Here is a 106183-nt window from a genome sequence, read left to right on the forward strand (position 1 = left end):
CTTCTTCACACCCTACCTCCTGTAAGGACTCCATTCCATTCTCCCAGTTTCTCCGTCTCCGACGCATCTGCTCTGATGATGCTACCTTCCATGACGGTGCTTCTGATATGACCTCCTTTTTCCTCAACCGAGGATTTCCCCCCACTGTGGTTGACAGGGCCCTCAACCGTGTCCGACCCATTCCCCGCACCTCTACCCTCACCTCTACCCTCACCCCTTCCCCTCCCTCCCAGAACCGTGACAGGGTTCCCCTTGTCCTCACTTTTCATCCCACCAGCCTCCATATCCAAAGGATCATCCTCCGCCATTTTCGCCACCTCCAGCGTGATGCCACTACCAGTCGCATCTTCCCCTCCCTTCCCCTGTCAGCATTCCGAAGGGATCGTTCCCTCCACGACACCCTGGTCCACTCCTCCATTACCCCCACCACCTCGACCCCGTCCCAGGGCACCTTCCCCTGCAATCGCAGGAGGTGTAATACCTGCCCATTTACCTCCTCTCTCCTCACTATCCCAGGCCCCAAACACTCCTTTCAGGTGAAGCAGCGATTTACTTGTACTTCTTTCAATGTAGTATACTGTATTCGCTGCTCACAGTGTGGTCTCCTCTACACTGGGGAGACCAAGCGTAGACTGGGTGACTGCTTTGCGGAACATCTCCGCTCAGTCCGCAAGCAGGACCCTGAGCTTCCGGTTGCTTGCCATTTCAACACTCCCCCCTGCTCTCATGCTCACATCTCTGTCCTGGGATTGCTGCAGTGTTCCAGTGAACATCAACGCAAGCTCGAAGAACAGCATCTCATCTACCGATTAGGCACACTACAGCCTGCCGGACTGAACATTGAGTTCAATAATTTCAGAGCATGACAGCCCCCCAATTTACTTTCATTTTTAGTTATTTTTTTCTTCCTTGTTTTTACATTCTTTTTTACAATCTTTTTTTTGCATTTATTTCATTTCATCTTAGTTTGTTCAGTTTGCTTACCCACTGTTTTTTTTCAGGTTTGCACTTGCTGCTGTTCAATATTCAATGTATTTACACCTAATCTGTACTAATGCTTTGTCTTTCAACACACCATTAACATATTGTTTGCCTTTGCTCCGTGACCTTTTGGTCAGCTATGTGGCCTGGTCCAATCTACACCTTCTCCTTTGTTATCTCTTGCCCCACCCCCACCTCACTTGCTTATAATCTGTGACTTTTCTAATAATATTTGTCAGTTCCGAAGAAGGGTCACTGACCCGAAACGTTAACTCTGCTTCTCTTTCCACAGATGCTGCCAGACCTGCTGAGTGATTCCAGCATTTCTTGTTTTTGTTTCAGATTTCCAGCATCCGCAGTATTTTGCTTTTATTATCACACAATACATACTACTTATTCACTGCTCTTTTTCTCTTCTCACTTCTAACTCACCCTAAACAGTCACAGTCTGCATACAAGCTGTAGCTACTTTTAGCTGCCACTCCACTATCTCCATTCATACTATAATATAACCCTTGCCCCTCTCTTTCATTCAATTATTCTGTTTTATCAAAGAGTGGCTTTGAAAGCCTGTCCTCTATGCCCAATCGTTCAACCAATTTCAATGTACAGTGGGTAGTCAATGTCATTTCCCCATTGCTTCTAATCATTTACCTGACAGTTGAAATGAATGCAAGTGAAACAAAAATACCTGTAATGTTAATATAACTTGGATGAGAGTGATCTATGTTACAAAGATTCAGGATAAATTTATTTGTGATCAGTAAAAAAAAATCTCAGACTATAGATGATGCAATAGAAAATATAAAATTGAAGCTGAAGTTGATTATACGCTATTCACAGATTAAAAAAATTCTCAATACATGTTATGCATGATGCAAGGTCAAAATGTTGTAAATCGAATCACAACTCATTGCTTACTGTTCCAGAAAATGCCACACCAACTCAACTTAATTTCAGATTGAAATATTTGCTAATTGGATCCATCTCAGTGATAATATCAACTTGGAACTGACAATTATCATCTTCTTGCCTTGGTGTAAAAGTTAGTGCAGTGGTGAAACCGATACCAGTTTTAAAAGGTGAGTTTTTAATACACCTCATATCATCACAAGGATAAACACCTCTGTACCAAGTGATGTGAGTATCTTCGATGGTGTATCCTTTCACAGTGCAGGAAACAGTTACAGGTTGGCCAGCTTTCGGATTTTCTGTTTGGCAAGTTATCTCTGATACCTCCTGATCATCATCTGTTGGAAGAAAATTTGAAATCAATAAAACCCTTAATAATGTGACAAGAATATAGATTTTATTGTATAAAGAAAAACACCAGAAAAGTTGGTAGTTGCAGCAGCAGAGCTCTGCACTCTTATACTAGGGGTCTTTTAATTTCAATCACTATTCCTGACATTTGAATTCAATTGGCATTTCCTGCCTAAGAGCTTGGAATCAGGTGAAGTACAAGAGATGAACCAAGGGTCACCAATGTCCCTGCATTATTCATGAACCTTGATGCCCAAGAAGAGGGGCCAATAAAAATAAAAATGACCATGACGGCAGCCAGAGACCATCTAGCCATTAAAATAAAAGCAAAATACTGCGGATGCTGGAAATCTGAAACAAAAACAAGAAATGCTGGAATCACTCAGCAGGTCTGGCAGCATCTGTGGAAAGAGAAGCAGAGTTAACGTTTCGGGTCAGTGACCCTTCTTCGGAAGAAGGGGTCACTGACCCGAAACGTTAACTCTGCTTCTCTTTCCACAGATGCTGCCAGACCTGCTGAGTGATTCCAGCATTTCTTGTTTTTGTTGTGTACCATCTAGCCATTCTTTTGCTTCAATTAAGTAGACATGGAGTTGGAGGGATAATGGAGGTGGAGTCACAGAAAAGGGAAGAAAGCAAAGTTATTCAAGAAAGATACAAGAAGGAATTCTGTTCTACAAAATAGGAACTTTGAGTGTGAGATTACAGTGTTATACTGTAACACTTTAAATGTATTTAAAAGCTGTATTGTTAGAATTTATTCACATATAGGTGAAAATTATGTGCTGCAAATTAAAATGGTCATGTTTCCAACATTAGAGATATTTATTGAAGTTGAAACAATTATAGAAACATAGCACACTTTAGGAACTGACAAAAGGACAGCAGCATGAGACATGTAGGATACTCATTATGAACTCAGCTAATTAGCACACAGTCATTCTAACCCAGGCAGCAGATGCACTCAGGTCAAAGCCTCCCTGTACATGGATGACGTCGCCGTCTTCTGCTCGGATCCGCAGTCCGTTCACAGACTGATGAGCATCTGCAACCAGTTCGAACTGGCCTCGGGAGCCAAAGTTAACCACGGCAAAAGCGAGGCCATGTTCTTTGGGAACTGGGCTGATGATCCTTTGTCTCCTTCACCGTCAGATCTGACTACTTGAAGGTGCTGGGGATATGGTTTGGAAGGGCTGGGGCGTGCGCCAAACTGGGAAGGAGCAAGTAGCCAGGGTACACCATAAACTGAGCATGTGGGAGCAGCGTTCTCTCCCCACTGTGGGTAAGAACCTGGTCATTAGGTGCAAGGCTCTCACGTTGTTGCTGTATGTGGCGCAGGTCTGGCCCATTCCCCACTCCTGCGCCATGGCGGTCACCCGAGCCATTTTCCGCTTCATCTGGAGATGCAAAATGGACCGGCTCCGGAGGGACACGATGTTCAAAACTCTGGATAAGGGCGTGAAAAATGTACCCAACGTTGCCCTCATCCCAATGACCACTTTCGTGTGCGGCTGCATCAAGCTGTGCGTACAGCCCCAGTGCGCAAACACCAAGCGTCACTACGTGCTGAGTTTCTATCTGTCCCCGGTGTTGTGAAGGATAGGTCTGGTCACATTGCCGCGGAATACTCCATCCTTTTGGACTGTGCCATACCACCTATCCTTTGTGGAAAAGCGTCCGCAGAAAAACGGCTTTGACCACCAATCCATCAGGCAGTGGTCTGCACGGAATGTCCTCAAGGCCCTATGGGAAAAGGAGATGGTGCATCCTGTCGGATGGTTCCCCAAGTAGACTGCCAAAGTCATTTGGCAGAACACCTCATCACCAGAACTTTCAAACAAGCACCAAGACGTAGCTTGGCTGGTGGTAAGAAAGGCCCTCCCATCAGAACCTGCACGCCCAGAGTCTGATCCCCTCCGCATGCTGCCCTCGAGGTGGCTGTGGTGGGGAAAAGACTGTTGCCCACCTCCTTCTGGAATGTGTCTTTGCAAAGCAGGTGTGGAAAGAGATGCAGTGGTTTTTGTCAAGGTTCATCCCAAGCAGTTCTGTAACACAGGAGTCTGTGCTCTATGGGCTGTTCCCAGGGACGCACACTGAGATATTCATCAACTGCTGCTGGAGAACCATCAATTCGGTGAAAGACGCTCTTTGGTCTGCCCAAAACATGCTGGTCTTCCAGCGCAAAGAGTTGTCCACGACCGAGTGTTGCAGACTGGCACATTCCAAGGTCCAGTACTACGTGCTGAGGGACGTACTAAAGCTTAAGGCAGCCACCACAAAGGCTCAATGGGGAAAGACCACTGTATAAGGTCCTCCCACCATACTGAACTGAGGGGCTGGACCCAGGGGAAATCCCTCGGACTGTATACACCAAATATGGGTTTGATGTAAAATTTACATGGCATCTAAAATGGAATGGAAGGGTTGTGAGGCAACTCACTACTGTACTGAAGAAAACTGATTTCCATTGCACTTTTTGGAATGTCTACTTGGTGCTGTTTTGAACTGTTTGGTAATTTATTTATTTTTTTTACAAATTTTATGAATGAAGTATATTTTTGGGGGAAAAAGGGTACTGCAGGAGGCCTGCAGAAAACGTGGGCTGGGATTTCATATTAGTGACAGGGTTCTCAACGTTTGGAAAAAGTGACTCCGAGAACCCCATGTTGCCTCTTCTCCGGAAGCTCCACCGAACCTAGTGCCGATCAGGGACTTAAGTGGACTGTGGCAAGCCTTCCACAGGATCCAGGAGCCTGTTGCCAGAAGTCATGCCAGAGGAGCACCTACTGGAGACCCAGGAGTGGCGCTTGATCTAGGCTACAGATCGGTCACTTGGGTGGGGCCTCGCGGGTTGGGGGTCATTGGAGTAGGGGAGAGGGGTTGCTAGCAAGGGCAGGAAGTGGCTCTTAGTGGGCCCTCCCCTTCCTAATAGTGGGTCCTTGGCTCAGGCACTAAGTGCCTTTTAAGGTGTGATTCTAAGGGATTGATTAAGAAGGGGAAAATAGAGTACAAGAGCAAGCTTGTGGGGAACATAAAAACTGATTGTAAAAGTTTCTCTAGTTATGTGAAGAGAAAAAGATTGGTGAAGACAAATGTAGGTCCCTTATAGAAACAGGGGAATTTATTATGGGGAACAACTAAATGCATACTTTGGTTCTGTCTTCACAAAGGAGGACACAAATATCATATCAGAAATATTGGGGAACACAGGGTTTAGTGAGAGAGAGGAACTGAAGGAAATCAGTATTAGTAGAGAAATGGTGTTGGAGAAATTGATGGGATTGAAGGCCAATAAATCCCCAGGGCCTGATGGTATGCATCCCAGAGTACATAAGGAAGTGGCCCGAGAAATAGTGGATGCATTGGTGGTCATCTTCCAAGATTCTATAGAATCTGGAACAGTTCCTACAGATTGGATGGTAGCTAATGTAACCCCACTATTTAAAAAAGGAGGTAGAGAGAAAGCAGGGAATTACAGACCAGTCAGCCTGACATCAGTAGTGGGGAAAATTCTAGAGTCCATTATCAAAGATTTTATAGCAGAACACTTAGAGAACAGTGGTAGAATCAGGCAGAGTCAGCATGGATTTACAAAAGGGAAATCATGCTTGACAAATCTACTAGAATTCTTCGAGGATATAACTAGTAGAGTTGACGAGGGGGAGCCAGTGGATGTGGTTTATTTGGACTTTCAGAAGGCTTTCGACAAAGTCCCACATAAGAGATTAGCGTGTAAAATTAAAGCGCATGGGATTGGGGGTAGTGTATTGCGATGGATAGAAAATTGGTTGGCAGACAGGAAACAAACACTAGGAATAAATGGGTCTTTTTCCGAATGGCAGGCAGTGTCGAGTGGGGTACCGCAGGGATCGGTGCTAGGACCCCAGCTATTTACAATATATATTAATGATTTAGATGGGGAAACTAAATGTAATATCTCCAAATTTGCAGATGACACAAAACTGGGTGGGAGGGTGAGTTGTGAGGAGGATGCAGAGAGGCTTCAAGGTGATCTGGACAAGTTGAGTGAGTGGGCTAATGCATGGCAGACGCAGTACACTGTGGATAAATGTGAGGTTATCCACTTTGGTAGCAAAAACAGGAAGGCAGATTATCTGAATGGCTATAAACTGAGAGAGGGGAATATGCAGTGAGACTTGGGTGTTCTCATACACCAGTTGCTGAAGGAAAGCATGCAGGTGCAACAGGCAGTAAAAAAGGCAAATGGTATGTTGGCCTTCATAGCGAGAGGATTCGAGTACAGGAGCGGGGATGTCTTGCTGCAATTATACAGGGCCTTGGTGAGACCACACCTGGAATACTGTGTGCAGTTTTGGTCTCCTTATCTGAGGAGGGATGTTCTTGCTACAGAGGGAGTGCAGCGAAGGTTTACCAGACTGATTCCTGGGATGGTGGGACTGACCTATGAGGAGAGATTGAGTTGGTCAGGATTATATTCGCTGGAGTTCAGAAGAGTGAGGGGGGATCTCACAGAAAGCTATAAAATTCTAACAGGACTTGGCAGGGTTGATGCAGGAAGGATGCTCCTGATGGTGGGGGAGTCCAGAACCAGGGGTCATAGTCTAAGGATACGGGGTAAACCTTTCAGGACCGAGATGAGGAGAAATTTCTTCACCCAGAGAGTGGTGAGCCTGTGGAATTCGCTACCACAGAAAGCAGTTTAGGCCAAAACATTGTATGTTTTCAAGAAGGAGTTCAATATAGCTAAAGGGATCAAAGGGATGGGGCGAAAGCGGGAACAAGTTACTGAGTTGGATGATCAGCCATGATCATAATGAATGGTGGAGCAGGCTCGAAGGGCCGAATGGCCTACACCTGCTCCTATTTTCTATGTTTCTAAGATTCCACCAGCTCCCCCATGTCCCGGAGCCAGGGAGGCTGTCCCCAATAAGAATGGCTGCCTGCCCCCAGGAGCTGCCAGCCATAGAGTCATCGAGTTATATAGCACAGAAACAGGCCCATCGTGTCTGTTCCAGCCATCAAGCACCTAACTATTCTAATCCCATTTTCCAGCACATGGCCCGTAGCCTTGTATGCTATGGCGTTTCAAGTGCTCATCTAAATACTTCTTAAATGTTGTGAGGGTTCCTGCCTCTACCATCTCTTCAGGCAGTGTTTTCCAGATTCCAACCACCCTCTGGGTGAAAATATTTTTCCTCAAATCCCCTCTAAACCTCCTGCCCCTTACCTTAAATCTCTGCCCCCTGGCTCCTGACCCCTCCACTAAGGGAAAAAGTTTCTTCCTATCTAACCTGTCAATGCCCCCTATAATTTTGTATACCTCAATCATATCTCCCCTCAACCTACTCTGATCTAAGGAAAATAACCCTCGCCTTTTCAGTCTCTCTTAATAGCTGAAATCCTCCAGCCGGCAACATCCTGGTGAATCTCCTCTGCACACACTCCAGTGGAACTGCATCATTCCTATAGTGTTGTGCCCAGAACTGTACACAGTACTCCAGCTGTGGCCTAACTAGTGTTTTATACAGCTCCATCATAACCTACCTGCTCTTATATTCTATGCCTCGGCTAATAAAGGCAAGTATCCCATATGCCTTCCTAACCACCTTATCTACCTGTGTTGCTGCCTTCAGTGATCTATGGACAAGTACACCAAGGTCCCTTTGACCCTCTGTACTTCCTGGGGTCCTACCATCCATTGAATATTGCCTTGCCTTGTTAGTCCTCCCAAAATGCATCACCTCACACTTCTCAGGATTAAATTCCATTTGCCACTGCTCTGCCCATCTTACCAACCCATCTATATCGTCCTGTAATCTAAGGCTTTCCTCCTCACTATTTATGACACCTCCAATGTTCGTGTCATCTGCGAACCTACTGATCATACCTCCTATATTCACGTCTAAATCATTAATGTACATTACAAACAGCAAAGGTCCCAGCACCGATTACAGCAGTACACCACAGGTCACAGGCTTACAATCGCAAAAACAACCCCCGACCATCACCATCCGCCACTAAGCCAATTTTGGATCCAATTTGCCAAATTACCCTCGATCCCATGGGCTCTTACCTTCTTAACCAATCTCGCATGTGGGACCTTATCAAAAGCCTTACTGAAGTCCATTTAGTCTACATCAACTGCTTTACCCTCATCTACACATTTAGTCACTGCCTCGAAAAATTCAATCATGTTAGTTAGACACGATCTCCCCCTGACAAAGCCATGCTGACTATCCCTGATTAATCCCTGCCTCTACAAGTGGAGATTAATCCTGTCCCTCAGAATTTTTTCCAATAGTTTAGCTACCACTGATATTAGACTCACTGGCCTGTAATTACCTGGTTTATCCCTGCTACCCTTCTTAAATAATGGTACCACATTCACTGTCCTCCAATCCTCTGGTATATCTCCTGTGGCCAGAGAGGATTTGAAAATTTGTGTCAGACCCCCTGCTATCTCCTCCCTTGCCTCTCATAACAGCTTGGGATACATCTCATCTGGGCCTGGGGACTTATCCACTTTTAAGCCCGCTAAAACAGCTAATACTTACTCCCTTTCAATCCTAATATATCACAATCCCCCTCTCTGATCTCTACACCTACATCGTCCTCCTCCATAGTGAACACAGATGAAAAGTAATCATTTAAAACCTCACCTATGTCCTCCGGCTCCACCCACAATTGCCACTTTGGTCCCTAATGGGCCCAACTCTTTCCCTGGTTATCCTCTTGCCCCTAATATACTTATAAAACGCCTTAGGATTTCGCTTTATCTTGCCCGCCAGTGTTTTTTCATGTCCCCTCTTCGCACTCCTAATTACTTTTTAAAATATCCCCCGACACTTTCTATACTCTAGTGCCTCCGCTGTTTTCAGCGCTCTGAATCTGCCATAAGCCTCCTTTTTTTTCCTTATCCAATCCTCGATATCCCTTGACATCCAGGGTTCCCTGGAATTATTGGTCCTACCCTTCACCTTAACAGGTACATGTTGGTTCTGAACTCTCACTATTTCCTCTTTGAATGACTCCCACTGGTCTGATGTAGACTTTCCTACAAGTAACTGCTCCCAGTCCACTTTCGCCAGATCCTGCTTTATCATCTTAAAATCGGCCTTCCCCCAGTTCAGTACCTTTATTTCCGGTCCATCTTTGTCCTTTTCCATAATTACCTTAAATCTTAGAGTTATGATCACTATCCCCAAAATGCTCCCCCACTGACACTTCTAACCACTTGTCCGGCTTCATTCCCTAGGATTAGGTCCAGTACTGCCCCTTCTCTTGTAGGACTTTCTACATACTGGCTCAAAAAGCTCTCCTGTATGTATTTTAAAAATTCCACCCCCTTTAAGCCTTTTGCACCGAGACTATCCCAGTTGATATTGGGGAAGTTGAAATCCCCTACTATTATTACCCTAACATTTTTACACCTCTCTGAGATTTGCCTGCGTATCTGCTCCTCTATCTCTCCTTGACTGTTTGGAGGTCTGTACTACACTCCCAACCAAGTGATTGCCCCCTTTTTGATTTTACCTATATGGCCTCATTTGAGGAACCTTCTAAGATATCATCCCTCCTTACTGCAGTAATTGACTCCTTGATCAACAGTGCAATGCCACCTCCTCTTATACCCCCTCTCCTGCCACACCTGAAGATTCTATACCCTGGAATATTGAGCTGCCAGTCCTGCCCCTCCCTCAACCATGTCGATGTGACAGCAATAATATCATAATGCCATGTGCTAATCAACGCCCTGAATTTATCTGCCTTACTAGTAAGACTCCTTGCATTAAAATAGATGCAATCCAGCCTTGCGTTTTTCACTTGTGCCTTAACAGGTCTATATTTGCTCTGCCTTCCAGACTGACAGTTTCTCTTCTACATTTGACTGTGCATCACCCCCTACTGTACCTCACTCTGTATCCCATCCCCCTGCCAAATTAGTTTAAGCCACCACCCACCCCAACAGCACTAGCAAACCTCCCAGCAAGGATGTCGGTCCGGTTCAGGTGCGACCCATCCAACCTTTACAGGTCCTACCTTTGCCAGAAACAGACCCAGTGATCCAGGAAACTAAAGCCCTCCCTCCTGCACCAACTCCTTAGCCATGCATTCATCTGCTCTATCCTCCTATTCCTATACTCACTAGCACGTGGCACCGGGAGTATTCCAGAGATTACAACATTTGAGCTCCTGCTTGTTAATCTGCTACCTAGCTCCCTAAATCCTTGCTGCAGGACCTCATCCCTCTTTCTACCTACATCGTTGGTACCAATGTGTACCACCACCTCTGACTGTTCACCCTCTCCCTTCAGAATGTCCTGCAGCCGCTCCAAGACACCCCTGACCCTCGCACCAGGGAGGCAACATACCATCCTGGAGTCTCGTTTGCAGCCACAGCCAACTGGAGGGCCGTGAGCAGTGACCACTGCTGGGACTGCAACTAGAAGAAGAGGACGCAATGGATGGTTGGCACCATCATTAAGCAGGTAAGTGTCAATGAGTGCCCGAATAGGAGACATTCCCCCCCACCCCCACCTCCGATCCTGCTGTGAGGCCACCAGGGTTTACCTGGCGGGTCTCCCCATGTAGCAGAGGACCCCGCGGCTTTGATAAAATGCCAGTGGTTGCGGGAAGAGGCCCTTAATTGGCCATTTAAGTTGCTCAATTGGCCTCTGGGTGAGAGGGCCATCTGCCACCTTCCCCATCACTGGCATCATGGGAAGACAACAGGCATGCCACCCTCTGCCATTTTACCATCCCACCTGCCTCCCAGCCGATCCCCACAGTACTGATCAAATCCTATGTGTAAGAGGAGTGCCATGGGTAATGCACAGAACATGGGCAAGATTTTGGGTTAGCACCTCAACGGCAGGGTCACACCGGGCTGGACTTTGGGCAGGAGTTGATCTCCCAGTGCCAGGCCAAAAAGGCAGGGGAAACCCCGCCTCTGCATTTTCTCAGCCTCCTGGAGTGAAGGTTTTAGGAGGCGGATCCCCATCCCTTTAAAGATTTTGTCGGGATGGGGATCCGCCCCCAAGAACTGCCAGCCAAACACAGGGCTGGGAACTCTGCCTTATCAGCAGCGCCACTGGGAGCGGTGGCCACTGCCAGTACTGTAGAGGCCTCGGACCCAGGCCCAGAGCTGGAACCCTGGAACACAGGCAGGTGAAGCAGGGTCGCTGGGGCCAGTCCAGAAGACGCCAGCAACAGGGGGGGTGGTCATTCAGTCTCTGGGGAAGGGGTCCGTGGGGGAGGGGGGGGGGAACGGTGGTCCTCCTTGAGCCCACAAATTGCTCACGAAAGAGGGATCCCACACCTACAAGGAGGGCACCACATTTTACAAGGCACCTTCGCTGTGCAGCGGAGGCCCCCCTACTCATCACTGGTAAAATCACAGCGGTGGTGGGAAGAGGCCTTTAATTGGCAGTTAATAGGCCACTTGAGGGCTTCAATTGACATCTGGGCAGCAAGGTCATTGTTGGTCTATCCCACCCTCGCGCAGATCGGAACTCGGAATTCCGGCGTCAGTTTCCGTGGTGAGCGATTCTACAACGATTCTCTGGCACCCACGCCACAAAACCCACCATCCGGATGAGCACAAGATCCGGCCCATTGTATGGGGAAGAGTCACCCAGCAGTGATTTTCCCTGAATTGGCCAATTAGTGGCCAAAGGGTGGCCTTATCATCCATTTAAGGATGGTGGGCGGGCTCTTGAAGCTCGAGGACCAATAGGAGGCCTTTCAGCTCAGAAGCAGCAGGCTGCTGTTTCAAGCAAGAGAAAGAGAGCCCCAAGACGGAGGTGCGCTCCCTACACCTTTTTAAAATTTTAAATAAAAACTGCCCAGCAGCTGGGACACCATTGTGGAGGGAAAACCCCTGTACAGGGTGGCCTGCAGCGACAGTAGAAGTCAGGCAGGCGCGGAGGTTTTCAAAGCCTGCCTCTAGCAGTGGCTGTCAGGTCTGCTGCTGGCAGGCTGTCTCCAGGCAGCTGGCTTTGACCCCAATGCCTCAGGGACCCGGAGGCCATCTCGAAAATTCCAGTCAGCCTCTTACAATAGGCCATTTAACCTTCTTAAATGGCTACCAGGTAGTTGTGGGCTGGTAGCCCTACTGCCCACATGCCACCTCGAGGAAAATGGCCCTGGGTATATGGTGCCTGAAACCGACATTCCATCTGCGGCGCGAATTTCTGTGCCCGCTTTCGTACTTGCTGTTATCAGGAGTGGGGGGCAGGGCCGGCTAAAACCCAGCCCCACACGGGAGCAGATGAGACAAGGTGGAATGTGAGGCAGAAAGGGATGCTGGGGTCAAGATACATTTCCCCTTGGCTCAAAAACCAAGTGATCATGATCTAGAAGAATTGCTTCTAAAGGTTACTTGCAGGGTAGTACACATATGTACAGACACCACAGACATTGTGAGGAACTGTGCAGCCGATGGTAGATAAGCTGGAGGAGTCCACTGTGTGCATTGAAATCCACATGAGAACATCTGAAGTAAGGACCACAAGACAGAGGCTATGACAGCAGTCAGCAATTTCATCATGGTTGTTCAGACTGCTGCCATAGAGGCCTGGTGTGTCAGATTGGGGATGGATGTCTCATGGGTCTTTATTAATCTCACTATTACTGATAAGTCTTCTTTCTTGCAGATCAGTGGCCAAGCACAACCATGGCAGAGGCCGGAATATGGCCCATTGGTGGTAGCATGGCCAAAATGCATTCAGCTGATGGTCTATATGGGCAGCAGGACATGCATGCCCTCTAGCAAGCCCAATTGCCATGAGAGAAAGGAGGCAGGGCCAAATTTCTCAGGCAGCAGGACAAGAGATGCAGCCTACGGCAGGTTCATCTCAGAACTTTTCTGCCTTGAACAAATGGCTCATGCTGACACAGCAACCAGACAGATGACACCAAGGAAAATCACGAGGTGAATACTCATACACTATCCAAGTTTTGATTAAAACTATGGTTTCATTAAAGTTGTACTTGCAGACATTGTCCATGGCAATGTTTGAAAATGTATCTGATCAGTTTGCATGAATTAAAATTGTTAGCTGATGCACACCAGAAAAAGGTTTGCGGGGGTGGGGGGTACAATTGTGCACATGAATGCTTGTGCAACGACCAGGCGTGGTAGTCAAGAGAAGGCCTCTTGTCTCAATGTGGCACAAATATGCTCTGCAGCTAGGAAAATGTTGTACTTTATCCACAGGCCTCTGCTGCTGTTCCTTCTCTTTCTCAGGCAAATGTGAATAGGGTCATCTCCTCCTGTATCCTCAGGTGTGGGTTACTGATGGGTGGATGTCATGGATCTTCAGTGCAGCCTCACCAACCTAATTTCCCCACTAGCCACTTCTTCTGCTTCTAGGATGTAATACCCAATTAGAAACCTATGTTGTGACTTGAATGAAGATAGGGACCCATGGCAAATGGCAAAGAGTGAAGCATTAGGAACAGCAAAAAAAAAATACAAAATCAGTGAAGAAATAAGGATTTTACAAAGCTTTAATTGTATCTGTGTTTGGCACTTTAAATATGTTTTTGTCTTTTCCCCAGCATTCAGAAACCTTAGACAGCCAATGCATACGAGTATGGTTACGACCGTGTATAAATAAGGCAGTAATGATGGAAAATGGGATACAGAATTTCATCACATCATTACTGCCTCATTGTAACAGGATCACCCATTTAGGGTGGGCACTCTGCCAACAGCCAGAATGAAGGCAAAAAAATTGGATGACGACTGAAGTGGGCTGGCAGCTGGCGTACAATACCCCACACCTTCCCACCGAAATAGGAATATCAGGGTTATTCTGTATAATAATTTGAAATGCCACAGTGACACCACTATGAGTTACAACCAAACATGCAGAAAACATGAAATTCTCAAAATGCACACTTTACCTCCTTCTGGTATGTTTTCATAATCTGTATGATCAGCTGAACCTAAAGAGAGAAATTACCTGTTTAAACTCGACATTCATCAAATTAAACATTTCCAATGTGAGGGTATTAAGTAACTCATTTAATATTTTTAAACTAATTGAAATCACCAAAATTAACTATTTTCACCATCAATAAAAAAATTGTGTTTACTCAATATTAAGTTTCAATGTGAAATAAAGCTTCAAATGAATGCTTTGAGTTCAACAAAACAATCACTAGTGCAATATAACATTTTTGCTCTGAATCGGAATCCAATAACAACATTCACCTTGAAGGAGTAATTTGAAGTTTTTCTCTTGAATTTCCTTTGTTTCTATGTGAAGCACCTCACATCTGATGGAACTATCATGATCATTTTCAGTTGTAGTAAATTGTGTACTCGTAACTGATGAAAATAAACCATCATCAGCAATCACAGGAGGGCTGTTAATCACTGAACAAGGTGTCCCATTTTTAAACCACTTTACTTGGACTTCAGCGGGAGCATAGCTTGTCAATGAGATACTGAGTGATATAGGCTGATTAACTCCAGGCAGTTCTGGATCAGCTTTAATAACAGACAAGTTCGGAGATAAAGCTGAAAAACAAATAAAAGGTTTTGTTAAGAATGTTAATAAGAATGTTTAGCCATTGAAGCAAACTGATTAATCTTCAATATGAGCAAAATGAAAACAAAGGGTGCTTTTTTTAGTCTGTGATATACCTAATTAATTAAGGGAAAGTCTAGATCTCATGAACCTGTGCAATATTACTATTAGATTGAAATATTTTCTATAAATATGCAACTCATATTTACAGCAAAGAATGTTTTGAGAACATTGATCTCAAAGTGAAGATGGTGGTAAGATATTTTGGTGTACCACCTCGAGGCAGCATATAGTGACAGACAGCTTTACCCAGGGGTGTCAAAGGAACTCCTGAACAACAAAGGCTACTGCATTAATACTCAGACAGAAAGTAGAAGGAAAAATAGACCAAAACAAAACTCAATTCAAAATCATTACAATTTTAGTTATTTGATCCAATTCCTGCTATGGGTATCTGTACTAAAAGTTTATTTTATAAAAAAGTTGAAGAAAGTTCAAAAGTAAAATGCACCCCCAGTGATGTCTTTAAGTATGAAAAAAAGGTTCAGAACTTGTGTGATTTAGCTTCTATAAACGTAATTACTTTAAAAGATGCATTCAGTTTGAATATATTTTTGAAGTGCATATGAATGACCTTAAATCATACATCATTCCTTTAAGTCAGTTCAATTGAAGTTTTCCTGTCCCATTTATCTAATTCCAATTTGCTCAGAGCTATTTATTGTGAAATGGCTCATAAATGTGTGCCCCCTCATTCCCCATCTCCAGCATCAAGTGGAATTTTGCCAGATTATTTCTGTGTCAGCTAGTAACTTCAGCAAATTAATCACAAACATTTAAATATAAAGTGAAATTTTTCAAACTTGTGAAGAGAAGTATCAGGGTAAAACATACCTGAAAGTGTTAAAAATGCCTGTTTTCTAATTGGAATTTTTAACTTATCATGTATCACATGGAAGGAAAATTCTTGATCAAAATCTAGAGCAGTTGGTGTTACTTGCAAACGGGAAGACATCCTATAACATCCACTTATGTCCTTCTCGGGTCCTTTAACTGTGATCCCTTTACATATCTCTTTTTCTTTCTGTCGCCAAGTTGTATTGATGTCATGTGGGTAAAAGTTAACGACATTGCAAATGAAAGCTTGTTTTGCACCATACATAGCTTCTGGTGGGTCCAGTTTGATGTCTTCAACGAATGGAATTCCTGTTCAAATTGCATGAAACTACAGTTGATTATGATAATGAATCGTCATCTTGTTTAAGGATCAAAAAGGAGATTCAAGAGATCTGTCTTTATTCCCCAAATACTGAATATTTAAATGACGACAGACATTCAATCTACATTGTGCAACTTGGGCTTTGTTCCAAAGATATAGTGGCATTTAAAAAAAACTCTTTACCTTTTTTGCTATTTATTTGATAATGTGATGGAGTTTATGTGCGTAGACTGCTATCTGAACAGTTGATCTGTTGAATGTACTGCCAGGTGCACTGACCTTAGATTCAAAGCTTGCATTTTTCAGAGACAGTCCTTTACTGGAAAATGAAACCAAAGGCTTCAGAGTTCTGGGGAAATCAGAACTGGATGGAACCAGGTAAAACAGTCATGTGATCAGAGTGGATCAGAGGCATGTGACTGGAGCTCATATTACAGACTGCAGTGTTGAAGCAAGCAGCAAGCAGTTGTTTTAAAAAAGACAAGCTACTGTGATTGGAACCTGTTTTCTAGGAGATGACCCCTGGGCAAATATGAGTTGCTACATCTGTTTTTGGTGCCTTAAAGAGTTACTAGTGGAACCACACCATCAAGACTGCTGGGGAGATAGTGGTAATGTCACTGAACTAGTAATGTAGAGACCCAGGAAGACAGGATCTGGATATTTATCTGAAAGGATTTTGTGGCCGTAACTGGTGCCACCTTTGCCGAAAGGACTGCCCAAAAGATCCGTAAGATCTATCTTTGTTGCATCTGATAATTAATATGCAATCTTTAACAGTGATTTAACTGTTAGTTCATGTTTAAATTGCTTTTGGTTTGAGCATTACAGTAATTTTATGAAAGTGTATTTTGTCCGTTATTTTTCCAATTGGAGTCAGTCAGTGGATTGGATTCTTTTGGTTTGTGATCTCTACAGGATCATGACAATAATCACGGCTAAGCTGGGATGTCACAATTTAGGGCCAATGGAGTCACTGAAAGGAACAATGTCAATTTAATGAATTTGAAACATTTACAAATATTCTTTTCAATGTTCCATAATCGGTACTATAAAGTTGCACTTCTTATTAGAATCATACCTTTTATTTTCAAAAAATGAATGGATGAGATAGGCTTGTTTGAAGTTTCAGAGTGAAGGATTTGCATTTTGAACTCTTTTCCATGGTCCTGATAAGTTGGAATGAATGTCCTTCTGGACAATCGAGAGTACAAACCAGTTGTTTCATCCCACTCAACTTCATCTGTTTCAACTCCATCTTTAGTTTTATCAAACCCTTTGAACCAGAATATCTGATTGTCTTCTGGATAGAAGCCATATGCTTTGCAGTAAAGTGTTACAGGTTTTCCCATCTCTGGGCAAAGGGGATCTGTTTTGATTTCTGCGACCTTTGGCACCGACACTGCACTCATACAAAAGAAACAGTGTTAATGAGATTGTATAACTGAAAAAAACACCACAATTTAAAGCATAGTACGCCTTGATAAATTTTCAAACATCAATTTCTTGAACAAAATATCCTCTTCCTCTGCCCCTCTTTTCCCCCTCAGACTAGTATAGGCCCCGACTGTAGCCACTGCTCCAGTATCTCTTGGAAGTGACACACATTATGTAAGAGACTGAACATTGAGTGCTGGGAGGCTATTCAAGCCGAATCCTGCATTCACCAGATAAGCACCTACACCTTCCGATAGTGGTCAATGGACAATAACAGTTCACCTCCCCAGAGGCCAAGACAGACTGTAGCACTCCCCCAGTACCTCAGCTGAGGTCAGATAACTCAGGCATCACACTTGCAACCTTACAGATATAAATCACTAGTTAGGCCCCAGCTGGAGTACTGCGTTCAGTTCTGGGCACTGCACATTGGGAAGGATGTCAAAGCCTTAGAGAGTGTGCACAAGAGATTTACTAGAATGGTACCAAGATTGAGGGATTTCGGTTATGTGGAGAGACTGGAGAAGCTGCAATTGTTCCCCTTAGAACAGTGAAGGTTAAGAGCAGATTTGATAAAGGTGTTTAATATCATGCATGCCTGCGAATGTGGTGGAGGCAGATTCAATCGTGGCTTTCAAAAGGGAATTGGATAATTATCTGAAGAGAGAAGACTTGCAAGGCTACCGGGAAAAAGTGGGGGAGTGTGACAAGCTGAGTTGCTCTTGCAGAAAGCTGGCATGGACATCACCGGCTGAATGGCCTTCTTCTGTGCTATAACCATTCTATGATTCTACTTCTCTATTGCTTAGGCACAAATTGGGTGGCACATTCTCCCAATGAGCTAACAGGGAGCTGCAAATAATCATTTCCAACTCCATTCAGCTTAGTTCCAGTACTACTCTTGCCTCTGAAGAAGGCCTGGATACTAGTGCCATTCCACGGCTTGAGGAAATAATTTGCAGCTATAGGTCAGTACAATACTCAGAGCACTGCAGTACTCAAAGCGACTGTGTGCACCTCTTCAGATGGACATAAAAGATCTCACTGCACTTTTTCCCATAAGCAAGGACTTCTTCTGGCCCAGCCAACATTTCACCCTCAAACAAAATCTGCCGAAAAAAAGATGAACTGGTCATTCATCACATTGCTGTTTATAGGAAATTGCACAAACTACCTGCCTTGTTTGCCTGCAAAACAACCAAGACAACACTTCAAAACTAATTCATGAGCAACCAAGGGCTGAATATTGTTCAGTTCCCTATGTCGGGCTTCATGGCGGATGAGGTTGAATCCGAAAATCCCCTCAATGGCTGCCATCGCCACTTCCATCCCACCCCCAACAGTCCCCCGTTCCTTCCTGCCATTACGCTTCTCTTTGCCGCTCCCTCCTGCGCCCGTCTTCTTGCTGCTCACTACCCGCTGCCTTCCCTTACCCACTCGCTCCGGTCTCGCCGCTCGCTCCCCACTTTTCCCCACCTCCCCAGCCGCTGGCTCCATGCCGCGCCACTTCTAGCCTCTCAGCCACATGCTCCTACGTTCAAGCATTCTCCGCCCTGCGCCCTGAAGAAGCAAGGTGGGCCGCGAGGGGTAACGGAACAACACAGGAACGAGTGGCCGAGAGGAGGGAAGTGGTGGACCTGGAGCTAGCAGCTAGGGGTGGGGGGAAATGGCCAGTGGGGAAGGGGTGGGGGAGCAGAAAGTGTTGAGGGCGGGAGCAAGTAACTTGAGGGGGGGGCGGGGAAAGAGAGCTGGTGGGTGGAGCAAGTGGCTGAGGGAAGGCAGCAGCATGGCAGGAATCGAGATGGGTGAAGTGGTGATTGAAGCAGGGATGTTGGGAGGGAGCAGGGTACTGTTCGGGTGAATAGAGACAGCTATTGAGGGGTGAGGATGTCATTGCGTGGAGACGTCATGCGCGCATTCGTACTGGCAGGCTGGAAAACGTTTGCATGTATTGATGACGTCTGCGATCGCTCTGCGCATGCTCTGTGTTGCTAGGAGTCACTTTGCAATATTTTATTTATTGCTGTTCTAAACCAAGAACAACTCCAAATGGAATAACTTTCACAGATAGCAAAAAAGATCAACTGGGATTTTCTGTTTGTTAAAATATAGAAAAAACAAATCAAGTTAATTTTAGTTTTAGGTGAGATTTCTATTTAACATTTGTTGTTTTCTTTATTCCCCTTGTCTCCAATCAGATCACTCCAGGTCATGGCCTTTCACCATGGACCTTTGCCAATGTAGCAAAAACCCAGTAGAATTATCAGCACCAACTTCAATCTGTGTTTTAGTTTCCGATTATTAATGTTTACCAATTTACAATTTTATGTATTTTTAAAATGAATTTAAATGAAATACCCAAGTCAATTATGGCCCAGATTTTGCTGTCAAAATAATGACGAGGCTAATGGCACATGCCGTCTTTTATGCACAAACCGTACGACAACATTAGGTAAGGGGTTGATGTGTGGTTAAGCCCAAACATACAAATGTTGCTGTTTGAGTTGCCATCAGTTTTGCCAAACAGCATCCCGCTGTTTGCCTCACCATTGAAATGCACTGAATGGCCTAAAGTTGCTGTATTTCCACAGTAGATATGCACTAAACATGCCACAGAAAGTTTAGGCTGATCTGAAGTGAGGCAAGGAACCTGTCATAGAGCTATCTTTAATCAAGCATGGATTCAGACAAAGGGAGCTTTTTTAAGCGGTCTAAAGTTCTTTTAACAATGTGTTGATCACTGCCAATCAATCTCCCCGGCACTGAAAATTAACTACTAAAAGTGTGGAGTCTCATTCCTTCAGGTACTAACTGTTGTTGGAAATTTTGAAAAAGTAAAAGTTTAAATGTAATCTTTATAAAACTTTTTGTCTCCTTTTCTCTTCCTCTCTTTCTGAACCAGGCCGAAGGGCCTGTTTCTATGCTGTACGACTCTATGACTCTATGACATTGAATTCACCCAAACTAATTTCTATTTCCTTCTCAGTCCTTGCGCTGTTAATTTCATCACCTGGCATTGATGTAGGCACCTATCACAATAAAGGCACACCTTGCCAGCCAGCCCTGCAAAATCATCTTCACTAACATCTGGGGACTTGTGCCACAATTAACTATAATTCCCACAGACTAGTCAAGCAACAGCCTGACGCAGTAATACTGTCAGAATCATACCTCTCAGCAAATGTCCCAGACTCATCCATCACCATTCGTGAGTATGTCCTGACCCAGCAGCAGGCTTCACCCACTAGAAATGACGAGAATTGGCCCTGGGAGTCCTCAGTACCGATTCCAGAACCCATGAAGTCTCATGGCATCAGGTCAAACATGGGCAAGAAAACCTCCTGCTGATTACCATATTCCGGCCTTTGCCAGCTGATGAATCAGTTCTCCCCCATGTTGAACACCATTTCGAAGATGTACTGAGTGTAGCAAGGGCACAGAATGTACTCTGGGCGGGGGACTTCAATGTCCACTGCAGACCACGCTGGCCAAGTCCCGAAGAAAATAGCTGCCAGACAGGTCCTGCGGCAGGTGGTAAGCAAACCAAGATGAGGGAAAACCTACTTGACCTCATCCCCACCAATCTAGCCATCACAAATGGATCAGTTAAGCACATATTGGTAGGAGCGAGGTCCTGTCTTCACATTGAGGACACCCTCCATCGTATTGTGCAACAGTAACACTGTGCTAAATGGGATAGATTTAGTATACATCTAGCAGCTCAAAATTGGGCCACCTTGAGGTGCTGTGGACCATCATCAGCAGCAGAATTGTATTTCACCAAGTCTGTAATGTCATGGCTGGGCATATCCCTCATGCTAACATTACCATCAAGCCAGGGGACCAACCCTGGTTCAATGAGGAGTGCAGGACTGCATGCCAGCAGCAGCACCAGGCATACGTAAAAATGAGGTGTCCACCTGGTGAAGCTATAACAAAGGACAACATGGATGCGAAACAGCAGAAGCAGCATGCTATAGGTGCAGCTGAGTGATCCCACAATCAATGGATCAGATCAAAGTTCAGCAGTCCTACCACATGTAGTTGTGAATAGCGAATTAAACAAATAATGCAAGGAGGAGGCTCCATGCATATCCCCATCCTCAATGATGGCAGAGGCCAGCATGTAAGTACAAAACAATAAGCATTCACAACCATCTTCAGCCAGACATACTGAGTGGATGGTCCATTTCTGCCTCCTCCGGAGGTCCCCACCACCATAGAAGCCAGTTTTCAGCCAATTTGATGCACTCCATGTGTTATCAAGAAATGGCTGAGCGCACTGGATACAGCAAAGACTATGGGCCCTGACAACATTCTATATCTAGTGCTGAAGATTTCTGCTCTAGAACTATCACCGCCTCTAGTCAAGCTGTTTCAGTATAGCTACAACACTGGCATTCACCCAACAAAGTGAAAAATTGCCCAGGTATGACCTGTCCACAAAAAGCAGGACGAATGCAATTCAGTCAACTCCCACCCCATTAGCTAATCTTAATTATCAGCAAAATTATGCAAGATGTCATCAATATTACTATTAAGTTGCAATACTTACTCACCAATAACTGGATCACTAATGCTCACTTTGGGTTCCGTCAGGAACACTTGGCTCCAAACCTCATTCCTGTTTTGATCCAAATGTGGTCAAAAGAGCTGAATTCCAGAGGAGAGGTAAGCATGAGTGTCCTTGACATCAAGGCAGCATTTGATTGAGTGTGGAATTAAAGAGCACAAAAAGATGGTTTTGGTTGCAAAAGGCCAATCATTGCCTCAGGGTAGTGTCCTAAGCCCAACCATCTGCAGCTGCTTCATCAATGACCTGCTCACCATCATAAGGTCAGAAGTGGGGATGTTTGCTAATGATTGCCCAGTGTTCAGTTCCATTCGCAACTCCTCAGGTAATGAAACATTCTGTGCGGACATGCAGCAAGACCTGGACAATATTCAGACTTAGGTTGATAAGTGGCAAGTAACATTCACGCCAGACAAGTTCCAGGCAATGACCATTTCCAACATAGGTCCAACCACCTCCCCTTGACATTGAATACAAACACCAAGTCTGCCACCATCAACATCCTGGGTCACCATCGACCAGACATTTAACTGGGTCAGCCACATAAATACTGTGGCTACGAGAACGGGTCACAGGTTGGGAATTCTGCAGTGAGTAACTCACCTCCTGACTCTATAAAGCCTTGCTACCATTTACAAGCCACAAGTCAGGAGTGTGATGGAATATTCTCCACTTGCCTGGATGAGTGCAGCTCCAATAACACTTTAGAAGCTCGAGGCATCTGAGGCAAAGCAGCCTGCTTAATTATCAGCCTATCCACCACCTTAAACATTCATTCCCTCCACCACCAGCACACAGTGGCAGCAGTGTGTACCATCTACAAGATGCACTGCAGCAACTCACCAAGACTGCATCGCCAGCATCTTCCAAAGCTGTCTCCTGTACCATCTAGAAGGAGAAGGGCAGCAGGCACATGAGGACACTGCCACCTCCAAGTCACACACCATCCTGTGTTGGAAATATATCGCTGTCCCTTTATTGTCACTGAGTCAAAACCTTGGAACACCCTATCTAACAGCGCTGCGAGTGAACCGACACCACATGGACTGTATCATTTCTAGAAGGCGGATCACCACCACCTTCTCAAGTGTAATTAGAGATGCACAATAACTACTGGCCTTGCTCAGCAACACCCACATCCCATGAACAAATGAAGAATCTTCAATCTGATTGTCTAAGGGGTTGCTTTCCCTGCACACTCAGGTCACAGATACTCATTTTTCCTTGCAACTATGTTATCAGCTTGCAGCAACTTGCCACACAAAAAATGTAAAAGCTTGAACTTGCAAGAGGAAGTCCAACTAAGGGCTGTTAGATGCCCTGCCACAGCCGTTTATGGCCCTATATGTTTCTTTAAGAAATGTTCAGAAAAAACTAGCCATCATATACTCCAGTTGGAACATGGTTACTTACCCAGTCGTTGGAGTAGCCAGTCAACTTGCAATGGCTCTATTAGGCTCTCATGTTCTACCTGGCACGTGTATTTATTCCCAACATCAGCTCTGGTAGGTACACTTTTCACACTACTTGTCAAGTAATAGAGTCCATCATTTCCCAGAGTTGGCTCACTAACTTCAGGTTCTTCTGCCATTTTCTCACCATTTTTGAGCCAGGTAACTGTGATTTCACTGGGGTAAAAAGAATGGATTGGACAGTTTAAAGTCATGGTTTCTCCTGCAACTGCTTTTTCTGTGCCACATGTTATCGTGTCCAGTTTTGGAGTAGCTGAAAAAGAAACATGAAAAAAAAACTTAATGGAGGCTTTAACAAAAGCAGAGTAAAGACACTGTGGATTAGATTCTACCCTATCCACAGCCAATGGCCAGAAAGTATATTCCATTGTGTTCTGAGAATTCTGAAGCAGGACTCGAGTATAAAACAAAAGGTTACACAACAACCTCAAGTAAGAAATACAGCGCTCAGGAGACTTCATTCGTCACAGGGTTTTCCAAATAAAATCATCAATTTTGCTGCATTGCAAAAAATAAGGAAACAGTATCTGTAAACAAATCTAATCTATTGTTCTGTACAAGGAATTGTCAAAAATTTACATACCTTTAACCTTCAGAGTTATTTCTTTCTGTTGCTGAATACCAGTGCATTCATGATAAACCTTACAGATGTACTTTGTGTCCTGGTCTTGCAGTATATCTGGTAGAATAACTAGTACACTGGTGATGCTGTATGTTTTATCTTCATACTGCAACTCACTTATGTAATGGTTATACTTGGACTTCTTCCCATTTTCATTAGAAAAGGTTGTTCTGTTGCTCTGATCCAGCCTAATAATTTCTTTTCTCTCATTATTTTTTCTGCTTTGTTCCCATATGATAATTAATGGTCTTGGTTTAAATCCATTGATTGAACAAGTCAAGGCCACAAGTTCATTCTGATTGATGTAAGGTGGTGCCACAATGTTTGAAATCTTTGGTGGCACTTTGGGAAAAAGAAACAAAGAAATCAACTATTTAAACTGAAGAATTTTCACAAATTAATAAAAACAAGGAAATATTATTTTACAATCTGAATTTTCTATGATTTAGAGTCTACAGATGGCAGAACTGCATTACCACTATCAAGCACATGAATGTCACTTCATATGTACACAAATATACATATTAATAAAAACACAGAATGGAAACAGGTAGCATAAATAATAATGATTAAAATCAAATGTTCATGCATTACCTCCTTTAACATTCAGTATTACAGTTTTTGTAGCAAGTTGCAGAAGAGTATTATGGTCAATCCCAAGAATTAATTCGGCCCCATCATCTTTGAATACATCAGGATACATTTTGACGTTGCATTTTACATTGGTAGTCCCATCACTGTTAGCTTCAAATACTGGTTCCAAACACTTAAAGGATGTGTCTTCTTCATTACCCCCATTGATAAGAAGCTGCACTTCAGCTGGTTTTACTTTGCTCTTTGTGATCTGGTCCGGGTAATGTGCGTCAAAAATTTTCTTTTTGTTTTCATCCCCCTTCCTCTTTAAGAATAAAATAATTGTAATCTCCTTAGGTCTAAATCCAGTAACTTGGCAACTGAAGATGGCTTCCTCAAAATGGCGAATGATGGGAGGTTTGCTGAATTCACTAATTTTTGGAGAAACTAATAAAAAAAATTAAAACTTGACAATCGACATATTCACATTTGTTTACCCAGTTTTATTTTCTTGCTAGACCACAGGCAGAAGGTCATTTACAAGACACGATGTAGGACAGCAGTTTCTGCAAGGTTTTGCTGTCCTTTTCAATCAATTCAGCCAAAATGGCCAAAGCAGTGCAAATTACATCCAGTGGAAATTGAATTTCCATGAACTTATGTGCTAGTTTAAAAAAAAACTTTGTGCTAGAAGCCAGCCCCATTCACAAAACCGGCCACCCCCCAAGTTCAAATTAATCACCACTGCAAGCCCCGCTAACTGCACCTGACTGCGAGCACGCGTGGAGGCTCTTAAAATTAATAATAGGAACAAAAAATGCTGGAAACACTCAGTTCTGATGGGTCATCCACCTGAGACATTGATTCTGTCTCTTTCTCCACAGATGCTGCCAGATGTACTGAGTGTTTCCAGCATTTATTGTTTTTATTTCATATTTCCAGTATCCACAGTAGTTTGCTTTTCTCTTAAAATTAAGCTTTTTGGGGGCAAGGGTGGTCATTTGGTGGGGGGCGGGGGGGGGGGGGGGGGTGGTAGGGAAAGCGTCTTGGGTCCTGGAGGTGGTTGGGGAAGCAGTGGTGGCCCTCTATCGGGCACCTTGTGCCCGATCGTCAGTGCCCCCCTCCGGAGTGTGGAGAGGCCGACAGCTCTCACTAGGTGGCCTTTCCCAGCTCCAGGGTGCCCGCTTTCTATGGGTAAAATCCCCATGGAGGCAGACAATTCTAAAGAGGGTGCAGGAGCAGAGAAAACTGTGTATATGTGCATAAATCATTGAAGGTGGCAGGACAAGTTGAGAGAGCAGTTAATAGAGCATCCTAGGCTTCATTAATAAGGACATTGGGCTGGATTTTACGTTGGGTGGATGGGAGCTGGCCACTGATGTAAAAGTTGGTGGCGAACCCACCTGCCTAGCCCGGGGATCTGTCCCGCATTTTACGAGTCACCGGGCTTTAATTGTTCCGAGGCAGGACTTCCACCTGCTTGAGGGAGGAAATCCCGCCTCACTGAACTACCGGCCAATCAGCGGCTAGCAGCTATTAGTCCCAGCAACGCCACCGGGAGCGGTGGCCACTGCTGGGACTGCAGCCCAGCCGAGGACATGGAGCCAAGGCTGCAGGTAAGTTTGGGCTGCCTCGTGGGGGTAATTGGTCGGGCCCCAGCGAGGCAAGGGTGGCCACTGTGGGGGGAAGGAAAGCGTCTTGGGTCCTGGGGGTGGTTGGGGAAGTGGTGGCGGCCCTCTATCGGGCACCTTGTGCCCGATCGTCAGTGCCCCCCTCCGGAGTGCGGAGAGGCCGACAGCTCTCACCAGGAGGCCTTTCCCAGCTCCAGGGTGCCCGCTTGCTATGGGTAAAATCCCCATGGAGGTGGATGAAGGCCCTTAAGTGGCCACAAGGGCCCTGATTGGCATGGGGTGGGCAGCCCATTTTCACACCCCCCACCCACGTAAAGTGGGCTGGAGGCAGGGGCGGGTCGGGAAGGCCTCCCGGAGCCTCCTGCTGAATTTTACACCAAGCCCTCGCCACCATCGGCTCGCTGGGGTGGCGTAAATTTCCGGCCATAGAGTACAAAAACAAGGAAATTATGTTCAACCTGTATCAAACACTGGGTTGGCCTCAACTGGAGTATCGGGACTAGTTCTGGGTGCCACACTTTAGGAAAGATGTGAAGGCATTAGAGAGAGTGCAGAACAGATTCAGAAGAATGGTTCCAGGGATGAAGAATTTCAGTTATTTAGATAAATTAGAGAAGTTGGGACTGTTTTTCTTTTAGAAGAGAAGGTTGAGAGGTGATTTTATAGAGGTATTCAGAATTATGAGAGGTATGGACAGGATAGGGAAAAACTGTCCCCATTGGTGGAAGGATCAAAAACAAGAGCGCACAGATTTAAGGTAATTGGCAAAAGATGCAATGGCAACGTGAGGGAAAATTTTCACGCAGATAGTGGTTAGGATCTGGAATGCACTGCCTGAGGGCTAGATCTTGTTCTCCCGCTGCCAGTAGCGGCAGCGGGTGAAGAAAATGGCAGCCTCCCTGCATGGGACCTGGGCTGTGCAATTTTGCAGCGAGCAGACACTTAGCATACCGACGGCGGCTGCAGCACCTCCCCCCCCAGCCCCCCAAATCACATGGCGGCCTCGACGATGTCATGAATGGCCTCAACTTTTTACAATTTATGTCAATGATTAGATGAGGGGAGCAATGGCAGAATAGCTAAATTTACAGATGACACAAAGATAGTTAGGAAAGTATGTTGTGAAGAAGACATAAGGAGGTTGCAGACCGATATAGATAGGTTGAGTGAGTGGGCAAAAATCTGGCAGATGAAGTATAATGTGGGAAAATGTGAAGTTGTTCACTTGGCAGGAAGCATAAAAAAAAGCAGAATATTACTTAAACGGAGAGCAACTGCAGAATTCTGAGTTGCAGAGGGATCTAGGTGTTCTAGTGCATGAGACACAAAAAGTTAGTATGCAGGTACAGTAAGTAATAGGGAAGGCTAATGGAATGCTATCCTTTATTGCGAGAGGAATTGAAAATAAAAGGATGGATGTTATGCTTCAGTTATACTGGGCATTGGTGAGACCACATCTCAAATACTGTGCAGTTTTGGTCTCCTTATTTAAGGAAGGATGTAAATGCTTTGGAGGCAGTTCAGAGGAGGTTTACTAGACTGATACCTGGAATGAGCTGGTCGTCTTATGAGGAAAGGTTGAACAGACAGGGATTGTTTTCATTGGAGTTTAGAAGAGTGAGGGGAGACTTGATTGAAGTTTATAAGATCCTGAACGGTCGTGACATGGTGGATGTAGAAAGGATGTTTCCTCTTGTGGGTGAGTCCAGAACTAGGGGGCACTGTTTTAAAATTAAGGGTTGCCCATTTAGGATCGAGATGAGGAGAAATTTTTTCTCTCAGAGGGTTGTGCAAATTTGGAATTCTCTGCCTCAGAAGGTGGTGGAGGCAGGGTCATTGAATATTTTTAAGGTGGAGGTAGATAGATTCTTGTTGGGCAAGAAAATCAAAGATTATCTGGGTTAGACGGTGTGTGGAATTTAGAGTCATAGAGTTATACAGCTCAGAAACAGGCCCTGTGGCCCATCGTGTCCGTGCCAGCCATCAAGCACCGATCAATTCTAATCCCATTTTCCAGCACTTGGCTCGTAGCCTTGTATGCTATGGTGTTTCAAGTGCTCATCTAAATACTTCTTAAATGTTGTGAGGGTTCCTGCCTCTACCACCCCTTCAGACAGTGTGTTCCAGATTCCAACCACTCTCTGGGTGAAATTTTTTTTCCTCAAATCCCCTCTAAACCTCGTGCCCCTTTCCTTAAATCTATGCCCCCTGGTTATTGACCCCTGTGCTAAGGGAAAAGGTTTCTTCCTATCGACCCCATCAATGCCCCCCATAATTTTGTATACCTCAATCAGGTCCCCCCTTTCAGCCTTCTCTGCTCCAAGGAAAATAACCCTAGCCCATCCAGTCTCTCTTCATAGCTGAAATGCTCCAGCCCAGGCAACATCCTGATGAATCTCCTCTGCACTCTCTCCAATGCAATCACATGCTTCCTATAGTGTGGTGACCAGAACTGTATACAGTGCTCCAGCTGTGGCCTAACTAGTGTTTTATACAGCTCCATCATAATCTCCCTGATCTTATATTCGATGCCTCAGCTAATAAAGGCAAGTATCCCATATGATTTCCTAACCACCTCATCTACCTGTGCTGCTGCCTTCAGTGATCTATGGACAAGAGGGCGGCACAGTGGCGCAGTGGTTAGCACCGCAGCCTCACAGCTCCAGGGACCCGGGTTCGATTCCGGGTACTGCCTGTGTGGAGTTTGCAAGTTCTCCCTGTGTCTGCGTGGGTTTTCTCCGGGTGCTCCAGTTTCCTCCCACAAGCCAAAAGACTTGCAGGTTGATAGGTAAATTGGCCATTATAAATTGTCACTAGTGTAGGTAGGTGGTAGGGAAATATAGGGACAGGTGGGGATATTTGGTAGGAATAGGGGATTAGTATAAATGGGTGGTTGATGTTCGGCACAGACTCGGTGGGCCGAAGGGCCTGTTTCAGTGCTGTATCTCTAAAAAAAAAAGTACACCAAGGTCCCTCTGACCCTCTATACTTCCTAGGGTCCTACCACCCATTGTATATTCCCTTGCCTTGTTAGTCATCCCAAAATGCATCATCTCACACTTCTCAGGATTAAATTCCATTGCCACTGCTCTGCCCATCTTACCAGCCCATCTATATCGTCCTATAATCTAAGGCTTTCCTCCTCACTATTTATGACACCAACAATTTTTGTATCGTCTATGAACTTACTGATCATACCTCCTATATTGAAGTATAAATCATTAACGTACACCACAAACAGCAAGGTCTCAACACCGATCTCTGCGGCACACCACTGGTCACAGGCTGCCAATCGCAAAAACAACCCTCTACTATCATCCTCTGCCTCCTGCCACTAAGCCAATTTTGGATCCAATTTGCCAAATTGCCCTGGATCCCATGGGCTCTTACATTCTTGACCAAACTCCCATGCGGGACCTTATCAAAAGCCTTACTGAAGTCCATGTAGACTACATCAACTGTTTTACCCTCATCTACACACCTAGTCACCTCCTTGAAAAATTCAATCAAATTGGTTAGACATGATCTCCCCCTGACAAAGCCATGCTGACTATCCTTGGGTAATCCCTACCTTTCCAAGTGGAGATTAATCCTGTCCTTCAGAATTTTTTCCAATAGTTCCCTACCACTAATGTTAGACTCACTGGCCTATAATTACCTGGTTTATCCCTGCTACCCTTCTTGAATACTGTACCACATTTGCTGTCTTCCAGTCCTCTGGCACCTCTCCTGTGGTCAGAGAAGATTTGAAAATTTGTGTCAAACCCCCTGCAATCTCCTCCCTTGCCTCACATAGCAGCCTGGTATACATATCATCTTGGTCTGGGGATTTATCCACTTTTAAGCCCGCTAAAACTGCTAATACCTCCTCCTTTTCAATGTTAATTTGTCCCTAGGGGGCCCTACTCTTTCCCTGGTTATCCTCTTGCCATTAATATACTTAGAAAACGCCTTGGGATTTTCCATCATATTGCCCGCCAGTGTTTTTTCATGCCCTCTCTTTGCTTAAATTTTGTAGAGTTATGGTCACTATCCGCGAAATGCTCCCCCACTGACACATCCACCACCTGTCCAGCTTCATTCCTTAAGATTAGGTCCAGTACTGCCCCTTCTCTTGTCGGACTTTCAATATGCTGGCTCAAAAAGCTCTCCTGGATGCAATTTAAGAATTCCGACCCCTTTAAGCCTTTTGCAATAAGATTATCCCAGTTGATATTGGAGAAGTTGAAATCCCCTATTATTATTACCCTATTATTTTTACACCTCTCTGCTCCTCTATCTTTCCCTGACTGTTTGGAGGCCTGTAGTACACTCAATTTGAGACACAAACAGATCAGCCATGATCTTATTGAATGGCAGAGCAGGCTAGAGGGGCCGAATGGCCTACTTCTGCTCCTAATTTGTATGTTCATTTGTATTCAGGTGCTGGCACAACCCCATCTTTACACTGAATGCACAGTTGACCCTCCTACCCCATCCCCACCCATGTATACACTGAATGCGGAGTTGACCCACCCCCCCCCCCCCATGTATACACTGAATGCACAGTTGACCCTCCTACCCCACCCCCACCCATGTATACACTGAATGCAGAGTTGACCCACCCCCCCATGTATACACTGAATGCGGAGTTCACCTCTTCCCCTCCTCAGTTGCGCAAGCTTCTCTTGGATGGGAAAGCGAAGGCACGTAAGTGTAACACATTACACTGAATATCAGAAATGGATGGGAAGATCACGGTGGATGACATGGTAATATATGCAGGTAGGTATTTTAATTATTTAAACCAGGGTCCTGTCGCGGTGAGGCCGCCACGGAGCTTCCCAGCACTGGGAGGATTGGGCCCTGCAATCCCGGTGTTCGGTTCCATCGCGGCTGCTGCCGCTCCGATTCTCCTGCCCCCACTCTCAACTCGCCACGGAACCAGACGTCAGGCTGAGCACGAGATTACAAGATCCAGCCCTGAGAGTGTGATGGAGGCAGGTTAAAATAGATACATTCAAGAAGGAACTGTATTGTTACCTGAAAAAATAGAATGTGCAGGGCTACAGCAAGAAGGTGGGGGAGTGGCACTAGATAAACTGCTGTTTTGGAGAGCCATTGCAGATATAATGGGCTGAATAGCCTCCTTCTGTGCTGTAACAAATCTGTGATTCTTAAAGTAATTTTCAGTTATCTAAATTTGGGTTACTCTTGGGAAACTCTGATTAAAATGCTTTTGTTTGTGAAATGCACACTTTCAGCTGTATTAAGCGAACAGCGCCAAGTTAAGATTGTTATATCCTGAGATATGAGATAATCAGAATCCAGGACAAAATTAACAGTCATTTGGGCAAATGTGAATGAATTAAGAAAAACCAGCATGGATGTGTTGAAGGCAAATCATGTTTAAATAACATTTTTGAACAGGTACCAGAGAAGGTTGATGAGGGCAATGTGGTTGGTGTGATGTATATGGACTTCCAAAAGGCATTTGATAAAGTTCCACTTAATGGGCTTGTCAGCAAAGTTGAAGCTCGTGAAATAAAAGGGACAGTGGCAGCATTCATATGAAATTGGCTATGCGACAAAAAACAGAAAGTAGTGATGAATGGCTATTACTCAGAGGTTGGTATTAGGACCACTTGTTTTTGTGATATATATAAATGATTTGAACTTGGGTGCATGGGGCATTACCTCAAAATCTGCAGATGACACACAACTTGGAAGTATTGTGAGCTGTAAGAAGTCTCCTGATACACCACAAGAGGACATTGACAGGCCAGTAGACTGGGCAGACATGTGACAGATGAAATTTAGTGCAGGGACACATGAAGTGATACATTTTGGTAGGAAGAACAAGGAGAGGCAACGTAAATTAAACGGTGCAGTTCTAAAGGGGTTGCACAAACAGAGAGACCTAGGGATATGTGTGCACAAAACATTGAGGATGGTAGGGCAGGTTGAGAAAGCGATTAAAAAAAGCTTTGGGATCCTGGTCTTTATAAATAGAGGCATATAAAAGCAAGGAAGTTTTTATGAAATAAAAACAGAAAGTGCTGGAAAAAGACAACAGATCTGGCAGCATCTGTGGAGAGAGAATCAGAATTAACTTTTCAGGTCTGTGACCTTGCATCAGAACAGTTATTATGAACCTTCATAAAACACTGGTTTGGCCACAACTGCAGTGCTGTGTCCAATTCTGGGCACTGCACTTTAGGAAGGATGTGAACGACTTTGAGAGGTCACAGAATAGATTAGAATGGTTCCAGGGATGAGGGACTTCAGTTATGTGGATAAGTTGGAGAAGCTGGTGTTGGACTCCTTAGAGCAGAGGCGATTGAGAGATTTCATAGAGGTGTTCAAAATCATGAGGGGTCTAGTCATGGTAGAGAGCCACTGTTCCCATTGGCGAAGGGGTTGAGAACCAAAGGGGAAGAAAACAGAGGCAATAGAACCAAAGGCGAAATGTGGAAAAACCAGCGAGCGGTTGTGATCTGAAATGCACTGCCTGAAAGGATGGTGGAGGGAGATTCAATCAAGGCTTTCAAAAAAGGGAATTAGATAAGCGTACAAAGGGGAAAGAATTGCAGGGCTATACGGAAAGGTCATGGAGTGGGACAGGCTGGATTGCTCTTGCAGACAGCCAGCATGGGCTTGATGAGTGGCCTCCTCTGTGTTATAACCATTCTAGGTTTCTACACAAGTATCGTAAGGAGTATTTTTTAAAGCAAAATTTTGGAAAATCACTGCTTGATTGTGCTGATTCATGACAGAGTTTTACATCTGGCAATTTGCAAATTAGTTTTGAGTGGAAATGCTCAGAAAATGTTTGGGGCATAGTTTTGCGCTGGATTGCCAATTGCAGCCAAAATGGAAACTCCAGGTCCAGTTATCTAATGAACACCATGGTGGGAGCACAATCACAAGAACTGTTATGCTTCAAGGGGAAGGCCCAACACAACCTAATTTGTGGAAAACATGCAATAAACAGCCAAAGAATTACAAATACACATTTCACATTGCACAATCAAAAGATTTCACCAGTCAAAACATTACCTTTTTTAAATTTCAGGCAATATAAATATAGACAACACAGTACTCCACATAACAGCAACGTAGCAAATACACTTCCAACAACTGATCCTGCTACTGAAGTTATTTTGTGCTCTGAAATATGAAACATAAATACAGAAATATTTAGACAAATATTATGTCACAAGAAATAAATTGTTTCACTTGCACAGAATTTAAGAGGCTGCTCCATTTTTGTAAATTATAAACTAAGATACTTAAACACAGTAAAGTCTTTAAAGAATTTGAAATTACAGATAAGTGCAATTAAATGTCCTCTAAATGATGGCCGAGAAATTTCATGTGAGTTGCACCAAGGAAAAATAAGTTTCAGCTGCCAATGGCCCAGAGAGGTATTTACACTGCAATTTTATGGGTCAGTTTATTTGCATGCGTGTTATAGTGAAAAAATAGTTGTAACATGCTGGTTTTTTTTTTTTTAGAGATACAGCACTGAAACAGGCCCTTCGGCCCACCGAGTCTGTGCTGACCATCAACCATCCATTTATACTAATCCTACACTAATCTCATATTCCTACCACATCCCCACCTGTCCCTATATTTCCCTACCACCTACCTATACTAGTGGCAATTTATAATGGCCAATTTACCTATCAACCTGCAAGTCTTTGGCATGTGGGAGGAAACCGGAGCACCCGGAGAAAACCCACGCAAACACAGGGAGAACTTGCAAACTCCACACAGGCAGTACCCAGAATTGAACCCGGCTCGCTGGAGCTGTGAGGCTGCGGTGCTAACCACTGCGCCTGTGTTGCATGGAAATTACAATTAAGCCTTTAAAAAGCAAATTTCAGCGGAAGACTGCAGTAGCAGCAGGCAAGTAAGGAACCGTGCTCAAGTGTCTCTCCCAATCCTTTGTGCACCTTGTTTCCCCTTTCTAATGCTACATTCTGGTTCCACTCCCCTGCTGAATTAGTTTAAACCCTCTCCCACAGCACTAGCAAAACACCCCACAAGGACATTGGTCCAAGCCCTGTTGAGGTGCAACCCATTCAGCCTGTACAGGTCCCACCTCCCCAATGTCCCAGGAATATAAACACCTCCCTCCTGCACAACCTCCAGCCACGAATTCATCTGCCCTATCCTCCTATTTCTATACTCACCAGTGCTTGGCATTGGAAGTCAACCTGCAGATTACTACCTCTGAGGTTCTGCTTCTTAAATCTCTTTCCAGCTTCCTAAAGCTGCCTGCTGGAACTCTTTCTACTATGTCGTTGGTACTGATGTGGACCACGACCGCTGGCTGTTCACCCTGCCCCCTCATAGTGCTCTACAGCTGCTCAATGACATCCTTGAACCTGGCTCTAGGGAGGCAACATACAATCCTGGGATTCGTATGCAGCCTCAGAAATGCCTGTCTGATCACCTAACTATAAAATTCCCAGAACCTCAGCCACCGATAGTGCTGCGGACTTGGCTCTGATTGTACTCTCCTGAGGAACGATCACCCTCACCAGTATTCAGAACTGAATATCAGTTAGAGAATGGGATGCTCTGAAGGGATTCCTGCGCTATGCCTGGTCTTCCTTGACTGTTTGGCTGTCACCCATTCCTTCTCTGGCTGCACTCTCTTAAGCTGTGGGATGACCACCTCCTGGAATGTGCTATGCATGAAACTTTTAGCCTTGCGGATGTACTGCAGTAACTACAGCGCCTTCCGAGCTTCTCCACCCGACGACGTTTCCTCCACACGTGGTTATCCGGTATATAGGAAGTGCCCTGAAGTTCCTACATGGAACAGGATGTGCATTCCACATGTCTGAGGGGCACCTTCATAGCCCTATTTATTAGACTAACTAAACATAATAGAAATAAACTAAAGACTGAAAGAAAATCAGACCACCTTCAAACTCAATATAAAATTCTATCATTTTATGATCACTCTTCTCTATCTAGAGGCCCCTTTACTACAAGATTAGTAATTAAACCTCTCATTGCACAATATTAGACCCAAAATAGCCTGTTCCCTAGTTGATTCATCGAATCTAGAAACCTACGAGGATGTAGCAATGGAGTATGTTGAGTAGCTTGCTGCTTCTTCTGTGGGAGATGGCAAAATGTCAGCACCTTAATACCTACACTGTCACAGTGGCATTTGTGTGAGGCACCATGCAGCCACAAGCTTCCACCCCTACTCTTATCTCCTTAATCTGAAGGGGCACAATAGCCCACGCTTAGCTTGCATCCTCCATTCCTGTATATTTAACATGGTAATGGTATGCACAGGACAATGACAAGGAAAAGATGGAAGATGACGATGATAATGAAGAACAGAAACTCAACTAGTTCCTGTGAACTCTAATGATGAGGATGAAAATGAGGCGGATGAAGAATTTGGATTTAAGCCCATTTATGAGTTCCACGCAGAGACCTCCTGCCCCACGTTCCTCCTCCCCAACCTCCTCAAATCTATTTCCTGCACCACTTGGTCTTTCACTCCATGCATCAGCTGAGATATATTTAATGGGATGTGGGGGGGGGGGGGCGGTCAGGTGGGGGCAAGAATAGTGTTAATGACGAAATGACCAGGTGATTCATAGAGCGTGAGGAAGCTGGGTGAGGATTTGCCAACTTTCCAACAAGGGCTAAAGAAGGCTCCCCATGAAATCCAGAGTAATGGGATCTAGAACACGTAGCTACAAGACTGAAAATAAAGTTATTCAAGGAACATTGCATCCATGCGTTAGCTCCAAGGTCAGTTTCCAAGGACATGCTGCAACTGACAATGTTACTCAAGTTGACGGTTCTTATTTGTGGCAAATAAGAGCTTTTTCTTTGTTGCAATTTCAATGCAATCTGCAACATACCCCCTTCTTAGAAATGGCCAGGGACAACTGATTCCAGCTGTAGGGGAGAGAATAGATAATGCCCTGCATTTCTCTGAGCTTTCAGGATCTGATAGTTGCCAGTCATCTTGCTGATACGGGAGGTTGGGTGGGGTGGGGCAGCCTTATCCAGGACACAATGGAATGGTAATGACTGGAGTAGACCTGCATAATTTTGCTGTTGCTCAGAACAGCAACACATACCAGGCCTCCAAACTTGCCCTTCAGAGTACCACAGCAATAGAACACAGAAGGAACAAGCCTCCATAGATGTATTCAGCAGCAGACCCCTGTCAGGAGCAACCTGGCAATGATTGGAGGGCAACTGTTTTGTAGAACATGAGCAGTAGAGACAAAGAGGCTGACAGTCATTTCTAGGCTGGGTACCGGATTGAGGGAGTGTTTGTTTATTTGAAAGGAGGCAAGAAAGGAATAAGGCTCTGGTCTCAAAAGGTAGAATATGCTATGCAGAACAGAATACTTCAGTGATAAGATGTGCTCTAATGACCTTCCACCAGTCAAAGAGGCATCTGCTGAGTGTGGTCACCATGATGCTCTCCTCCATGTTGTTGACTTTGATGACTATCTCAATGGTGTCTTGCTGTGATGAAGAATTCCCCCAGCTTTTCTGTAAAGTGCACAGTCCCTTGACATATACATGCCCATACTGCACCTTGGCTGATGCTATAATAATCTCCCAAGGCTGCATGAGATGACCATATGAAATGACATGTGCCCTTAAATTTGAGTATGACTGTAATTTTCATAGTGCAGCACAAATACTTATTAAGTGACCTGCATTTTGGAAGAGTGGAGTAATATCTAATGGGGTCCATCCTCTTCAAACACTTCTTTACTCTCCTTTACACCTTACAACTCTCCCATATAACTGCCTTCCTCCAATTTTGGCCTCTGAAGCAGCCCCAATTTTATTGCTCTACCAACGGCAGCTATGCCTTCATCTGCCAAGTCCTAAAAGCTCTGGGAATTCCCTCCCCAAATCTCTCCACCTCTTTCCTCTATTAAGATGCTCCTTAAAACTTAACTCTTCATCTGCCCTAATAACTCCTTATGTGGTTCGCTGTCAAATTTTGTTCGATAATGCTCCTGTGAAGTGCCTTGGGATGTTTTACTGTGATAAAAGGTGCAATATAATGGGATAGAAAGGTATTGCACAGAGCAATCCACATCTGCTCCTGAAAGCCCTAGCTCTGGGTAAGAGGTAGACTTGTAAATGTCCCAGTGGTCTCACATGATCAGATGCAGTGAGAAGAAACTCCAGGTCTGTATAGGCAGGATTCCAGAAACAGACAAATAACTTCAAAAAGTAATTCCCAGTTGCAGAGATTACTACCCAAACAGTCCACACCTTCAGGCTCACAAACTCCTCATGTTTGTTTTTTTTTCCAGAGATACAGCACTGAAACAGGCCCTTCAGCCCACCGAGTCTGTGCCGACCATCAACCACCCATTTATACTAATCCTACACTAATTCCATATTCCTACCACATCCCACCTGTCCCTGTATTTCCCTACCGCCTACCTATACTAGGGGCAATTTATAATAGCCAATTTACCTATCAACCTGCAAGTCTTTGGCATGTGGGAGGGAACCAGAGCACCCGGAGGAAACCCACAAAGACACAGGGAGAACTTGCAAGCTCCACACAGGCAGTACCCGGAATTGAACCCGGGTCGCTGGAGCCGTGAGGCTGCGGTGCTAACCACTGCGCCACTGTGCTGCCCAGCTCACCCTGGAAACAACTTGCGGGAAGGACTACACTGATGAAACAGAGATTATGCTGAAAATTGTGTAATTTCTAAGCCAATATGCTTCTAACCTATGCTACATGCTTTATAATATGCAGCAGTTCACCTAAATAAATCTTGATCAGCCGAATTGTAATTGACAGCAATTTTGAAAATGCATTTATATGGATTTTCTCATCTAAAATATCATTCAGAAAGAACCATGATAAGCAGTGAGCAGACAAAAAAAAAACTGGGGTAAAGGATAAGGGAGAAGGCATGGTTGAGAAGATTTTCTTAAAAGGAAGCCTTCAAAGACAGGGAAAGAGATAGCAATTTTGGGAAGGGAATTAGTGTTATTGTAGACTGAATAAATATTCCCATGGTGGAGCAAAGGAAGCAGGGCACAAGCAGCTATTCAGAATCAGGCATGGGTGTACGCCCACTGAAAATTACTTAGTTTGAGTTGAGTCAAACTATCAGTTCCATGGAGTTAAGTGGTGATAGGAGTACAAAAGTTCCATTTTTATGCAAGTTACTTTTACTTTAGTTCCACGGCATGAGCTAAGAAGTTAGTCTCTTCGGAAGAGAGGCCCAGTTAACGATGTAACTAATTTCACTGTAGTTTTTATGAAGTCACTTCATAGCTTCCTTTACTTCAAGGTTTAAAGTTTCTGAGTAGTATTTTCACCATGCTATCAGCTCCAAAAAACAGTGAACATTATTGGAGTAACTCTTTGTAAGATTTTCCATGGGCAAAGTGAACTCCCTTTTAATAGGAACTTTTGTTTTAATTGTTTAAACAGTGTGGAATTGAACTCTAGTGGATCAATTTGGACAGATCTCCAGTTACTATAAGAGAATGATCACAAAATCTACAGGTGACAATCACATGATGCCCTGGTTATCAACTCAAAAGCCATCACTTTAAACAGAGTGCGGCACTGAAGTGGGACCAGTAGGGCAATATTAGTAGATTATTTAGCATTAGGATACGTTAACAGTCTTAGAAGGAAGATGGAAGCACTGTAGTTGTGGGGAACCAGGGCATGATGGGATGTGTGGCAATGATATGGGAAGCTGTACAACTCAGAACTCTAATTGTCTTTATACCTGAGTAAACATGTCCTTGACTGCAACTGCAGGAGGCACAGGATATAATAAACTGTGAAAACTCCAACCCTCAGGAATGGGGAGGAGACACGGGGGGATGATGAGTGGATTAGTTAGACAATACACTTCAGTTTATTGATCAAGCTGCAGCTTTGGAATATGTCGGGGTGGGGGGGAAACAGGGGTAGCATGGACAAATGAGTAATTGTTATTGTATTCCATAAATTTGTACAACAGACTCCGTTTCATTGAGAAGCTTCTGGTTGTTTCACCAGGCATGTCTCCCTTGCACCGGTGTTTGAATAAACCTTTATTTCTTTAATCCTGTGGACTCGAGACCAGTTATTTTCCTCACAACAATGTGGCATAGTTGGCAGGATCCTCAAGGCTCAGTCGCAGTGCCCGGTTGAATGTTGGCCTCAGAGCGGGTGAGTACATTTGCTTTACCACCCACTAGATAGGGAAGTCGGGATTCGGGATGGGAAGCTAGCGAGCCAATTTGAGGATCCGAACCAAAGGATGGGCCCATGGGTGCAGTAACTAAAGACAGCGCAGCACCAGGATCACAGTTCCTTGGGTAAACGAGGAGGTAATATCATTCTCGGGGTTAGCCAGACGAAGTAAGAACGATCGGAGCGGAAACGAGAGGTCTGTTTTCCATGTAGGAAAGATCATAGGGTAGGGTACCCACACAAATAATAACTGTCAGACTATAAAACATCAGCCAGGGCAAATAAGGATCCAGAGTGGGGATCCGAAGGGTCACTCACCAAATTTTTGGCAGCCAAAAACAAGAAAAGCTTTAGATAAAATGATCAGGAAGGTTGGGATCCCTCGAGGACCCCGGATAAGTATAAAGAATGGCGGAAAGAACAAACAAAAAGAATAATTATATTATGCAAGTGCTATCTTACCATGTGTCAGTCCGGATAGTCTGAATTAGTTAGGCTAACTCAGGAAAAGAGACAGGTTGCAAGTGTTAGAAGGACAAGAGCCAGAGTGGGTAAGATGGACAATTTAAACAAGATGCTTTAGTGAAATCTAAAAGTGAGTAAAAACAAGTTACTGTGTCTTTGTTCAAATCTGCATGAATGTTGGAAGCTTCTACTCGTCTGTGTGGTTGTGTGCTGTGGAGCGGACAATCGTTAACTCTTTGTTGTCTGGCTTTAATGTTGAAAGTATTAGTCTGTTACTTGTTCTTTTGTTCTATTCTTGCACATTCTGTGGGAACCTTGAGTCATGTTTTGGGTGTGAACTAGTCAAACCTGTGTGTTCCTTGGACTGGGCACTGGGAATTTAATGCTGATTTTTGGTACTTTGAATTCATAACCCATTACAGGAATCAATATTTCTAAGTTGTATGGAATTAAGGAAGTGCGAATGTGATTGCTGAGTGTGCTCATTTCAATTTAAGATTGTGCATCCAGCAATGGATAGAAAAGCTGAACTATATTTTAAATTAAACATTGTGGTGTAGTGTTATATTTTTATTTTAAAAGTCAGTTTTGAAACTGTAAAATGGCAATGCACAATTTTGTAAGAGATAAGCTTCAGCCTTGAAGGCTTGGAAATGCCTGGCAGAAATCCAAGTTAAGTTTTTAAACACTTTCCTTTAATTGGTCCAAAGTTTGAAATCTACTCTTGCTTCTTGCAGTTTAAAGACATATCTTACTGATTGTAAGGATAAATAAAGGAGATATTGAAAAGATTTTAACATTTGTTTAGAAACAATTGGAGTTTAATCTAAAATGCTGTCTTCCCTGATAGAGATGTTTTGAAGTTAAAGGGGAAAATCAAATTTAGAAAAACTTTTAAAAAAAGCATTCTCGGTGGTTTCTATGAATGTAGAGAAATGTTGCTTTTGGGACGAAATCAATGGAACATTAACAAAACCTGTCACCCCAGCAACACTGTTATTTGAATTTGGGTAACTAAGATGCAAAAAGTCCACTGTAATTTAACAAGTTACTTTTAAGGAACTAAAATGTCAACTAAGATAAAGAAAAAACAAATAAACGAAGAATAAAAGGAAAAGGGTATTGTAGCTCTGTGTCATGAGCACACAAGGCCAAGAAAGTTGGTGTGTGGTGCTTCGCAGTCATGAGGAAAGATAAATGATCCAAGGTCAGCAGTAAATAATGTGGTGTTGTTTTATCATTTTAGGGAACTGTCCTGAACATACATAGACAGGAGTCAGAGAAGGGTTAGGAGGAACTAAGTTCCGAAGAAGGGTCACTGACCCGAAACGTTAACTCTGCTTCTCTTTCCACAGATGCTGCCAGACCTGCTGAGTGAATCCAGCATTTCTTGTTTTTGTAGGAGGAACTAAGTTGGAAGCACCACAGTAAATTAAAATACTGTTGGAGAAGATAAAAAAGAAAACTTCTGTGTCCATAAGTTTCTGTTTATGTATTATATTAGTGTACTGTGATTTCCTCGTCTGTGTTAGCTCCATCTGTGCCACTGAACTAATGTCTTATTAACCTGCAGTGGCCTAGTCCTGCAGTGTTGGGCAAGCTAATGGAGCTAAGGATTGATAAGTCTCCTGGCCCTGATGGAATGCATCCCAGGGTACTAAAGAGATGGCGGGAGAAATAGCAGGTGCACTGACGGTAATTTTCCAAAATTCGCTGGACTCTGGGGTAGTCCCAGTTGATTGGAAAACAGCAGATGTGACGCTACTGTTTAAAAAGGAAGGTAGACAAAAGATGGGGAATTATAGACCGATTAGCTTAACCTCTGTAGTGGGGAAGATGCTTGAGTCTATTATCAAGGAAGAAATAGCAGGGCATCTCGATAGAAATTGTCCCATTGGGCAGACGCAGCATGGGTTCATGAAGGGCAGGTCATGCTTGACAAATCTTTTGGAATTCTATGAAGACATTACAAGCAAGGTGGACAATGGGGACCCAGTGGATGTGGTGTACCTAGATTTCCAAAAGGCCTTCGACAAGGTGCCGCACAAGAGGCTGCTGCATAAGATAAGGATGCATGGCGTCAGGGGTAAAGTATTAGCATGGATAGAGGATTGGTTGACTAACAGGAAGCAGAGAGTGGGGATAAATGAGTGCTATTCTGGTTGGCAATCAGTCACTAATGATGTGCCTCAGGGATCGATGTTGGGACCGCAATTATTTACAATTTATATCGATGATTTGGAGTTGGGGACCACGTGTAGGGTGTCAAAGTTTACAGATGACACTAAGATGAGTGGCAGAGCAAAGTGTGCAGATGACTGTGAAACTTTGCAGAGGAACATAGATACATTGAGTGAGTGGGCAAAGGTCTGGCAGATGGAATACAATCTTAATAAATGTGAAGTCATTCATTTCAGTAGGAGTAACAGTAAAAAGGATTATTACTTGAATGGTAAAAAGTTGCAGCATGCTGCTATGCAGAGGGACCTAGGTGTCCTTGTGCATGAATCGCAGAAGGTTGGTCTGCAGGTACAGCAAGTAATTAGGAAGGCAAATTGAATTTTGTCCTTCATTGCTAAAGGGATTGAGTTTAAAAGCAGAGAGGTTACGTTGCAGCTGTATAAGGTACTGGTGAGGCCGCACCTGGAGTACTGTGTGCAGTTTTGGTCTCCTTACTTGAGAAAGGATATACTGGCACTGGAGAGGGTGCAGAGGAGGTTCACTAGGTTGATTCCGGAGTTGAGGGGGTTGGCTTATGAGGAGAGACTGAGTAGATTGGGATTATATTCATTGGAGTTCAGAAGAATGAGGGGGGATCTTATAGAAACATATAAAATCATGAAGGGAATAGATAAGATACAAGTAGAGAGGATGTTTCCACTGGCAGGTGAAGCTAGGACAAGAGGGCATAGCCTCAAGATTAGAGGGAGCAGATTTAGGACTGAATTAAGAAGGAACTTCTTCACCCAGAGGGTTGTTAATCTATGGAATTCCTTGCCCAGTGAAGTAGTTGACGCTTCTTCAGTAAACGTCTTTAAAGCTAAGGTAGATATCTTTTTGAACAATAAAGGAATTAAGGGATACGGTGGGAGCGCGGGTAAGTGGATCTGAGTCCACGAAAAGATCAGCCATGAATTATTGAATGGCGGAGCAGGCTCGAGGGGCCGGACGGCCTACTCCTGCTCCTAGTTCTTATAATCTTAGGATCTTCTAAAGTTTTGATGGCTGTATAAAATGGATGAGAATCTGTTAAAGTACACACTTTGTTTTGGCAAGGGGAGACAGAGAGAAGGGTTCCTTTAAGGGGGGAACGATAGGTAATGATACTCTGCACTGTCAATTCGATTGTTCTTGTGGGTGAAAAACTCAAAGACTATCCTTTCCTTCCCCCAATCCTGAGAGACGCCACTGGTTGAAGATTGGCAGATTTAAATGAAGGACCAAGACCACTGATACACTTTATTTCCTTTGTTTTCTTTCTTTCATCTTAAGTTGTTAAGTTGAAGGAGTGTTGCAGAAATTGTGTGGATAATGTATGTGTGTAAGTTTTAATATGCTTTCTTCCCTAAAGGGTGGTTGCACGAAAGGGGCGTCAGCACATTTTAAAAAAACATTTCCACAATGAGGAATGCGCGTTGGATCAAAAGGAAGGTGTAAACAAACTAAATGTTTGCACTGGAGTGCTGTCTTGGGGCTGCATTAGAGTGCTAAAGTGGGAGTTTTGTGACTGAGGAAGTTCAGTGAGGAGGGAGCGAGGAGCTCCTTTCATTTCCTACCTGTCCTCAAAGAGCGTGAGTTGAGCCGAGAGTTTCCAAAGAGCACAGCTGACTGGTGAGTAAGTCCTGGTCGGTATTTTTCAAACTGGATTGAATTGTAAGTCATTGTTTTAACAAGACTTAGATGATTTTTTTTTTTATTACAATAGTCTTCTAAAGTTTTAAATTGAAAGGGTTCAGTCATGGCAGGAGAGCTTAAAGCCATGGTTTGCTCCTCTTGCTGCATGTGGGAATCTGGGAACATTTCCAGTCCCCGGAACCAGCACGTGTGTCCAGCTGCAGCTCCTGGAAGCTCGGGTTTCAGAGCTGGAACAGTGGCTGGAAACACTGCGGAGCATCCGCGAGTCTGAGAGCATCGTGGATAGCACGTTTAGAGAGGTGGTCACACTGCAGCTGAAGGGAGTTGAGGAATGAAGGGAATGGGTGACCACCAGGCAGTCCAAGAGAAACAGGCAAGTAGATCAGGAGTCCCCTGGGATCCCACTTTCAAATCAGTATTCCATTTTGGAGGCTGATTCCTCCAGGGAGTGTGGACAGAGCCAAGCTTCTGGCACCACAAGCAGCCTGTCTGCACAGGAAGGGGGAAAGAGAGGAAGAGCAATAGTAATAGGGGATTCTGTAGTCAGGGGAACAGATAGGCGCTACTGTGGCTGTCAACGTGACTCCAGGGTGGTGGGTTGCCTCCCTGGTGCCAGGGTCCGGGATGTCACTGAACGGCTGCAGGGCATCCTGAAGGGGGAGGGTGATAAGGCAGAGGTCATGGTACATGTTGGTACCAATGACACAGGTAGAAAGAGGGATAAGGTCTTGCATCAAGAATTCAGGGAGTTAGGCAGTCGACTAAACAGCAGGACCTCTCGGGTTGTAATCTCTGGATTACTCCCAGTGCCACGTTCTAGCAGGTATAGAAATAGGAGAATAGCACAGATGAATGCGTGGCTTAAGAGTTGGTGCAGGAGGGAGGGTTTTAGATTCCTGGACCACTGGGACCGTTTCTGGGGAAGGTGGGACCTGTACAAGCAGGACAGTCTGCATCGGAACCAGAGGGGGACTAACATCCTTGCTGGCGGGTTTGCTAGTGCTGTTGGGAGGAGTTTAAACTAATTTGGCAGGGGGAGGGGACGCAGACTCCTAGCAGAATAGGAACACAGCTAAACACAGGAAAGTAAACAAGTCAGAGGGAATACAGCGGAAGTATGTTTCAAAGGAGTAAGACCAGGATGAATGGCCTCTACTTTAATGCCAGGAGTATTACAGGTAAAACGGATGAGTTAAGGGCAAGGATTGACAGGTGGAATTGTGATATAGTAGCCATCACGGAGACATGGTTGAGGGAGGGGCAGGATTGGCAGCTCAATATCCCGGGATATAGAATCTTCAGATGAGACAGAAGAGAGGGTAAAGAGAAGGGGACATTGCAATATTAGTTAAGGAGTCAGTTACTGCAGTAAGGAGAGATGGTATCTTCGAGAGGGCATCAAATGAAGCTTTATGGGTAGAGTTTAGGAATAAAAAAGGGACAGCCACAATATAGGTGTTTATTATAGACCCCCAGATAGTCAGCAGAACATTGAGGAGCAAATATGTGCACAATTCGCAGAGGTGTGTAAAAATAATAGGGTAATTATATTAGGTGATTTCAACTTTCCCAACATTAATTGGGATAGTCATCGTGTTAAGGGCTTAGATGGAGTGGAGTTCTTAAAATGTATACAGGAGAACTTTTTCACTCAATATGTAGAGGATCCAACAAGGGAGGGTGCAGTGCTGGACCTAATTCTGGGGAATGAAGCTGGACAGGTGGTTGATGTATTGGTGGGGGAGCATTTTGGTGATAGCGACCACAACATGGTACAATTTAAGCCTGTTATGGAGAAAGAAATAGACAAGTTGCAAAAAAAGGTTTTGGATTGGGGGAGAGCGAATTTTAGTAAAATAAGGCAGGATCTGGCCAAGGTAGACCGGAAAGAGTTACTTGTCGGGAAATCTACAGAAGAGCAGTGGGGGGCATTCAAAAAGGAAATGGGGAGGGTACAGACCTAACATGTTCCCTCTAGGGTAATAGGTAGGAGCAACAAGCCCAGAGAACCATGGATGACCAGAAACATTCAGGGTACGATGAGAAGGAAAAGAGAGGCTTTTAGCAAATACGAGGAGAGCAAATCAACGGAAGCATTAGTGGAGCACAGAAAGTGTAGGATGGAGCTTAAGAAAGCAATTAGGAGAGCAATGAGGGGATATGAGAAAGCTCTGGCTGGTAAAAGTAGGGAAAATCCCAAGATATTCTATTAGTATATCAATGGGAAGAGGATAACCAAGGAAAGAGTAGGACCCATTAAGGACCAAGGGGGAAATCTGTGGGCGGAGCCAGAGGACATTGGTAAAGTGTTGTACGAATACTTCACATCTGTCTTCACCCAAGAGAATGAGGATGCATATATGGAACTCGGAGAGAGAGAGAGACTGTGAGATTCTTGAGCAAATTGTCATAGGAAGTGACAAGGTGTTGAAGGTTTTGGCAGGCTCAAAAGTGGACAACTCTCCAGGTCCAGACGATTTGTGTCCCAGGATGCTGTGGGAGGCGAGGGTGGAGATTGCAGGGGTTCTGACCCAAATTTTTAATTCCTCTCTGGCCACGGAGGAGGTGCCAGAGGACTGGAGAACAGCTAATGTGGTCACACTATTTAAGAAAAGTTGTAGAGATAAGCCAGGGAACTACAGACCAGTGAGTCTCACGTCAGTGGTGGGGAAACTATTGGAGAAAATTCTGAAAAAGAGAATCTTTCTCCACTTGGACAGGCAAAATTTGATTAGGAATAGTTACCATGGCTTTGTCAGAGGGAGGTCATGCCTCACAAATTTGATTGAATTTTTTGAGCATGTGACCAGGTGTGTAGATGAGGGTAGTGCAGTTGATGTAGTTTACATGGATTTCAGCAAAGCCTTTGGCAAGGTCCCACATGGGAGACTTATCAAGAAAGCAAATGCACATGGGATACAGGGTAACTTGATAAGGTGGATTCAAAATTGGCTTAGCTGTAGGAGACAGAGAGTGATGACAGACAGCTGTTTTAGTGACTGGAAGCCAGTGTCCAGTGGCGTACCACAGGGATCCGTGCTGGGTCCCTTATTGTTTGTCATTTATATAAACGACATAGATGACTATGTGGGGGGTAGGATCAGTAAGTTCGTGGATGACACAAACATTGACCAAGTGGTTAACAGTGAGTTTGAGTGTCTTGGGTTACAGGAAGATATAGACGGGATGGTCAAATGGGCAGAAAAGTGGCAGATGAAATTTAACCCTGAAAAGTGCGAGGTGATACACTTTGGAAGGAGTAATGTGACACGGAAGTATTCAATGAATGGCCTGACACTGGGAAGTTCCGAGGAACAAAGGGACCTTGGCATGTTTGTCCATAGATCTCTGAAGGCAGAGGGGCAGGTTAATAGGGTGGTGAGAAAGGCATATGGGACACTTGCCTTTATCAATCGAGGCACAGATTACAAAAGCAGGGAGGTCATGTTGGAGTTGTATAGAACTTTGGTAAGGCCACAGCTGGGAGTACTGTGTGCAATTCTGGTCGCCACATTATAGGAAGGATGTGATTGAACTGAAGGGGGTGCAGAGGCGATTCACCAGGATGTTGCCTAGGATGGAACATTTAAGCTATGAACAGAGATTGGATAGGCTTGGGTTGTTTTTGCTGGAACAGAGAAGACTGAGGGGTTACCTGATCGAGGTGTACAAGATTATGAGGGGCATGGACAGGGTGGATAGGGAGCAGCTGTTCCCCTTAGTTGAAGGGTCAGTTACGAGGGGCAGGAAGTTAATGGGGATTTGAGGAAGAACCTTTTTACCCAGAAGGTGGTGACGGTCTGGAATGCACTGCCTGGGAGGGTGGTAGAGGTGGGTTGCCTCACATCCTTTAAAAAGTTCCTGGATGAGCACTTGGCACGTCATAATATTCACGGCTATGGGCCAAGTGCTGGCAAATGGGATTAGGTAGACAGGTCAGGTGTCTTTAATGCATTGGTGCAGACTCAAATGGGCCGAAGGGCCTCTTCTGCACAGTATTATTCTGTGATTCTGTTTAAGTTATAAGATTCGAATTGAGATTTCTGGCCAAGAATCATGACACGACTGTATTTTGATAAACGTGGGAATGTTAATCCAGGTTTAAATTCACGCATGTGAGAACAGGGTAGTTTTTAATGTTGGGTACTGCTAACTGGGAAATTTCCTATTTGCCTGAAAAGTATGTGGTTAGACTATTCGATAGCCCATGGTTTGTTCTGGCTTCATAGATAAAGGGGTGGTGACATCATCATTATTTGAGAACGTTCGTCCCACACCCTTGCAGAATAGCAGAAAGTTAACCCTTTCTGCTAGCAGTTTAAACTAACCATACAACTTTCAAAATTTATTGCAACAAGATTGCTGACATCTTCAGGAAGGAATTGAAGATGATGAATTAAATTATATTAACTTGAGTTGGTTTTCTAACCTGAAATTTAAAGAGATTCCAGGAAAACAACAAAACTACATATACGGATTTGGTGGTTTCTGCTTGGACAACAGTAAATATTGGATTAAATAAGAAAACAACATCACTGTATATCAACTCAGAGGTTTGGTACAGACAGATTGAAAAGGAAAAATTTTAAAGTAATGGGATTGGTATTTTATTTTCCAGGAATGCCGCATGGGATGACACCACTCCCAGTGGTCTCAAGTCAAATTACGTGACTTACATTCTGTTTCTGCCAACAGGAGGGCCAGCAGCAAATCTTAGTGATTTTGTTTCAGGTAAATCAATGGAGCAATGGCAGCCCAGTGGGTAGCAACAAAGGTGATCATCCTCCTGGTAACCGTGGCAACATGGGAGGTGCCCACCGTAAATATCAACAGAACCTCTTGCCTGCATCCAGGATAGTGCATGCAACTACCTAAAGGAGGGAGCACCTCGAGGGCGTCCAACACCGGAGTGAACATCACGACAGGATGGACTAATCAGCCTCCAGTTTTTGAGAACTCAAAGGGAAGGGCTTGTGACATGTTGGCTCAGAACTTGGTAGATAACGTTGTTTCAGAGATTGAAGATAGAAGATTTGGTACCCACGACACATACATCAGGCTGTGAAAATTAGACCGTATTAATTTGCACGAGGAAAGACAGGAACTGGTAGTTATATGACCTCTAATGCAGGGTGAGGTGGGGATGCAAGGTGGGGTGGAGATTGGAGAATACAATCAAGTTCCGAATGATTGCCTCCAGACCATGCAAATAGTACTTATTCAGGGGGTTATAAATTCATATCCCTGGGGGTGGTGAGGGATGAGTTAGTGTATCAAGTAGGATCTCGCGGGTATATAAATCCAGGTTTAAATGGTACCCTATTGATGAAACATGAGAATGTTGTACTGAGTTGCAGCATTACATCATCTGCTCTTGTAATACCCTGAGACCCATCAATAATGACTCTGCCATAGTGATATCAGCCAGCCCTCTCAAGAAAGTCTTTAAGGCAGTACAAGCCTCCCCTACACAGTGGTGCTTTGATGGACAGGACAAGGTTCATATATGGAGGATTGGTGTGTGACAATAACCACACTTTCTGCTGACAGATCATGGACTCTTTTACGGTGGGGGATTTCCAACTTGTGGGCAGGGCCCTCATGGGGTGTGTATTCAGCCCCTGGTGGGATGGATCGTTAGACATTGATGCCATCCCGGGAGGATTACCCGGGAAGTGGTGCAAAGGGCCCTAGCCACTACAAGGAGTTTCAGAACATAGAACATAGAACAGTACACAATATTCCAAGTGTGGTCTAACCAGGGTCTTATAGAGCTGCAGCATAACCTCGCGGCTCTTAAACTGAGTCCCCCTGTTAAGAAGGCGTATGGTGTGTTGGCTTTCATTAACAACCCTGTCAACTTGGGTGGCAACTTTGAGCGATCTATGGACATGGACCCCAAGATCCCTCTGTTCCTCCACACTACCAAGAATCCTGCCTTTAAGCCTGTATTCTGCATTTTGGAAGGTCGAATTTGAATGAATCACTTCACACATTTTCAGGTTGAACTCCATCTGTCACTTCTCAGCCCAGCTCTGCATCCTGTCAATGTCCAGTTGCAACCTACAACAGCCTATCCACACTATCCACAACTCCAGCAACCTTCGTGTCATCGGCAAACTTGCTAACCCAGCCTTCCACTTCCTCATCCAAGTCATTTATAAAAATCACAAAGAGCAGAGGTCCCAGAACAGATCCCTGCGGAACACCACTGGTCACCGAGTTTTATGGAGCAAAGCCGTCAAGTAATCACGAGGGGCAGGGTACGGGGAAGCTAGACAAATGAGTGGCTAGGAGATTGGAGGACTCGGCCTCCAATAGAGCCAAGATGGCAAGAATACAGTATAACTGGGGGGGAAGTGGGAAGGATCATGCAGCTGTTGAGTCTATTGTGGCCCTGGTAGTCAGTCTCTGTATTTGTTGCTTCCAAAGGCGGATGATATCCCAAGCGGTACAGATGGTAATGCTGCCCAACAAAGGGTGCACCCTGGTATCCCCTGCGGTCAGAGCCCCTCTCTCAGGGAATATGAAACATGAATATGCATGACAGGACTTTAGCGAAGCCGTATGAGAATGATAGACTAGGATATCAGAAGCCCGCTGAACTCCAGTAGGATCCCTGGAGCAATTGGTGAGTGGAGATGATCGGGAATGTCCAGCCTGGGTCAGGTGGTGTGCCTGACCAGGGTCCAAAAGGAGGAACTGAAGTGGGACCAGTGGGGCAACGTTAGTAGATTATTTAGCATTAGGATACATTAACAGTCTTAGAAGGAAGAAGGAAGCACTGTAGTTGTGGGAACCAGGGTATGATGGGATGCGTGGCAATGGTTATGGGAAGCTGTACAACTCAGAACTTTAACTGCCTTTATATCTGTGTAAACAACTTGGCCTTGAGAGAAGACTGCGATTGCAGGAGGCACAGGATATTATAAACTGTGAAGACACCAAGCGAAGGAGACAACAGGTGGGGGGTGGGTGGATGGGTGGGTGGGATGATTAGTGAGACAATACACTTCAGTTTATTGATCAAGCTGCAGCTTTGGAATGTATCCGGGAGTGCAGATGGGGTTGTATGGACAAATGAGTAATTGTTATTGTATTCTATAAATTTGTACCAGATTCGGTTTCTGTGAGAAGCCTCTGGACGTTTCACCAGGCACGTCTCCCTTGCACCGCTGTTTGAATAAACCTTTATTTACTTTAATCCTGTGGACTTGAGACCAGTTATTTTCCCCACAACACCACACACGTTAAAAGTGCCTGTAAGCTAAGTTATTGAAAGCTGGGCAGCACTGACAGCAATCACACATGTTAAATTATAAATGAACTTTTAAAGCTTTGGTATCCCACAAGCAGCCAGAAGGAAACTAGGTTCCTAACAGCTCCTTTATACTTATTGCATTAGATGCAATGCTTCATTTGCTTTCTCTTGTATTCAACAGCAGTTTATCCTGTTGATCAGTGAGCTGCCAAAGCCTCTATATGCTGCTTTATTAAAGGAAAGGAGAGTTCAGAAGACTACCAAAGATTTGTAGGTTGATAGATAAATTGGCCATTGTAAAAATTGCCCCTAGTGTAGGTAGGTGGTAGGAGAATTGAGGGGAAAAAGTGGGGATGTGAGAGGGAAAAATGGGATTAATGTAGCATTAGTATAAATGGGTGGTTGATGGTCGGCGTGGACTCGGTGGGCCGAAGGGCCTGTTTCGGTGTTGTATTTCTCTATGACTACCAATCAGCTGTTTAAAAAGTGTGTTACTATTCAGGAGACTATAGACCTAATAGCAAGTATGAATGATGCAATCATGACCCTTATCCCCTTCTGAGTGGTGCATCATGCTTTGAAAAAGTTAGTTTACAATTTAGAGCAAGAAATGAGTGGAAGTCAAAAATGAAATAAAAACAGGATTCTGTGACTGCATTATCTCACTGTTGATCTTTTATCCATTTGATAGTTTGCAGATCATTTCACACATCAACTCCCTCCAAGGTTGGTGTATCTGTTGATTCTCTCTTCACCCCTTTTCCTATTTTTCCAACATTACTAAATGTTTGTTTACCTCTTGGCCATACGTTTGCTGAAGGGTACCCACCCAAAATGTCATTTAAAAAAAAATATTTATTTCCAGTATTTTCAAATCAGTCTGGGCACAAGCAGATTCCACTGTACAGACAATCTGAAGATAATTCAGCTTAATTACTGTTAATAGCAGTTTTATAAAATTACTATAAGCAATCTCCCTATGACTCTAACACGCAGTATTATGGAACAGCTTTTAAACATGCATATTGTTGTCTCCTATTCTGAAGTTTAGAAATCTTATGGCTGGTTGATCTGAATAATCATTATGGTATACAATAGTCTTTTCATTGTGGAATAATAAAGGATGAATTCTTGATTTAAGTCGGATGCAAGCTACAGTACAAATGCAATGTTAAATAATGGGCATGTCATTTAAACACGTGTAAGCTTCAACAAAAGCGCACTGAAAAATATTATGCAAAGAAGAGAACATACCATTCACTGTGAGTTTAGTTTCCTTTGACGTATTGACAAATGAACGGTGATTCATGATGCACCTGTACCGATTACCATCGTCATCCAATTTTGGTTTAATTCTCACTCTACTAGAAACATTGAAGGTTCCATCACTGTTGGAAGTTAATGCACCAGTGCAGACTTCTTCTGTTAGTTTCTTAGTTTCCCCATTTGCTATCTTTTCCCAGAAGAGCTCATGCTGCTGAGGATAAAATCCAGTAACATCACATTTCACAGACCCCTCTGAACCAGTCAGAATAGTAATGTGTTCTGTGGACAAATAGATCACTGGTGCAGCTGCATTAAAGATAAATAGAAGAACATGTCAGACAGGTTGAAGGCACACTGCCATAAATATCTAAAGCCAGGTCGAAGTTAATTTGTACAAACATATACTAAAAACACCACTTTCCTTCCTTCAGCTATCTCACTCATATAATAATCTTCTTCCAGAATGTGCACAATTATATCTGGGTTAAATTAAGTAACTACTCCAATACCTCAAATGTAGATTGAAACATTTCAAATTCCTCCATCATCAACAAGCATGAGGAGGAATGGGGAAAGAGATGAGGACAAAGCAGGGGAAGATGAGGAGGAGGAAGAAGACAGAAGGAGAATGACAACAACTTGTTTATATAACCTCTAAAGAATTTAAAAGAAAAAAACCATGCATTTATATAGCATCTTTCGCAACCACAGGACATCCCAAAGTGCTTTACAGCTAATGAAATGTTTTTAAAGTGTGGTCATTGTTGTAATGTAGAAAACATGGCAGCCAATTTGCACACTGCAAATTCTCACAGAAAGCAATGTGATATGACCAGATAATCTATTTTTGTGATGTAGATTGAGGGATAAACATTGGGCAGGATACCAAGGGTAACTCCCCTACTTTTCTTGGTAATAGTGCTGTGGGATCTTCCACATCACCTGAGAGGATGGACAGGGCCTCAGTTTAATGTCTTATCTGACAGACAGCACCTCCAACAGTACAAAACTCCCTCAGTGGAATGTCAGCTTTTGATTTTTTGGCTCAAGTCCTTGAGCAGGCCTTAAACCCACAACCTTCTAACTTAAAGACAAGAGTGCTACCAAATGAGCTACAAGCAACACGAAAGATATTTAGGAAGAAATGCCAGAACACAGGAACAAGGTGATTGAAGGAATGGTGGGACAGAGGATTGCAGGATACTTAACAAGCCATAGTCAGAAGAACAGAGTTTTCAGGGTGGGGTCAGTAGGTCTGGAGAAGATTACAGAGATATGGAAGGCTAAGGCCATAAAAAGGACTTGTATCATTTAAAATTCATACACCAAAAAGAACATCTCACAAACAAATATTTACCCCATCGATATTTTCTAAATCCTGGACAAACCTGCCAGAAAGTCGACAATATTTTCATGTTAGAATTGCTGCAGAAATTGGCCTTGACCAGTTGTAGATTTCTCAGGGCTATGGAAATAATTAACCCTCAAAGGGTTTAGAGTGATGATAAAGAAAGCCTCAGATTTCCATAGAAAATAGGAGCAGGAGTAGGCCATTTGGCTCTTCGAGCCTGCTCCACCATTCATTATGATCATGGCTGATCATCCAACTCAGTAACCTGTTCCCACTTTCCCCCCATATCCTTTGATCCCTTTTGCTCCAAGAGCTATATCTAACTCCTTCTTGAAAACATACAATGTTTTGGCCTAAACTGCTTTCTGTGGTAACGAATTCCACAGGCTCACTACACTCTGGGTGAAGAAATCTCTCCTCATCTCAGTCCTGAAAGCTTTACCCCGTATCCTTAAGACTATGACCCCTGGTGCTGGACTCCCCCACCATCTGGAACATCCTTCCTGCATTTACTCTGTCAAATCCTGTTAGATTTTATAGGTTTCTATGAGATCCCCCCTCACTCTTCTGAACTCCAGCGAATATAATCCTGACCAACTCAATCGCTCCTCATAGGTCAGTCCCACTATCCCAGGAATCAGTCTGGTAAACCTTCACTGCACTCCCTCTGTAGCAAGAACATCCTTCCTCAGATAAGGAGACCAAAACTGCACACAATATTCCAGGCGCAGTCTCACCAAGATCCTGTATAATAGCAGCAAGACATCCCTGCTCCTATGCTCTAATCCTTTCGCTGTGAAGGCCAACATACCATTTGCCTTTTTACCGCCTGTTGCACCTGCATGCTTACCTTCAGCGATTGGTGAACGAGAACACTCAGGTCTCATTGCATATTCCCCTCTCTCAGTTTATAGACGTTCAGATAATAATTCGCCTTCCGGTTTTTGCTACCAAAGTGGATAACCTCACATTTATCCACATTATACTGCATCTGCCATGCATTTGCCCACTCACTCAACTTGTCCAAATCACCCTGAAGCCTCTCTGCATCCTCCTCACAACTCACCCTCCCACCCAGTTTTGTGTCATCTGTAAATCTGGAGATATTACATTTAGTTCCCTCATCTAAATCATTAATATATATTGTAAATCGCTGGGGTCCTAGCACCGATCCCTGCGGTACCCCACTCGACACTGCCTACCATTCGGAAAAAGACCCATTTATTCCTACTCTTTATTTCCTGTCTGCCAACCAATTTTCTATCCATCGCAATACACTACCCCCAATCCCACACGCTTTAATTTTACACGCTAATCTCTTATGTGGGACTTTGCCAAACGCCTTCTGAAAGTCCAAATAAACCACATCCACTGGCTCCCCCCTCATCAACTCTACTAGTTATATCCTCGAAGAATTCTAGTAGATTTTTCAAGCACAATTTCCCTTTTGTAAATCCATGCTGACTCTGTCCAATTCTATCACTGTTCTCCAAGTACTCTGCTATAAAATCTTTGATAATCTTCCATTTGCAAATCTACCATATTAATATAAATGTTTTGTGCAACTTTTTAAACTATGTTTTATAGTGATACTCAAGGGATTGTGCATGTAATTTGTATTTTTTCTTACTGGTTATGTAGACTTCATAAATCTCGATATTGGGAGTATGCTGATTGGTTGTTTTAGGTTGTTTGTTCTTTGGGAGCTGTTTGCGGGCACGTCTTGTGCAGCCTATTAGTTTTCTGTTCTGAGCAGATGACATAATAAAAATTTACCAGAGCACTCTTTTTGAAGAAGTAGTTTTTGTGTTCTTTTCTGCACATTACAGTTGTGTTGCTACCAAAGAAAACTCTTCTATTCTGCCCCAACATTGCAACTCACCTTTAACCCCAGAGAATTACCTCCGCTACACCATTACAAGCTTCCCATTTCCCAGACTTCCTGCTAGTCTCAGGGGTTAGACTGCAAATTCCACGTCAAAATTAAGACTGCCCAAACTCATTGAACACATTGCTAGGAGACGGAGCAAAATGTCATTCCATCAGTCTGAGCTGCATTAAAACCCAGGTTTCATAAGTGAAAAGGTAGTGTGCCAACCCAAAGAATCACCTACTATATATTGAGCATATTTATTTTACAGCTGTAAAGGTGTTTCCACAATACAACAGATAACATTTTGGACACTCTTACCTGACACCTGCATTTCCGATCTCTTTTCTACCTTATCAGGTGTGACAAATACAGTGCAAGTGTACTCCCCTTCTTCATCAAACTGTATGTTTGGAAGATATAGTGAAGCAACTCCTCCCTGTAAATCAGCATCAGACATTTTTGCTCCTTGTCTTTTTGATGAATGTATTCCTCCATTAAAGACATAGATTTCTTTCTTCTCAGGCCCAAATGCCCACTGGACCCCTACATTTGTTAGGTCGATAGCTCCTCCGACAGTAAATATACATTCAAGGGAAACATCTTCCTTCGCCAAGACTTCCTTTGGGCTTGTAAATATGTTCACCTCCAAGGTTTCTAAATATCAAGAGAACAATTAAAACATGAATATCGCCATTCAAATGTCTCAACTAGAAATAACAGAGATTCAAAATATACTATTGAAGTGGCTCAGTAGCACCTCAGATACTCATCTCCAAAGCACTGCCATGGAATGTTTAGTTGCAAGTCACATCCTTGACATGGTCTGCTACCAATGTGTAATCCCTTTGAGAGGGGTTGAGCAAATGATAGTTGCTTCCTCATAGGGAATTAGGGAGCATCACATTAGGTAATTCACTTGGATCCCCTATCAACTGATTATGAAGCAGCAAAGATGGAGGACAGGAAATGGGCTCATGAGCATCCATTTTTTGGGCACTACAGGTGCCCTTAGAGCTCCAACAACTCATCCGCTGCCAAGACCACTCTCGAGAAGCTCTACATTTGACAAATAGAAAATTTCTCTATGGCCCAGGGATCCAATTCTGATTGTCATCAACAAACTTCTATAAGGTGCATGTATGTTGACAGCTAGCAAGTACAAGATGGAGATCAACGGAAGACCTTCATGGCTGAGTAGTTTTCTGACCATGCTTAGTTTGATATGTGACGAATAGTCACTTGGACAGGGATTTGAAGGCGACTGGTGACTATATTGAGGGCTGTTAAGAGTTTGTTGAATCTTACCACTGCATCAATTGTCACCTTCAAGAGAGAAAAGATTAGCTTACCGCACAAGCTAATCATCATGAGTGCTTTACCATAGGAAGGGGGAGGGCGAGAGGGAGAGGGCGAGGGCGAGGGAAGTGACAACTCATTGGAGATACTCAACTGCTTGCGGCACTGAATTCAGGTCCTCGGGAGTTGACTCCTCGCCTTAACCTCCAAGGCTATCGACTCCCACTGCCTTCTGAGCATAATTCTGGAGGGCTTTCAAGACCCCTGTGGATGCAGAACTTTCCTACTTTCCACATCCTCCACCATGACCTCCAGTGCAGTGAACGAAAAGCTTGGAGTCCACTCTCCCCCCTGTTGTGCCATTATTCAAAGTTTACCTGGTCAGATTCACTTCCTATATGACAGCCCTACACACTCCAGTCACAATGCAGCTGAACACGTGGCTACAGAACTGGTGTAGGAGGGAGGGATTCAGATATGTGGATCATTGGGATACCTTGTGGGGAAGGTGGGACCTGTACAAGAAGGACGGGTTGCATCTGAACTGGAGGGGCACCAATATCCTGGGCGGGAGGTTTGCTGGAGCTCTTCGGGAGGGTTTAAACTAGTTTGGCAGGGGGATGGGAACCAGAGCTACGGATCAGTGGATGGGGTAGCTGTTGAACAGGCAGATGCCGAGTGCAGAGAGTCTGTGAGGAAGGTTAGACAGTTGACAGGGCAAAGTTGCAGCCAGTATGATGGGTTGAAGTGTGTCTATTTTAACGCAAGAAGTGTCAGGAATAAGGGTGATGAACTTAGAGCATGGATCAGTACTTGGAGCTACGATGTTATGGCCATTACGGAGACGTGGATATCACAGGGGCAGGAATGGATGTTGGATGTTCCGGGGTTTAGATGTTTCAAAAGGAATAGGGAGGGAGGTAACAGAGGTGGGGGAGTGGCATTGTTAATCAGGGATAGTATCGCAGCTGCAGAAAGGGAGGTCGTCGAGGACGGTTTGTCTACTGAGTCATTATGGGTGGAAGTCAGAAACAGGAAAGGAGCAGTCACTTTGTTGGGAGTTTTCTATAGACACCCCAATAGCAACAGAGACATGGAGGAACAGATTGGGAGGCAGATTTTGGAAAGGTGCAGAAGTAACAGGGTTGTTGTCATGGGTGACTTCAACTTCCCTAATATTGATTGGAACCTCCTTCGTGCAAATAGTTTGGATGGAGCAGTTTTTGTCAGGTGTGTCCAGGAAGGTTTCCTGACTCAATATGTAGATAGGCTGACTAGAGGGGAGACTATGTTGGACTTGGTGCTTGGCAACGAACCAGGCCAGGTGGCAGATCTCTCGGTGGGAAAGCATTTCGGTGATAGTGATCACAACTCCCTGACCTTTACTATAGTCATGGAACAGGAGCAGACGGGATGGGAAAATATTTAATTGGGGGAGGGGGAATTACAATGATATTAGGCAGGAACTGGGGAGCATAAATTGGGAACAGATGTTCTCAGGGAAATGCACGACAGAAATGTGGAGGTTGTTTAGGCAGCACTTGCTGCGACTGCTGGATAGGTTTGTCCTGATGAGGCAGGGAAGGGATGGTAGGGTGAAGGAACCTTGGATGACAAGAGATGTGGAACAGCTAGTCAAGAGGAAGAAGGAAGCTTACTTAAGGTTGAGGAAGCAAGGATCAGACAGGACTCTAGAGGGTTACAAGGTAGCCAGGAAGGAACTGAAGAATGGACTTAGGAGAGCTAGAAGGGGACATGAAAAAGTCTTGGCGGGTAGGATTAAGGAAAATCCCAAGGCGTTCTACACTTATGTGAGGAACAAGAGGATGGCCAGAGTGAGGGTAGGGCCGATCAGGGATAGTGGAGGGAACTTGTGCCTGGAGTCGGAGGAGGTAGGGGAGGTCCTAAATGAATACTTTGCTTCAGTATTCACTAGTGAGAGGGACCTGGTCGTTTGTGAGGACAGCGTGGAACAGGCTGATATGCTCGAACAGGTTGAGGTTAAGAGGGAGGATGTGCTGGAAATTTTGAATGATATGAGGACAGATAAGTCCCCGGGGCCAGACGGGATATACCCAAGGATATTACGGGAAGCGAGGGAAGAGATTGCTGCGCCTTTGGCGATGATCTTTGCGTCTTCACTGTCCACTGGAGTAGTACCAGATGATTGGAGGGTGGAAAATGTTGTTCCCTTGTTCATGAAAGGGAATAGGGATAACCCTGGGAATTATAGACCAGTCAGTCTTGCGTCGGTAGTGGGCAAATTATTGGAGAGGATTCTGAGAGACAGGATTTATGATTATTTGGAAAAGCATGGTTGGATTAGAGACAGTCAGCATGGCTTTGTGAGGGGCAGCTCATGCCTCACATTCCTTACTGAATTCTTTGAAGATGTGACAAAACACATTGATGAAGGAAGAGCAGTGGATGTGGTGTATATGGATTTTAGCAAGGCGTTTGATTAGGTTTCCCATGGTAGGCTCATTCAGAAAGTATGGAGGCATGGGATTCAGGGAAAGTTGGCTGTCTGGATACAAAATTGGCTGGCCCACAGAAGTCAGAGGGTGGTAGTAGATGGAAAGTATTCAGCATGGAGCTCAGTGACCAGTGGTGTTCCACAAAGATCTGTTCTGGGACCTCTGCTCTTTGTGATTTTTATAAATGACTTGGATGAGGAAGTGGAAGGCTGGGTTAGCAAGTTTGCCGATGACACAAAGGTTGCTGGAGTTGTGGATAGTGTGGAAGGCTGTTGTAGGTTGCAACGGGACATTAACAGGATGCAGAGCTGGGCTGAGAAGTGGCGGATGGAGTTCAACCTGGAAAAGTGTGAAGTGATTCATTTTGGAAGGTCGAATTTGAATGCGGAATACAGGCTTAAAGACAGGATTCTTGGTAGTGTGGAGGAACAGAGGGATCTTGGGGTCCATGTCCATAGATCGCTCAAAGTTGCCACCCAAGTTGATAAGGTTGTTAAGAAGGCGTATGGTGTGGTGGCTTTCATTAACAGGGGGATTGAGTTTAAGAGCCGCGAGGTTATGCTGCAGCTCTATAAGGCCCTGGTTCGACCACACTTGGAATATTGTGTTCAGTTCTGGTCGCCTCATTATAGGAAGGATGTGGAAGCTTTAGAGAGGGTGAAGAGGAGATTTACCAGGATGCTGCCTGGACTGGAGGGCGTCCTACGAAGAAAGATTGAGGGAGCTAGGGCTTTTCTCATTGGAGCGAAGAAGGATGAGAGGTGACTTGATAGAGGGGTACAAGATGATGAGAGGCATCGATAGAGTGGATAGTCAGAGACTTTTTCCCAGGGTGGGAAGGGCTATCACCAGGGGGCATAATTTTAAGGCGATTGGAGGAAGGTTTCGGGGAGATGTCAGAGATAGGTTCTTTACACAGAGAGTGGTGGGTGCGTGGAATGCGCTGCCAGCAGTGGTAGTCGAAGCAGATACATTAGGGGCATTTAAGCGACTCTTGGATAGGTACATGGATGATAGTAGAATGAAGGGTAGGTAGTTAGTTTGATCTTCGAGTAGGTTAAAGGTTCGGCACAACATTGTGGGCCGAAGAGCCTGTACTGTACTGTTCTATGTTCTAATGCATCTAGCTTTAAGCAGTGCAAAGAAGTTGTGAGTTTGCATCCCTTGCTGATGCATGCAACCAATGAACAGCTCGTTTAGCTCTGGCTGCAATTAGCAACCATTCAAATGAGCAGGCAACATGAAGTTGGCGTGCTGCCTGCATTCTATTGAAGAAGTGCAGGCTAATCGCGCATCGCGAGTCTTTCTTTTCTCTCTTGAAGGTGAGAATTGATGCAGTGGTAAGATTCAACAAACTCTAACAGCCCTCAATACAGTCACCAGTAGCCTTCAAATCCCTGTCCAAGTGACTATTCATCACATATCAAACTAAGCATGGTCAGAAAACTATTCAGCCATGAAGGTCTGCCGTTGATCTCCATCCTGTACTCGCTAGATGCCAACGTACAGCACCTTATAGAAGTTTGTTGATGACAATCAGAATTGGATCCCTGGGCCATAGAGAAATTTTCTATTTGTCAAATCTAGGAGGGAAAATTTTACTCTGAAAAGGGCACCTTCCACTTACCCAGGTCCAGAGAAATTAGAAGCAAGTCGGCAAATGCCACAGTTTAGAGACCCCTAGGTGTGAGCAAGCTACTGCTGGAATGTAACCAGCTGAAGCCACCCAGCTTACTTGAACAAAATTCTCATAAGCTTCCCACTGTTTGTTTAACTAGGACCGTCCCATTTTTTTTAGTTTATTGGCTTGCATGGTTACTTGGAACTGGCCTGAAACAATCCCAGACCCCAGTGACCGATGTGATTAGCAACCTATTCTGACTCACCAATCAACAGTGTTGATAGACTGGCCTGGGTGAGGTATCAGATTTCTAATACAGTTGCCAAAAAGATTAAGTTTTAAGCCAAAGACTTACCTCAACATGCAGCTGGGAGAAGCAGGATTGCATCTACCAGCTCTAGAGCAGTCCTCACAACAGCTACTGCCCAGCAATACAGAAGCCCAAAATTTATTTCCCCATCATTGCTGATTTGCCTTTGGTCTACTTTACATGAGGCCTGAGGCCCAATTTCTCAGGACTGTATGTTAGGGTATCACCCAGATTTCTAAAGCTAATTGTATTCCCCTCATTATATCTCCATTTAATTTTGCTTTCTCAGCACAGATTACGGGTCAAACCTGGAAACTTTCTGGTTTGTACAGAAAGTCATCTTTTCTAATAGTTTTGCTTCCAGATCACTGACTAATACACTGTGAAACAAGACTGTTCTCAGCATTCATACAGTCAGAGATACAGCACTGAAACAGGCTCTTCGGCCCACAGAGTCTGTGCCAACCAACAACCACCCATTTATACTAATCCTACATTAATCCCATATTCCTTACCACGTCCCCACCATTCTTCTACCACCTACCTACACTAGGGGCAATTTACAATGGCCAATTTACCTATCAACCTGCAAGTCTTTGGCTGTGGGAGGAAACCGGAGCACCCGACAGAAACCCACGCGGTCACAGGGAGAACTTGCAAACTCTGCACGGGCAGTACCCAGAACCGAACCCGGGTCGCTGGAGTCAAGAGGCCGCGGTGCTAACCACTGCGCCACTGTGCCGCCCTAAAGGCGTACAATGCGGTGAAAATGAGTGGTAGGCCAGAGGATTGGGAAGCTTTTAGAAACCAGCAGCGGATGACTAAAAAACTAATAAAGAGAGGGAGAAAATTGATTGAGATTAAATTGGCAAGAAAAATAAAAACAAACAGTAAGAGCTTCTATGGGTATATTAAAAGGAAGAGAGTAGCTAAAGTAAGTGTAGGGCCCTTAGAGGATGAGAAGAGGGAATTAATAACAGGGAACAGGGAAATGGCAGATAAATTAAACCAATATTTTGCATCAGTCTTCACGGTGGAGGTCACTATAAACATCCCAACAATAATAGATGAACAAGGTGTAAATGGGAGGGAGGAACTTGTAACAATCTTTATCTATCATGAGTGAAAAGGTGCTGGTTAGGCCTTTATTCATTGGCGTTTCGAAGAATGATAGGTGATCTTATCGAAACATACAAGATTTTAAGGGTGCTTGACAGGGTAGATGTTGAGAAAATGTTTCCACTAGTGGGGGAATTTCAAACTAGGTGACATAATTACAGAATAAGGGGTCACACATTTAAAACTAGATGCAAAGGAATTTCTTCTCTCAGAGGGTGGTGAATCTCTGGAATTCTCTGCCTCAGACAGTTGTGGAGGCTAGGTCACTAAATGTATTTAAGGAGGTAGATAGATTTTTGAAATGTCAGGGAGTTGAGGGTTAGGCAAAGCAGGCCCGAAACAGAAGTTGAGGACTGGGACAGATCAGCCATGATCTTACTGAATGGTGGGGCAGGCTTGAAGGGCTGAATGGCCTACTCCTGCTCCTATTTCTTATGTTCTTATGTACCTCTTTACATACTGCCCCTTGGCGACATCATCCAAAGACACGGTTCAGGTTCCCTATGTATGCTGAAAACACCAGCTCTAACTCTCCATCACCTGTATTGACCCCTCTACTGTCTGCGTTTTTAGACATTGTGGCCCATCTAGGAATAGGTACCAGACAATTTATTGCAATCGTACATCAGGAACACCAAAGCCATTGCCTTTGGCCATTGTTACAAACTCCATATCCTTGCCATTGATTCCATTCCTTTTCCCCACCAGTGACTTGGATTCAAACAAACTGCTCACAATCTCGAGATCCTACTTCACTCTGTGCTGAGACTCCTGTTCCATATCTGTCCATCACAAGGACTGCGCCTGTAACATCACACTAATCCACTTCTGGATATACAAACTGGGTGGTTTTATTTTAATAAAAAAAAAGTCAACAGATGAAACTCTCCGCCTAACAAAGGCGGTGGAGGGGTGCCACCACCAGGTAAACGGGACCTGGAACAAGCAGAGATCAGCAGCCGCCCGCCTCTCAATCCGGTGCCGGGGATGAGGGTAGGTGGGTGGGGGTGGGGGGGGTATTTCCTAGTAAAATCCTCATCCATGCTGTTCTCACCCCCAGTCTCGACTACTTTTGCAACACTGTTGAAAATATTGCCCCACGCATACTTATGAGGAGTCCAGGCTAAGTACAACTTGGTTTTATATTCCAGTGCCTGTGTGAAAATGACAACTCCTATGAATATAAGCTGTATAAGATTAAAAGAAAAGGCCTATAAAGTTGCCAGAAATAGTAGTCAACTTGAAGATTGGGAGGATTTCAGAATACAGCAAAGGAGGACCAATTAACTGAAAGACCGGGAGAATAGAATATGAATGTAAACCAGCAAAAAATATAAAAACAGACTGTAAAAGTTTCTACAGGTACGTAAAAAGGAAACGTTTGGCTAAGACAAATGTGGGTCCATTACAGGCAGAGTCAGGAAAATGTATAATGGGGAACAGAGAAATGGCAGAGAAACTAAATGATTAATTTGTGTCTGTCTTCACTGAGTAAGATACAAGAACTCTCCTAGAATTAGAGATCCAAGGGATTAGGGAGAATGAGGAATTGAAAGAAGTTAGTAAGAAGGCTGTATTGGAGAAATTAATGGGGTTGAAGGTTGACAAGTCCCCAGGACCTGATATTCTACATCCCAAAGTGTTGAAAGAGGTAGCTATGGAGATAGTGGATGCATTGGTGACCATCTTCCAAATTTCTATAGTTTCTGGAGCGGTTCCTGCAGTTTGGAAGGTCACAAATGTCACCCCACTATTTAAGAAGGGAGGGAGAGAGAAAACAGGGAATTACAGACCTGTTAGCCTTACATCAGTCTTCGGAAAAATGATGGAATCTATTCTAAAAGGATGTGATAAATGGACACTCAGGTAATACTGATCTACATTGAAATGCCATAGCATACAAGGCTGTGGCCAAGTGCTGGAAAATGGAATTAGAATAGTTAGGTGCTTTATGGCCAGCACAGACATGATGGGCCGAAGGGCCGGTTTCTGTGCCGTATAACTCTATGACTGCGCATAGTCAACATGGATTTATGAATGGGAAATCATGTTTGACAAACCTGTTGAAGCTTTTTGCGCATGTTACTAACAGAATTCATAAAGGGGAGTCGGTGGACATGGTATACTTGGATTTTGATAAAATCCCCCACAGAAGGTTGGTTAGCAAAATTAAAGCACATGGGATAGGAGGCATTGATTAAGGATTGATTAACAGGCAGAAAGCAGAGAGTAGGAATAAACGGGTCATTCTCACGTTGGCAGGCTGTGACTAGTGGGGTACCACAGGGATCAGTGCTTGCGCCCCAGCTGTTCACAATATATATCAATGATTTGGATGTGGGCACCAAATGTAATATTTCCAAGTTCACGATGACACAAAACTAGGGGGAACGTGTGTTTTGAGGAAGATGCAAAGCAGCTTCAAGGGGATTTGGACTGACTTAGTTGGTGGGCAAAATGCAGCAGATGGAATATAATGTGGAAAAATATGAGCTTATTCACTTTGGTAGGAGGAATAGATGTGCAGAGTATTTCTTAAATACTAAGAGATTAGAAAGCATAGATGTACAAAAGGGCCTGGGTGTCATTGTCACTAAAAGCTAAGTGCAGGTGCAGCAAGCATTTAGGAAGGCTAATTGTATGTTCACCTTTATCGCAAGAGGATTTGAGTACAGGAGTAGTGAAGTCTTGCATCAATTGTATAGAACCTTGGTTAGCCCGTACTTGGAGTTCTGCGTGCAGTTTTGGTCCCCTTAACTTAGGGAGGATATTACTGCCATAGAAGAAGAGCAATGAAAGTTCACCAGACTTGTTCCTAGGATGGCAGGACTGTCCTATGAAGAGGGTTTGGGGAAACTGGGCCTGTATTCTCTCGCGTTTCGAAGAATGAGAGGTGATCTCATTGAAATCTACAAAATACTTTAAGGGATAGACAGGGTAGATGCAGCTAAGATGTTTCCCCTGGTTGGGGAATCTAGAACAAGGGGACACAATTTGAAAATAAGGGGGATGCCACTTAGGACAGAGATGAGGAGAACTTTCTTTACTCAGAGGGTTGTGAATCTTTGGAATTTTCTATCCCAGAGGGCTGTAGAAGCTCAGTCATTGAGTATGTTTAAAGCTGAGATTGACAGATTTCTAAATACAAATGACATAAGGGGTTATAAGGATCTCTTTTGGGCCTCCTTATCTCGAGAGACAATGGATACGCGCCTGGAGGTGGTCAGTGGTTTGTGAAGCAGCGCCTGGAGTGGCTATAAAGGCCAATTCTGGAGTGACAGGCTCTTCCACAGGTGCTGCAGAGAAATTTGTTTGTTGGGGCTGTTGCACAGTTGGCTCTCCCCTTGCGCCTCTGTCTTTTTTCCTGCCAACTACTAAGTCTCTTCGACTCGCCACAATTTAGCCCTGTCTTTATGGCTGCCCGCCAGCTCTGGCGAATGCTGGCAACTGACTCCCACGACTTGTGATCAATGTCACACGATTTCATGTCGCGTTTGCAGACGTCTTTATAACGGAGACATGGACGGCCGGTGGGTCTGATACCAGTGGCGAGCTCGCTGTACAATGTGTCTTTGGGGATCCTGCCATCTTCCATGCGGCTCACATGGCCAAGCCATCTCAAGCGCCGCTGACTCAGTAGTGTGTATAAGCTGGGGATGTTGGCCGCTTCAAGGACTTCTGTGTTGGAGATATAGTCCTGCCACCTGATGCCAAGTATTCTCCGAAGGCAGCGAAGATGGAATGAATTGAGACGTCGCTCTTGGCTGGCATACGTTGTCCAGGCCTCGCTGCTGTAGAGCAAGGTACTGAGGACACAGGCCTGATACACTCGGACTTTTGTGTTCCGTGTCAGTGCGCCATTTTCCCACACTCTCTTGGCCAGTCTGAACATAGCAGTGGAAGCCTTACCCATGCGCTTGTTGATTTCTGCATCTAGAGACAGGTTACTGGTGATAGTTGAGCCTAGGTAGGTGAACTCTTGAACCACTTCCAGAGCGTGGTCGCCAATATTGATGGATGGAGCATTTCTGACATCCTGCCCCATGATGTTCGTTTTCTTGAGGCTGATGGTTAGGCCAAATTCATTGCAGGCAGACGCAAACCTGTCGATGAGACTCTGCAGGCATTCTTCAGTGTGAGATGTTCAAGCAGCATCGTCAGCAAAGAGGAGTTCTCTGATGAGGACTTTCCGTACTTTGGACTTCGCTCTTAGACGGGCAAGGTTGAACAACCTGCCCCCTGATCTTGTGTGGAGGAAAATTCCTTCTTCAGAGGATTTGAACGCATGTGAAAGCAGCAGGGAGAAGAAAATCCCAAAAAGTGTGGGTGCGAGAACACAGCCCTGTTTCACACCACTCAGGATAGGAAAGGGCTCTGATGAGGAGCCACCATGTTGAATTGTGCCTTTCATATCGTCATGGAATGAGGTGATGATACTTAGTAGCTTTGATGGACATCCGATCTTTTCTAGTAGTCTGAAGAGACCACGTCTGCTGACGAGGTCAAAGGCTTTGGTGAGATCAATGAAAGCAATGTAGAGGGGCATCTGTTGTTCACGGCATTTCTCCTGTATCTGACGAAGGGAGAACAGCATGTCAATAGTCGGTCTCTCTGCACGAAAGCCACACTGTGCCTCAGGGTGGACGCGCTCGGCCAGCTTCTGGAGCCTGTTCAGAGCGACTCGAGCAAAGACTTTCCCCACTATGCTGAGCAGGGAGATTCCACGGTAGTTGTTGCAGTCACCGCGGTCACCTTTGTTTTTATAGAGGGTGATGATGTTGGCATCGCGCATGTCCTGGGGTACTGCTCCCTCGTCCCAGCACAGGCATAGCAGTTCATGTAGTGCTGAGAGTATAGCAGGCTTGGCACTCTTGATTATTTCAGGGGTAATGCTGTCCTTCCCAGGGGCTTTTCCGCTGGCTAGGGAATCAATGGCATCACTGAGTTCCGATTTGGTTGGCTGTATGTCCAGCTCATCCATGACTGGTAGAGGCTGGGCTGCATTGAGGGCAGTCTCAGTGACAGCATTCTCCCTGGAGTACAGTTCTAGGTAGTGCTCAACCCAGCGGTCCATCTGTTTGCGTTGGTCAGTGATTATGTCCCCCGATTTAGATTTGAGGGCGGTGATCTTCTTGATGGTTGGCCCAAGAGCTCTCTTCATGCCATCATACATTCCTCTGATGTTTCCGGTGTCTGAGGCCAGCTGAATATGACTGCATAGGTGTTGCCAGTAGTCGTTTGCGCAACGCCTAGCTGTTCTTTGTGCAGTACTTCTGGCTGCTTTAAGTGCTGCGGATGTTAAATCGCTGGGGGCTTTCTTGTAGTTGAAAAGTGCAATGCGCTTAGCGGCTATGACAGGTTCCAGCTCTTCATTATGAGATTGAAACCAGTCTGCATTTCTCTTCGCACTTTTGCCGTAGGTGGTCAAAGCTGACTCATAGATGGCGTCTCTGATGTGGGCCCACTTGGTCTCAGCATCCCCTGTGGGAGTGTTTTGAAGGGCTGTTACAAGTGAATTTAGAAATTTTTGTAACAGCTGTGGGTGAGAAATTCTGCTCGTGTTGATGCGCGGGTGGCCCTTCTGCTTGGAATGATGCAACTTCTTTGGTCTGAGTCTAACCTTGCTGCACACCAGGGAGTGGTCGGTGTCGCAGTCCGCACTGTGGAAGCTGCGTGTGATTTGAACACTGTTTAAGGCGGCTCGCCTTGTGACAATGAGGTCTAGCTGGTGCCAACGACGTGATCTTGGGTGCCTCCATGAAACCTGGTGACAGGGTTTAGTGTGAAAGAACGAGTTGGTGATGCAGAGGTTATGATAGGTACACAACTCAAGCAGTCTCTGCCCGTTCTCATTCATCCTTCCAACGCCATAGCGCCCAAGGCAGGAGGGCCATGAGTCATGGTCGGCCCCAACCCTGGCATTAAAGTCCCCCAGCAGGAATAGGTGTTCGGTGTTGGGGATGCTGCTAATGATGTTATGGAGTTGTTCATAGAACTGGTCTTTAGCTTCAGGTGCGGAACAGAGTGTTGGAGCATAGATGCTGAGTAGGTGTACTGGACCAGAGGTGGTGAGCAGTCGGATGGACAGTATGCGTTCCGAGCCATTTGAGGGAGGCTCGATCATGCTGAGCAAGGAGTTTCTGATGGCGAAGCCCACTCCATGCTGTCTTGGTTCTTCAGGATCCCTGCCCTGCCAGAAGAAGGTGTAGTCTTGCTCTGCTAGAGAGCCACTCGCGGGGAGGCGAGTCTCCTGAAGTGCTGCAATGTCCACATTGAGTCTACTGAGCTCGTTGTTAATGATGGCGGTCTTCCATAAGGGGTTATAAGGATAGTGTGGGAAAAAGGCATTGAAGTGGATGATCAGCCATGATCATATTGAATGCAGGGCAGGCTCGATGGGCTGACTGACCTACTCCTCCTCCTATGCTCATCATTCTGAATCAGGAATTTCCCCTTGTAAAACAGAAACTGGTTCAAAAAGGAACAATCAGCCACAGGTAGGCAGTATGAAGAGTTTGTAGACAGGGAATGGAGGTTTAAAGTTGAAGGCCATGAAGAGATTTAAATACGAGGCTGAGAATTCTAAATGAGAAATTGAGAGACCGAGAACCAGTTGACATCAGTCAGCACAGGATTGACAGACGTGCCTGACTTGGTACAGGATAAATATGGACAGCATAGTTTTGGAGGAGCTGAAGTTTACAGATGGAGAGGATATGGGGTTGGAAGCTCTGTTCAAGGTCAAGTAGGATGCTGAGGTTGAAAATATTCTGGTTCAGCTTAAGAAAGGGTGGGGGGGCGGAAGGGTGATGAAGTTGTTGGTAGGAATATAGAATTTGTAGTGGGGCCTAAGATTTCAACTCTGTGTAAGTATGTTTTGTGCAAGTTAAAATCTCGCCCAATGGCTTTGGTCTTCCCAATGTTTAGCTGAAATAAACTGCAGCTCATCCAAAGCTGAATGTCAGACAAGCAGTTTGATAGCTCAGGGTCACTGGAGGGGTTGACAGAAGTAGTGCAGATTCAGAGTTGGGAGTCATCAGTGTATAAGTGGAAGCTAATCCCATGTCTGTGGATGATGTCACCAAGGGGTAGCAGGTAAATGTGGAAGAGAGGACCACAGACAGATCTTGGGGATCTCCAGAGGTCTGAAGTTGGAAAGAGAAGCCAGTGCTGGATTTACTCTGCCTACAATGAAATAGGTGCGAGTGGAAAAAAGCAATAGTAGTCTCACCAAATTGGATGATGGAAGCCAAACACAGAAGTCGTATGGTACGGTTGAACATGTGAAAGGCTCTAGAAAGTTCAGTGGAATGAAGAGGCATAATGAAACAATGTCACAATTATAAAGGAAGTCATTTATGACTTTGGTCAAAGCTGTTTTGCTGTTGTAGGAGGAATGATAATTTGATTGGAAAGATTCAATAGGAAATTCAACATTCATAGACAAAGAGGAAGGGATGGTTGGTGATAGGGTGAAAATTGGCTCAGATAGAAAAGGGTCAAGAGGAGTGTTTTCGGAGACGTGGGTAATGCTAGCGGTTTCAAAAAGGAAAATTTACAATGACAGCTAGTATGGAGGCCAGAAACCGAAGTTGAGTGGTCAGCAATTTAGTAGGAATGACGTCAAGGGAGCAGGAGGTGGATCTCATGGAGGAAATGAGTTCAGAGAATGCATGAGGGGAGACAAGAGAGAAAGTTGAGAGATAAAAACAAGAAATGCTGGAATCACTCAGCAGGTCTGGCAGCATCTGTGAAAAGAGAAGCAGAGTTAACGTTTCGGGTCAGTGACCCTTCATCGGGTTCACAGATGCTGCCAGACCTGCTGAGTGGTTCCAGCATTTCTTGTTTTTATTTCAGATTTCCAGCATCTACAGTATTTTGCTTTTAAGAAAGTTGAGAAACATGGGTTTTGGTTTAGTTGGACAGGGTGTTGATGGAGATGTGGCTTGGTGGGACATGGGTGAAGGGGATGTAGATGAAACAGATGGTCTATGTCTTGATGACAAAAATGACCGTGGGCTTCTAGCCCTTGTTAGTTAATGGTTAACTTCAAAAGCCCAAGTTCCGCAATGCTCTGGGCAGTCGATACATAACTACCTGTGACAGATGCAAAGACACAAGTTATGGTAATAAACACTCCACGTGTGAGTTAGAGGTGAGGGAGGAAGAGGTGAGGGAGGAAGAGGTGAGGGAGGAAGAGGTGAGGGAGGAAGAGGTGAGGGAGGAAGAGGTGAGGGAGGAAGAGGTGAGGGAGGAAGAGGTGAGGGAGGAAGAGGTGAGGGAGGAAGAGGTGAGGGAGGAAGAGGTGAGGGAGGAAGAGGTGAGGGAGGAAGAGGTGAGGGAGGAAGAGGTGAGGGAGGAAGAGGTGAGGGAGGAAGAGGTGAGGGAGGAAGAGGTGAGGGAGGAAGAGGTGAGGGAGGAAGAGGTGAGGGAGGAAGAGGTGAGGGAGGAAGAGGTGAGGGAGGAAGAGGTGAGGGAGGAAGAGGTGAGGGAGGAAGAGGTGAGGGAGGAAGAGGTGAGGGAGGAAGAGGTGAGGGAGGAAGAGGTGAGGGAGGAAGAGGTGAGGGAGGAAGAGGTGAGGGAGGAAGAGGTGAGGGAGGAAGAGGTGAGGGAGGAAGAGGTGAGGGAGGAAGAGGTGAGGGAGGAAGAGGTGAGGGAGGAAGAGGTGAGGGAGGAAGAGGTGAGGGAGGAAGAGGTGAGGGAGGAAGAGGTGAGGGAGGAAGAGGTGAGGGAGGAAGAGGTGAGGGAGGAAGAGGTGAGGGAGGAAGAGGTGAGGGAGGAAGAGGTGAGGGAGGAAGAGGTGAGGGAGGAAGAGGTGAGGGAGGAAGAGGTGAGGGAGGAAGAGGTGAGGGAGGAAGAGGTGAGGGAGGAAGAGGTGAGGGAGGAAGAGGTGAGGGAGGAAGAGGTGAGGGAGGAAGAGGTGAGGGAGGAAGAGGTGAGGGAGGAAGAGGTGAGGGAGGAAGAGGTGAGGGAGGAAGAGGTGAGGGAGGAAGAGGTGAGGGAGGAAGAGGTGAGGGAGGAAGAGGTGAGGGAGGAAGAGGTGAGGGAGGAAGAGGTGAGGGAGGAAGAGGTGAGGGAGGAAGAGGTGAGGGAGGAAGAGGTGAGGGAGGAAGAGGTGAGGGAGGAAGAGGTGAGGGAGGAAGAGGTGAGGGAGGAAGAGGTGAGGGAGGAAGAGGTGAGGGAGGAAGAGGTGAGGGAGGAAGAGGTGAGGGAGGAAGAGGTGAGGGAGGAAGAGGTGAGGGAGGAAGAGGTGAGGGAGGAAGAGGTGAGGGAGGAAGAGGTGAGGGAGGAAGAGGTGAGGGAGGAAGAGGTGAGGGAGGAAGAGGTGAGGGAGGAAGAGGTGAGGGAGGAAGAGGTGAGGGAGGAAGAGGTGAGGGAGGAAGAGGTGAGGGAGGAAGAGGTGAGGGAGGAAGAGGTGAGGGAGGAAGAGGTGAGGGAGGAAGAGGTGAGGGAGGAAGAGGTGAGGGAGGAAGAGGTGAGGGAGGAAGAGGTGAGGGAGGAAGAGGTGAGGGAGGAAGAGGTGAGGGAGGAAGAGGTGAGGGAGGAAGAGGTGAGGGAGGAAGAGGTGAGGGAGGAAGAGGTGAGGGAGGAAGAGGTGAGGGAGGAAGAGGTGAGGGAGGAAGAGGTGAGGGAGGAAGAGGTGAGGGAGGAAGAGGTGAGGGAGGAAGAGGTGAGGGAGGAAGAGGTGAGGGAGGAAGAGGTGAGGGAGGAAGAGGTGAGGGAGGAAGAGGTGAGGGAGGAAGAGGTGAGGGAGGAAGAGGTGAGGGAGGAAGAGGTGAGGGAGGAAGAGGTGAGGGAGGAAGAGGTGAGGGAGGAAGAGGTGAGGGAGGAAGAGGTGAGGGAGGAAGAGGTGAGGGAGGAAGAGGTGAGGGAGGAAGAGGTGAGGGAGGAAGAGGTGAGGGAGGAAGAGGTGAGGGAGGAAGAGGTGAGGGAGGAAGAGGTGAGGGAGGAAGAGGTGAGGGAGGAAGAGGTGAGGGAGGAAGAGGTGAGGGAGGAAGAGGTGAGGGAGGAAGAGGTGAGGGAGGAAGAGGTGAGGGAGGAAGAGGTGAGGGAGGAAGAGGTGAGGGAGGAAGAGGTGAGGGAGGAAGAGGTGAGGGAGGAAGAGGTGAGGGAGGAAGAGGTGAGGGAGGAAGAGGTGAGGGAGGAAGAGGTGAGGGAGGAAGAGGTGAGGGAGGAAGAGGTGAGGGAGGAAGAGGTGAGGGAGGAAGAGGTGAGGGAGGAAGAGGTGAGGGAGGAAGAGGTGAGGGAGGAAGAGGTGAGGGAGGAAGAGGTGAGGGAGGAAGAGGTGAGGGAGGAAGAGGTGAGGGAGGAAGAGGTGAGGGAGGAAGAGGTGAGGGAGGAAGAGGTGAGGGAGGAAGAGGTGAGGGAGGAAGAGGTGAGGGAGGAAGAGGTGAGGGAAGAAGGATTTAAGAAGGCAATGAAAGGAGGGGAAAAAAGCCAGAGGTCAGGCTTCGCTTTCCAGGATGATGTTAGAGTAGTGTAAAAGTGGTCCAGCCAGATCTGGTGATGGATGGGCTAAGCCTGTTGTGCAGTAGATACACTGCAGTCTGCACTCCCAATAAAAAAAAAACAAAATAAAGTGCCTCATGTTATCAGATTCCAGTCTTCAAAGGTGGACCATGTTTTAGGAACACATGACCAAAATATTCATGTCACAGTTCTGATCTATCTTGAATTTTGGACATAATTATCTTCAGTGATGTGCAATTGCAGACAATCAGGCAGCTATCGACTGATATTAACTTTATTTTGGGGTGAAGGGGATTAAAGGAGGCAAACCTTCTGTGACAATTAGAAAATACAGTTACAATTTTCTTAAGCTTCAAATTTTCATTTGCACAATAAAAATAAGAAATGCAGGAAATACTCAGCAGGTCTGGCAGCATCTGTGGAGAGAGAAGCAGAGTTAACATTTCAGGTCAGTGACCCTTCTTCAGAACCCTTCATTATTTGTACATATTGGCCAATCACATTATAAACTTTACATCAGTCATATTTTGTTTCGCGCTGGCATGAAAATAGGGGTATATGTTGATGTGAAGGTGTTTTAATCTAATGTAGGTAAGCTTTAGCTTTGTACTAGCTACAGAGTAACTGCAATAGGCAGAAAATGTTCTTTTTAAACTTAATTAAGTTTTTATTTAATTGTAGCAAACAAAAGTGATGAGGAACCGATTATTCATATCCGACTTGAAACAACTGTTTCTCTCTTTCCACAGATGCCGAGAGACCTACTATATATTTCCAGCACTTTCTATTTTTATTTCAGATTTCCAGTATCCGCAGTATTTTGCTTTCATTACCCAATTACCGAACTCCGGTTTATCAGCTCTACTTCATTTGAAGGAGGTTTAAGTATTAAAATGCACTTACACCAAAATTCTCTAACCATTGCATCTTCCTACAGCACACAGTTAGCTGCAGTTAATAACATATGATCCACATCCAAAAAGCCCTGGAAAAATGTATGACACTCTCTAAACTGGCATAAAAATTATGACAAAAATCTTTATTCTCTAACAGGACTACCAAAAAACTCAGCAAAATTAACTTCATTTTGTTCTCCCTTCGCCAGCTACAGGAGAAATGCCGTGAACAACAGATGCCCCTCTACGTTGCTTTCATAGATCTCACCAAAGCTTTTGACCTCATCAGCAGACGTGGTCTCTTCAGACTACTAGCAAAGATCGGATGTCCACCAAAGATACTAAGTATCATCACCTTATTCCATGACAATATGAAAGGCACAATTCAGCATAGCAGTGCATCAGACCCCTTTCCTATCCTGAGTGGTGTGAAGCAGGGCTGTGTTCTCGCACCTACACTGTTTGGGATCTTCTTCTCAAGTCTTCAGAAGAAGGAATTTTCCTCCACGCAAGATCAGATGGCAGGTTGTTCAACCTTGCCCATCTTAGAGCGAAGACCAAAGTACTGAAGGTCCTCATCAGGCAACTCCTCTTTGCTGACGATGCTGCATTAACATCCCACACAGAAGAGTGTCTGCAGAGATTCACTGACAGGATTTCAGCTGCCTGTAACTAATTTGGCCTAACCATCAGCCTCAAGAAAACAAACATCATGGGACAGGACATCAGAAATGCTCCATCCATCAATATCGGCGACCACGCTCTGGAAGTGGTTCAAGAGTTCACCTACCTAGGCTCAACCATCACCTGCAACCTGTCTCGCGATGCAGAAATCAACAAGCACGTGGGAAAGGCATCCGCTGCTATGTCCAGTCTGGCCAAGAGAGAGTGTGGGAAAATGGTGCACTGACACAGAACACAAAAGTCCGAGTGTATCAAGCCTGTGTCCTCAGTACTTTGCTCTACGGCAGCGAGGCCTGAACAACGTATGTCAGCCAACAGCAATGTCTCAACTTATTCCCTCTTCGCTGCCTCCAGAAAATTCTTGGCATCAGGTGGCAGGACCATATCTCCAATGCAGAAGTCCTCGAAGTGGCCAAAATCCCCAGCATATACACCCTACTGAGCCAGCGGCACTTGAGATGGCTTGGTCTTGTGAGCCGCATGAAAGATAGCAGGATCCCCATGGAGACATTGTACAGCGAGCTCGTTGCTGGTATCAGACCCACCTGCCGTCCATGTCTCCGCTTTAAAGATGTCTGCAAATGCGACATGAAGTCCTGTATCATTGACCACAAGTCGTGGGAGTCAGTTGCCAGAGATCGCCAGAGGTGGTGGACAGCCATAAAGGCGGGGCTAAAGAGTGGCGAGTCGAAGAGACTTAGCAGTTGGCAGGGAAAAAATAGAAGCGCAAGGAGAACCAACTTGCAGATAACTAATTTTATCTGCAGCGCCTGTGAAAGAGTCTGTCACTCTAGAATTGGCCTTTATAGCCACTCCATGTGCTGCTTCACAAACTACTGACCTCCTCTAGGCACTTACCAATTGTCTCGCAAGGCAAGGAGGCATCTATTTCAGCAATAGCGCAGAAAACGGCCCTTCACAAAAAGTACGACAATAAAACAAGCAAAAATACAGTTTAACTGAGCAGCCCATCTAATTTGAAAGGGTTTCAGAGCTTTGTTTTAATATTCATTCTCAGGATGCGAGTGTCGTTGGCAAGGGAGACACTGCTTTAACACAGTGGTGGTGGGTCTGCTTGAAGTATTACAGGCAGTTCACTACAATTTAATGACTTGCTCGGCCATCTCAGAAGGCAGTTAAGAACCAAACGCGTGCACTGGTGTTGTACTGCCGTCACAAATAGACCCGATTGGGACATGAGTAAACACTTTTACTACAATGTTCATGGTCATTTTTGTCCATACCAGCTTTTTATTACGAGACTTAAAAACAATTACTAAAACAAAACAACCTGAACTTATTTTTTGAAACGTAAGCTAAGCAATGGCACCACAGAAAAAAAACTGGGTGGAGCTGGACTCATAGCACAAGGTATAATTTTTTCAATATTTCCACACAGAAATAGATATACTATCAGAATCACTTACAAGAACTGACAATAACACACAAAAGCTCTAAACCTGCTTAAAATATACAGTTTCTGAGGCTGACTCGGGAAGAACCTTCTAATCTGTTAATAAGACTCCATTTTGCCACTCCTATTTTTAGAAAACAAAAACATAATTTACACTAGTGAACCCAGCAGCGAGACGTTTCTTTACCTGCCAGAGAGCCAAGCCACACTGCCAACACAGCCCATAACAGCAATCCTCCAGCCCGAGCAATCCTTTGGAGATATTTTATTTCGAATAGACCAGCTGCGGCCATTCCACAAAATGCAAAAAAACAAAGTTACTTTCAATTTCGTTCACGCTTCCTGTTCACGTGTTTCGTCCAGATAAACTGCTGCACCATTTCAGTCAATTATATTTGTCGCTATATCAGGTTCCGCAGTCGACTCGTAACCGTAATATATTTATATGGTTTTATATTCAGTTAAACGGAGATGCTTCAGAGACTGAGGCTTCGCTAATGCCTTTATATACCCGTAAGGCGATCGCCGCAAAATCGGGCTGCAGTAGGTGACAGCGCGATGGCAGAGTGGGAGCGGTCACCCCACTGCTGGGAATCTAGCAGCTTTCATTCTCCATTTACTCGTCTCAAAACAAACTTCTGGTCAGAGCCAACATCAGCCGCGAATGATCTGCATGGCATAACACTGCATTTCCATCCTTTGTTTGTAATGATGAAAGCATTTATATTTCTTGTCTGTAATCAAGTGACAACTAAGTCCACTTTTTTGTGCATTTTTGAGAGGGTTTATTTGCCACCATCAGAACCAGAATTCTTGAATCATTACAAAACTCCTGATTCTGATATTATTGCTGAGTTGTTGCAGGTGGATGAGGGACATACTGTGAAAAATGATGAAAAAGCTGTTCAGCAAATGCTGTGAAGTGTAAGTACCTGAAGACTGGGGAAAGCAGAAATCAACCTCCTAAAAGGAGACAAGAGTAAATGGGGCAATTACAGAGTGTCATGCTAGACCCACCACCCACCCCCCGCCCCCCCCCCCCCCCCAACCCGCCAAGAATGAGGCATATTAATTTCAGCAGATGGACATTAAATTTCAGACTGTTGCTGAAGTGAAGAAAGGACTTGTTTTAAAAATCACCAGGCCCTTGGCTGGAAAAACATTTTTGCATACCAACAGCCAGTGCTTGGATGGACATAGGGGCTATTCCCTGCTCCAATTTAACCCACAATGGATTTTGAGCACCAGGTATTGTGTGTAAGAAGAGACATTCCAGGGTCAGCTAAGACCAGAGAATCCACAAACAGATGTGGTCAGACCAAGTAGTCACATGATGAACCTGCTTGGCAACCTGGGTTTTTCTGAATTGTACAAACAGTTTGAACTCAAGAGTATCTGTTTGTTCCTGGACTGAAAAGACCTCTCCTGGCTGGCTCACCACAGCCTCTCCTGTCTGCTCCCATCTTTTTCTCACGGGACTCCAAATCTACTGAAGACATATGACTCTACAGTGAGCTCGAAGATCCATAACAAAAACCCTCTTCAGATATTGCCTCAAACTTTTCCACTTCATTTTTCTTCTGCTCTTTTCTGTCTCTATCTGCATGTGTGTATCGCATATGCATGCTAGCGTGGGCGCATCGTGGATCCATAGGCGTCAACCGGATCAGAGTTTAAGTTTAATAAATTTCAACCTTTCTTCTTTAAACCTAAGAAAGCCTGTTTGTGCTGGTTTCTTTGCCTTATAGTTGGAAAGCAGTGAACAAGGATTCACCAAGGGGGAGCTAAAAACACAGTGTTTTAAAAATTAAACCTTGTTATGCCAAGCCCAGGTGAAGGCTGAGAGAGAACCCTTGACACCTTTCTCACCTGGTCATAACACAGAGGTAGAGTTTATTATCCAGAAAGGTATTTACTAAAATATTGCAGAGGAGATTAAAAGGATATGTTGAAGTGGTATTGCATGAAGAACAAGCTGGTTTTAGACTAGGATGAAATACGATAGTTCAACTGTTTATAAGACAAATTTTGGAAACATTTATTGAATGCAATATTCATTGTCATAACAACTTCATAGATTTTAAGCAGGCCTTTATCAGTGTATGGCCATAAAAACGACAGTATGGTCAGACTAATAACAAATGTATATAGCAAGTCCCTGAAGGCTGTTAGCATGGTGTGACGGAAATCACACCTGGCAAATGGAAACATATTAATTTTGTCATATTGTAAATCTGAGTTCTTTTTGCCTTCAGTATGGTTCAGTAAATATACCGAGTCGGATGTGTAGGTAAAATCAATTACTTTATTTGCGCATTTAGCCGGCTGACTTACTCTAATACAACGACACTGACTCCACCCAGAGACTGTCTGGTCCACTAGAGTAAGTGAAGTTTTTGATACAGGTACTACTGTTTATACATTAAGATTCAAGCTACACCTCCTTGTTTAACCAATCAGTGCGGTACAATTCGACTTCACCCACGTGGTGACATGCAGTACATCTGTTACTGAGGTTAACAATACACTCCATTCTCCATACATACTTGTTACTAACATAATATTGTTTTGCACCAGCAAGATAAAAGAAAGCGGACAAGCAAGCTAATTAGCAAGAGCATTGGAATCATCAATAACCATTCTGGTCTCACTCCCTACATGGATCATGAGTTCTGTCTCTACCTTGTGACAAGTAATTGCGGAGCATCCTGCTATCTCTATTAGGTTTACATTCCTGAGTGTTTCGTGCAGTCTGCAGCTACATCAAGTAGTGGCAGTTCACGAAGATAAGAGGGGCCTAGCACTCCTTATCACTCACACAGGGATGGACATCATTTGATTCACAGGAGTCCATTTGTTCCAAACCACAGGGAGTCACACAATCAGGCCATAAAGAACAGATGTCTTTGCAATTACCAGTGTCGGCTAGTCTTTACAGTCTCACACGCTCTGCCTTTACTTTTAACTATTTCATTGTGGTTTCTGCCACTTAAAATCAAAGCTCAGCAAAGCTACTATTCCTAATATGGCTATATTTCCCATTAAGCATAGTGCCATGCCTTTCTGCTCACTTCCACATTCCCCCCTTTTATCATTCTATGATAACCTTCTCTCTACTGATCAACTTATATATATGATTATATATATTCACTCGGATTATATGGATCTATTTACTCAAATAACATTTAAACAGTATAATATAAAAGCAAATATAAAAGAAAAAACTCAGCAACTGCTGAATCAGAAGGGTAGGCTGAGCCACCCTCTAACAAGGGGGCGTGTATTAGCCTGGTCAGTATGTTTTTCATTCTAACTGTTCCCTTGGATTGTCATGTCTGGGTGATAAGAAGAGTGCTGTTGAAGCACAATGTCTCTCTCTCTCTCACTGTACCAGCTGCAAGGCCAAGTTGCCTCTGCAGCCCTGAAGTTATGAAGTCATTTCTGATAAGCTGTCCCTCCCTGCAGCACTGAAGCTAGCTTGTTAGCAATACATGATTGATTAATTGTTCCATCTTAAATGTTCCCATGTAATTCTGTTCTTAAAAATTCTAAAATCTAAATTCTGTTCTCACAGTCCCCCCTTTGATTCTTCAAAAAAATTTTAAAAATCATTCCCTTGATCCCACCTAGGTGCCTTTAATGGTCTCTATTTGTCTAGAAACAGCCTTCAACACCCAGAGGGGTCGCATTCAATACGTCGCCTGCTTGTGCCATAAGAGGGGCCTGCGGAAACTCTGTAAAGGCATAAGTTTTGCAAGGGCTTCAGTTACTCGTTTACAATATAAAAGGTGGTACACTTATACAATTACAATTTCGATTGTACAAACATCTTAGAGTACATTGATCATTCATTAATTAATTTTAAGTATATATGAAAAGGTTATACAATTACCCTTTTATGGCATAACTAATTGTCCCTCCTTTGACAGAGCAAGTTCGAACACTAATTGCTTTTCAGGTAGCTGTCCAACCTGTGTTCATACATCCTCTTATATCGCCTAATTAATTTCTAAAGTTGCCAAATTAAGTAGGTCACATATAACACCATGATACCCAAAACCACTATCAGGACATGGGAGATAATTCTAAACCAGGGGTGCATCTGCACGTCTGACCCCCAGTTCCATAAGTCCTCCTGCCAGGTAGAATCATTTATCTCGTCAATCTCATCTTGTTGCATCTTCGACTGTTGTTCCAAATTGTAGTACACTACAGCAATGACTTCTAGCTGCTGTCTCTCCTTACCCAAGCGTGTGGGCAATGGCTGAATAGTCAAATCCTCCTTAATACATTCTGTCACAGTTATTGTTTCTGTCTTTTGCTTATGTATCTGTACCAACTCCATCTTCCCTACTCGGGTTGGTATTTGTGGGTTGAACCAAAATGTACTGTTGCTCACCGGCCAAGTCCGTTTATGTCCATACTGGTACTCCTTCGCTGTGGTGGTTAAGCAATATCTCTCCTTTCCCATATAGGCCACATGGGTTAGCTCTGACAATGCTTTCCTAGTCTCCATGGTGTAATTTACAGTGGCATTAAACCCACATTTTGATTCTGCCATTTTATATTTAGGATGAGGATGTATGACCACCTGGTTTTCCAGACTACACTCAGACAATGGACAATATTGTTCCAATTACCTCTTTTCCAATTTCCATAACATAGGGTAAAATATCATTGTATTTTATGTAATCTTTTCCCCTTATCACTCCTGTATTTTCTACTTCGTCTAATTGCATCCCTAACTTTTCTCTCAGAATTACAGGTATTCCCAACACTACTCCAATACTCATAGATCCTGTATTTACACATTCCTGATCTTTCCATACTTTAAGTTTTCTGATTTCGCACCTGGTAATTTTATCATTTGTGTGACTAGTTAAGTATTCCAACTGGGTGTCATTGATCCAAACTGGCACCTGTCTTGCATCAATTTGCCTCGAATTTTCTCGAATTTGTTCTAACATTCACGAACTGTATGTACTACAAACACTCTCATTATTTGAAATGTCACTGTTCACTAATATTATATGTTACTGGTTACTAAAATAATATTTCTAGATAGACAAATTGTCTCCCTTGCCTTTGCTCTGGTTTTCATCCTCCTTCGCTGCACATATCGCCTGTATGAACGGCAAGCTAGTATGCCCCATATTATGGCCAGTATTAACTGTATTTTACTATGGAGGCACCGGTATTGAATCCGGTAGCAACGTCATTAACTATCCCTCTCCTTGTCCTATAAAGTTGATTCTGACCTCGAAATCTGACGGCACCCATGGCATCGGCAGCCTGCTGCATTACAGTCTTACTTAATACACTATACATATTTCTTGCCTGTTCTGTACAATATCCCGGCATTTGCATCCCTGAGATATTGACCAGGACAGGCACAATCTCATGTTTAACATTATCATACAATGCTTCCCCTGGGCTCGATGTACCCACACACATCCATGTTCCTTTCAACTTTCCTTATCATCTGTTGCCCAATGGGAGGGGCACAAATAATTCCAAAGACACAGCTCTCAGTTACCCCGTCCCCTTTCTGTCTGGTCACGCAGTTAGCACGGTCATCTGTGGAACACTGTACACACTTCCCATCCAACATGTGTGCAATGCCCCATAGTTCATATAGTCCATATTAATATTCCTTTCATTAATCCGTTGTGCATCCATTACCGGGTCTTTGTTCTTCAGGCCCCACAGCCACTGCAGTCCGGTTCTTTCCCATTCGCCACTAGTGGTTATATCTGTAATTTAAACACACTGCCCTGGTGGTCACCAGGTGTTAGTACTTGTCCATGTTGTGAGTATCCCCCGATGAGGGATACATGTCTACCTGTGGGGACCGAACATGTCCTGGGGAATCCAGGAGTTAATTTATATTCTTATCATCTCTACTCTTTTGAAATTATCTATATGGTCCCGTTGTGCTCGGGTTTCGTTCCCCACAATCCTTGCCCAGTTAGTAACCCATCTAATAATAATCCAAATGCCTATCAATACTACCATTATTCCCTTGATTATATTTTTTTCAGTTGGGACCATGTATTTCTATCGGCCCTTCCCTTTACCATTACTTTGTCTCCCACAACAGGCACCTTTGTCTGTTCCTCTATCATGTTTCTATAGAACCTCCTGCCTCACCTTGTGCAGTTGTCTGCACAGCTCCTTCACAAATCTTTAACCCTTTCTCTTGCGGGTCCTATTTCCTCACTACCTGCTACGTCATACCTTGGCAGTCTCATCACCCTTCCTGTCACCGTATTCATCAAGTCCTTTCCTACTTTAGCTACACCACTCTGTCCTTTTTGTTCCTTTTTCAAAATATCCTTTACTAGCTGACTAAGAGTTCTCACATTCTGGTCCACATTTTCCAAATCTATAGTATTGACAATTGAAGTTCCCTTATTAAGGACTGTGGCTGCATCATTCACTAAACTATGTTTATGTCTCTTTCCCATTATTATTCCCTCATTACCAAATTCCTGTCTCAGCAATTGTTACAGTAACCTTGTACAACTCTCGGTTCTTCTCAGGGCACCAGCCAGGTAGCTGGATATCTGAGATATTCAATATTACCGGTACCAACTCAAGTTTTATGCTATCATATACAATTTTATTAGTTTTTATTATCGCAAGTCCATTTTCTGGTTCTGTAGTCAAGGCCGGGCAAGGGAGACCAGTCACTTGTGGCTGTTGGGTCGTAACCTTACTTGTTAGTAATTAAAATGTGGGGGTAATCGTGGTAATTGGAGCTTGTTGTCCGTTTAATAAATTTTGAATGCTGGTTTGATTGTTGGCTCCTTCCTTTGTACATCCCCCCAATGATTTTGACACAAAAGGTCCCTTGAGGGCCTTTGCTGTCAAAATCTGACACACCTGGTAGATTAAATTGTCCACTAAAATAAAAGCAAAATACTGCAGATGCTGAAAATTGTCTCATTGATAAAGATGCTGTGATATTTGATGTCTGCAATTAAGGTCTTAAATTCTCAAAGCTGCTGGATCTCTTGCTGTGGCATCAATTCTCACATGGCCTGTCGTCACCTGCTTAAAAACAACCCACAAAGAATCCATTGTGGCTCTGCCCCTGAGCCCAATGGGTTAATTTGTCCAATTCTATCTGTCAATTTAGAAATTTAAAATTTAACAATGTCCAATATGTATAAATTTTACTCTCAGCAATGCAAAATTGTGTGGTGGGTTAAATGGAAAAACACAGCAGCTGCAGCAGGGGTTTTTTTTTCAAGGGGCGGAGCAAAATCGTCTCAGCTGCGTCACTTTACAAAACCTTTTTCTTCTCTGATCGGAAAAAAACCACACTCCATTTTAATCTATTTTTTAAAAATCCTTTTGGTATCCTTAGGGTTGCTCGCCTTTGAAGTTGAAAATGCCACGAATGCTTCCGTTACTTTCCAAATAACAAATCACATCTGCACACTTACACTGGTATTCCACTGTCATGCCACATATTCTGAACTCTCAGGTGATCTTATCAAAAGATCAAATATCAGCGGTGAGGAAAAGGGGGGGGGGCGCTGGTGGTGTCTATCTGAGATCTTTGCTTACCTCCCCCTGCAGGGTCCTGATGTCTCAGGTTATGGCCAGACTTTCAACTGTAGCTCTCTTAAAAACTCATATCTCCAAGAGAAAACTATCAATTTCTAGTCTTATCTACACTTTCCTGACTTTCACTGGAAAATTCAAGGCTTCTTGGAAATTAGCTGTTTATTTCACTATTTGTTTATTCCCAGAATTCCTTTATTAGCGCTTGCATCAGCCAGATCTGATTGCCAATTCCCATTAATTATAATTCTATTTCATTTTGAGCCCTGGAGAACCTTTACAATTAATATTCATAATTCCTTAAAACAGAAATCAAACATTTCCATTTGATTGCAGACATTAGTGTATATTTGTTTTTTTTTACCTTAGATGACATTTTAATTCCTTAAATAACTTGCCAAACTAAACTGGATTTTTGACATCTCAGATTATTCCAAATTCAAATAACAGTAAATTTCCCTTTGAATGCTTTAAATAACCACTCATATCAATTAAATTTTGTTTATTGATTCCAATTTCTTATGCCCAGACTTAGTTGTACTTTTTGTATGTTAAAGACAGAAGTGCTTGCAACTATCTCTCCTTCTCAAGCACTTTGTCTCATTGATGAGGATGGTTGCAGCAGGGTTAATTTCTTGCTTGTCTCCAAGGGGGTGGAGCAAAGCATTCGCCACTGCGCCACTTTACATAACCCTTTTTTTTAATGGAAAAGAACTAAACTCCATTTTAAATGTTTTTTTTTTATCCTTAGGATTTTCAAACAACAAAATCTTTAGTAACATTATCAACTTCAAAGGAAACCATCTCCATCAGGAAAGACAGCATTTTAGATTAAACTCCAATTTTTTCCAAACTTATTTTTTTGCATCTTTTATAAGAGGTTTCTAATCCAAGGATTAATTTTTTTTTTAACAAAGATGACTCCAAATTCCAATTCACTGCAATCAATATTTAAAAATCAAAACTGCCAATGTTATATGAGTGAGTCCTCTGTCCGGAACTGAAGACTCCTCCAAAACATGACATAATAAACTTGAAAGTTCATTGTGGCAACAAATGAAATTTCCAGTTCTTCAACTTAACAGGTCAATTTAACCTTAATAGTATTAATTCAATTCAGACTTATTAACTTATGCTACTTATTAACTACACACAGAACAGAATAGCACGTGCTTATTTTAAAAGATAGGTAAATTACGTCATTTTTCTTGTTCTTTCTTCAGGCGCCTTTTCAAATGACTGTAATAAAACCAAAACTAAAGGAAAAGTTATTTAACATTCTTAACACAAAATATTTAACACCAGCTTCTTAAACAAACTTTAAACAGACAGAATCTTTCCTATATCTCCTTTGTTTATCCTTCTCTCCCTTAAAACAATATTCAATTCCTGACATTTGCTACTTAAAACAGTCAGTAAAACATGTCTTTAATTTAAACTCCAAAAAAAAAATTAGAACAGATTTTAAACTGGAACTCCAATTAAAGCAGGAGTGGTAAACTTCAAATTGGATTTCTGCCAAACATCTTCAGACCTTCAAGGCTGAAGCTTATCTCTTAGAAAATTGTTCATTGCCTTTTCACAGTTGCAAAACCAACTTTTTAAAAAAAATAAAATTTTAACTTAAAATATAATTCAATTTTATATCCCATTCCTGGGTGAACAACACTAAATCGAAATGAACACACTCAACAACCACTTTTCACACTCATTCAATTCCAAACAACTTCGAAAATTGATTTCTGTAATGGGTTATGAATTCAAAATACCAAATCTCTTTCAAAATTCCCTGTCCCAATGTCAAGGAACACACACAGGTTCAACTAATTCACAACCAAAACATGACTCAAGGTTCCCACAAAATATACACTTGTAAAAATAGAAAAAGTAACGGACTCATTCTCTCATCATTAAGGCCAGACAACAAAGAGTTAACGACAGTCAGTTGTACAGAACACAAGCTGTACATCCCAGACATTCAATTCATTCACGGAAGCTTCCAACATTCTCACATTCAAATCAAAGACACAGTAACTTGTTTTTACTCTAAAACATACCTATCTTTAAAACACATTTTTACCGTGGCGCTTCTGCGTCTTTCTCGAGTGGGCAAACGGACGTGGGTCGCCTTTCTCCAGAGGACATGATTTACTTGTCCCCGGGGGCAACCCTTCCTCCTTACAAGCCGTCAAGCCCATTCTTCCTTCTACTTTCTCAAACCCTAGTTCTTTTCTATGAATCAAGCAACATTAAAACAAAGGAAAACGAACAAGACACAAGAAAACAAATAGACACATTAACACAAACAAAAGACGAACCACACACAAGGAGACGAACAGGCGCAGTTAATGTTGGGATCAACAGAATTTTTAGAGTCTTTTGGTTTCCCCCTTCACTAATCGGTATTCCTAATTTAAGGGCGTTTTCTTGCCAACTTGATAGGAGGATTCTATCTTTTTCCTCCTGACAATATTGTCTCCATAATCCAATTAATTCTTTGGCCCTATTGCCTTTATTTTGTTTCCAGATTTTTTTTTTTTTTGTTACTTCCAAGTCTTTTGTCCCCCCTAAGGGCCATTGGTCTCCTAATTTCTTATTTAAGGCTGCCGATAATTGTCTGAAGTCTTTCCCTTTATCCGGATATTTATCACACAGTACCGGTAATGGACAGGATGGATCACTTGTATTATCTAAACAGTTACTCACAATTTATCTTATTTGAACCTTAAAAATAAAACCTCAGTTCCCCAAAAAATAACTTCTACCTCAGGGTTGGAGCCCCCAAAAAATAAACTGTAACCACAGGGTCGCCGCCCCAAAAAAATAAACTTAAATCACAGGGTCGCCGCCCCCCCAAAAAATAAACTTAAATCACAGGGTCGCCGCCCCCAAAAAAAACTTAAATCACAGGGTCGCCGCCCCAAAAAATAAACCTAACTCACAGGGTCGCCGCCCCCAAAAAAATAAACTTAAATCTTAAACTCAGTCATTCTAAAACGACCTCAGTTTTACCTACATCGACTGACCCTTGTCTTTCTAATCCGCCAGACTGATCGTTGATCTCGTCCAGACGATCTTACCTGACCATCAGCGAGTGATCAAACTTTTATCGGACTACGGGACAAAGGAAAACCGACATGGTCATATATCAACTACTCACATCGGGGGCCCATTTCCTCTCTCTCCGTCCAAGACTAGTCTGATTCTGATTTCGCTGATGATCGGCGGTCGTCTGTTGAGATCCCACTTCTGACACCAAAATGTAAATCTGAGTTCTTTTTGCCTTCAGTCTGGTTCAGTAAATATACCGAGTCGGATGTGTAGGTAAAATCAATTACTTTATTTGCGCATTTAGCCGGCTGACTTACTCTAATACAACGACACTGACTCCACCCAGAGTCTGTCTGGTCCACTAGAGTAAGTGAAGTTTTTGATACAGGTACTACTGTTTATACGTTAAGATTCATGCTACACCTCCTTGTTTAACCAATTAGTGCGGTACAATTCGACTTCACCCACGTGGTGACATGCAGTACATCTGTTACTGAGGTTAACAATACACGCCATTCTCCATACATACTTGTTACTAACATAATATTGTTTTGCACCATTCTGGTCTCACTCCCTACATGGATCATGAGTTCTGTCTCTACCTTGTGACAAGTAATTGCGGAGCATCCTGCTATCTCTATTAGGTTTACATTCCTAAGTGTTTCGTGCAGTCTGCAGCTACATCAAGTAGTGGCAGTTCACGAAGATAAGAGGGGCCTAGCACTCCTTATCACTCACACAGGGATGGACATCATTTGATTCACAGGAGTCCATTTGTTCCAAACCACAGGGAGTCACACAATCAGGCCATAAAGAACAGATGTCCTTGCAATTACCAGTGTCGGCTAGTCTTTACAGTCTCACACGCTCTGCCTTTACTTTTAACTATTTCATTGTGGTTTCTACCACTTAAAATCAAAGCTCAGCAAAGCTACTATTCCTAACATGGCTATATTTCCCATTAAGCATAGTGCCATGCCTTTCTGCTCACTTCCACAATATGGGACACTACTGAACCTTTTTTCCACTAGTCATTGCACAGAAATTGTTTTAAAAAAAAATAGAACTGAACGATTGAAAACATGGTTGCCCATTTGTATTCTGAGAGACAGTCGAATAGAGAGACAATGGAAGTACTCACTGATTCAATTCACAAGATTGGTCTGGGCAACAGTGATGATCCACATCTTGTCTGTGTAAGAGCCAGCACTCCAGCCCCCCACCGAGTGTGTCGAGTATGCTTTGAAGTCCAGCAACCCCCCCACCTCCCCCCTCAACACTCCCCCCCTCCCCACCCCCAAGAACTTGCTGGCCAAACTGGGGACTGTTTGAATTATGCCACACAGAAAGGAACAGATGCAACTGAATTCCAAGAAGAAAGCACCTCTCTCTCTCTGTCTCTCTCCAGCAAAATCCCAGCAACCCACGGTAGCAGTTTAAGCCTCAAGGCAGAGCATCTCTTCTGCCTTCAGGTACCGGAGAAGGAAGTCAGAAATTGTTCACCAGGCCCCAGCAAGAACTTCAAGGCTCCAACTTTTATCAAGAATATTTCCACCCAGTAATTGAATTCTATTTATTGCCAACCCTATTTCAAGCCACAACCCCCCCAATTCTTTCTTCCCATCTGTATTTATTTGTGTGTGTATGTGTTTCTCTCGTATGCATGCTAGTGTGGTTGCATCACGTATTTTTGTAGTTTTAACCGAGTTAGAGTGATATGGCAAATAAACTTACATCTTTCTTGTTTAAACCTAAGAAAACCTGTCTGATTGGTTCATTTGCAATTACAATTAGAGTGCGGTGGGCAAAGGGCTCACTGAGGGGGTAAGCTAAAATCACTATGATTTAAAAGTTAAATCCTGTTATGGCCAAACCAGGAAAGGGGCAAGAGGGGAGCCTAGGACCCCTTCCTCACCTGTTCGTAACAATGGATAGGATTTTAAAGGAATGTTTTATATCAGGGTTCTCACACTGTGGTAGGCATGCCCTTATCTCTGTCTAATGGTGGACTGAAGGTCTAATGCAAACAATCAACCATTTTCTTTCCTAATTTTTTTTAATTCATTATCTTTTCATTGAGCTTTGTTTGTATGTGTTTGTAAGGAAATAAAAAGTTCGAACTCTTCCCGATGGATATTAGCTCTGCTTGTTGTATTTTTTGTAAATACAAGGGAAGCGGCGTAGCCCAAAAGAGCTGGTGGCTTTGGCCTTGTGGAACAGGTTTCTGTGCCACTGATCCTCAGCAAGCCCTCAGCCTGCTCTTTGAGCTTTCTAGGGCAGGTTGGAGATCTATGCCAAAGACTTCGGGGGAGGCAGTGGCGTAGGGGTAATGTCACTGGACTAGTAATCCAGAGGCCTAGTCTAATGCTCTGGGGTCATGGGTTTGAATTCCACCACAGCAGGTGAAATTTGAATTCAATTAATTTTTAAAAATCTGGAATTAAAAAAGCAAGTTTAATGGTGACCATGAAACCATTGTCAATTGTTGTAATTAGGAAGGATGTGATTGCACTGGACAGGGTGCAGAGGAGATTCACCAGGATGTTGCCTGGGCTGGAGCATTTCAGCTATGAAGAGAGGCTGGATAGGCTCGGGTTGTTTTCCTTAGAGCCGAGAAGGCTGAGGGGGGACCTGATTGAGGTATACAAAATTATGAGTGGCATAGATAGGGTAGATAGTAAGAAACCTTTTCTTTTAGCGGAGGGGTCAATAACCAGGGGGCATAGATTAAAGGTAAGGGGCAGGAGGTTTAGAGGGGATTTGAGGAAAAAAATTTCACCTAGAGGGTGGTTGGAATCTGGAACACCCTGCCTGAAGGGGTGGTAAAGGCAGGAACCCTCACAACATTTAAGAAATATTTAGATGAGCACTTGAAATGCCATAGCATACAAGGCTACAGGCCAAGTGCTCGAAAATGGGATTAGAATAGTTAGATGCTTGATGGCTGGCATGGACACAATGGGCTGAAGGGCCTATTTCTGTGCTGTATAACTCTATGACTCTATGACTAAAAACCCACTTGGTTCACTAATGGCTTTTAAGGAAGAAAATCTGCCATCCTTACCTGGTCTGGCCAACATGTGACTCCAGACCCACAGCAACGTGGATGACTCTTAATGGCCTAGCAGGCCACTCAGTTGCACCAAATGCTACAAGCTGTAAGATAAGGACTGAAATCCGACAGATGACATGGCACTGGAAATGACAATGGCAAATCCAGCCTATTGACCCTGCAAAATCCACCTTACTAACATCTGGGGGCTCATGCCAAAATTGGAAGAGCTGTCTGACAGACTAGTTAAGCAACAGCCTGACATAGTCATACTCACGGAATCATACCTTACAGAAAATGTCCCCGACATCACCATCCCTGGGCATATCCTGTCCCATTAGCAGGTCAGACCCACCAGTGGTGGCAGCACAGTGGTATACAGTTGGAAAGGAGTTGTCCTGGGAGTCCTCAACATTGACCCTGGATCTCATGAAGTTCATGGCATTATGTCAAACATGGGCAAGGAAACCTCCTGCTGATTACCACCTACTGCCCCCCTCGGCTGATGAATCAGTGCTTCTCCGTGTTGAACACCAATTGAAAGAAGCAGTAAAGCTACACTCTGGGTGGGGGACTTCAATGTCCATCACTAAGAGAAGTTCAGTAGTACCACTACTGAACGAGCTGGCCAGGTCCTAAAGGACATCACTGCTAGAATGGAAAAACCTACTTAACCGCATCTTTAGCAAACTACGTGTCACAGATGCATCTGTTCATAACAGTAATGATAGGAGTGACCACTGCACAGTCCTTGTGCAGACCACATCCCATCTTTGCATTGAGGATACTCTCCATCGTGTTGTGTGGCATTACCACTGGACTAAATGGTATAGATTTCACACAAATCTAGCAAATCAAAACTGGGCATCCATGAGGTGCTGTGGGCCATCAGCAGCAGCAGAACTGTATTCAACCACAATCTGTAACCCCATGGTCCAACATATCCCCCACCCCAGCATTACCGTCAAGCTGGGGAACCAACCCCGGTTCAATGAAGTAGGAGGGCATGCCAGGAGAAGTACCAGGCATACCTAAAAATGAGGTGTCAGCCTGGTGAAGCTACAACACAGGACTACTTGCATGACAAACAGCAGAGCAGCATGCGACAGATAGGGCCAAGCGATCTCACAACCAATGGATCAGATCTAAGCTCTGCAGTCCTGCTACATCCAGTCACAAATGAAACAACTAACAGGAGCAGGAGGAGGCTGCACAAATATCCTCATTCTGTATGATGGGGGAGCCCAGCACATTTGCATCCACCTTCAACCAGAAGTGCCGAGTGGATGATCCATCTTGGCCTCCTCCTGAGGACCCCAGCATCACAGACACCAGTCTTCAGCCAATCCGATTCACTACACGTGATATCAAGAAACGGCTGAAGGCACTGGATACTGCAAAGGCTATGGGCCTTGACAACATTCCGGCAATAGTACTGAAGACTTGTCCTCCAGAACTTGCTGCACCCCTAGCCAAGTTGTTCCAGTACAGCTACAACACTGGCATCTACCTGGCAATGTGCAAAATTGCCCAGGTATGTCCTGTTCACAAACAGCAGGACAAATCCAACCCAGCCAATTACCGCCCCATCAGTCTACTCTCAATCATCAGTAAAGTGATGGAAGACATCATTGACAGTGCTATCAAGCGGCACTTGCTTGGCAATAACCTTCTCACTGACACTCAGTGTGGGTTCCGCCAGGGCCACTCAGCTCCTGATCTGATTACAGCTATTGTCCAAACATGGACAAAAGAGCTGAACTCCAGAGGTGAGGTAAGAGTGACTGCCCTTGACATCAATGCAACATTTGACCAAGTATGGCATCAAGGAACCCTAGCAAAATGAGTCAATGGAATCAGGAGTAAAACTCCCTACTAGTTGGAATTATAGCTAGCACAAAGGAATATGGTTGTGGTTGTTGGAAGTCAAATATTCTCAGTCCCAGGACATCACTGCAGGAGTTTCTCAGGGTTGTGTCCTAGGCCCAACCATCTTCAGCTGCTTTATCAATGACCTTCCCTCCATTATAAGATCAGAAGTGGGGATGTTTGCTGATGATTGCACAATGTTCAGCACCACTCATGCCTCCTCAGATACTGAAGCAGCCCATGTAGAAATGCAGCAATACCTGGACAACATCCAGGCTTGGGCTGATAAGCGGCAAGTAACATTCGCACCACACAATTGTCAGGCAATGATGATCTCAAACGAGAATCTAACCATCTCCCCTTTATGTTCAATGGCATTACCATCACTGAATCCCCCATTATCAACATTCTGGGGGTTACCATTGACTAGAAACTGAACTGGATCAGCCACTACTGTAGCTCCAAGAATAGGTCATAGGCTGGGAATTCTGCGGCAAGTAACTCACCTCCTGACTCCCCAATGCCTGTCCACCATCTACAAGGCGGAAGTCAGGAGCGTGATGGAATACTCTCCACTTGACTGGATGGGTGCAGCTCCAACCAAACTCAAGATTCTCAACACCATCCAGGACAAAACAGCCCACTTGATTGCCACCCCATCCATCGCCTTCAACATTCACTCCCTTAACCACTGACACACAGTGGCATCAGTGTGTACCATCTACAAGATGCACTGCAGCCACTCACAAAGGCTCCTTCGACAGCACCTTCCAACCCATGTCCTCTACCACCTAGAAGGACAAAGGCAGCAAATGGTTTTACCTACACCCCAAGGATTGCAAATGGTTTTACCTACACCCCAAGGATTGCATTGGTTCAAGAAGGAAGCTTAGCACCACCTTCTCAAGGATGGACAATAAATGCTGGCCTACCCAGCGATGCCCACATCCCACGAATGAACAAAAAAAGTTCTTGTCCTCTACCAAACTACTTGAAGCCGGCAGGTTTACCTGAAGCAATGCATCATCCAAGAAGTGGAGACCATCACTTGCACTTATCTGACCTTTTGCCTGTAGAAGTGAGCCAAGCCTCTGACCACCAGTGTTTTCCTGAAACCGTGGGACTGGCAGGGTCTGGAGGAGCAGCAGGGTCAACTGCTCCAGATTGCTGACCTCAATTGCTGACGATGGGCTGTGAGGGAGATGCCCTGTCTCCAGGTCAGCTCCTCCGAGGAAGAAGGAGTGTTTTGTCTGCCACTGCAGGGAGTTTCTACAGCCTGAGAGGAGCTTGGTTCCTTCAGGATCCCACTATTGATTGCCATAAAGGGAGCAGGAGGACCCGGCAAGGCTGGATGATAATCAGGGTGGGAGACTACTTAAAAACTTCACTGACTGAGGTAAGAAGTTCAGAGTTTTCATAGATTTAAAAAAAAACAACTCTCATCACAGACTCAGAAAATTTACACATCATTCACCATTCTACACTCCATTAATGATATCATTTGCAGTTTATATAAATGTATGCATGATGATAACAACATCTAATGGGGTATTGCCTTGGTGAAAAAAAATCTATTGCTTTGTGTGCAGATACATACAATAACTTGAATACCAATCCAAACAAAAGCTTGCATTCATATAGCACCTTTAACATAAAGAAAAATCTCCTGAGGAACTTCACAGGTGGAATTTTGCAGGGAAAGTAATGTGAGCCACGGAGGGAGCGATTAGTCGGGGATGACCGAAATCTGGCCAAATAGGTGGGTTTTCAGAATAATTTTAAAGGAAATTACAGGAAAGAATGGTAGATATGCGGAGAAGGTTAGGAGGAGAGTGGAGCCAATGTGTGGAAAACAGCTCCTGACTCAAGATATCACCTATCACTCCAAACATAATGCACCAATGCTTGAACAAACAACATTATCCGTCACATTAATGGAAAGTACTATTAAGCCATTGTTTAAGTTGTGTAGGTGTATCATAATTTATATATTTTGTACAATGCTTGGACATTAAAGGGGTTAAAGTATTAAACCAGTATGCTGGTATGGGTATGTGGGCAGCTGGTAGACCTGGAAGGGGATATGCAACAAGCAAGGTTAGGGAACCTTTGGTTTAGATCAACAGTCAGGGTGAGATAAGGATGTGCACTGCCACCTAATATATTTAATCTAGTACTAGATACTGTGATGAATCTTGCACTAAAAGATGATATTGAGAAGTCTCCTTATGTGGCAGGACTTTAAATGATCTCAGATTTTCTGAAGACATTGACCTTACAGCACATGCAAAACAGAATTTCAGAGATGAACTAATATGGTGTACGTGAACTCTTGAAACTTAGGAACACACATTAACAAAGATAAGACAAGTGTCATCCACTTGCAAAACATCAGGAAGATATACACGTTACAGTTGATGGGGAATGCAGGTGAACAGGTGAAAAAAGTTTGTCTGTCTTTGTGGGGGCGGGTTAGTGGCAGAGAATGGGAGTTGTGAAGACAACAACAACAATTTGCCTGATCATTCATACTGAATCAGAAGAAGATTCCCTGCTAAAATAAACATCTGCATCTGGGCTGCACATTGAAACCACTGAGAGCTTTTAGTTTGAGCTGCGTGAGAATCTGGAAATTTTACACTGGACGTCTAATGGAGTGAAAACATAATTGTACTCAGCCTTCACTTCACTGAGCATGGCGAATACTTTCACACGGCACTGAGAGTACTGTTGCATTCTGGGAAATTATATACTCTGCACATGCTCAAACTGCGCAACCAAAATTCAGCTGTCACACCAGGCAAAAATATCACGTCCAAGTGTAATCTTTTGTGAGGTTAACGCCTTCATGTAAAAACTTTTACTGGAATATTAAAGGATATAAAAGAAAATTCAATAGATAAATATTATTGTGAAATATGTTTCTAAAATGCATTTTATATAATTTCTTAGAAATGTTAAAACTGTAAATTTCAGTTATTAAGAAACCTTGGCAGATAAGAAACTTCCAGCTGAAAGAACGAAGTCTTCAAATTTAGTTTTTAGGTTTTCTTAGCAATGCTATTAACAAATAAAGTCCATGTCGAACAGCATTATTCTTATGCAATAGTTGTATAAATTTGGCAGGCCTGTTTCATGCCACGCCCTTTTTTTCATTCCAGTACTCATTTTTGGCACAGTCCTGGAATGACTTTGGCAGCCTCCTCTACTTCAAACTCTCAGTTCCTCTAGAGGCTTAAATATACTTTTTTGTCTTTGGTTTTTCTGGCATTCACACTGAGTTCAGTATGGGCACAAAATGCAGAATTTTCTAACACTGATACAAAAACGGAAATTGCTGGAAACACTCAGCAGGTCCTGCAGAATCTATGAAGAGAATAGACAAATCAACATTTTGTTTTTGCACACTTGGTCAAAACTGCCTCGTTGACAATCTCCAGTTCCAAAGCAGATGATTGAATGAAATAATGGATTTATTAGCATGCCAAAGCAATGTCCTCCAGGCTCAGTTAATGCATTAAACCAGCAAGAATGTCAAGAAGAAATAACATCTCCAGATGACCAGATAAACTGGTGCTGGTTGGTATTACTAAGGTTGAAGTTGTTTTATATATATTTATATAGCAGATTTAATGTAATAAAATGTTCTAAGGCGATTCACAGGAGTGCTATAAAACAGAATTTGACACTGAGTCGCGTAAGAATATATTAGGACAGATGGCCAAAAGCTTGGTCAATGAAGTAAGTTTTAAATATTAATTTTATATTAATTGTGTTTAATTGCAGGCAGGTGGTGAGCATTAACTGGGGTCTCAACGATGCTCAAAATGTTATGAACACTGGACCTTGTAACATGATTATGTTTTAAACAATGTGATTTTTGAAAATTCAAGATGGAGTCCAGAAGATCAGGTGATCTCACATCCACTCTGTGAAAGGACAAGACACAAATCATGGTTACCAGGACAACAGAGAACACAGATCAATGATTTTCTTTTGAAAAACAAAGACTGCAAGGCTAACACCTGAAGAACAATGGGTTTCATTCACCTTCTCAGAGTTTCGAGTCCTAAAACAATGAGTCAGTAATTCGGAAAATGTAAATGTACCAGGCAGCTGTTAAAACCTGGGAAAAATGGAAGACCCAAGTGGTCCTGTGAAACCAGATTTCTGGACTCTGCATATTGGAACAGTACAATAAGCTATTGACGTTAACAGACTTTCTGCTGCCAGCAGGCTGTAAGAGAAGAAACCAGGCTGTAAGAAGAAAACCCAGCAGTTGCAGCCTCACAGAAGGCTGTAAGAAAGGAAGACAACCAGCAGTGGCAGCTCGAGAGAGGGAGAGGGAACACCTGCTCTTGGAAGCCGAATACAGCAAAAGGGTGCGAAGACTTGAACCTGTTTCGAAAGGTAAAGCTTCTGGAGATGTAAAGGACCAGCAGGATCACCAGGAAATGTCTTATTCATGCACATCCAGGTCAGAAGTACTCAGAGAAGTGGGAAAAGAGGACATTGATTTTTGAAAAGATCTGTGATATCCAACCCACTGCAACTGGGAGGATTTTGGGACTTTTAACCGCTAAGGATTTTGCCATCAAAAGGACTAAGTAATGTATAAGTGTGGTGTGAGGTTTTCGGTACTTTAATAAGTAAAGAAAACACCTTTCTTGTAATTTAGGGTAACAGCTTCTTACAAAGTACTATTCAGTTAACTGGGGATTTCTTTTAGTTTAGTTATTATAATAAAAGTCTTAAAACGTGAAATCTTGTCATATAATTCTTGAAGTTTGTCTGGGGGTTCATATCTTGGATTTTTCATGTTATCAACCTCACTGAGGTTATAACACTATAAATACACACAGGTTCAGCCCAACTGCTTGCCCCTCTTCTGCAGTCACAACCGTGCCCAGGTGTCCCTGGAGAAGGAGCACGCAGTGTCTGCTGGTACGCTTGAGGCCTCCATGACTGATGGGCACTGGGTGGACTGGAGTGCACCATACACTGGGAATGTTATTTTATTTTGAAACATTAAGTCTCCTTTAAACATTTTGTTTTTTGCTACAGTAAATTACTGGTGTCCCTTTAATAGGGGCACTCAGTCCTTCCTTTTAACTTATCATTAAGTTCAAAAGAGGTATAAATACACACAGGTTTGGCCTAACTGCTTGCCTCTCTTCCATGGCCAAGTTTGTACCTAGATGTCCCTGGAGAGGGAGCACATTGTGTTCACTGGTATGCTTGAGACCTTCCATGGTCGATGGGCACTGAGGGTGCCTGGAGTGCATTACTGCCATTGGTAATGTCACCGTAGTGTTATGGCATGACCGTTCAGGACAAAGCCCCCAATCAAAATATATGATTCTGATTGCGGTGGGAGCAATACACTGTCAATTCAGTCCCGTTGCCCCATAGGTCACATAACATATATCTTTAAGCTTTCCAAATCAAAGAAAGCAGCAGCCTAATTGAACAATCTAGTAACCTCCGAATGGGGTGAACCAAACCAAGTATCTTTTGATATTAACAAATTAACTGTTTATTGGGAAAAAACCTAAAATTTTAAACACTACTAAGATAAACCAATATCTACAGACCTTATAACTCATTTAAAGAATCTAACTCCCGCATTCACATACATATACCCAAACTATCAGATGTTTGACGTTTAATTAGCTGCCTGAAAAAAAATAGAATAACAATAAAGTCTTTGCAGATTTATGGTCCTGACTAAGTGGAATCTTGCAATGTGGAACAGTCCAGGGTTACTTGAAGTCTTCCAAGGCTGATGATTCCGACAATAGGAGTTCAGCAATTAAAGTTCAGTAGTTGAAGCAACAAACTCCTCTTTCCAATGTTGAACACAGTAGATCGACAAATAGCTATTTTTTTTCAAAGAATTAATCTGGCTTGACTTTTCAGAATTCTGACAGAGAATAACAAATAGGATTTAAATAGACTTAGGGAGAGCTCTCCCCTTTTCTTCATGTGCCAGAACAATCTGTGTCTGTGTCCCAACTGTCTCTGAACAAACAGGTTTCAAAGTCAAACGGCAACATTGTATGTCCTGTTCTCCCTCTCTGTATGGCTGTATCCCGGGCAACCAAGATGCACTTTCTGGTAACTTCTGAAGCTGATAGCCTTAAAGGAGTACTGATCTCTTACAGCCTTAAAGGAGAATAAAAACAGGGTCAAAAGATTAGCTAAATTTCCTTTAAAGTTTTTCGGTCTTTGTTACAGTGTATTAGTTGTGTCACTTTCAGAAGGGGCACTGAGTGCCTCTTTATAAATAGCCTCCTGGTTGGTCCAGTAGAGACAATGATGTTTATACTGAGCCTGGGTAGCTTAGTTGGCAGAGCATCAACCTTTTAATTTGAAGGTCCAGGGTTCAAGTTTCTAGTCACACAAAGCTTTTCTATCAAGTTCCTTAAGCTTTCCACAAAACACCACTCATTTTGCACTTCAGTTCCAGGTTCCTGATCTTTGGCCACCTGGTGCAGAGGGGAGTGAGCAGATCGGAGGGCTTCCATGTTGGACTGATGCTGGGTCTGGCCAAGACGGCCATCAACAGGCCCAGATAGCAGGCACTTGATTGGGTTGTTCTGCCCGACTGCCTGCCTCTCTTCCATGACCATGTTCACACCCAGGTGGCCCTGGAGAGGAAGCGCATGCTGTCTGCCGGCAGGCCTTCCCCAACCAGGGGGCTAGAGTACATCATCACCCCTGGTCACGTCACTTCAACCTGATTAACTAAGTTTCCTTTAAAGTTTTTAGGTTTTTTGTTACTGTGTATTAGTGGTGTCCCTTTGAGAAGGAAAACTTATCTCCTCTTTATGAGCAACCTCCCAGTTGGTCCAAAAAATGTATAAATACATAGACTACAATTGTAGTTGTTAGTTTGGGAGGTGTAGGGTGTAACTTTGTAATTAAATATCAAAGTGTGTAATGATTGGCTCCAGTTCTAATCTTCACCATCTGGCTTTTTGGGGTAGAACAGCTTTTACTTGGATGATGAGGACAGGTATTGCTGCTGCTGATCCTGCTGCCTGGAGCCTGGGGTCTAGAGGGAGAGAGTGAAGGAGGCTGGAGGAGATAAGCTTTCAAGTTTCTTTGCTGCTGACTCACCCACATTGGGAGGGGGGAAGAGAAACAGGCAGAATTGCTAACAGCAGCTTTGGAGGACAGAGAGAGTGACTAATTCATACAGCAAGAGGAGGGTGCTTGGTGCACTTGTTGTTAAAGATGGTTGCTTGTAGATTGGGGAAAGAACAAAGACCAGAAGATTGTAAGGGTGTATGTGCTCCTGAAAATTAGCTGGGCTGTGCACACAAATAAATACCCCTCCCTCATTGCCTGGCCCAGGACAGCTGGAACTGCCTGGTTGAAGTTTTCTTCAATCCCATTAATAAGACCTGGTGGAGGACTGTGCCTGGGCAGTTCCAGCTGTCCCAGGTGAAGACATCTCCTCCTCCAACCGTGAAGATCACCAGCAGAGACTTTGATAATCCCCAGAAGGTGCACCCCTGCAGTGCCACCCACTCACCAAACCTACTTTGAGTGGTGAGCCCGCCCTATAACATCCCTCCTTCCCTCCCTTTTACCTCTTTGTCTCTGTCTTTCTCTCTATCTCTTTTTCAGAGAGGCAAGCAACTTGACCTTCGGTCTCCTCACTATTACTATTGTATCTTTCAACTGGGAGGAAGCCACCGTCCCAGTCCAATCTAAGGAAGGGGTGGTTGTCCTTTCTTGGTGCTCTTCTGTGCAGATGAAGACTGTCATCAAGCTTGACACTCAGGGTGTGTGTAGCTCACAAAACCTCCATGGTAACTCCATCTTCGCCAGTGGCAGGGACTGTGAGGACCTACACAGCAGTGTCTGCCTCTGCTTCTCCCACTGCTCTTGTAGCCCCATCACATTCACTTTCATCACCAAAGAACATGGGCTGAAGAACTACACTCACCCCAACATGACAATTGAATTGTGTGTTAAAGCCTGGCTGCGGTACTTGGCCCTCAGCCTTTGCAGCTGCCTTGAAAATGTATGGAAAGGTTGTGTTCTTTCTGAAGACTCTTTATTAACAACCTCCCATTTAATCCAAAAGCAGCTAAACTGTATGCATGGATCCCGAACAGCTCTTTGCTACAGCCTCTGACTTTTTATCTGACAGTCCGGGGTTTAAGTCCCTGTTCAGGTAAGGTTCTTAGGTCCCACCTTTCCACAAAATGTCAGCCATTTTGCACTTCAGTCCCATGCTCTTGATCTTTGCCCATCCAGTGCAGAGGAGAGTGGGCAGATCAGTGCGATTGCTCCTGGGCCTGGATAAGATGGTTATCAACAGCTCCATGTAGCGGGCTGTTGACAGAGTCATTCATCCCAACTGCTGCCCCTTTTCCCCGGTGCTCAGGTGTCCCTGGAGAGGGAGCACCTGTTGTCTGCTGGTATACTTCAGGGCACCAGGCATCTGGAGTGCATCATCACCCCTGTAATGTCACCTCAGTATGATTAACTCAGTTTCCTTTAAAGTTTTTATTTGTTACAGTGCCCCTTTCAGAAGGGGCACTAAGTTCCTCTTAACAACCTCCCAGTTGGTCCAAAAGAGGGATAATTGCTTGCAGGGACCCTGGATGGCTCAGTCAGTAGAACATCAGACTTTTAATCTGAGGGTTCAGCATTCAAGCTCCCCTTTAGGCGAATCTGTTCAATCAAGATTCTCAACTTCCACTCTGACACTTTTCCACAAACAGCACTCATTTTGCACTTTTGTCCCATGCTTCTCATCTTTGACCATGGTGTGCAGACGGGAGTGGGCAGATCGGAGGGACTTCTGGTGGATCGGGCGAAGGTGGCCAGCATTAGGTCCAGGCAGCTGCCGTTTGAGAGGGTTGTTCATCTTAACCGGTGCTTCTCTTCTGTGGCTACTTCCACATCCAGGTGTCCTTGGAGAGAGAACACACCTTGTCTGCTGGTACGCTTCAGTCTTTCCCTGGGAATGCCACTTCAACCTGATTTGCTAAGTTTCCTTTATAGTTTTGGGTTTTTTTGTTACAGTGGATTAGTGATGCCTCTTTCAGAAGGTGCACTTAGTTCCTCTTTATTAACAATGCCCAATTGGTCCAAAAGGGGTATAAATACACAGAGTACAATTGTGGTTGTTGGTTTAGGAGAAATAGTGTGTAACTTTGTAAATAAATATGCAAGTGTGTAACGATTGGCTCCAGCTCTATCCTTCACCATCTGGCTTTCTGTAGTAGAGCATCCTTTGCTGGGTGATGAGGACAGGTATTGCTGCTGATGATCCTGTTGCCTGGAGCCTGGGGTCTAGCGAGAGAGACAGTGAAGGAGCCTGGAGGGGAGGAGTTTTCAAGTTGCTTTGCTGCTGACTCCCCCATATTGGGAGGAGGAGTAAAAGAGGAGACAACAGACAAAATTACCAACACCTGCCTTTTTTTTTCTTTAGTGTAGAGGGAGCTTTACTCTGTATCTAACCCTGTGCTGTACCTGTCCTGGGGGTGTTTGATGGGGACAGTATAGAGGGAGCTTTACTCTGTGCGAACACCTGCCTTCGAGGAGGGGTAGAGAGAGAGGGAGACTAATTCTTACAGCAATAGGTGGATGCTTGGTGCACTTACTGTTAAAGACTGTTGCTTATAAGTGGGGGAAGGAAACTGAAAGAAGCTGGAAGATTGTGAGGTGGGTGTATGTGTATGCTCCTGAAAGTTATCTGTGCCGTGCACACTATTAAATCCCCCACCCTCATTTCCTGGCCCAGGACAGCTGGAGCTGCCTGCTTGACGTTTTCTTCAATACCATCAATAAGACCTGGTGGAGGACTGTGCCTGGACAGTTCCAGCTGTCCCGGGTGAAGACATCTCCCCCTACCAGGAAGATCACCAGCAGAGACTTTGATAATCCCCAGAAGGTGCACCCTGCAGTGCCACCCACTCACTGAACCTACTTTGAGTGGTGACCCCGCCCTATAATATCCCTTCTTCCCTCCCTTTTCCCTCTATGTCTCTGTCTTTCTCTGTATCTCTTTCTCTGAGATGCAAACAACTTGACCTGTCGTCTCCTCACTATTATTGTTGTTTCTTTCAACTGCAGAGAAGGGATGATGCTACCCTCCCATCCCAATCTAAGGGAGGGGTGGTTTTTCCTTTTTTAGTGCCCTTCTGTGCAGACAAAGACTGTCATCAGACCTGACACTCAGGGTGTGTGTAGCTCACAAAGCGTCAATGGTGACTCCATCTTTGCTGCTGGCAGGGACTCTGAGGACCTACACAGGAGTGACTGCCTCTGCTGCTCCCACTGCTCCTGCAGCCCCATCACCATGCACTTTAATCACCAAAAAACATGGGATGAAGAGCTACAGTCACTCCAACATGACAATTGAGGCATGTGTTAAGGCCATGGTTGGGATATTCAGCTCTCAGCCATCATAGCCATCAAAAAAATGTAAGGAAAGGATGTGTTCTTTCTGCTTATTCATTCCTTTTTAAATAAACAATCTCCCAGTTGCTCCAGAAGAGGGTCAACTCCACATAAGTGGTCTGGATAGCTTAGTTTGTAAAGCATCAGACTTTTAATTTGGTGGTCCAGGGTTCAATCCCCAATTCGGGCAAAGCCTTTCAATTAAGATTCTCACATTCCATCCTGATACTTTGTCAAAAATGTAAGTCTCTTTGTACTTTAGTCCCATGCTCCTGATCTTGGGTCACCCGCTGTGGAGGGGAATGGACAGATTGGAGAACTTCCTCGTGGAACTGCTTCTGTGCGTGGCCAAGGTAGCTGTCAATTGGTCCAGGCGGTGAGCGGTTGAGGAGGTCATTCATCCCAACTGCCTGCCTTTTTCTACAGCTACATTCATGCCCTGATGTCTCTGCAGAGGGAGCACTTGGTGTCTGTTGGTAAGCTTCAGGCCTTCTGCAACCGATGGACAACGGGGTGAATTGGAGTGCATCATCAACCCTGGTAATGTCCCCTTCGGGAATATCACTTCAACCTGGTTGACTAAGTTCCCTTTAAAGTTTTGGGTTTTTCAGAAGGGCCACTTAGAATCATAGAATAGTTACTTCCTTTCAAAACATTGCAGGAATTCCAATTATTTTTGCAGGTGTCTGTCACTGAGAAAAATCCTTTTTCATTTTTTTTTGAAACACAAAGAAGTCCAAGATTTTATTACAAAACTAACATCTTTTGTGACCCGTGTAGGACGGCTTCTCCTTTGAAACTTCCCACTTTGTTGAAATGGTCTGGGTACATTCTTTGTAAATCTTGGATGGACTTGATAGGGTCAATCCTGTTCTGGTGTTGTGTCTTTGGTCTGCTACTGATCCCATGGATAGTTACTATTTGGAACTCACTACGTGCTGGTAGACCTGCAACTGCTGGACCTTCTGTGTTAACAATAAAGAATACTTGCTGTGACCAAATGGAGTTTTCATAGCTGCACTTCTGTTCCAGAGTATGTATACAGTTGATCGGTGTACCATTGTATGTTGCAAATCTTGTCTTCATTTGTTGTGTCATGGCTTTCCATCTCTCTAGGTACATGACCTTCTCTATTCGCAACGGCAAAACTTGCCCCATATCAATCTTAAACCTTAAAGTATGTTTACCACCTTTCTATGGGCATATTATGTCAATTGTTGTGAATGCTTCCCTCAGTATAACCACATCCATTTGGTGTGTAGGGGTTACTGTATGGAAGTCTTGCTCACCTTTAATACCCTGCATGTTATTCACATCACTGTCAATCTCGTGGACATGATTGCATCTGATTTAGCTTTTGGTGGATGTATTCCTACTTCTTCTACCAGGTGGTGTCTGCTTCTTTTCAGGCCACGGTCTGTTGTGACTCCTGAGCAGTTTACCATTATTGGAGTTCTTGCACAGCCTTGTCCAATGCCCTTTCTTGCCACACACCTTGCAGTTGTCCATGAAGCAGGACAGTTTCTTGGTTGGTGCATCAGGTTGTGCTTGCCATATATCTTGCCTGGCAGAGGTGTCCTGGTTACCTTGCCTAGAGCTATAGTAACAAGTGCCTGTATGTACTGCCTACTTGCAGCAATTGCCTCAGACTTCCTGCCTTCTCTTAGGAGACTTTCAACATCGTACCCTTTTTCCTTGTCTAGGAGCTTTTTCTGAAAAACTTCTATCGGGGTAGATTAAATCACCAACTTCATAATGCGCTCTGATAATTCCACCTCTGAGAAGTTACAGAGTTGGCCTTTCTCTCCGCACCTGCTCACAAATTGGTCAATGGTCTCTCAATTGCTGCCTGTATGTCATCAACTCTAGGCAGTGGATTTAGAAATTGAGTCTGACCCTGAGCTGGTCCTCTAATGTAGACCATAGTCTTGCTGGGTCCTTCTGCTTTGCTTCAAAAAGTCCCAAGGTGTTAATCTGGTATAGTCCATCATTACAGGTTGCTATTTTTATCTTGACCACTTTTTTTAACCAACTCCGTGATGGCCAGATCCAAAAAACACAACTCCATTCTTTGTTTGAAAAGTTGAAACTCATGGAGGAGATCTTGGGCCTTCCAATTCATGGAAGGTTATTTAGTGGACATGGTGCCAAATTCCCAGTGTCAAAAATGCAGCTGGAGCTTTCCCCTTTAAATTGCAGCCTTTTCTACTTTTGCTTTTTTGTTCTTGGGCCTTTCCTTGGAGAAAAAAAAAACTTGCAGCTCTACTGTGTCTGCAGCGTCGAGCTTCGGCCAAGCCCAGAATATGTGCCTGTGGCACGAAGCACTAATGGCGGGAAAACATCTGGCGATTCTGATACACAGCCTCGAAGACAACCGACCTTGCTCACTGTCTCCAAGCATGGTTCCACCTGATTTCTGTTGGGTTTTTTCCAGCCACTGTCAATCTGAACAACCCCCTTCGTGTACTCATTGCGTCTTGATCACCCACTTTATGGAAGGTCGTCGAACTTGTCTGTGCCTAATCGCCACCGCCCCCGATGAGGAGCTACGCTGCCCTGTCCGTGCCGGACCACAACGGGAGAGATTGCTGGTCTCGATGTCCTGCCCTAGAACACTGGTCCCCTTGAGTATCATTCCATCGCTTCTCTGTAATAGTGCCACCCCTGAGATGTTACCTTCCCTGCATGGTGCTATCACCACATTGTGAATGGTGTGCTGCTTCAGAGTCCACACAGTATCCTGATATCGATGAGGGTGTGATTCTTCAAAAAACCAAATGCTGTCACTGATGCCACTGACCTCACCTGCACCACCATATTGCGTTATTGTTATTTCATGTAGCAATAAGGAACCAAACCATCTTAAGTTGAGTGGTCGTAAACTGTGGATTCTTTATTTGTATGGTAACACATTTACAAGAAAGCTCTGTCTTACACGTGCAGCTAGGCGTCTTGCTCAACTCCAACTAACTGATCATGTGCCGAATAACATCACTTCCTGTGATGCTGTGTGGAACACTTACATTGTTAAACCGATATTGCAACAGTGACCACATCTATAAATATGTTATCCACGAAACTCTCAGCATCGAGGGTGTCTCTTGAATAACAACATCCTGGTTGGTCCATAAGAGGTATGAATACATGCAGGGAGCGCTGATAGCTCAGTCGGTAGAGCATCAACAGGTCCAGGCATCAGGCGGTTGAGAGGGTTGATCAGGCTGGCATACATCATTAAGAGTGGCAGAACAGGTTGAGAGAGCAGTTAATAAAGCTTACAGTATCCTGGGCTTTATTAATAGAGGTATAGAGTATAAGAGCAAGGAAGTTATGTTGAACTTGTATAAGACACTCGTTCAACCTCAGCTGGAGTATTGCATCCAATTCTGGGCGCCACACTTGAGGAAAGATGAGAGGGCATTGGAGAGAGTACAGAAAAGATTCACAAGAATGGTTCCAGGGATAAGTAATTTCAGTTATGAAGATAGTTTGGAGAAGTTAGGATTGTTTTCCTTGGAGGAGAAGGCTGAGACGTGATTTGATAGAAGGGTCTGGACAGAGTAGACAGAAAGAAACTGTTCCCACTCGTGGGAAAGAATCGAGAATAAGAGGGCACAAATTTAAAGTACTTGGTAAGGGAAGCAAAAGTGACACAAGGAAAATTTTTTTCGCACAGCAAATGGTTAAGGTCTGGAATGCGCTGCCTGAGAAAATGATGGAGGCAGGTTCAATTGAAGCATTATAAAGGGAATTAGACAGTTAGATGCAAAAGAAGAATGTGTAGGATTATGGAAAGAAGGCAGGGGAATGGAGCTGAGGGAATTACTCTTTCAGAGAGCCAGTGCGAACATGATGGGGCAAATGGCCTCCTTCTGCACTGTAACAATTCTGTGATATTCTGTGACTGCCTGTCTCTCTTCCGTGGCTATGTTTGCACCCAGGTGTCCCTGGAGAGGGAGCACACAGTGTCCGCCGGTATGCTGAAGGCCTTCTATGAACTGTGGGCACCAGGGGGCCGCGAGTGCATCACTGCCCCTGGTAATGTCACCTTAGTCTGATTTGCTAAGTTTCCTTTAAGGTTTTTGTTTTTCTTGTTACAATGTATTTGTGGTGCCCCTTTCAGAAAGGGTACATAGTGCTTCGTTATTAAAAATCTCCCAGTTGGTCCAAAACAGGTTTTTTTTTTTCCAAAATATACTTTATTCATAAAACTCTGTAAAAATTACATTGCCAAACAGTTTCCAAACAGCACGAAAAAATACAAACATTGCAAAAGAGATCAGTTTCTTTCAATAATGTCATGAGTTTCTTCCCAACCCTTCCGTTTCACAATTGTCATGTCAATTACAGT

The 106183-nt window shown here is 44.2% G+C and overlaps 1 protein-coding gene across 1 annotated transcript; it reads right to left on the bottom strand.

The window, feature by feature from the left end:
* Positions 1-256: 256 nt before the first annotated feature.
* LOC137377050 (uncharacterized) lies at positions 257-76413 on the bottom strand. The gene is made up of 12 exons (XM_068046245.1): positions 76051-76413; positions 55895-56230; positions 52341-52658; positions 33331-33441; positions 24683-25108; positions 24050-24430; positions 23408-23719; positions 17066-17386; positions 15660-15971; positions 14447-14755; positions 14137-14178; positions 257-2231 (listed from the first exon to the last, which is right to left on the bottom strand). Exons 1-12 carry the CDS (start codon positions 76154-76156, stop codon positions 1927-1929), a joined length of 3279 nt encoding a protein of 1092 aa, XP_067902346.1. The 5' UTR covers positions 76157-76413; the 3' UTR covers positions 257-1926.
* Between the last annotated feature and the right edge of the window lie 29770 nt (positions 76414-106183).

The sequence above is a fragment of the Heterodontus francisci genome, chromosome 14 (genome assembly GCF_036365525.1).
Source record: "Heterodontus francisci isolate sHetFra1 chromosome 14, sHetFra1.hap1, whole genome shotgun sequence".
NCBI classification, from domain to species: Eukaryota; Metazoa; Chordata; class Chondrichthyes; order Heterodontiformes; family Heterodontidae; genus Heterodontus; species Heterodontus francisci.

Excerpts from the sequence above, each read along its gene's own strand:
- LOC137377050 (XM_068046245.1), bottom strand. The coding sequence starts at position 76,156 with ATGGCCGCAGCTGGTCTATTCGAAATAAAATATCTCCAAAGGATTGCT. Across the intron at positions 14,756-15,659 it reads GGCATTTTTAACACTTTCAG|CTTTATCTCCGAACTTGTCT; the intron begins GTATGTTTTACC and ends TTTGTTTTTCAG. Across the intron at positions 2,232-14,136 it reads TGAAAACATACCAGAAGGAG|ATGATGATCAGGAGGTATCA; the intron begins GTAAAGTGTGCA and ends TTCTTCCAACAG.